This window comes from Sorghum bicolor, chromosome 1 (genome assembly GCF_000003195.3).
Source record: "Sorghum bicolor cultivar BTx623 chromosome 1, Sorghum_bicolor_NCBIv3, whole genome shotgun sequence".
In the NCBI taxonomy this organism is placed as follows: domain Eukaryota; kingdom Viridiplantae; phylum Streptophyta; class Magnoliopsida; order Poales; family Poaceae; genus Sorghum; species Sorghum bicolor.
In genome coordinates, this window is record NC_012870.2 from 60,828,402 (window position 1) to 60,950,297 (window position 121,896).

The 121,896-nt window shown below is 43.6% G+C and overlaps 11 protein-coding genes across 18 annotated transcripts; 4 read left to right on the top strand and 7 right to left on the bottom strand.

The window, feature by feature from the left end:
- Positions 7,534-9,455, top strand: LOC8063180 (arogenate dehydratase 3, chloroplastic). The gene has a single exon (XM_002464999.2). It carries the CDS (start codon positions 7,889-7,891, stop codon positions 9,143-9,145), a length of 1,257 nt encoding a protein of 418 aa, XP_002465044.2. The 5' UTR covers positions 7,534-7,888; the 3' UTR covers positions 9,146-9,455.
- Positions 31,386-34,035, bottom strand: LOC8062894 (protein DETOXIFICATION 49). Its single transcript, XM_002467582.2, has one exon. It carries the CDS (start codon positions 33,536-33,538, stop codon positions 31,829-31,831), a length of 1,710 nt encoding a protein of 569 aa, XP_002467627.1. The 5' UTR covers positions 33,539-34,035; the 3' UTR covers positions 31,386-31,828.
- LOC8063181 (2-oxoglutarate-Fe(II) type oxidoreductase) lies at positions 40,516-45,542 on the bottom strand. 2 transcript variants are annotated; one of them, XR_002449167.1, is made up of 12 exons: positions 45,371-45,542; positions 45,090-45,285; positions 44,294-44,374; positions 44,097-44,148; positions 43,859-43,980; positions 42,418-42,518; positions 42,190-42,248; positions 41,715-41,771; positions 41,599-41,628; positions 41,339-41,384; positions 40,802-40,881; positions 40,516-40,720 (listed from the first exon to the last, which is right to left on the bottom strand). XR_002449167.1 is itself a non-coding variant. In XM_002467583.2 (11 exons), exons 1-11 carry the CDS (start codon positions 45,446-45,448, stop codon positions 40,660-40,662), a joined length of 933 nt encoding a protein of 310 aa, XP_002467628.1. In that variant the 5' UTR covers positions 45,449-45,542; the 3' UTR covers positions 40,516-40,659. The 2 variants fall into 2 exon arrangements, 1 of the variants encoding a protein (XP_002467628.1); XM_002467583.2 differs by lacking the exon at positions 41,599-41,628.
- Positions 56,783-61,446, bottom strand: LOC8063182 (U-box domain-containing protein 15). Of its 2 annotated transcripts, XM_021451310.1 has the most exons (3): positions 61,295-61,446; positions 60,992-61,141; positions 56,783-58,826 (listed from the first exon to the last, which is right to left on the bottom strand). In XM_021451310.1, the coding sequence occupies exon 3, from the start codon at positions 58,792-58,794 to the stop codon at positions 57,121-57,123; it is 1,674 nt and encodes a 557-aa protein (XP_021306985.1). In that variant the 5' UTR covers positions 58,795-58,826; positions 60,992-61,141; positions 61,295-61,446; the 3' UTR covers positions 56,783-57,120. The 2 variants fall into 2 exon arrangements, with proteins under 2 accessions (XP_021306985.1, XP_002467629.2); XM_002467584.2 differs by lacking the exon at positions 61,295-61,446 and having other exon boundaries at positions 60,992-61,283.
- On the bottom strand, positions 67,258-70,146 carry LOC8063183 (protein COFACTOR ASSEMBLY OF COMPLEX C SUBUNIT B CCB2, chloroplastic). Of its 5 annotated transcripts, none has more exons than XM_021455345.1 (7): positions 69,927-70,146; positions 69,687-69,796; positions 69,519-69,590; positions 69,265-69,408; positions 68,825-68,978; positions 68,251-68,460; positions 67,258-68,034 (listed from the first exon to the last, which is right to left on the bottom strand). In XM_021455345.1, exons 4-6 carry the CDS (start codon positions 69,349-69,351, stop codon positions 68,267-68,269), a joined length of 435 nt encoding a protein of 144 aa, XP_021311020.1. In that variant the 5' UTR covers positions 69,352-69,408; positions 69,519-69,590; positions 69,687-69,796; positions 69,927-70,146; the 3' UTR covers positions 67,258-68,034; positions 68,251-68,266. The 5 variants fall into 5 exon arrangements, with proteins under 5 accessions (XP_021311020.1, XP_021310684.1, XP_002467630.1 ...); XM_021455009.1 differs by having other exon boundaries at positions 67,258-68,030; positions 68,260-68,460; positions 69,896-70,146; XM_002467585.2 differs by having other exon boundaries at positions 68,260-68,460; positions 69,896-70,146.
- Positions 76,044-78,627, bottom strand: LOC8063184 (F-box protein PP2-A13). Its single transcript, XM_002467586.2, has 3 exons — positions 77,950-78,627; positions 77,329-77,447; positions 76,044-76,789 (listed from the first exon to the last, which is right to left on the bottom strand). The coding sequence occupies exons 1-3, from the start codon at positions 78,298-78,300 to the stop codon at positions 76,354-76,356; spliced, it is 906 nt and encodes a 301-aa protein (XP_002467631.1). The 5' UTR covers positions 78,301-78,627; the 3' UTR covers positions 76,044-76,353.
- LOC8063185 lies at positions 92,398-95,389 on the top strand. The gene has a single exon (XM_021455464.1). The coding sequence runs from the start codon at positions 94,093-94,095 to the stop codon at positions 94,831-94,833; it is 741 nt and encodes a 246-aa protein (XP_021311139.1). The 5' UTR covers positions 92,398-94,092; the 3' UTR covers positions 94,834-95,389.
- Positions 96,971-99,461, bottom strand: LOC8062895 (RHOMBOID-like protein 2). Its single transcript, XM_002467587.2, has 5 exons — positions 98,727-99,461; positions 98,253-98,416; positions 98,001-98,164; positions 97,621-97,874; positions 96,971-97,369 (listed from the first exon to the last, which is right to left on the bottom strand). Exons 1-5 carry the CDS (start codon positions 99,431-99,433, stop codon positions 97,258-97,260), a joined length of 1,401 nt encoding a protein of 466 aa, XP_002467632.2. The 5' UTR covers positions 99,434-99,461; the 3' UTR covers positions 96,971-97,257.
- On the top strand, positions 106,899-111,519 carry LOC8063186 (shaggy-related protein kinase alpha). Of its 2 annotated transcripts, none has more exons than XM_021451010.1 (13): positions 106,899-107,299; positions 107,941-108,198; positions 108,284-108,376; positions 108,748-108,804; positions 108,905-109,177; positions 109,321-109,395; positions 109,652-109,708; positions 109,782-109,922; positions 110,180-110,230; positions 110,316-110,411; positions 110,493-110,576; positions 110,908-111,010; positions 111,090-111,519. In XM_021451010.1, the coding sequence occupies exons 1-13, from the start codon at positions 107,240-107,242 to the stop codon at positions 111,149-111,151; spliced, it is 1,410 nt and encodes a 469-aa protein (XP_021306685.1). In that variant the 5' UTR covers positions 106,899-107,239; the 3' UTR covers positions 111,152-111,519. The 2 variants fall into 2 exon arrangements, with proteins under 2 accessions (XP_021306685.1, XP_002465046.1); XM_002465001.2 differs by having other exon boundaries at positions 106,901-107,299; positions 108,745-108,804.
- LOC8062896 (probable E3 ubiquitin-protein ligase XBOS33) lies at positions 115,198-119,304 on the top strand. The gene is made up of 10 exons (XM_002465002.2): positions 115,198-115,612; positions 115,689-115,748; positions 116,127-116,198; positions 116,294-116,502; positions 116,572-116,732; positions 116,825-116,883; positions 117,004-117,050; positions 117,174-117,317; positions 117,981-118,072; positions 118,448-119,304. Exons 1-10 carry the CDS (start codon positions 115,436-115,438, stop codon positions 118,987-118,989), a joined length of 1,563 nt encoding a protein of 520 aa, XP_002465047.1. The 5' UTR covers positions 115,198-115,435; the 3' UTR covers positions 118,990-119,304.
- On the bottom strand, positions 119,325-121,545 carry LOC8062897. Its single transcript, XM_002467588.2, has 3 exons — positions 120,837-121,545; positions 119,898-120,377; positions 119,325-119,790 (listed from the first exon to the last, which is right to left on the bottom strand). Exons 1-3 carry the CDS (start codon positions 121,269-121,271, stop codon positions 119,488-119,490), a joined length of 1,218 nt encoding a protein of 405 aa, XP_002467633.1. The 5' UTR covers positions 121,272-121,545; the 3' UTR covers positions 119,325-119,487.

Sequence of the window (121,896 nt, forward strand, 5' to 3'; positions counted from 1 at the left end):
ATATTCTTTTAGGAGTTGGAAAAAACTATGGTCATGGTTAGTTCCCAAAAAATCTTCAAGATTCTCCATCACATCAAATCTTTGAACGCATACATAAAGCATTAAATATATATATAAAATAACTAATTGCACAACATGATTTTTTGAGCTTAGCAAGTTTATGGTTAGACAATAATTACTAAATACAAACGAAAATGCTACAGTAACTAAATCTAAATTTTTTATGAACTAAACAAGACCTATGTTTTGTGGAAGAAAAAATTAAGGTACTCTTGGAGATGCTCATGACTGTAGCAATAGGCTAAAGACATTTGAAACCCTCAGCCTATCTCTATTAGTGGCCTACCCTCTCTCAATCTCTGGATCAGGACGTGGAAGGATGTTAGTCGTTAAGCCACAGTTAACTTGATGTTAAACTTTATTACTGCTCCTGATTTTCTCAAAAGTGCATTAAAAAGAGATAGATATAGTAGGAGGGGACCTGACGTGACCACTTGATATTTGCAAATGATGCATATACTATCCTATTCCTGTCTGATTTGGATAAGAATCTGGTCCGCCAAGTGACGCGACCCCACACTCCACAAAGACATACCACATGATAGGCTAAATAAATTGCCCAGCAACGAAAAAGTAGCGTGACATAATGTGGTGCCATGAGGTTGATGTGTAGCCTATTCATATAAAAAAAAAGGTTGATGTGTGTACCGTCTACTGTGTAGCCGATCCGGCAAGCCACAAGAAAAGCTCCAGATCATTTTGAACATGCTGGCATGCTACCACGCAGAAGAATAAAAAAATCATTCTAGAAGGCCGCCAGTGCAAGGTCGTTTCTACGTACGGAGTGGGACACAGCGAGGAACTGTTCCAGCATGCTCTGGCATCTGTGGTTTGATGAATTGTGAAAAGCAGAACAAATTGGTAGGGGCAGGCTGGTGCCAAAAAAACCTTAATTTCCCATCATGGCAAAGCAAAGCAAAAGCATTACCTTGATCTACGAGGCCATCGACATGTAATATTAGTTTTTTTAGAGGACATGTAATATTAGTTATTAGCCCGTGTTGTGGTTACATGTCAGTGGGCTCAAATAGCAGTCACCACTGACATGTACTCTCTCCATCTAAAAAAGACCGATGTTTTTTATTTTGATCAATCATGACCGCTCGTTTTATTTAAATTTTTTTATAAATTCTAAAATAAATAACTTATTATTAAAATATTTCTAATGATCAAATAAGTCATATCAAAATAGACAATATTTATATAAAAAATTATAATAAAATAAATAGTCAAACAAGATATTTAAAAATCAATGACAACAGTTTTTTAAGATGGAAGGAGTAATATTAGCCCACGAGCAACCTGGAAAGAAGGCCCGGCCCTATCCTGTGCATGCAAATCGGCCACCACATTGTTTGCTTCTATTTGTCTTCGACATAAGAATCTTTGAGAGTGATCTCAAGTTTAACCAAATTTATATAATAAGATAATAATATTTATAATACTAATTAACTACTCTCTTTATTCTAAAATAATTGTCGTTTGTGTTTTTCGATGAACAACTTTGACTAAATATATATTAAAAAAATATTAATGTTTATAGTACATACGTAATTAGTATCATTGAAAAGATCATTGAGTCTAGTTTTGTAATAAATTTATTTGGTGACACAAATATTGTATGTTTTTTTCTATAAATTGAGTCAAACTTGTAGCACGGAAACCAAAAGCGACAATTAATTTGGGACGGAGAGAGTATCATTAGATTCTTTATTAATTATATTTTTATAGTATAACTATTTGATGTTATAAATTTTTGTAATTTTTTTCATATAGTTTTGGTTAAATTTAAAATGCTTTGACTCTCCAATATTCTTAAAATGTCTTATAATTTAAAATAGACGGAGTACAACAAATTTGTGGTTGGATGGCTTCAAATCTTGATTTGTTCCATCAGTTTATTTTGCTGTGCACATTCTCGAATATAACCCAATTGGCACATAATTTATTCTGTTGCCTAGGTGCATCATTTAGCTTTATCTACATATGCATGTGATTATTTTTTAAGAATATTTTTACCTTTGTTGTCATCATCAAATTTACTTCAAATTGGCACATGATTTTCTTTTCCTGTTGTAAGCATAAGAGCAACTCCAACATGGACACCCAAATCAAGTCCCCTATTTAGGATTTGAGTGCTTACTCCTACTTTTATTGGTCTAACAAATTTCTCACTCCAACAACAACCCTCAAATAGAGCCCCCAAAGTCCATATCAGCAGACAATGATATGGAGACCCACACGTTATTGACTCAACTCTTCTTCCCCTCATTCTATCTCCACACACAGGGTAGAGGACGAGCAGAGCGGCTAGAGAAGGTTGTGGTTGCTCCTTCAATGGTGAGCAGTCCAGGCCCACTCCTCCCAGCGGCTAGAGTAGGCTGAGAGGCTCCTCCTGGCGGCGAGCTGGTCGGGCCACTCCTCCCCGTGGCCAGAGCAAGATGGGGACGCTCCTCCCGACAATGGCGGTGAGCAGGTCGGGGCTGCTCTAGCTAGGGCGACGTGGAGGGAATGTGCCATGGTCCGAGCAGGTGCGCCATGGCCATCCGACCATTCGGGGAGCAGATCGAGCGGATGAGGAGGAGATCGAGCAGGGGAGGACCACAGTTCCGTACGCGCAAGCAGGATGGGGGCCGAGGGATGACCCAACAGGAATTAGGGCTGGTGGGAGAATTTTGTTGGCCCAACTAACTTGAGATCCATAGTAGGGGGCCTGCTTGAGTTGGATTTTTTACCTGGGCACTTATATTTAGCTATTAGGCTCAAACAGGGGGCCTGTTGGAGTTGCTCTAAGTATACTAAGACTCGCCCTAGTTATTGAGCAGTCAGCCCCTTGCGTGTTACAACGCAACCTGTTCATTTGAGTTTATTAGCCGAATTTATTAGTTATTCAACAGTATTTTTTTTCTCATAATAAATCAGTCAATAGTACTTTTTAGGTGTTTTTTTATGAAAATCCTGTTTTTAAGTAAATCTCAGAGTCGTGACAAATACCTTTGAGGTTGGCCTTGCCAAGGTCAGATATTATTCCTCGAGGATCACGGCAGCTATGGAGCCCGCCCTTCCGGCGGCGTCACGACGACGGCACATACGTGCCAATGGCCCAATGTCCAATGCCAAAATATGCCATGGGGACCCGACGGCGAGGGGGTGCGTTGTTTAGTTTATTTTTTAAAATGAACACGGTAGCATTTTTGTTTGTAGTTGATAAATATTATTTAATCATAGATTAATTAGGTTTAAAAGATCCGTATCGCAAATTATAGACAAACTGTGCAATTACTTATTATTTTTATCTATATTTAACGCATTCACCACAAGATTTAATATGACAGGATCTGAAACTTTTGGCAAAAAAATTTTGGAACTAAACAAAGCCGATGCATCAGTAATCTTCTCAACTGGTCCTACCAGACCACTGTCATGGCGCTTAATTCTCTTCTTGACAGATGACAGGGCATCGGACGTGACGCAAGCAAGAGCGCGCTGGTCGAGTCGTGCGTTGCGAAATTTTGCCACTTGTTTTTTCTTTTTATATTTACAGAGAAAAAAAACTGAGCGAAGCTAGCATTGCTTTGCTAATGAGCAATGACGCCTGCCCTGCCCACCAATTTGTGACCAAAACCAACAATGAATTAAGTAGCATCGACTTCAGTTGACTGCACTAGCTAGGGTTTGGCTTATCCAGCGCGTAAGCATTTTGGCTTATCCCGTGTCGCATGCTCAATATAGTACAACTAGAAAGATATCTCGCGCCTTGCAGCCGAAATCTCTTAAAAAGCAAAACTATTGTATGTATGAGTTAGATCATTACATGCTCTTACATCTATTTTTGTTAAAATTATTGAGGTTGTAAGTTAGTAGGATGACATGACTATTAGTGAAAAATGACATAAAAAGTTAATGAAAGAGGGTGCGAATGGCTTACATGTTGAGATGGAATTTATTTTATTTTTATTTTATGCTCTTATGTTTCGTAAGGCCAACTTTAATTTGGTTTTTTATAATTGTAGTTTGGTTCCGTTTGTACGAGTAGGGGTCTACGCAGCTGCGTTGTAATAGGTTATATGACTAAATAAAGGCCCTATTTGGTATAGCTCACAACAACTTTATGAGCTGTTTTTTTTGCCAAATAATTGTTTTCAAAACAGTTTCATGGGTGGAGCTGTTTTTCTTCTTCTGTCACAAAAATATGAGTCTGGTGAAGCTGAAAAATAGCTTATCTCTCTCTCTCTCTCTCTCTCATTTCTTTCTTCCATCTATTCAACAAGTAAATGGTGAAACTATTTTACCAAATATTTTTTTCCAAAGTAGCTTAGCTTCATTTAGGAAGTTGTTTATGAAGCTATTTTTTAAAAATTCAGCTTTATTAGTGAAGTTGAGTTGTGCCAAACAAAGCCAAAATAAACACACACGCTTTTACAATTTGTAGTTTGGTCATGCTCATACAAGTATGGGCCTACCATAATATGCTATACGACTGAATAAACTAAACACATATATGAAACATGGTTCCGGTGTTTAATTTCTCGATGCGTTGACAAATCAATCTAAAATCTGAGAATAGTATGGACGCACCAATCCATCCAAAGAATAAAGATACATAGTAGCAGTATCAACGTGCTATATCTATATGCAAGTTTTACAATCCAGCGTGCTCAATTTCACTAAACTTGACCGTGACGTGCGTGGCACGCTCTAATTTTAAACTGACCACACACACCTCGGTTCTTCAAACGAATGACCCAATTATGTGAATTTCTAAATGCCTTAAAAATCAGTCTATCATTATGGAAGTAATTAGTAATCCAAAGAGTAAAGACACTCTGTTCGTCCTAAAATAGAGTACATTATGACTTCTAAAATTTGTATTGAAATAAAATACATTCTATATAATAACTATGTTTCAATTTGGCAAGATTTGTTAAAAAGAAAACCACAATTTGAGGAGAAACTCTAAAATTGGAATAATCTAGAGTCTCCTGATTTTTTGGCAGGCACTGTTCATCTTCTAGCTCCCGCCGCTTGGCCCTGTTCATCTCTCTAGCCGGCTGTCACAGCCTACCACCATTGATATCATTCATCTTCTTTCTTGGCACATATTACGGATCATAAATCACAAGTTGCAATTTACAAATCATAGTACAAAATCACAATTCCCAAGAAAATTTGGAAGAGAAGGAGGAGGACGACGATGACGATGACGCCACCGCCTACCTCGTCGGCACCCGCGAGCTCATTCGCCACTGTTGCTGCCAATTGATATTTTAACTTTATCCCAACATAATCTCCTAGAACAAATGATTTAATCGACTCTTCACGAAATGGGATCAAAACACTTCATTTTTAGAGTTCTTGTAGGAATTCTCACTTAACTTTGGCATCTGCTTCTTAAAGGTCAAATCTTAACAATCACAACATTTTATTCTTATATTAAGTTTATGCATTGTTCCATGTAAGATTATTGTGCCCTACATAATATTTCTCCCCGGTAGAAACATTGTCTCAGAGGGTTTAACAATTCATTGAGCAATTTTTGTGACTCTAATTGTGGCTAGCTTTGTTAAAATCTCAAAGCTCACGTTTAACAAACAAATAGGTATGTATTGTTGGAATTGTTTTGTATCATTATTCATTGATAGTAGAATGATTGTACTAAAATAGGCTATAAAGAGGCAAAGTGCCCTGCATGGAATTCCACAAACATCGTCATCATACTGTGTTTTTGGCACATGTCAAAAACCTTGATAGAACTCGTGGAAATCCATCAGACTAGGAGAATAGTTATGATTCATTTGAAAAAGAGCTTTCTTACCCCCTCTTTTGAAAAAAGGATGATAGTAATTATTAGTTGTAAATGATTCCCTATTTTTAAAAAGAATAAATATGATCAAATCTTTTTAATATTATTACAAAATTTTTAATTTTAATTTTGTTTTTCTAATAACACGTCTGCGAAGACATCATCGGGGATAACTTTGTTTTCTCTTTCACTCACCCGAGCACGAACCTTCGTTCGGTCACATCACATAGAAAAAGCAAAAAGTCATTCTCGGAGAGAGAGAGAGAAAGAAAGAAAGAAAGAAAGAAAGAAAAGGCAAAGTCGTATTTTCCTTATTTTCTATTTGCTTCCTGAGCTTGTATAGCCAATTAACTAACAGACTTTTGGGGAAGTCACAGCGAGAAAAAAGACGGAAAGGTACCGTGGGAAAAAAAAAAAGAATCCTAGAATGGAGGAAGATGCTGTCAATTTTGAGAGCGCCTGACTGCCACTTGGCTCCTCTTCCTCCCCGTGGCACCCAGGGTCACTGCGGTGGGCCAGCGAGCGGGACGCACCGTTCTTATCTGGCCTCATGGACGCGTGGTTTTACTTCCCAGAGCTTATCACCAACCACCTCGTCCTCGGCCCTGCTATCGCTTATTATTACCACTAGCAGCCATTGCAGATCGAAAAGCACTTGCGATCTTGTCAAATCGTGACAGAAAATCCGCTGCCGCTGCACCCGCGAAAGCGAAAATTTGGGGGGCGAGACAGCAGCGTCGCCCGGCATCCGGCCAAAGAGCAAACACGAAGCGGCGAAGGATTGATTATTCTCCGGAATCGGATGCAAATGCAACGGTGGCGCCCATGCGGGAGCTCACGCTCACAGACGCGTCGAAATCAGACGAAACCGTCGCGCATCCGCGGGGCGGGGACGACGACGGCTGCTTGCTTGGCTGTACATTTGAAGGCGCGAGCGCGACTGGTTGGGACGGACAATTGATCGAGTCTGGACTCTGGAGCGTTTCGCGGGGGAAATGACCATGTAGTAAGGCCTTGTTTACTTCCAAAATATTTTACAAAATATAAATAGTGACGCTTTCGTTTGTATTTGATAAATATTGTCTAATCACAAATTAACTAGGATCAAAAGATTTGTCTCGTCAATTTTGACCAAACTATGCAATTAGTTTTTATTTTCGTCTATATTTAATACTCCATGCATGCGTCTAAAGATTCGATGTGACGGAGAATCTGAAAAATTTTGCAAAATATTTTGGGAACTAAACAAGGCCAGTAAATGTTGGTTAAAGTATAATCTCACACGTTTGACATGACCCGGTGATCTTGAAAGGCTTTTCGACAGGTCTTAATGTGACGGTTGCAATCTGCCCGAAATACACAAGGCAAAGAGTCTGATCTTTGCGATTCTGATTTGCGATGTCGGGTATGTTCTGTGATTTTTGGGGTGGAGGCTCATGGTGACGTGTCGAGGAGGACGGTAGGGTGTAACCAACGGGTTCAGATTTATATATATAGCCAGTGACAAAAGAAGAGATTTTTAGCAACGCCAGTGACAAATGCGGATGACTTGTTGGGGATACGCTCCAATCAAACCGTTTTGCCGAGTGGTCACTGGTCAATACTCTTAATCTTTTCCAAATCTATATGAAACGATGCAGAGCTTCTTCTAGAAGCAAAGCTCAAACATATAACCGGTCGGCGGCGATAGCCAAAGGCAACGAATAAACGGGCAGTGCTTGGTAGCGGACAATTATTGTAGTCGCGGGCAGCAAAGCCACCGGACCACCGCCGTCCTTGTTGCTCACTTGGCTGGCTGCTCGGCAATTTGGACGCCGGCCGCTCGTTGCCGTGCCGGGGTTATAAAAGTCAACACCCTCCGCCCACCACCCCTGTCTGCTAAGCTAAGCTCCTAAGCTAAAGGAAAGGTAACCCCACCCCCGCCCCCAACCTCCACCATCGCCTGATCGGCCGGCCGATCGATCCCCACCTCCGGGCGCTTCCTCCTCCTCCTCCTCCTCCTCCTCACCCCCGGCGCGGCGTTCTATGGCCTACACCTCCTCTCTCCACCTCCCCAAGCACCTCCTCCTTCCCAGCCCCCGCCGGACAAGGCACCGCAGGCCGTCCTCCTTCGTCCCCGTCTCCGCGGCTGCCAACAAGATCAACGGCGGCGTGAACGGCCATCACGCGCCCGAGAAGCCGGCGTTGCCCAACGGCAAGGCGCCACAGCACATCAACGGGCACGGCAACGGGCACGGCAAGAAGGGCGTCAACGGGCACGTCAACGGCCGCCATGCGGGCAACAACCGGATCCACCTCTCGGTGAGCACGGGCGGCGGCGGGGGCCAGGACGGGTCCGGGCTCCGCGTGGCGTTCCAGGGCGCGCCGGGCGCCTACAGCGAGTTCGCGGCCAAGACGGCGCTGCCCGGGTGCGAGACGGTCCCGTGCCGCGCCTTCGCGGACGCGCTGGCGGCCGTGGAGCGCGGCGCCGCCGACCGCGCCGTGCTCCCCGTGGAGTCCACCATGGAAGGCACCGCGCTGCGGAACTACGACCTGCTCCTCCGGCACGGCCTGGTGGTGGTGCAGGAGATCAACCTCTTCGTGCACTACTGCCTGCTGGCCATGCCCGGTGTCCGCGCCGCCGAGGTGCGCCGCGTCATCAGCCACCCGATGGCGCTGGCGCACTGCGGCCGCGCGCTGGCCCGGCTCGGGGTGGACCCGGAGCCCGTGGAGGACACGGCGGGCGCCGTCGAGATGCTGCGCTCGGGACGGATGCTCGACACCGCCGCCATCGCCAGCCCGCGCGCCGCCGACCTGTACGGCCTCGACGTGCTCGCGCACGGGCTCCAGGACGAGTCCTGGAACGTCACGCGCTTCCTGCTCCTCTCAAGGCCGTCGGCCGTCGCCGCGCTGCCCGTGGACGCCGCCGCAGGCGGTGCCACAAAGACCAGCATGGTGGTCGCGCACCGGGGCGGCTCCATGATGGTGGTGCTCAAGGTGCTCTCCGCCTTCTCCTCCCGCGGCATCAACCTCACCAAGCTGGAGGTCATCAACAACGACGGCGCCGCGGCTGCCGACGCCGGATCTGGCGCTGGCGCGCGCCCGCCCGTGGTGATCCTGGACACGAGCGCCAGGGGCAAGCCGACGCTGCGCGCGTTCCCGCACGTCCTGTACGTGGACTGCGAGGGCGCCGCGCACGACCCGCGCGTCCACGAGGCCATCCAGGAGATCGAGACGTTCGCCGTCTTCGTGCGCGTGCTCGGCTGCTACGCCGCCGACTCCACCGTCTACGACCTGCAGTGACGAATTTAGCTTAGCCAGTCTGCCGTGATTTCCTCGCTGTTAATTGGACGAAGCTGTCTGTCAGATTCTAGCTAGTACTAGCATTCAGAAAGCAGCTTCAGTTAGGTAGATTAGTTGCTTGCTTATGCGTAATTTTTGTACAGATGCAATAAGAATGTTCCTATTGCTTATGCGTAATTAGGTTGAAGCTTGGTGATGATGCCAGCTGAAGGATGTTTCTACTTTCTACTAAGATGTATTGTCGTTGTTGGTTATGACTGGATTATCTCTTGTAAATTTCTCGTGCTATAGTTATTGTTAGAAACTTTCATTCGGTGATGTTTTCACTTATCAGCACTGAACTTTCTTCGTTGATATGCAGATCTACTGATGTTTTTAGGGGGAAAAAACACGTGGATTATTTTTATTTATGGTTCCGCTTCCGACCACCAGAACTCACGTCACCCCATAATCGACGAGTCTCTCTGCTTAGCGACTAGTAAACCGTTTTCTAATCTTTTTAGCAGCTGATCTGGACTAATTTTGAGCCGATAGTTGTTCCCTTCTGGCCCGGTTGGGGAATCTGAATTTCTGAGTCCAAGTTGGGTGGGGGCTCTGTGCAGGGATCCCGGATTCCCCGGCCGGAATCTTGCGGTTGTGCAGCACTCGGGATTCGGGAATCTGTAAAGCTACTGTGCCAAGTGTATTTTGTGCAAGATGATTGGAGCACCCCGTTGTTTCGGAGACGTGTTACCATGTAATTGGATTTCAGAATTACTCTACGGACGACGGGGGCAGTCGTGCTCACAATCACAAGCAAGCAAGGCCGGTGGTCCCGTGCTGGTGGGGCTGGCTGGCGGTTGGTGTAGTAGTGTCTGTCCAGGCATTACCATCCACGGCACATGTTACTGACAAGGGAAAAGAAAAATCTGACCCAACGTACCTCTCGCTGATAAGTGCGTGTCCTGATCCTCTGCACCGTATATGATCATTTGTCATGTTTAGATGAGAAATTTTTTTGGATTTCGTTACTGTAGCATTTTTGTTTGTTTATGATAAATATTATCTAATCATAGACTAACTAGGATCAAAAGATTCGTCTTGCGATTTACAGACAAACTGTATAATTAGTTTTTATTTTCGTTTATATTTAGTGCTTCATGTATGTGCCGCAAGATTCAATATGACGAAGAATCTTAAAAACTTTTTAAATTTTGGTGGAAACTAAACAAGGCCTTCATCGGATCCCGCTACAGCCACAAGAATAGGACGGTGGTAGTAAATTCTAGCCCTAACCAATTTCGCCTCTCCGAGTGTGCGAATTTTTCACATGTCTGGAACGGATGCGCGCGTCGTGCCACACAGGTCGCGAGCTCTTCCAAGAATTTCGTTATGCCAAAGCTACACGACCTCGCTTGGTTCTTTCCGACCCGTAGCTGTCTGTAGCTTGACCGTTGTTTCCCTTCGCCGACACCGAGAGGCGAGAAGAGCTTGTCAGGGGTAGAGCGGATGCCCAAGCCCAAAGATCTGCTGCTGCTGCTGCTGCTGCTGCTGCAGACCATGGTCCATGGAGAGCCAATCGGGTCCAGCTTATCAGCTGGCCTGCGTCCGCACCCACATGCCACATGGCCTGGTCTCCAGCCAACCGATCGCCAACTTCCGTTTGGTTTTTTCTTTGTACGCCTTGTTTAGGGCTCGTTTGTTTGGTATGAAATCATTGCCTGAAATGAATCATATCTGAATTGCTTTACAAATTTATATAACCATTGACCAAATGGAATTGTTCTTGGTGCAATCCAGCAGAACCGAATGAGGCCTTAGTTGATGAAAATTTTTAGATTTATCTACTATAGTACTTCCACAACGATATACTAAATTCAAAAATTTCGTCTAGCAAATTACAAATAATATGTGTAATTAGTTATTTTTTTATTTATATTTAATAATCTATACTATTATGTATGCGTATAAATATTCGATGTAATAGACAATTTTAAAAATATTTGAAAAACTGGGAACTAAACAAGGCCTTGCCCACCGTGCAAGCACGAGGCAGAGTTTTTTTTTCTCCCTGCGTCCGTGACTTGCCTGTTGTTGGATTCCTATCATGCAGGGAGTGCGGCACCACGGACCCCACGCCTGAATGATTATGCTCTCCTGTGAATCTGGAGGAGTGGGAATAATCCGGCCTCTGGGAGTCTGGGTCCTCCTGAATCATGGGTTACCACCGGCGTGCAAAGCTTAGTCAAGGCTCATTATTGCGCTTCTTCGCTGTAACCATCCAAGTTTTCAAAGGAAAAAATTTCGCGACACTGTAACATTTTCGTTTGTTTGTGGTAATTATTGTCTAATCATGGACTAACTAGATTCAAAAGATTCGTCTCGTCGATTCCGACCAAACTGTGTAATTAGTTTTTATTTTCGTCTATATTTAATATTCCATGCATGTGTATAAAGATTCGATGTGACGATGAATCTTGAAAAATTTTGAGTTTTTGAGTGTAATATTCCTTGTTTAGATCAAAAACTTTTTTGGATTTTGACACTGTAGCACTTTCGTTTTTATTTGACAAACATTATCCAATCATAGAGCAACTAGGCTTAAAAGATTCGTCTCGTGATTTACAGGTAAACTGTGTAATTAGTTATCTTTTTTATCTATATTTAATGCTTAATGCATGTGCCGCAAGATTCGATGTGATGGAGAATCTTGTAAAGTTTTGGGTTTTAAGGCCCAACAAGACCCAAGATTGTTTTCTCCAGAACCTGCCTATGAGCACCCAGTGCTTTGGAGCATTACAACGCCTCAACAGGCCTTGTTTAGTTCCCAAAAAGTTTTGCAAAATTTTTCAGATTCCCGTCACATCAAATCTTTAGACATATGCATGCAGTATTAAATATAGACAAAAATAAAAATTAATTGCACAGTTTGGTCGGAATTAACGAGACGAATCTTTTGAGCTTAGTTAGTCCATGATTGGACAATATTTGTCAAATACAAACAAAACTGCTACCGTGTCGATTTTCTAGACTGGAGACAGGAATCGTCGAGCGTTTAAAGAGAACATATCACCTGATTTTGACACCTCCGGATTATTAGAATATGATGGATCAGATTCAAAATATATCCCAAAAATCTGATACGATCAGAATAAAGTAACTAAACTGATAACAAAACAACTGAAAAAACAAAAACCAGATACCAAACACATGACTAAAGAATAAAGATACTGAATCAATACCTATCTATAAAGAGGGAAATTTTCAGTCTGTCCTCCAAATCTGTCTGCCAATATGTCCTTCTCCGGGTCGCTTGAAACCTAGTGGAAGAGAAAAAAAAAGAATAAAAATTTTTCTAGAGTTTCCAATACAAAATTTTCTGACACATAATAATATACATCAGAGCATGTTGAAATTAAGGAAAGTACAGGGACCTAAGTGCAAAGCGCTAAATTTCTGACCGCCCCTGGAAGGTGTGGGCCGTGGCTTGCCACCATGTTTCTGTCCTCCCAAGTAATCACGTGGAGAAAGTAAAAATCGAAACCTAGAATACGTGCTGGTGCTGGGTTCGCCTCCGGTCCGCCCCATGCGATACCTGCTCGTCTCTGCACCCAGCTGGGTGCACCGGCGGACGGCGGTCGGCCCCTTCTGGGCACGCACGCGCTGCAGCAGCGGGTGGCGGCGAGGGCGCGAGGCAGCAGGTGCTGGCGGCGCCGGCTGTCAGGGCGCGCCGGGCGACGCCCCCTGCTAGACGCGGGCAGCAACCAGGGCCAACACGCAGAGGACGAATCGCTGAGAGGTAGCCGTCGGCATCGAGTGGGGATGCTGGAGGCCGGACGCAGGGTACCAAGCTGGGATCGTGAGTGAGAGAGAGAGAGGTCGAGGGCATCCTGCTCCTACGTGGCTGCAAGCACTGTCGGCGCCGTCGGGTAGGTTTTCGACCTGGTCGTGCTATATGGGACTACGATGGGCTGCATGGGCTTATTTGGGCCAGGCTTGAACCTACCCAACTTTTTTGAACTGGCCTAACTTTTTTTATATTTATATCTATATCTATATCTCTTCTTTCCTTACTACTTAATCATGGAAATTTCGTCTGCCTCCACCTGAGTGTCCGCCTCTATCCGACCAAGTTCGTACAGGTGGGAGAGAAAAACAAAATAGAAAGTTTTTAGGGTTCCCAATATAAAATCTCATATATACATTAAAACAAGTTGCGAATCATAAGCCTAAGTACAAAATGTTTATCCTATTAATTTACTTTTCTTTTATTCTTTAAATCAGTTGAAAATTGATAAATACATAGTAATTCATAGAAAAATCTACAAATTATAAAACAATTTTGTTCAGCTCCACATATGTAAATCCATGCAGCAAATAAAAAATATCATAAATTTTAGCATATTTTTTTTCTGAAGACGCTTGGCTATGCTTTTTAGTGTAAAATTGATCGGTTGAAAATTGATTAATGCGTAGTAATTTATAGAAAAATCTAAAAATTACAAAATAAATTTTGTTCAGCTCCACATATGTAGATCCATGCAGTAAACAAAAAGTATCATAAATTTTAGTACATTTTTTCTGGAGATGCTTGCCTATATTTTTTAGTGTAAAATTAAAATTGTAGTTATCTGCTCTAATTATTACGAAAATTTTATGGTGGCCTATTTAATGTGATGCTTGATTTATGGTAAAAGCTTTAGCACCATTCCTAAATATCTCACTGATTTACTAATTTATCTAAATTTATGCTTGAGAATGCTTCTACTACCTTTGCACGATGTGTTGTTATATCATTTTAACACTTCATAAGCCCATGTGTTCATAATCTACATACATTAACTGATATATCATATTTCATAGGAATCCTAATCTAAATAAAAAAATAAAGCTAGCAACAAACTTCTCATGTTTTAATATAATACTAAGGTATATTAAGAGGTAATATTAGAGTAAGATAAGGTTTGACTAATTTCTATTTTTATTATTAAATAAATATATCTCCAAGCTACATATTATTGTAAATATTAATTATCTAATACCATAGATGTGATGGTTATCAATAAAATAAATTATAGACTTTAAATTTTATAAAAAGGATAAACATAAATGTAACACCCAAAACTTGACTTTTAATTAATAGGAATTAATTTGATTTAATTGAGTATATTTTTGTGAGCATTTGAATTTAGCGCTTAAATAATTTTTGTGAAAAATAAAATTCATCATAAGATTAGTAAACTTGATTGTGCATTCATGCTGAAGCATATTTCAGTTTGTGTTGATTGCCTTTGGCTTGAAATTATTTTGCATTCAAAATAATATTTGAAAAGGTTTTGAAAAAGGAAAAAAAACACCAACCCTGCCCTCGGCCTGGTGGCCTTTTGGCCCAGCCAGTTTTCCCCCCAGCCGACTTCCCATCGGCCCAGCCAGCAGATGGCGGCCCAGCTTCCCTCCCCGCACGCGCACCCGCCTCCCTCTCTTTTCGTTTCACTGACCGATGGGCCCCGCTCTTCCCTGCCGCAGACGCGATGGCCCCATCTGTCAGCCGGCTTCTTCAACCTCAAGCCGTGACCGGCTTGGACTCTGCTCCACCGAAATCTTCCCCGATTTCTCGGGATTTCCTGCCTTGCGTGCGCGATTGACCCCCTTAAAAGCCTTGGCATCCTCCCTGCAATCTTCTTTCGCATCTAGCACAACCGAGGAGTTCCTATCGCCCTGTCCCGCCACCGTTTGGATCTCACCGAGAAGTAGAGAGTGCCGCTGTCGTGGTTTTGGTCGTCTGCGCCCGAGCCGTGGACCTCGATCTGCTGCCGAGCTGCGCGTTCGAGTAACGAAGCCGCCAAGACTTTCCGTTTGCCCTCTCTCACGTTCTAGGCCACGCTAACCGATGCCGAACTCGTGCAGGAGCTCTCCGGCCGCCATTCTCCGTCGACAGCCGAGTCCACGTCCTTCCTGCGCTCGTTTCCACCCTTGGTGAGCTCGTCAACTCTCCCTCTGTCTCCCCATGCTATCGGTTTAGCGAATAGTGGTCCGTAACGCGTTTTCCTGTGAACTCCGGCGAGCTCGAGATGCCGGCAATGGCGCCCGGCCGTGTGAAGCTCGTCGCCGGCCATGTGCCCCTCCCTGAATTGTCCTGAGCCGTCGGATCAAGATTGAATGGCTCAGATTAGATCATACCCCTTCGGCTGGCTGTTTTTCTAAAGAGCCCCTGGAGAAATTGAGTATCCAACCCGCAGTCCGTCACGTATTCCAGGAAATATGTTTTGTCAATTTAAAAAACGTACTTTGTCGGTTTGAAAGAGAAATACGTTTTCTGAAAATTATAGCTTTGCCACTGAGTTTGTTTTGCTCGTAAAATATTCGTTTTAACTCCGTTTTGACCCATTCAAATTGCGTTAGGTTCATATTCATGAGATCTACATATTAGTAAATTTAATTCACCAGTTTGAAACTTTTTAATTTCGCAGTAGCATTTAATTAATTATTTATCTATAGGAAATCTCAGAAAAATCATAACTTCTCCGTTTCAATTCCGATTTTCGTGAACTTTACGTTTGTGTGATCGTAGCGCTGCGTAGAATATTTTGATAAATTTTTATATTTGTTTTACCATTGTTTGGTGTATTGTTCTAATTATAGTTTGTTTGCTTCGTGTATGATTGTCTACATTGAATTGCGTGTTTTTGATTGATGATCAGGATTAGACGGTGAGCCGTACGTTGGTGAGCAAGACCAAGCCTTTGAAGACCAGCAGGCTCAGGAGAGCTTTGATCAAGGCAAGTATAACTGGGGATTATCCTTGTTACCTATACACAATTAATACAATATTTATCATATGCATGTGTCCACCTTGATGACCTTAGCAAAATCATAGATGATTGTTATCCTGGATTCCTTGTTACCTATTTTGGATATGCATTTGGGTAGTTCTTGCTAGTGCTTGAATATAATCCATGATCTTGTAACATGAATGTTTGGATATACAATAAACAATAAAATAAGCTTTCTAGCAACTTGAATATAAAGGGTGGAAAGAACTCTGGCTTTTGCTAGATTGATCTTGACCCTCCATAAGGACTTATCCCTTGGCAAAAGCTGGGACAACTCGTACAACCATGAGGGCTATATGGCTCTGGCTTTAGTCAAGTATGAGTAATTTTTCTAGCTCGTTAGCGGTTACCCATGTAGCGCAATTGGGGAATAGCAGACCGTGGATTTTTGGGGGTGAATCACATGGACTGACTAATGAAACCAAGCGGCACATGTTAGACGAACCTTTGAAAGACTTTATAGTGAACCCTGCCGACCTTCCTTGGTAGTGGGTTAAGAGGTCGACGGGCCTCGGGCGAAAGGGTAAATCATGACTCATGGGTAAAGATATACAACCTCTGCAGAGTGTTAAATCTGGTATACTAGCCGTGCCCACGGATACGGGCGGTCCGGAAAACTGACGGAATAGATGGACACTGATGAATATGATTAATGATAATAAATGATGGTTTATTATGTTGTTTATATGTGTTATTCATAATTCTTGTATACAATTGATCATGTGGTTATGGGATTAATTATGCTACTTTGATATTTGCTATCCAATGGTCAAATATGTTATCCACTATTAAAAGCTAAATGCAGTCAAACCAGTGTCAGCTTATTGAGCCTCATGAACCCCTGGTTATACTTGTTGAGTACGATATGTGCTCACTCTTGCAATTTCCCCCACACCTCAGGAGAAGTTTTGGGCTTGTGATCAACCGGTCAGTTTGATCCTGTGGAGAGGAGTTAATACCCGATGTTTGGAGTTGTCTATCCGCTGTTTGCTATCAAAGGTTATCTCTTTTATACTAAGTATGTTATATAATTTACGCATTGTCTTTTGATATTACCCCTTACTTGTAGCTATATGTGAGACTTGGCTTCTAAAACTCACATATGGTGCATATCTGGTTTTGTCCTTAAAATCGGGTATTACAATAAATAGATACGTAACATACATTTGATGTTTTTCCTGTTGCAACGCACGGACATATTTGGTACATGACTTAAGTTCAGAAGATGTCGTAACTCAAACACAAATTACACAAACCATAATATTTTATGAGGGCCACAGATTATCAAATAAATTGTGCATGAGTGGAAGACCCCAAAATAAATGAAACAAAATTTGCAATACTGAAAACTTCACCGGATCCAAATGGACATCTAATCAAATACAAATATAATGTCTAGTTTTGGGAAATCAAGGAAAACTGGCCAGACCGGTTTGGCTTGAACTACAATGTGGAGTTCACCGTTGTGTTTCTCTGATCCAGGGGATCAAAACATATGTATAGAACGTTAGAGTCCAAATTAGAAAATTACAGCTTTGGGAAGATTCACTCCCGTGGAAACAAACCAGGTTAGTTTTGGCCACTTAAGTTAGAATCCTATCAGGGCAAGACCTTCCTACCCTGTATTTAACATGACACAACTGAATGAGTTGAATCTGGTCGCGCAAATTAATTTACACATTTACTTTTTAACAAGTTTTCTGTTTTGCCCTGTCTCAACCCTTGCCTGTTGTTCACCTTCTAATGATGGCCATAGACAATGCCCTAGACTTGCTAGCCAACCTATGACAACCCGATGATGTTCATGCCTTGAAGGGTCCCTCTTGGGTGGGAGTTTTGATGGTTACTTTGCTAGTGTGCTCGAAACTAATCGTTTGTCATCTCATGAAAAGAAACTGGTACTCTTTAATGTTTGATTGTAAACCTAGCCATTTTCACCATCTAAGCAAGATAGTTATAGTTCTTGGACAAAACTCAGAAAAACTATCCAAGTTAGTTTCGTATTCTAGCTAGGGGTTTTGCAAAAATATGAGTGTTCTATCACTTGTGGTGTGGGATTGTAATTATGTAAACACATTTTTGAACGACTCCATTGAGGTTAATTGCTTAATTGGTCTATTCTCTTTTGTCTTTCCATCACCATTGTATCTGGCCAGAAAAGGGCAATCATCAACCATGCATCCGACTAGAAGAGGTCAATTGCATCTGTTACTGTCTGGTCAGCCACAATCTTGCTTCTTGTTATGCTACATTCTATTATTGCTAATTCTCAATGTGAAAAATAGCCCATATAAAAAAGGAAGCAATCGGAGGCATATTGATGAGCATGGAGACCTATCAAGTTACTACACCGCAATATTACTACACCATGACAAAGGTACATTATCCAAGTACTCCCTCGGTCTCTAAATGTCTGTCGGCTTCACTTTCCGAGAAACAATTTTGACTAAATATATATTAAGAAAAATTAATATTTATGATATATATAATTAGTATCATTGGATGATATTTAAATCTAGTTTTCTAATAAATTTATTTAAAGATAAAAATATTACAAGTATTTTCTATAAATCGAGTCAAAGTTATCGGCACGAAAATCATGGCGACAAACATTAGAGATAGAGGGAGTACATATCCTGAGGATGAGTTTGCCTCATGGGGTACCAAAATTATGGGAATAGGGTAGAACCTTGCCTACTCAAATTGTTGACATAAATAGCTTCAACCCGCTACACTTTCTTTTGATATGATATTATCTATCAATATTTGCATGCTCTGTAAAATTATATGTAACAAGTTATCCAATGTTGTTGCCAATTTTAAAAAAAACTATGGTAAAATCACAATGTACTAAAAAAATAGAGGTATTTTCACAAGGGCAAAGTTGTCCTTACCGAGCCCATTTAACACTGTTACCTACTGTTCATGGAGTAATGGTAAACGAACCTTCATTTTCACAAAGCAAGGGTAAAATCACAACAGTGACAAAAAAACAAGGATAAAATCACAATTAGACTTCAAATAAGGGTAAGAACATAATAGTCCCTTTAAACAATAGTAAGGAACATTGATTAGACATCCATTTCTTTAGCAATAGTGTAATGCTCAGAGTCGAAACGGCTCAGATCCACTCTATATATGAGGGACTCGTACCTATCACGAGTCCACTTATGCTTTTCATTCTTGTTTCACATAAAAGGGTTAGGCCTTGTTTAGTTACCCCCAAAACCAAATTTTTTCAAGATTCCCCGTCACATCGAATCTTGCGGCACATGCATGGAGCATTAAATATAGATGAAAACAAAAACTAATTACACAGTTTGTCACTCCTTTCGGTGATCCTATGTATGCATGGACACAATTATAAATAAAATGAATGCATGGCAATGACATGCATGTAAGGAAGGATGCAAACATGTGTCTAGATGAAACATGATATAATAACAGCAAACTACTAACATAAGCATGTTTAGTATGGCAACTCATAAAAACAAGTCACAAGCATAGGTTAAGCATTTTCTGAACTGCAATACAGCAGCCACTTGTTTTGACTATAGCTGGAGTTTTAAGCATCCGACAAATATGTTCTTTAACTTTCCGAAAAGCTTATAAAATTGTCTAAAACTTTCTTATTACCATCTTAAGATGATTCAATAGTTAACAAGGTCAAAAAATGCCATGTTTCAGAACTGTACATAACACAACCAGCCCCGATAGAGAATTTGTAAAATCTATAACTCCCAAACCTGCTGGCCTAAAATCACGAAATTTTAGGATAAGGCAGATGAGTAAGTTATACACAACTTTTTTAGTGTGAAGATTTATAACAGACCTCATTTTCCCCTGGAAAACATCATGACAACAGAGACTACACATGCAGCCATCCAATTGAATTATAGAGCAATACATATATTTATGCATATAAACATTCAGAACTGAGCACAACCGACCATACCAACAGTATATATATATATATATCAAACATGCTAGAAAAGTATATGTTGTACTGTTGTACTCAAACAAATTATTTATAAACCTTTCTTAGTTTACCAATTTAGCAAGATGAAAAAGAGAACTGTTACTTCCTGTGCACAGCAAATTATGGAACAATTACAAAGTCTATACATGCTTCCAAGAGTCTACTGTACAAAATTCATGCCTTTTTAACAAGTATAGCGTCCTCTACAAAATGACAAGCAAAACAAGCTTATAACGACTTAAATAAGTTTATCATAGTGAAAAGTGTCAAACAAAAGATTTCAAATTTTTCTTTGATCCAACATATCACTAGGAACCTATGGAAATTATTCCATACACAAAACACACATATATTAGCCATACTCATTTTTGTAATAAAACAAGCATTATACCAAGTTAAATCAAAACATCACAGCAAAAGCTTGCATACTGCAGGTTCAATAATTTTATTAGCAAGTGTATGACAAAACAAGACCAATAAACAGGAACCATAATTTTTGGATACTTCTAACTCGAGTTTCACATTTTACAAAATTAAGTAGCACTTACCATGGATAAATGATACAGCATATAGAACACCAGCAAACAACATGTTTTACGATTCTAACAGGTAGAGTATTTCAAGATAAGACCAAAAAAAATTGTTTCACCCAAATCGAACCTCTGCAGCTCCAGATATGAATTTTACAAGTTCACCACAATAATCTGAAAAAGATTAAAACGAAAAAAACTAAACCCTAGAAACTATTACGCGCACACAGCTCAGTGCACCCCCAGGGGCTGACGGCTGGGGTCTATAGTCTACCTGACCTCACACGTCACAGGCACAAAGGCAGGGGTGGCGCTTTGACCGGCGATAGCTCGCCAACGGCGAACTTTCCGGCGACGCGACCACCACCAACGGACTCCTAATCTCCTATCGTCGAAGGATAGGTTAGCGGACGATTTTCTCTACTTCCGCGTAACGGCGGCTGAAAGGGCGGCTCCGGTGGTGCTGTACGAGTGTACGTACATATGGCGGCGGTCTGCAGCGATGGGCTTGCCATCTCCGGCAGCGGAAAGTTCGGCTACGGCTTCCAAGACCTAAGGCGAAGACTACACGAGAGAGATATAGAAGAGAATGAGCCGAGCCACGGCAGTCACGTACGAGCTCCAGCTCGGCATTCATGGCGGCCAAGGCGGCAACATTGGCCCCGGGCCCTCACCTTTATTGGAACGGCGTCGCAGCTACGTCGGAGAGATAGCGGGTGTCATCGTGCTGCTAGGGCTGCGAGGAATCAGAGCTCTGTGCGCTGGTGGCCGTGGATTTTGGCGGGAGACGGCAGCGTTGCTCCTAACTGCTGCTGTTCTTGGCTGTGAAGAAGAAAGGCAAGGGAGAGGAAGGAATGGAGTGGAGAGGAACTGAGTACGGTGTCCGCTCGGCTTCTATCCAGCGCACGCAGGCACGAGGTGAGTGGGGGTGCCGACGGCGTACGGCCTCCACGCGGCGCCCAAAAACTGAACCGATCGGCCACTGCAACTGCGAGCTGCAGTTCAAATTCAGCACTAAAACCACCCCAAAAATACATCTAAAACTCAATATTCTCCCCTTCATATCTCTCAAAAGATTTGCTCATTCGGTCAAGCAATTACTTGCTGGAGTAGTCCTACATGATAAATAAAACTTTTCTGAAAGAAGTTTGGTGAAATTCAAATCGGTTTGCGAGATACAAATTCCCAAAGAAGGCTACCTTGAAACTGAAAACTGAACCAATTCAGTTCCCAGACTTGACCAATTTTGGGACCCTGAAGACAGCAGCGGGTTCAGTTTTGGGAGATCTTTTTTGGCTAGGTTAGGCACAAATCTAGGTCTGTGTCCTTAAACAAAGTTTGCTCTACTAAATCTGAACTTAAACTTTTATTTAAGGTCCAACTCCACGCAAGCACTTGAAACCACTGATCAACTAAGGTCAATCTACTATCATGAAAAAGGTTACCTCGGGACAGCTAACACAAAGTATTTTTAGCCTAAAACATGAACAGAAACTTCACTTCATTTTTGATCCTAAGTGTGTCTAGGCTGATTAGGTGCTCAAACAACACTCACTTGCATTAACCCACATGATCATAAAGCATATACATGGATAACTAAAGATTTCATGGGATAAACATAGAGTAAATAAAATGCATTTTCATGCTCATGAATGAATGAATATTTATGCTCATGCAATGCAAGTGCAAGATGCAAGATTAACACCAAGGGTGTTACAACCCTTTCCCCCATACAGAAATCTCGCCCTGAGATTTGCAGTGCCTACCATTTTTCATAAAATTCTAGGTAAACTTTGTGTAAGTAGTCCTCTCTTTCCCGTGTTGCATCCCGCTCACTATGATTACTCCACGGTATCTTGTGAAACTTGATCACTCGGTTTCGAGTTACTCTCTCCTTACTATCCAAGAGTTGTATTGGTTTCTCACTTTCTCTTCATAAGCTAGATCCGATTTAATCTGAATGTCCACGGTCTCAACTCTTTCTTCAGGAAGGCGCAAACATTTCCTCAACTGAGAGACATGAAAGACATTGAACATAGCACTCATTTCTAGAGGAAGTTGTAGTTTGTAGGCCACTCTTCCACTTCACTCAATGATTTGGTATGGACCTACATACCTAGGTGCAAGCTTCCTCTTCACACCAGACCGTTGTACTCCTTCCATCGGTGATACTTTCAGGTATACATATTCACCTATCTCAAACTCGATAGGTTTTCTTGTTTTGTCAGCATAGCTATTTTGCCTAGATTGGGCGGCTTCAATGTGGTGTTGGATAACTCGAACTCGCTCTTCCATTTGCTTGACAAAATAAATACCATAGTACCTCCACTCCCTGGGTTCCACCCAGTTCAAGGGGGTCCTATATTTTCAGCCATAGAAAGCTTCAAAGGGAGCCATCTTGATGCTTTCTTGATAACTATTGTTATATGAAAACTCGGCTAAGGGCAACCACTTTTCCCATGAACCTTTAACAGAGATCACACATGCTCTCAACATGTCTTCCAAAATCTGATTTACCCTCTCATTTTGTCCAGATGTTTGAGGGTGATGCTGAGCTTCAAACTAAGTTGGTACCAAACTCTTTTATGTAAGTGTTCCTAGAAATGAGCAACAAACTGAGGTCCTCTATCTGACACAGTGGTTCTCGATAGACCATCTAAGTGTACCACATGGGTTTCATATAGCTCTACATATTGATGCAGTCGATAATTGGTCCTGACCAGAATGAAGTGTGCAGACTTAGTGAAACAGTCCACAGTTACCCCTTAGAATCAAAACCCTTTTGAGTGGGTGGAAGTCCAATAATAAAATCTATGCTTATTTCCTTCCACTTCCAACCTAGGATAAACATTGGTTGAAGTGGCCCAGCACGCTTCAAGTGATCAGCCTTGACCCTTCTACAAGTGTGACACCTAGCAACATATACAACGCTTTCTTTCATCTTAGTCCACCAAAAACATGACTTTAAGTCTTGATACATCTTACTACTACCAGGATGAATAGACAAATTTAATTTAAAGAGTGAGCTTCATCTAGAATCTGATTTCTAAGTTCCCTATCCTTCAGCACCACAAGCCGATCCTTAAACCATAGTATACCCTTCTCATCTAGATTGAAATGCTTGATTTCAATTTCCTTCATCCTCCTCTTGATGTGAAACACACCCACATTAGACTTCTGACCCCTATGATCTTGCTTTCGAGCGAACAACTGTGTATAACTTGGCATACAACTTGTGTTCCCTTAGCCTAGTTAGAACAAACCTTAGGTGTTCTACATGATCCTCCTCCTCCTCCGAGTAAATCAAGATGTCATCAATGAACATAACCACAAACTTATCTAGTTCAGGCATGAACACATAATTCATCAAGTACATGAGTATGCAAGAGCATTTGTCAGGCCAAAAGACATGATAAGATGCTCCTACAAGCTAAATATGGTTGAGAAAGCCGTTTTTGGTATATGTCCTCTGGCTGAATTTTAATCCGATGATAACCTAATCTCAAATCATTCTTGGAAAATATCTTTGCCTTTGCTAGCTAATCGAATAACATACTGATTTGTGGCAGAGGGTACTTGTTCTTAATTGTTATGGCATTGAGCGGTCTGTTGTCCACACACATTCGCAAAGACTTATCCTTTTTCTTTATGAACAGAGCCAGACATCCCCATGGAGATGAACTAGGTCAAATGAGACTCTTGTCCAAAAGCTCCTGAACCTTAAGTTTAGCTAGTTCGTTCGGTGTCATTGCATATGGTCTTCTAGAGATAGGTGCTACACGAGGCACTAGCTCAGTTGTAAACTCCACAATTCTATCAGGTGGTAAACCAGGTAGCTTGTCTGGAAAGATATCTGAAAATTCACACACCACTAGGATATCTAGAAGATTAATGGTTTGGATAGCACAAGATAATTTCTTGAGGTCAAAGCTCCTAGGTAGCGGCACTTGGAAAGTACCATTCCCCTTATGTTCCTTTAGCTGAATCATTCTATTGGCAGTATCAATGTAAGTCCATGACCACTCATCCATTTCATACCCAAGATCACGTCTATACCTAGACCTAGTATCAATGTAAGTCCATTCCATAGTGAACTCTCTTTCTCCTATTGAGAGGATTACATCCCAAACTACTTGATTGGTTGGGATAGTCGCCCCAACTGAGCCTATACTATAACCATTATTTAGTGCTTATCTTCTAATGACGCTCAGACACAAATGCTTGATTCATAAATGAATGTCAGGCTCCTAAATCAAACAAAACAATTGCAGGGTGGCAGTTTACTAGGAACATACCAGTAATAATAGGTTCTCCCTCGGGGATCTCTTCAATAGTAGTGTAGTGAACACACCCATAGCGTGCATTTGGGCCGGCCTGACTCTAATTTCCTTGATTTTGATTATTGCCCTTCTGAGGATAAGGATAATTCCTTGCGAAATGATCACACTTGTTAAAGTTGAAGCACAGAATGTTGTTCTTTGGTGCCTCGGAACTCCCCTGACTTGCATTTCCTTTAGGTAGAGCGATGGAGAAAGCCCTACGATACACCTTCTGCCGCTGATTTGATTGTGCCTTCTTCTGCGGTGGCCTGTACAATCCAGCAGGTGGATGGTACTGGGCTCTCTACTGAGATGTGCCTGCCTCAAATGCCCTCTTGTGGTTCTTGGCTGTTGAATGCAGATTGTTTTGGTTCTCCTGAGCGAAAGCATCACTAACAAACTCATTGTAGGTTTGACACTTGGAGTTAGCCATAGTTTTCATCAGCTTAGTACTAAGTCCTTGCTTGAAACTTTCAATCCTCTTTTCGTCTGTGTTCACAAACTCAGGGGCATACCTTGACAAGTTGTTGAAAGCATGCATATACTCAGTGAGGGTCTTTGTTCCTTGAGTAAGCTTCATGAACTCTGCCGCCTTCATTCTCATGAGCCCTGAGGGCATATGATGTCCTCGGAAGGTGGTCTTGAACTGGTCCCAACTAGCATTAGCACCAGCAGGTAAAGTGGACAGGTAATTGGTCCACCATATGCCTACGGGTCCCAGCAGTTGCTGTGAAGCATACTGGGCCTTCAGCTGCTCAGCGCACCTCAGAAGACGGAACCTCTGCTCAACTATGCACTAATGAGGTCCTTAATCTTGGATTATCATATCACAAACACCTCACTAGGCTCTTGCACTCTCTTGCTCTCAAATGGTTGCTTTAGCTGAATAAATGGGCAAGAGAGGTGCTTTGAATGAGTAGGAGTTGTATTTATAGGGCAAGCCCTCACATCCAACCGTTACCATCCACAACTCATCACCTATCGGGGTTGTTGGACGCGCCGACGATAGGCGTCAGATGCGTCCGACGTGTTCACATCCTGTTCTGAAACCACTAGCCGTTTGGGGCACGTCAGACTCTAATCAACATCTGATGCTCACCCATTGGATGTGTGTTGGTATTTCTTATGCACAGTTAAAATATGAAGGATCACCCATTGGATGTGTGTTGGTATTTCTTATGCACATTTAAAATATGAAGGATTTCGTAAGCGCACAGAAAACCATTGTAGCATTTTACCGGGAGTATTCCAGGTATCGTTATTTATATTTTACCACTGGGAAACAATGGATAAAGATATTGGTAGTTCACCATCATGTATCTACTAACTAATGCACCGGTAGGGGTAAATAATAGATGATAGAAATTATGCATATATGACATACACCAGAGAATTCTATGATAAAAGAGTAGATAGCTAAAGTAAGAGGACAACATGAGAGTTTAAGGTTCCTAAATACTTCTCTATTACTAGGGTTCTATAATAACTAATTCATGGTAGGTAAAGCAATCACACAATAACACTTCGGGACATCAGAACACTAGTCACGGAAAGATGAGAAGGGGACTACGAAGCTCCGACTATGGTCCTACAACACCAATCCAAACGTGGTGGAATACGTCTGCCGTCAGGGCTGTCACCACCTGGGGCTACCACAACTATCCATAGAACTGGGTGCAATCTCAGGTAACCTATCTACAAATTACTACTCTAGTCACAATTAATAACTAAAGCACTCGATGCGGACGGAGATCCTATGCTAAAGTATAACAACTATACTAACCAATCAAATGTAATGCATAAAAGTAAATAGAGAAGATAAAATATATTAAAGCATAAGTCTTACAAGAAAAGATACAAAGATATACCAGAACTCTTGATGACTCCTTCGAAGACTCCTCCAGAACCCGGGCGTAGCGCCGCTCTCCCTAACTATCAACTAGAACTAATCTACTACATTGGAAAGTCTAGCCCTAATTCTCTAGAGGTGAGAGGTCATCCTTTCGAGGGACGCCTCTACATCTCCTTAATGTGGTGCCCTTAGGGAGAGGGTCTGCCTCTTTATTTATAGCCTAGAAAAGCCTCCCACCTCTTCTGGACAGGCGATGTGGGACTAATTCTTCCACCGTTTGATCTGTTGGGCTATTATACATCAACTTGAGCCTTCCAATCATCCCTCATGTGAGCCCACTCAAGGGAGCAGCTTAGACCGCCTCTTTTGGGCCTCTATCATGCCATATGAGCCTCTTCTCACGTCATGGGCCTTGCTTGGGAGTAGGGCCCATTAGTACTAATTCTCCTTTATTTGTAAAACTAATATTTTTTACTCTGGACTCCAAATATAGCAAATGATATGTCCATTTTGATCGTCTCGATGAGCCTGTTGTAATGGTGTAGTCCAAATCATCATTTGACATACTTTTATTTGATGGAAAATTACATATTCCTACAAAACAAGTGAGAACATAAAAACTCGTGGAGCTCGTTAGAATTAAACCCTACAACTATGTTTTATGGTTGATATCATGTTATATTGAGCAATAGTTGATGGTATAAAATAGGCATTAAGGACCGTCAACAATGCGTTCGATGGCCCTTGGAGAAAACTCAGACCTCCCTGCGTAGCATACGACGCTAGGCCTAGCGTTCGAGTCAAACCCTAACAGCATTCGACGCATTGCAGCAGAGTCTCCTTGCTATAGTGTGAGTATCGGCACGTACGACGCCGTACAACCTATGCATCCAATGCACCCTTTTCTTCTGCTGCTCGCGCGGTGAACTGGTCGGATATTGACGCCAGTGTCCGACGCTCACTTCTTCAGTGTCTGACATAGCAGAAAAGCCTCGTTTCACGTCTGCTTCTGTGAGCTGATTTGACTTCAACCAATCTTAGGGCCAATTTGAAGCTATGTAGTGCTAAGTTTCACAAGTGTGTACCACACGTAACCATTAGACTCACCTAGGTCAAGCTACCCATTTGCACCCCCCTTAACGGTACAGCCAAAGGAAAACACCGAGTCCTAACGACTAATCCGAATGTCCACTCAACACCTTCGACGCTCGGAACTAACCGTCCTTAACTTTGTCGTCCATCCTTTGAAAACTGAAACGGTTTCCGTCGTCAGGGGGCATGAAAACCATAAAGCCCAAGGTTACCACGACCATGACCTAACACTCTAATGTTTCTGCAAAACACACATTAGTCATAGTAATCAACAATTGTAATCAATCATCGAAACTCATTCTAGGGGCCTAGATGTTTTCAAAAAGAACAGACCCACTCTCTTTCTACTAGTTAATAAAGTAACTAAACAGAGGGTAAAATTGAAAAAAAAAGAGCAGGTCAACAATGCCTTGAGGTTGTCGAACAAGAAATAATTTGAAAATATTTGGGAGTCTAAAATACTACTGTTATAAATTATAGTTTACTTGTCCTAACTTACTCTAACTTTGGCCGATTCCATAGAAAAATATGTTAAATATCCAAATAAAACCTATGCAATATTAAGATATATTTCATGAGGGATTTAACGAAATTAATTGTTGGTGTTGCATATGTTGATTTGTTTTCTATATATAAAAATTTGGTATAAGTTAAATAAGTTTGACTTAAGGCAAATTTAATGTGAACTATAATTTGAAGAGGATAGGGAAGGACTTAGTAAATTTCACTTGTTTAATTAATTAGTTGTCTCGTGTGAGCAACAAGAGAACGAAATAAGCATCGCCGAGGTCAGCGAATCCTCATTGGCTGAAAACAAGAAGAAACAGCCTCTTCATCATGGAAGTGCACGTGTTGTGTCGTGTTCGCGTGCCAGCCTGCAACCTTTGCAGATATATATACAGGCCCTAGCTTGCCCGCTAAAAGGCTAATATCTGACTGTACACACTGCTAAATGGTAAAGTTTTTCTAGTGTTTTGACTTAGTAATAAAACATCTTAATGTTTTTAATTAGTAATAAAACACTATTAGAAAATTTTTCACTAGAAGATATTTAATATAGGGAAAGTTTATACTAAATTTTAGATGCTAAAACACTAAAAGAACCCCATATTAATAGGAGAAGATCAAAAATCAGGTTGTGACATCATCATACGTCATATATCCTAATGCAGTCAATGGATAAAAAAGTAGGGCTTCCATCTATACTCTATCACTCATTATGCATCAAAATGTCAACGAATTTACAAGATAAGCTAAGCATACTTGGAAACCATTTGGAAGCATCTCTGACTCTGATCTACCTGCAGGATCAAGCATTTTATTTCTAGAACGTCTGCACTTGGCCACTTGGTCGTTCCGATTCAGAAGAGCCGGGATTACGCACACTGTACTTGTTATTATTACAGTAAACTAAGTCGTCTCGTTCCCTTCCAATCCCTTTACATTTTACATGAAGTAGTACTATGATGGATCGATCATTCGATCTGCTGGTTTCTTTAAATTTTTGGGCGGTGGTCGTTTGTGGGCTGATGGATACAACTGCACCAATGCAAGTGAGGCATCGATCGCATTCTGAAGACGCATCGATTCTCCGCGGATTGCCCCTCAGAATCCATATGGTTGTAGTATATTTTAGCCGGCCTTTTCAGGCATCATAAGCCATATGCGCGCCAGCTTATTGATCTGTACTATCTCTAGCAATATATAGCGTCTCCATAATAATGTCTTAGTTTTCAACTACATATGTACGATACGTATGGCCGGCAACAATGATCCGAGCCATGTGCACCCATCAATTTCAAGTGAAATGCATGAAACTAGCAGTACAACAACAGAATCCCTTTCCTTATTACGTAGCACATTACATTAGCAAGATTCTTATTCAAACTTGAATATGCAGCAATACGTAGGCGATCAGTATTCGTCATCATTATTGTATATATATGCTTGGATTTTTAATTTGGGGGCGAGAAAATTAAACAAGCTAGCTACAAATGCACCAATCACGGATCGATTTCTGGTCTGGCACATCGAATTGACAGCGAGATAAACAAATCGTGATCGACAACTACACACAGGCCTAGCTAGCTATTTATTATGTCTAGACGAACAAACTAAAGAAACAGGAAAACGAGTGACCACTGAGCAATTGTACTCATGTACAGCCTGGTCGAAAATGATGCCACGGACTGTCGAAAACTCTCCATATGTCGAACTACCATGCACGTACGGTTCTGTTCCAGTAACGGCTAATAACCACTATATATGTCGATCGATGCATGTACACACGGGCCTGGTGGACACCGATCACAGAGCTGAACTGGTTTTGCAGACCAAAACAGAACAGTGACATTTTAACCCCAACATATAAAAAAAAATCAGTCGTTGAAAAAATGTGGCTGGTGCAGGATTAAATTGTTGTCATCATCGATGACGACCTAGACGTCTACGTACGCTAGTGTGCACGCGTGAACTCGTCAGCCAGCACACACCGGCCGTCGGCCGACACAATTTTTTTTTTTTTGCCGTAAACCCTAGCTAACTAGTAGGATCTGATCTGAGTAGCGCGGTAGGTTTAATTTGGCTGCCTGGAACGGGGTCAGCACGGCGCGCTTGGAGCTGGAGAAATCTTCTTGCACCACTGACCACTACTCTGTTGTGTTCTCACCTGCGCCTGTGCCGTGCGCGGCGGCGGACCGCGGCCGGTGCGCGTGTGCTCCCCGGCGGCGGCAGCCTGCACCGCCAAAACTGCGCTCGACGTCGTACGTGATACGTTGCCGGATGGAGGCCGTCAAACGCGCGCCGCCCATTATGGCGCGTAATAAGCGTGGACGTGCATGCGTCGTGCGTGATCACCGGCCGGGCGTGTGGTGGTGGTGGTGGTGGGTGGTGGTTTTGCCTCTGTTTTTTTAACCGTGCTACCTAGCTGTAAGAAAGGGTCGTCGTTACCGGTCGATGGACAAGCTTTTTGGTTCGGAATTCAACTGCGCGCCCCTTCTTTTGCATTGCAGTTGCTACTGCCTAGTGCATGGCGGAGTTGGCACCGACCGATCTATACCTCATTCTACTGGCAACTGCCATGTCTAAAGGCGTCCCCAGAGGGCTTCAAATCGACAGGCTAGATGAATTTTTCATTAGCTGCAGAAGAAAGAGAACAGAATGCTACGTTGTACTTTTTTTATTGTTTGTTTCGTCTTATTTATTTGAGTTTACCAGCCGTATCTGTCTGCCATTCAGCAGTATCTCACATCAAATTAGCCAACAGTAACAAAGGGAATGTCGCACTAATGACGTCTAAGGGCATCTCCAACAACGAATGTCGCACTAATGACGTCCAAGGGCATCTCCAACCGTGTGACTTTTTAGCTAACTCATAGGACTCCATGCTAGCACTTTGCTCACGTGAAAGAGAGAGAAGATATTAAAAAACAATAGACTCTCAATTATCTCCACACCTATTTTTACTCACAGTACGACGCTATTTGTGGACCTGCTGATAAAGCAAGAGAGAAGGAGAAAAGAAGATGTACGATAAAAAGTCACTTATATATAGGGTTCACAAAATAAAGTGGTAGTGATATAGCATTGTATGAATTGAACTAGCTGCTACCTCACACTGTTGAGGACACTTTAATATCTATATAATACAATAAGAATGCTGGATAAGGCATGTTGCATTGTGTGCCTACAAGTACATATTTCCATCATACAACAGGGTGTAAACCAACAATTTAATAACTAAATTAAAAATACAAAAATATATTGGCATGCAGGCCACCTATATATTAGTTGTCACTCATCAAATACACCTAATTTGGCCACGTAATTACAGAAAACACCCGGCTCTTTCGCCTCAAAGTCTCAGGTGTTTTTCCGCAATAACGTGGTACATACAAGTACTTTTTTTGTCTCATATCATCAAGACACTAGACACCAACTCATATGAACGCCCCTAAAAAATTGTTCAGACGACTGCAAAAATCTTTCCACTTCACACCTACTATGCGTAGTACTGTACTATACACCAGGCTAGCTACCTGATTAGCTAGTTACCGTGATTCATACGTAGACGGCCGTCGTTGTCAAGGTGTAGGGGCGGTCAGCCCTGCACGGTGATGAGCAAGCTGGAGTCCTCGTCGCCATGCGATGCCGCAACCTTGGCATGCGGCCCCGTGTCTTTCTCTTTCCCTCCGTCGTCGTCGTCTCCGTTCACGACGGCGTCGCCGCCGGGCGCAGCAACTCCGGCGAGCACCTGCGCGAGCTCGGCTTGCTTGGCCCAGTCCGTGCGGGTGATCACCACGAGCATGACGGCGACGCAGGCGGCCTGCGCGGCCAGGAGGCCAAGCCAGAGGCCCCTGAAGCCCTGCCCCGCCCAGAACGCCAGCGCCACGGCCACGGGCGTGCCGACGCCGTAGAACGCGCCCAGGTTGATGTGCGCGCCGTCCTTGGGGCGCGCGCTGCCGCGGAGAACCCCACAGCCGGTGGTCTGCGGGCAGTTGCCGAGCTCGCACAGCCCGAGGATGGGCAGCACGGAGGCCGTGAGCGCCAGGATGGACGTGTCCGACGTGAACATGCGCGCCCACACGTCGCGCACGGACACGGCGAACAGGAAGGAGGCGAGGCCCTGGAGCGCGCTCAGCGCGAGCCCCGCGCGGGCCGCGGCGCGCGCGGCGCCCGGGCGGTTCGCGCCGAGCTCGTTGCTGACCCGCGTCGACACGCCGAAGCTGAGCGACGACGGGAAGATGTAGAGCAGGGACGTGGTCTGGATGAGCACCCCCATGGACGCCACGGTCGCCTTGGGGTCCGCCAGGAGACCGCAGAGGAGGATCATGATCTCGTACCACCACCACTCGAGGCACACGCTGGCGCAGCTCGCAACGGCGAGCCGGGCCAGCCGCATCCACCCGGTAACGTCCTTGAACAGCTTCTCGGAAAGGGTGAAGCCGCCGGTGGCGCGGTGCACGCCGGAAAAGTAGATGTAAGCGAGGAGGAGGAGCACGAGGTTGAGGTTTGCCAGGGCGGAGGCGAGAGCGACGCCTTCGACGCCGAGGCCGAGGACGGAGACGAGGAGGTAGTTGATGGGGAGGTGCATGGCGACGGCGAGCACGGCGCAGGCAGTGAGCGGGAAGTTGATGGACTGGGTGCGGAGGTAGATGCGGAGAGGGTGGAGGAACGACTGGAAGAGAAGGTCCGGGAGGCAGAGGAGAATGTAGCGCTGCGCGGCGGCGGATATGGCGGCGTCCTGGCCGCACAGCAGGAGCAGCGGCTCCATGTGCGCCCAGAGGAAGGCGACGGGCACGGAGAGCGCGAGGAGGAGGAGCACCATCCGCTGCATGGTGGCGCCGACGAGGGGGAGGTTCTTGGCGCCCACGGCCTGGCCGCACACCGGTTCCATGCCCATGGCGAGGCCGGACAGGACGGAGTAGCCCGTGATGTTGCCGAAGCCGATGGCGAGGGACCCGCCGGCGAGGGCGAGCTCGCCGAGACGGCCAAGGAAGAGCATCGAGATCATCGGCCGCACGTAGAGTATGAGACCCGTCATGATCATCGGCAATGACAGACTCAAAATCGATGCGGCCTCGCTCGCCGCGCCCCTGGTCAACGACGGCCTGTCGTCTAAGACCGGCGGCGGCGGGTCCTTGCACGTTGTTGTCAAGGTCGTCGTCGATTCGTTCAAAACAACGACGACCGCGACATCCGGTGAGACGACGACCGCGCGGAGACGGTGGCCATCGTCCCCGACACCGCCGCCGTCCTTGGCATTGCACAGGCACGGCGGCAACAACTTGCCAACGAGCCCCTCACACATGGCGGCGCAACGCAAGCTCCGACTGCCGCTAGAGGCCGGAGGCGGCTTTTGCACGTGTGTGTGCGCGCGGAGGAGCTTTTGGAAGGAAACCAAACGAGGGGGGGTTTCAAACCCTAGCAAGCAGCTAAATTTATAGGCGGAAATGGATATGATCAGCTCGATGGAAATGAGAGAAGGGGGTTAACAAAAGATCCGGGGCTGGGATTAGTTTAGACGGGAGCTCTCGTCGTCTAGCTCCCGAAGTGGCTGCCTCCCCTGGCCTGCTGGCTCGATCTCCTCTGAGCCGGTCTTGGCCGGCCCCGGCGGATCACCACGTACGACGACGCGCGCGCACGGGGCGTTGTTGTATCGCGCGGCGCGTAGCGCTGGACGAGGACGAGGCTTCGGGAACGTACGCGCGGCGGCTCAGTTGGATCGCCCCCGGGTGTCTGGATGGAAGGGGACAAAACCAGCGAGAGAGGAGAGAGGGGTCCAAGGTTTTGAAGGCTGAAGGTGAGGAAAGGGGATGAGGGAGAAGGAGCAGGGTAGGACGGGTATTTATACACAGGATTTGAGGGGGGCATGCAAGAAGACTGCTAGCTACCATCTCATCATCTGTGTTGCCTAATTATTATGCAATTCATCGTGGATTACATTATTGGAGTCTACTTTATACGTTGATTTGGATAAATATTTCTATAACAAAAACAATAGTTTTAGAATTCGCTGTCGGGGTTATAAAGGCAGGAGAGAAGGGGGATAATATAATAGAGTCAATGCATGTTCTCTTGAATTTTTTTTCGTCCTTCGCTTTATTGAACTTAACATAATAATATATGCATGGATTGAGAAGTTCAACTTTTGTTTCATCAGGCTTTGATGTCGTACTATTTTGTTGTTTGACCTTAGGCGTACAGAGGTGTACTCCCTCCAACTACAAATAATAAAGGCATGTTTGGATCATCTTTGCATTATTAGACTCAGGATTATGAATCGGATTATAATATAGTAAAATCCACCGCCGGTCTTTGAACTTGGCCGGCGGTGTCATTTAGATCTCTAAACTTCTAAAGTGATATTTGTGAGTCTGTAAACTTGGCACACTGTGTCATTTAGATCCCTGAACTTTCAAGGTAATCACCACATGTTCCTAAATTTGGCCAGTGATGTCATTCTAGTCCTTGAACTTTCAAAGTGATCACCACAGGTCTCTAAACTTAGCAAGCGGTATCATCCCTATCCAAATATAGTCTAACCTACTCTATATAAGCTAACGTAAATCCAACATGTGTCAATTAATCAATCATTATTTATCTCATATTTATCAGGAAAATATAAATTATATAAAATAATTTACATCAATAAAAAACAAATTAAAGTAGTAAACTAATTTACAATAACAAATATATTAGCTTTAAACTAAAGTATAAAAATAGTAAAATTAATTAAATATTTGTATATCATTGATAGTATTACAAAATAATATTAAAATTCCTATAGTATTAAAAGTTTTCTCTATTAAAAGTTACTTCTAATATTAGTATTATTTTAAAACTTTTAATAATGTTATTATAGAAGTAACATTTAATAGTAGTATTATAGTACTAAAACTTTAATAGTAGTATTATGGTATTAAAATATTTAATAATATTGTGATAGTATTAATAACAGAGAAAAGTTAACCTTTAATAGTAGTATTATAGTATTAAAACTTTTAATAGTAGTATTATGGTATTAAAATATTTAATAATAATGTGATAATATTAATAACAGAGAAAAGTTACTTTTATAATAACACTATTAAAATTTTAAAAATAATACTAAAATTAGAAGTAACTTTTAATAGAGAAAACTTTTAATACTATATATAGGAATTTTAATATTATTTTGTAATACTATCAATGATATATAAATATTTAATTAATTTTACTATTTTTATACTTCAATTTAAACCTAATATATTTGTTGGTGTAAATTATTTTAACACTTTAATTTATTTTTTGTTGATATAAATTATTTTATATAATTTATATTTTCATGATAAATATTAGATAAATAATGCTTGATTAATTTACACATAACAACTTATAGAGTAGGTTAGACCATATTTGGACAAGAATGATACCGCTTGCCAAGTTTAGGGACCTGCAGTCATCACGTTGAAAGTTCTGGGACTGGAATGACACCACCGGCCAAGTTTAGGGACATGTGGTGATTACCTTGAAAGTTCAGGGATCTAGATGACACTGTCTATCAAGTTTATAGACTCATAGATATCACTTTAGAAGTTCAGGGACCTAGATGACACCGCCAGTCAAGTTCAAGGACCGGCGGTGGATTTTGCTCATTATAATAATATGGATATTCAGCTATAAAAAAAATAGGCTGTTGGTATCTCTTATTATAGGCGCTGAATATAGGATTTGGTTTTGTGAGCACCTAGCTAGTATCATATTTATTTGTATGTTTGAGATGGATTATATAGGTTTATAATAATCTGCTGGTTGGATTGTTATACTCCTTTATCCTTATCCATCACCATAATCTAGGGTGTTTGGATGACCTAGAGATTATTCTATCAGATTACTACAATCCAAAGGTGATCTAAACAAGCCCTGATTAATTGGTGTTTAAGTTCCATAGAGTCTCAAACTAAACTTGCAAGTTATATATATTTGTATATTGAGCTTGGATGTTTGAGCATGTACAACTAAAACTGCAACTTATAACAGTATAGTTCATAACATTATGCTATTTTACGTGTTACAAATGTATTATAAGAATTAGTCTCCAAAAGATCTCTTATTCATGGCTAGAGAGTACAGAATTGTTTATTTCTGTTTTCCCTCTACATTATCAAACTTTGATATGTAATAATATTAAAAATACACATCCAAAGACATATTAGAAAATAAATAAAATTTATTTCATGTTGTTCTCAAGAATTAATACTTTCCCTTTTAGTGAGTGGATCTTATAAGCAGACAAGATGTTGGCTAGTCTCCATGGGTTGTATCACACTCATTAATTATGGAGAAAATTTTCTATTTGGCCCTGAAAATATATCCTCAACTTGAGTTTTTCTTTCCTATTTAACATTTCCGTAAGTTTGGGTTGATAACAGTGTTAAGTCATATGTGAAAAGTCTATTTTACCCCTAGAAATTTTACCATTCATAATATTCCATGGTTGATATTGCTATCTTTTAGGAATATTTCATTTTACGCGTCAGGATTCAAATACATGGTATGTACTTCAAATCATAAGGTTGAAGATTATGAATGATCCTATTGAGAGCAAGGGAATATTAGGATGGAGTTAATAAAATATTTATGAACTACTTATATCCTATAACACTATCATGTTATTAATGATGTAATTTACTTTAAGTAACTTCACCGATACCTATGAAAATGTTATACATCATTTACCTTTTCATGACTTAACATACAAGTTTTAATAATATAATATGTAACTTGAGATGTCTGCAATCACATTATTTCTTTTGGTGGACTTTCATGAACTTAACTTGCTTCAAGGAGATAGTTATCTAATATTTTGATATTAAACATCTTTAATCTATTCGCAACCATCCTATCCAATATAATGTATGAATGAAGATATATACAAGTACTTTTAATTAAGGAACATTAAGCTAAGTAATGAAAATCTTCTAATGAAGAAATTTAGGTATGACAATGGATGTGTTATTTCATTAGAGAATAATTAATATGCCTCAAAATGTCAACTATTTATTTGACCACAAGGGAAACAAAGTCAGCTAAAGTCATTTTGTAGTAGTCTTTACTAGAGTAATCATGTGGGTTATGTATACCTTAGAACACATGCAAACCAATTGTAAGGAATAGTGGGTACTCCCTCCAGCCACAAACAAGTGATGTTTTCAAGTTGTATGAGGTCAACTAGTTAAGGAAGTGCTACTTTTACATGTTGAGTATGGCTATTTAGAAACAGTAAGAGTACATTTTGTCTTGAAAAATAGTTTGATAAAAAGTATGCATTTACTATACTTTTATATAGTTGAATTGTGGTAATAAAAGAATAGTCAAAGCTTCAAATAGTTGACTTTACAACTTTAAAACATCACTTATTTTGTGATGAGAGGGAGTATATCAATTCATAGTGTGAAGGCAGTGAAGTTGTTTCGTATCTCTACAGCCATCAACTTACACACAAGAAAAAGAAGAATACTATGCAAGATAGACTTGGAAACTCATTCAACTAGAAGAACACTCTACACGTTGTTGTAGGAACTACTGATTTGGAATAAAATTTAACTATTTATATAACTCTTAGAAAGAGATTAAATATTATAAATTAATGTTAGTGGATAACATGGCACGCTGATGTAGACAACTAAATATATGTTAGTGGATGATGTATCTCGCTGACGTGGATATCACAATTGCTTGTGCTAGTGGACTTTAATTGTAAGTATTAGAGTGCGCAGCAGAATTTGGCCCAGCTTGTTATGCCCACGAGCTGTCAGCCCCCGCCTTATATGTTGTGTTCCTCCACCATCAATTACCGATATGGAACTAAATCTAACAATCTCCTCTGTCACACATCGAGCCTAACTCTTCACATCACCTCCGAGAGCTCCCCCGTCACCATGTGACCTGTGAGATTTTTTAGGAGCTCCCCCGTCACCATATGACCTGTGAGATTTTTTAGGTTTTTCGGACCATGGGCTCTGATACCACTTGTTAGAGTCCGCAGGGAAATTCGGCCCAGCTCATTATACCCATGAGCTGTCAGCCCCTCGGGCCCAGATCCGCCAGAGCCCACAACATACCCAGACATTGGGCCTAACTCAACCAAAAGACTAGTCTGATAGGTGAGGGCTGCCCCCACCTTATATGTTGTGTTCCCCTACCATCAATTACAGATGTGGGACTAAACATAACAGTAAGTGATAGTGGACTGCTGAGGTGGACATCTTGCATGTTAAAATAATATTTTAGTGGAGGATATGTACACCAATTAATTATTTTAAAACATTTCCAAATTTGCCTTTTAGTAAGATAAGTCCCATTTTGGTGAAAATGAGAAATGAACAGCCTGCAGACTGTATTTTTTGCAGCGACATCTAAACTTTTTTAGTCTTTCAACCTTTTTGAAGTATTTATTTTGACTTTTAATTATTCCCCTGGTTGGAGAATGTTACGTTTAATGTGAACTTACAACTAGACCACCTAAATTCAAGTCCTCGTCAAAGCAAACTTAGACACTTTTTTTGTTAACATTTATAAAGTCGTCTAGTTTTTCATAAATTTATCTAGTTTTTTATGCTAATAATGTCAATGCCGCGCAATAGGTGTTAGGCCTGCAAGACTTTGTCGGTGGGCAATCTTTCTGACTTTTGTGTTGGACGTACGAATTATCAATTATCTGACTTTGTCTGATTATTAAGAGGATGCGAGATCGATATAACTAGATCCAAGCTGACCTGTACGCCTCTCCAATTTGCTCTGTGGCTCATCATAGTACTTGAAATAACTTGTTTGTTAATGACGCTACCAGTGAAGTTTAACTTCAGTTAGCCTTGCCCCTTCAGGTCAACCACAGTATGATTCTTCTCTCTTTTTTTTTCGAAAGATCCGTTACCGGCTTTCATTGATAAATGGAGAGAATAATAGTTACAAGAGCTATTTACAAGTTTTTGTGGCCTCGCAGTTTCTGGAGGCCACAACACCCCTACTAATTACAGACTAGATTACAAATGTAGAGGACCCTACTGGTCTTAGAAAGAAAAAAGTGCTACTCATGAGGGGTGAGGCCCTAAAGGTACAAACATTGGCAGCAGAGTTTGTAGGCCTGTATGATTCTTCTCTCAGGCCAGAACCACTCACAACTCAACTGTCTCATGCAAACAAGGCTGAGAAACAAGAGATCGAGGCATGCATGGCGTTCACATGAGTCGCAGATGCAGAGATGCTACTGCATCACCCGCTGTTGAGTTATAAATTAGTGCAGAAATAAATCAAAATAAATGCCTCTCGGGTAGTTTGTCTTTCACAGCAACTGTTTATGCAGCTAGCTCTCTCTAGACGACGATCACCAATCCAGAACACATCAACGCCTCGTACGACTGACCTGCGTGTTGGGCTGCCACTCGTGTGTCTCTGCGAGCTGTCATCTCGAGCTGACCAGTGACCATCGGATCGCCATGGACTAGTCTTCGGTCCTGGGTTCCCGGCCAAAATCGAGCAGAGCTTTCACCGTTGCCGAAATTTTTCACCTGGTTGCTAATCCACTGGCAAGACTCAGCCAACGAGCTGAAGCTTTGGCACCCATCCTTTTGACCGTTCCGAAAGCGTCAAGTCATGCTTCCAGCTACCCCGACTTTCTGCACGGATCTCACTGTTTCAGACTTAGTCAGATGTGGTGTGCTTAACAACAACGCTAAAAGAGTCTTTGTGATACATATGGATTGAGTTAGTGCAGTGCACACTTGGTTCTAGTTCTTGGGTACGGCAGTGTTTTCAGTGACGGTCCGATGGATGCCTAGCTACTTCCCGAGCATGTCAACCTTCTAGATAAGTAGACGGCGCCATTGGTCGTGTTCAACAGGTATGAAACTAGGAAGCAGTGAAGATACTTGTTGATGTCTGATGTCGATCTCCTTTCAAAGAAAAAGATTGATGGGATTGGCATCAGTTGCATCCAAGGGAGCAGCAGACTACTAGAAGTCTGGCACAAAGATTTGCAGCAGGGTACATGGCTTCAGAAAGCGTTGAGCAACGCTGTGATAGGTTGAGACTTGAGAGTCTCTGCTGATCAGACACCTGTTGCTTGCTAAGTCTGATCAGGAAATTAAACATGGAGAAAAAACTGCGGTGAAACGTGTGCCACATGCTTGTCTCCCTCCACAGCGGGAATTGCGCGGACGCAACGCCAGCGCGTATGCCCTGCTTGCTGACGATGAACTACGCGTGATACAGAAAGTGCAGTCCTCCAGACATCAGGGGGAGACATGGAGGTCCAGTTCACATACATAGCACCCTTTTTATTCGTTGCGCCTTATTGAAAAATAACTTTAAATCCTGGGTTCAAACATTACTATGGTATATCAAGCTGTTATAAAGGAGCATATACAGTATTACAAATGTGACGGATGATTATTTGTATGTTGAATTTATTCGCCCGAATATGTAGTCGCTACTCTTGATAGGTGGAAACCTGAAAAGGTGTATAAATTTGAAGAGGATGAGAAGCCACGGAAATAAAACTAGTTCAAATGTTAACCTAAGAGATGAGAACCTTGGTGGACATGCTTCACTGCAACAACTTTCCAAACACTGCACTAGTGTGTCAGGATTTGGGTCAAGAAAGAAAGCCACCTGGTACATCCAAAAAATTGTGTAAAGGCACATAATAATGCCTGAAATTAGTCGCAAAAAACATATGGTAGCTGAAATTCTTTGAGTAGGAACTTTGAGTAGGCAGAATATGTTCATATATGCAGGTCTTTTTTTTTTTGCGAGCATATGCAGGTCATATTTAAGGGCACACATTGGGCAAGGTTTTTGTCCTCGCTGCACAAGAAGGAAGTACAGGCGAACATTAAGTGAGCGCTCTTGGGACAACAATCCCGGAGATCTTCGCCAGACGTGGATGGATATCTCTGTGCTTAAGTATTTTTCCTCTTATATTTGGACCTAATTGCTATTTGTTGGTATATCGACCACAGCTGATGGATAGTACTTGGGATAATGGATGCTTGAGTGCATGCTTATGCAGAGGCCAGAATATAACTTATTCCTGCTTCTAAAGAAAAGTAAGTTATTATAAACTCACCGAATACCGCTCTTTACCGACTGCAACAACACGATGCAACGTAGATCTACAAGTTACAGGAAAAATGTGAAACAATCAAAGTTCATATATACATTTTCTTTTGCAAGAATGAATTAAGATAGATAAGTGCACAAGCCAACATAAAACAGAACTGCAACAGAATCTTCTGGATCATATATCTGCAACTATATTACCATAAATTCTCACAATGTTGGCCCAACAAACATGCTTACGAATTATGTTCACACGATAAAACCAACCTTTGTCATGATTCAAGAGGAGCATTTTATCTGTTATAATATGTACCTTTGTCATGACTTAAGAGGTTCATCGTAAAAACACAGAACTAATCAACAAAGGTAATAAAGGATAATACCTGAAAACACAATTTGTCCACCTCTCTAGCAAATCACCAATATTAATAATAAGGGCCCTACATGGAACATAAGAACTGTAAATACCATACCTGCGAGAAATTATCTAAAGAACAGCAGAACACCCAAAACAGGAGTCCTGAGTCCAGAAGTTAATAGGACAACAAAAATTTATTCACTATAGAGGGGCACCGACCACCGAACTGCTATATTCAGTTACTATTCATGGAAGTCATGCCCATGGTCCAGGGCAGGTCATGCAGGAGGCAGGTGAGAGGGCGCATGCCAAAGTTCTCGGGCAGCTGTTAGGTTAGACCATGGGTGGGGGCACTTCACAACAATGTACAAGGGTGCAAACATGTCAAGAAAACTAACCCAAGCCATGGATTCAGCATGTAACTGGACCGTGTTTTCAATCTTTAATATATTTTCATGCATGTTCAAGAAAAAAAATGGAAGTTAAGAAAGGATCATTACCCATCAATGTGATGAACATCTTCCCATAGCTGGGGATTCCTATCCTTCTCCCTGCATATCTGTACACTAATAGCGTAAGGAACCATAGTATAAGGATAAACATGACAATTGATAAAGACACTGTTTTGGATTTGGGTGGTGGCAAGAGATAATCCACAAGTGGTTAGCCACAAAAGGGAATAAAACTAGAAGGTGATGAACTAAACTTTTTGAGAAATGATAACATACCTGCAGGCCAGGAGTGCCATCTGTCACTAAAAGGGTTATCACACCATAGTCCGAGTGAGCTGATGCACCATAGTTTCCACTATCAGACTCATTTACTTCACCTGCGTTGAATCAATTAAAAGTTTACCCCTGACTAAGGTCGTGCAATTGCTTTAGAACTTAGTCATAAGAAATCTTATTTATCAGTGTCTCCATAAATTAAAAGAAGACAAAGAAGAACAATCAGTACACCAAGACGAAGTTCCTAAAAGAAGCTTAAAGCTGCCTCAGTCCTTTTGTCTGTCTGTCTCTCCTCTTACAGTATTACAGAAGTTAAATTACCCACAAACTTATATAACTTACATTCATAATTTCATGTTCCTTAACATTTTGTTCAGCAATCAGACTGCACCTCAGTATACAGTAGCATTTTTTAACAAAACCAGATTACAGTGGTAACCACTAACTTTAATTCATGTTTCATTTAGAGTCTATGTAATCAGATACTGGAATCGCAAACAGAACCAACTACACCTAAAAGTCCTGGAATCGCAAACAATTAACAGAGCAGCTGCTCCTTTATCCTTACAAGTCCCCGGATCCCAACCTCATCCTCCCTCCAATGGTGAAGGGTGCATCAAGGAACAGTGGAGCATAAGCCCACTTCATCCATGTCCCTTGGGTCCTGACCACCGCACGCGAAGCGAGGGTAAACTGCTTCATCCATGTGATGTCACCCTGTGCACCACCGCAGAGCAGGTAACTGCAGTTGCTTCTCAATTCTCATACACACATTGCTGCAGTGAAGCTGTGTCATCACCAACTCCAGCAGCAGCCCATTTCCATGGCATGTGTACTAGATTGCTTCTCTTTCCCTGTTTGCTTCTCTCTGGTGCCATCTTGAGATGAATAGATAGGTCAACTGCAAGTGCTAGTAGTCTATTTCTTCTCCTAGCTACAGTCTACTTCCACAACCGAGCTACAAAGAACAACATCAGTATTCACTTAATTTGTTCCCATTACCGATGCCTTTAGATACCATTTACTTTGCTGTTGCAATTTCCCAACCAAACAGCACCTTATTGGGGACATTAGTTATGCACCCTAGATCCAACCCAACCAAGCAAAACTCTGTAGGAGGATGCAAAGTTCTCAATTCTTTAGTGTAACATGTGCATCCATACATTTTCTTATATAAAAAGTTTGCTAAGCAGTCAAGGAAAAAGAACACCTGACTTCCATTTGTTTTTTGTTCTCTGCTATAGTTATTTATGGCAGTACGAAAAATGAATATTGAAGAGCTGAAGCCATTCAAGAACCTATCAGGCTATCAGCAACAATGAAATGAGAAGACTGGTGAAAAGGCAAGACCAAGAGTGTAGCAAAGCAAACCACACTTCATAATCTTACGAATAAACTTTGATGCTTTCATATAATATAGAAGGAAATGGTATAATGTAACCTGGGTAATGCAATAACCGAAGAAATGTTGATGGGCAGTTCAATGCACCAACTTTATGAAAGAAATCAGCATCCAAATCCAAACCCAAAGCAATTAGAGAGAGTATCCTTGTGCCAGTATCCCTAGTAGGAATAAGCAACACCATCAATTAATAAGATAGAATGTTTTAACAAATACACAAACATTCTTACAAAACCTTTATTTTGTTTTGAGGAATCAATGTTCTTCTAATACTTACAGAATAGCTGCAATGTATAGCTTCATTGTCTCCTTCCAAGATGGCAAGCGCTCTGCAGATAGCCAGAGGAAGAGCAAATGTTCAAAGCATAAAATGGAATCTGATCATATGCATGGTGTCCATAGACAATTAGATAATGCAGGACGACAGTTAGAAAACTTATCAGTTGTTAAGAGATGGCAAAGCAGATAAAGTACCTTCAGAAGGCCATTGGTTTACATCATTATGCATATCGCCATCATCAATAGGCCCAATGTAGAAACTCTCCTTGAGGTCTCCTGTAATAATATATCAAAATTCAGAAATCAATAGGAGATTAAACAGTCTGTTTTTTTTTTAATGAGGCACACTTTTAACAGAGATCTGCTTCTGTTTCATTAAGGAAGGCAGAACAAAATTACAGGAAGTTCAGTGTAGGAATAATTACAGGGAGGAGTCAAAAGCTCCAAAAAATTAACCTGGCAGATTCAACTATACCATTACAAGGAACAGAAGAAATGGTAGCTCCAAATTACAAGCGACAATGACGTGTAGAATGGGTTCTTCAGTATTTGTTCATTTTTTATGGACTTTTCCTCAACCCGCTACACCTAGTTCCTAGATTCATGCAGTCTAATCAGATAGCTGAAGCAAGGTAAGATTGGCTAAATGAAAATTCCTTCACGCTTCTGCCTAAATTCCTCAACCCACGACACATTTTGTGACAGAAACAGTCCTATTACAGCATTATTATGGTTCAGCTCAGTTTTAGCTATGGCAACCAGTGAGTCACTATATACAGCAACAACAACAACAACAACAAAATATCCTCTCGGTTTTGTAATTACGAGTACTAGTAGTTTGCATCAGTCAGGTACTCCAGCAACAATTTCAAGCAGCTGTCGTGTGCTAAGCAACAGCGGTCATATTTTGGTGTTGAGACCAAAATCCCAATACCCAGGTGGCCGTGGGTGCAGAGGATGAGCAGGCAGGCGAGGGCAGAGATTCCCCGACCTACGAACTGGGAAGAGGCGTCGAGCTTCTCGGCGTAGGGCGGCGTGTACCCGCGGTGGTTGGCGCTCCTCAGCAGCGCCATCTTCTCCTCCATGGGCAGGTCGAAGAAGCCCTTGCTCTGCGCGAACACCGCCTGGAGCAGGCCGCGGTCCACTCCGTGGTTGGTCACGTAGAAGAACCCGTGCTCCACGCACGCCTGCCCAATCACAATCATCAAATAAAGCTCGCTATCTCTTTCGGGGCGCTCTGTTTCAAGAGCGGGGTCGAGTGAAGGAAGTCACCTGTCGGACGGATTCGGCGGCGGCGCGGAGGTCCGGCGACGCCAGGTCCACCACGGGGAGGTGCAGGTTCCCCGCCATCTCCGGTGTCTCTGACGTCTCCGGCTTGGCTGAAGCAGTGGAATGCCGTCTGCGAGCAGCAGCTCTGGCTCTCTGCGCTCGCTACGACACGGCACCTGGGGCGACGGCCGGCTTGCGCCTATGGGCTCAAATTGACTGAAAATCATACTGGGCCTGGGCTGAAACATGATAGCATGGCCTGGAGATCCACTGCGTCAAATGACAAGAGATCAGCCCAACATGCACATACCAGCGGCCTAAACTGTTATGATCTTAATTCCCGTCCTAAATTCCTAATATGGTCCTAAACTGTTGAAGTAGACATTTTTCCCAATTCCCATCGTCAAAAGAAAAAAAAATCCCATCCTCCCATCAAAAAAAAAAGATAATGGTAGACATTTCCTGTCCTCTTAAATAAAAAGAAAAGTAGACCGTTCCCATCACAGGTCGACTGCGTCAGGTTAATTCTATTATCATCGGTGTTCACACTCCACACCCTTAAAAAAGAGGCTTGCTTCTTGTCAGTTGTCACGGCTCACATGAGTGAGAGCATTCTAACATCTGCAGAATTCAAATCTTCTCAACTGTCGTGCCTGACAACTGACTTTAGCTGCTGCTAGCTCGTGAAAACACCGAGGCCTTGTTTAGTTCCCCTGAAAACCAAAAAGTTTTCAAGATTCCCCGTCACATCGAATCTTGTGACACATGCATAAAACATTAAATATAGACGAAAATAAAAACTAATTACACAGTTTAGCTGTAAATTACGAGACGAATCTTTTGATCCTAGTTAGTCCATAATTTGATAATATTTGTCACAAACAAACAAAATGCTACAAAATGCTACAGTTCACTTTTCGGAACTAAACAAGGCCCGAATTCGAGTGCTATCTCAAGGAAGGGACGAGACCGCGTTCGTCAGTTCTCAGGTCCGCGGAGAGCCCACTGCCGCATCTCTCGCTCTCTCTCTCTCTACGGGCGGCGACCGCCCGCTCGTCGGGCCCAGCTGCACCACATCACTAGCTGTCTAGTATCGGAGCAATTATATATAGGGGGAGGCTAAGGCCTTGTTTAGTTTATCCAAAAACCAAAAAGTTTTCAAGGCCTGACACATCAAATGTTTCAACACATGCATAAAATATTAAATATAGACGAAAATAAAAACTAATTGCATAGTTTAACTGTAAATCGCGAAATGAATCTTTTAATCCTAGTTAGTCCATGATTGGACAATATTTGCCACAAACAAACGAAAGTGCTATAGTAGCAAAATCCAAAATCTTTTTACATCTAAACAAGGCCTAATTAAAAAATCCAGTTTATCAAAACTGAGTCTAACTAGTGACCGTCAACTTAATTTATCGACTTGATATAGGAGCTAACATTTTAGAAAAAGTCCACTTTAGATTCCTCAACTTTCACGAAAGTCTAATTTTCATCCATCAACTCTAAAACCATACAAAATACATCCTCAACTTTTAAAACCGTACACATTACATCCCTGACTTGGTTTTGAAAGCGGTTTTGTTTTTTCTTTTTATTTATTTTGGCTGTTTTTTTTTGAAAAATCACAGTAAATCACATAAAAATCATAAAATAGAAAACTCAATTTTGTTAGACTTCAGATGAGTAGATCTACACATTGAATATATAATGTAGTATGTTTTAGTACTGATTTTTTGATGTAGCTTTAGCTCTATGCTTTTCTATAATTAATTAGACTAATTATAGCACAGTTTCTATGGTCTAATTGTGATGAAATTTATATGGTGGGCTAATTATTATATGATTGAGTTGTAGTAAAAATTTTATACTCATTAGATCATGTATACTTAGTTATATATTTGTTTAGGTTTATGCTTGTTAAATTTAATAAATCTATAACTAAGTTATACATGATCTAATGAGTATAAAAATTTTATCACAGTTTAAACATAAAATAATTAGCCCAACATAAAACATTTACCACAATTGGACCATACAGACTATAGCTATGAATTATTCTAATTAATTAAAGAAAAACACATATCTAAAGCTATAACAAAAACTTTGTACTAAAGTATAACATATTATATGTTTATTGTGTAGATCTACTTATCTGGAGTCCAACAAATCAGATTTACTATTTTATCAAATTTATGTGATTTACTATAAATATTCATCTAAAATAAATAAAAATGAAAAAGACAAAACTGCCTTCAAAACCGCTCATCACCATGTCATGGACGTAATATGCACGGTTTCAGGAATGTATTTTACCTGGTTTTGAAGTTTAAGGATGAAAAGCAGACTTTCGCAAAAGTTGAGGGACCTAAAGTGGACTTCTTCCTCACATTTTCTATATGTATTTTAGGATCAAATGTGTTATTCTTTTGGTGGTAGACGATAAACCCTTAATAGCAAGATGTTTGAGATAATTTCGTACACCTTAAGATATGCGTCTCAGTTTTTCTAAGATGTTTCATTGTATTATCTAGTTATGTTTTGTACTTTCTCCATCCCAAATTATAAAGCATTCTAAGAATCTTGGAGAATTAAAGTATCTCAAGTTTAACCAAAATTATATAAAGAAGTATAAAGATTTATGTCACAAATAGATATACTACAAAAATATAATTAATGAAGAACTCTAATGGTACTTAGTTGGTATCATAAATATTATTATTTTATTATATAAATTTGGTCAAATTTGAGATACTTTGACTCTCCAAGTTTTTCAAAATGACTTATAATTTAGAATGGAGGGAGTATGATTTTATTATCTAAATGATATATATATATATATATATATATATATGACAACATTGTTATATTTCTCTCTTAATATAAATAAAAATCATTAATTTATAATAGTAAAATTTTTTGTTGACACATGTGTTGGGGGGTTTGTTGGGGAAGGGGGGCGGGGCTGGCCAGTGGCGGAGCTAGGATTTTACGGCTGGGTATTCTGAGTATATAAAAAAAATTTATACAAATGTGCAATAGTAACAAGGCTTTGTTTAGTGCCACCCAAAAACTAAAAACATTTTAACATTTTTATCACATCGAATTTTTCAGCACATGCATGAAGTATTAAATATAGATTGCACAATTTATCTGTAATTTTGAGATGAATCTTTTAAATCTATTAGTCTATGGTTAGACAATGCGATGCGTGTGAGTTGGGAGACTAGGAGCGACAGCCAGAAAACGCTACCATCTTTTTTTCTTTACTTTGTTGATTGAGCTGAAAATCACTGTTTTCTGTTGGGCTTTGGGCCAGATTTGCAACATGTAGCAACTATATACGTTGTACCTATACGTATACATATATGTATTTGTGTTTGTTTCTAAAATCTTGGGTATTCCATGGCATACAGAAATACCCTGGCGCTGCCCATGGGAGACAGCCAGCGAGACGTGGCTGCACAAGACACACCACCACTTGCATGCAGCACTGTGCAAGCCACGAACGACACGGCACACCGCCGCGCGCATCGATACGACAACGTTTCTGACGAGGTACTCGATCTTGTTCAGGCAGGGCAGACAGTGCGAATTAAGATCATAATTAGTAGACAGCACGACGAGGCTGCTCTGCTTACCATGGCATGGCACGGCAATGGCACCCATGTGCTTCTTCAGCTGCCTGCAGCTCCAGTCCATGGACGGCGAAAGCGAGGTGGAGCCAAAGCCAAGCGCGCCAGAGAAAGGAAACACAGATCAGCCTCGGGCGTCACGCAATGCAACACCCCGGGCCGATCGATCCCTCGTGAGTTTTTCGTGTCCACCCACGAAACGAGAGCCGCGGCGAAAGGGCTCGCGCTGTCGTGCCCCTTCCGTCCACCAGGGCAGTGCCAATGCCATGCATGTCACGCGGTCATGCCGGCCTGTACGTAACCCACCAGCAGCAGACAAGCAAGCGTCCGGCTTGCCGAGCAGAGCACTTGTGTGTGCGATCCTACAACTCGACGACGGGCCTGAATGAAATCTGGAGAGAACGACGAAACTGTGATTGGATTCCGGAATCTCAGCAATGGAAGTGTGCGAAAGGAGAAAGGGACGTGTGCTTGGTTAATCTGGGCTAAGCTAACCTGCCTTCGCAACCACGTTAGCATCATGCACTAACCCTGAATTATTCGGTGATCGTGCTTGCGTGCCTCGACCTCGAGGGTTGTTGAGGGGCTTCCCTAAATAGCGAACGTTAAGTAGATTTGAATCTAACGAACGATCAGACAGCCCCACGACTTTTCTTTTTTGGCAAAAAAAAAATCCTGCAATTTTCTATTTTTGGAAAGTTTTCTATTTTAGGCAAAAAAATTCGCTACTTTTCTTTTTTGAAAATTTGTACTCACAATTTTTACGTATAACTTATAGAACAAACTTTTACGTATAACTCATATACGTGACTTTAACATATACCTTCATTGTGACAAAGTTACACATATAACTTATATACATATAACTTACTACATGATAAAGTTATACGCATAACTTTTATCTATAATATTTTATGGAACAAGTTTATCAACATAATTTATGACGAGACAATTTAGCGAATGTTTAAAAAAGTTACAATTAAAACTTAAGCATATTTTAATTAAACTAATTTTAACATATAAGTTAATAACTGCAAGTTAAGCACAAAATGTAATAAATCAAATAGCTTTGCAAAAAGTTAGACATAAAAGATAATAATTATAAGTTAATATCTACTAGTTAGACGTAGAAAGTTAGATATAAAAGTTGCGTACAGAAAGTTAGACACAAAAGTTACGTGCAGAAAGTTAATAATTACAAATTATATGGTTAAAATTTACATCTAGCATTTTAAAATAAATGTTTTACTTTTTTATGACATTAGTGGTGGTTATGGAAAAAGCACACTAGAAGGGGAGATAGTTTGAACCTTTGTTACATCAAATCTAAGTGGACGATCGTCCAAATAAAATAAGGGTTGACAGCATATATAAAAAGAAAAAAATGATAGACTTATATAAAAAATAAAAGACAAAAGAAAAGACAAAAGAAAAATTAAAAAAATGTTTTATAACTTTTGTGTTTCAAATTTTAGCATAAGTTGTAAGTTTTATGGTATAAGTCATATGGTAATAAGTTTTGCAAAGTGTTATGCCAAGTTGTTAGTATAATTTATAGAAATAAGTTATGTTCTATAAGATATATATGTATAACTTAGTTACCTTCTAAAAATAGAAAGTTGCGGAAATTATCATTTCCAAATAAAGAAAGTTGTGGGAGTAGCTGATGGTTCGCTGGTGATCGATCGTGGAATTGGAGTTGGGGTTGTCGAGCTGTGTAATTTGTACGCTAGCACAGCAGGCTGGCAATCGCGAACCCACGGGGTGTATGTACAAGGTGAAAAGGGCTACCACTTTACCCTTTTTTCCTTCACTGATTGATCCATTTGTATTTGCATGCATCCACCGTATGTACGTAGCAACCCTTTTATAACATGAACATGACCAAATGTGTATCTGAACCTTTCTTGCTTCTGTGACCCATGACGCCACATAGTGAGTCATCAGACAAGAGCTACAGTAGCTAGCCCTCAATTTGCATGTTGCTCTAGGCCTTGTTTAGTTTCCATCAAAATCCAAAAAATTTTCAAGATTCCCCGTTACATCGAATCTTGCGACACATACATGAAGCACTAAATATAGACGAAAACAAAAACTAATTACACAATTTGGTTGTAAATTGTGAAACAAATCTTTTGATCCTAGTTAGTATATGATTGGACAATGTTTGCCACAAACAAACGAAAGTACTACAATAATAAAATAAAAAAAATCACATCTAAACAAGGCCCTAGTCCTCAAAAGCAAATCGCAGATTGCTAGAGTCCTAAGAACCATTGGGGGTGGGGGGGGGGGGGGGGGGGTTGCTTTGTTGTGCAACCTACTCTCTTCATCATTAACAATTGTGCCCAAAGGTAGCAGGGCACAAAAGACAGGGTGACTCGCAGTCTGGACCCTTGGCAGCTTTCATAATTTATTTAGCCAGGAAGGCAAAAATAAAATTGCAGCTACCATGAACGTGGCCACGTGGGAGGACCGTGGCCGGAAAAGACGGTATAAGCTTCTAACAACATCTGAATAGCCTTTTTTTTACTGGTAGTAGAAGCTAAGCTGAGGTCCTACGTGAAATGGAGTGACACCTCGATGCTTTCTTGATCTTATCCGCCGCCACCAAAAACTCAATGGATCCCTGTTTGAGACCTAACCTTCTTGTCGAATCAGAGAAGTAGCCTTCAAGCAGAAACTGCGATCGATGTGGCTACCAGGCTATGGCCTCAGATGTGATATTCAGCTTATCCTAGCAAAATAGCTCCGTCCCTTTTCGTGCTAGCGCTATATATTTTAAAGAAATAAATTACCTTCAAAAAAAAACCTCCATATTCTGAAGAAGTAAAATATGCCTTACGAAAAAAATAAAATATCTTCTTACTTTCCATCTTAACTGGCACTAGCTGCGCATGAGTAATCGTCCGTGATCGTTGATAAATTCACTGTTTGCACCTAAAATTAGCAAAGCTGATTCTAGAAAACCGGTCCGACTGCTTTTTCATGACCGACTAGGAGATTTTTCAACGTTGTCAAACTGTAAATTGACACTACTCTCTCATCAAAACGATCAAAATGATAGCTAGAACACCAAATTTAGAGTCTGGATGTTGAGACAATTACGGCTTCAAAAAGATGAACGCCTGTGAAAACCGGCTATGTCTGTCTTTAAAAATGGTTAGGACAGTTTCGTCAGCCTAAAAAAAGCTAAATTACCGTATGTTTGGTTGCAGGATGGGTAGGTTGGGTTGGATCCAACCCTCATTTTGGGAACGAAGCCAACCCATTCATTGTTTGGTTACAACTATGATTTTGGAGACGGATCGAACCCATCTCTTGTTTGGTTGAAGAAATTGGGAAAAACGGGTTTGATGGCAAGATAACAGCGTTAGTGAGGGCACTTTTCATTAAAGACACTGAGTTTTTTAGAAATTAGACGAGCCCGGATCTGTAAACCCTATGAGTCATGACACTTTTGCATAAAGGTCCAGAAAGTGAAACTAAATTGCGCTGGTGGTCCTTATCTTCTAGCTTCGTTCGGGGCAGAGCAGAGGTGGCCACGCGGGCGAGCTCCGCCGCGCGGACGAGCTCCGCCACGCGGGCGCGAGCTGCAGCCGCCGGAGCCCCCGCCGCGGGCGCGAGCTCTGGCCACGGGTGCGAGCTCCGCCGCGGGCGCGAGCTCTGGCCACGAGCTCTGGCCACGGGTGCGAGCTCCGCCGCGGGCGCGAGCTGCAGCCACGGGCGCGAGCTCCGCCGCGGGCGCGAGCTGCACGCACGGGCGCGAGCTCCAGCCGCGGGCGAGCCTCCGCCGCGGGCGCGAGCTCCGGCCACGAGCCGCCGTGGGCGAGCCCCTCCGCCGTGGGCGAGTCGTCACGGCGCTCCCGACGGAAAAACGGGGGTTCGCTCCGTCCGCCAGATTTCAGCGGACGGAGCCAACCCGCATCTCACGCGAATATTCCTTCTGGAGCCAACCCAACCCAACTCGCATTCCATCCAAACAGCCATAGGAACGGATCCAACCCAACCCAGCTCGCTCCAACCTCCAACCAAACACACGGTTAGAGTTGTATTTGGCACCGTTTTGTAAGGCCTTTCAACCCCTCACAAGATACTTCTGTCCCATCTTATGAATGGTCATGGTCAATTAAGAGAATCTAGTTTCAAAAAAAATACCTTTAATTTACTTTTGACCACCTTACACCATATGTTATAAAATAGCGTTTACCTTTCACCACCTTATTTTCCAACACCATATGTTTATGTTATATCATCTCTCATCTCTATAGTGTGAGGGAACGCTCTATCCAACCTGTGTCTCGCCGACAAGTACCTCTCAAGAGATATTTGTAAGTTTCCGTGGTGATTCTGCGACTAGTTTTGACATCAGCTAAGGTCGGTTCTCGATTTGATACTTGAGTGATCCAAACCATGCATCCTCGTGATATCCAATTTAAGTCTAACACCATCCAAATGTGACACTGACCAGGAGGCCCCGCCTACAGGCAGTCAAGTGGGCCCTTCGATAGCACTAGCAATGTGCACTCATAGCCTTGTTGATGGTCCTCCAGTGTCCACTAATAAGAAAGCAAAAGGACTAAAGCAGTAAAGTAAGCCTCCACTATATATAATAAACAACAGGAAGCACCACCACCAGGAATGAGCTTGTAAAGCTCTCCTCGAAGATCATATCCAGCCCCCCTAAAAAATAGCTGAAAATCAGAGCTCTCACCCCCCAAAGACTTGCAGTTGCAGAAGCATCCACCGAGCGAGATGCTGGTGGTCGACCTGGGCGTATGGCTCATCCCGCTGACGTTCTTCCTCGTCCCGTGCCGCCGGATCGTGCTCCTCCTGTCGAGGCTCGAGGAGCTCCGCCGGAGCATGATGACGAGGCCGAGGCTCCCCACGGCGGACATGTGGACCCGCTTCGCCACCCTCAACTCCATGGCTTTCATGCTGTGATGGTAGATACATCATATATGGCTGCTGCCTCTTACTCTTAGTTATGCTGTTCTGTTGAGTGCCACAGCTATATATCTGCTATGCTGTTCTGAAACTTCGTTCTCTGCTTCGCTTCTATGTAGTACGATTATCTCCAGTAGCTGAGAGATGCGTACGACTTACGTTAGGACTTGCCGCGAGATGTATGTATATATAGAGAGTACATATATGTAACGAGAGATACATATGAGACTAGAGAGCATATGATGAAGTGAATTTGCTGATCTTGATATGATACGTATATGTTGATTCGGTTTCAAAGTGAGGATTTACTGAAGATGCTGCAATATATATGCATCTTCTATCACCAGCTGATAGCATTGAAGCCGATCTTATAAGGTCGACCCAGTGTTCAAGCTGATAATTTGGATCCTTTGCTCAGATTCCGAAGAGCATCCTTTGCTCAGTTGATAAGTAGTACTGTATATGAACGAAGCAGGTTTGTTGTAAAACAGATCACTGAGTGTACTCACGATAGATGGAGCCAACCTACTGTTGATAAATTAAGACAAGGGTGCAGCAGATTGGAAGCTTTGGTGTTGGAACTTGGAGAGTCTTCAACATATTTGGATGGCGCAGAAGAAACGGGATGGAGGCTTCATTCTTTTGTTTGTTGTGTTGTCTTGTGTTAAGGTGTGCATGTTAGCTTAACTGCTTAAGTGATGTGGCTCTTGTTTTAACTGCTATACTAATTTACTCGTGAATGCTGGAGGCCAGGATATTTTTATTTATTAAGTAAAAAAAAAGTACTCCCTAGAATTAGTAGAGACTCTGGATTTGGGGGAAATGTCTGCCTGCTGTCCCGCATAAAAGAGAAATTCCTGTCATCGTCTAGCTGATAAGGTCGACCCAGGAGAGCACGAAGTCCGATCCACTGAACAATGTCTAGTGGATCTATTATTCTCCAAAATATGGAATGCACGAAGCTACACTACACGGCCACCACCATCACGGTCTCAACTGCAGCTCAACGCAGTGCCATGGATGCTACATCAGGGAGAATTTCCAGAGATGTCCATTTCCCCTATCAACAGGTAGATCAAACTGGTTGGAGGGTAAAACCCATCCTGTTGTATAAAAAAACCCAATAAAACCCCTCCTGTTCCATTATTTTTTTTTAAAAAAAAAACAGGTAGATCAAACTGCAGATTGGAGGGCAATGGCCCATCATGGCACTGAGAAAGTTGATACCGACCATTAACAAGTTGATCCATTTGCAATCAAATCAACAGTTGCCACCACGGAACAATTTAAGAACCGAAGGAATAACGTATTCTTACTGCTGTTGCTACAATACTTGTACTGAAAAATCTAATTCTGATGAGCATCGAACAATCGGAGAGGCAAAAACCTGATCAGTCATCAGATCAGTGCAGCCTGCTCCGCCACCGACCCGAGGTCTCAAAAATTTCAGGCACTAAAAACACCACGAGTCGTCGTCAGTTTTGTCCCGATCCAAACCTGGGTTTTTTCGATTTTGCACCAGTATCACCAGGAACAGGGAGAAGAATCGCTGAACCAATGGAGACGAGCTGGAGCTGACAATCCAACTGCAGATTCGGCAGCTTGGAGAGCGGGGGCTGCGTTTCGTGGGCCGAAACCGACATGGGTTCTATGGGCTGGGCCTGTTAGTTGGGCTACAAGAGTATGTGGGCTCGTTTTGTTCTTTTGGCCCGTCCCTGCGCTTCTGCTTCCGCTTCTGTTGGAGTTGGACGATGCCGACCTCAACGAGGTGGCAACCACCAACGAGAGCTGCCACGGTCTGGACATGCTCGGCGGCGGCTCGGCGCACAGCCTGTGAACGCGTTTCCCATCAGGACGAGTGACGAATCCACATATTTGAATCAACCACGTAAAAAAAGAACATAATGCTCCCTCCTTTCTCTCTCTCGCACTCAAAGCATCAAATACGACTTTTCCCAACAAATTCAACCACCAATAGTCAATATACAGGGAAAACAAACAGTGACAACGGTAGCACGAGGTGTGTGAGCTCTGACCGACCAGATTGCATCTAGTGGCGTGACAGCGAATCACTTGATTGATTGATTCAGTTTCATTATGTTACCTGCGTCTAGCCATCAACTTCCCAAAGGAGTAGAACAGGCCGTGTAATTTCACTTTTCCTATAGAACAGTCGTCTCAATCTCTGTTTGGGTCAGGCGATGCTTTATCGATATGTTGAATGGACTTCTCCATGTGCTCGCATTGGATGGAGATCTCAAGGCTTGTAGCCCTCGCCTGAACAGAGGCTATATTTCAGCAGACCCCGTGTTACTGAGGTTGCTACAACTGCTACGATATACGTATACCTGAACACGTTGACGATCTTGCCTGACAAAATGGCCACCTTCTTTTTTTTTTAACACGCAAACAAGCACAGTGTTTGCGAAGCGGACCGATTACCAGATATTGAAGTGACGGATAACCACGCACGCGTGGGCGGCGTGGCCTGCAGCCCGACGACACGACCACCACGGCTGGACGTCGATCGGTCGATGGCAATATGGAAGGCTACTGCGTAATCATTGCCGTCGCACGCGTGCGGAAACCCATCTCCGATTTGTCCGCATCATGCTCCAATAACCTGGTCGCTCCTGCACGGCTTGCACTTCACCAGAAGCTGTTGTTGGCAGTGATGACACAATCAGCACTTCACCAGATTCTAAGACTCGAAGGAGATGCTGGGTTTCTTTAATCCACAAAGCAAAGGTTCGACTAAAGCGAGATTTGGAATCATAGCCATCTGAGCCAAGGAGGAGACTGAATAGTTTCAATGCTGACAAACAATTTCTGAAAGATTGGAACAATCACAAACCAAACTGTGCAAATCATCTTTCCCTGAAGAGATTTTATTAGCATTACGACGGGACCGCTGGGAATTCATTAAGCCAATGGTTAGGGAGCTAACGAACGAACGAACGAACTGCCTGACACACACATTAGCCATCGAAATTACAACGCCATATGTTCACTTCACATGAACACAACTCTGTCCACCGCTCTGCGGCACTTCACTTCACTTCATAGAGGCCATGAAACACGACGGGATCTTTGTACAGGTTACCGCAAAAAGAACGATCGCTTCACTGCAATGCTGCATCAGCTGGAGCCTTGAGACCATCATCCTAGCTACTTCCTGCTGAACAGGCTGCGCAGCCTGCCGCGGTCCAGCTTCTCGAGCAGCTTCTTCGCGCCGGCCACGTCCTTCTCCGAGAGCTTCTTCAGGTACCCGATGGCGCCGTGGGAGATCATCAGCTTCCTGCACCGCTTGCTCGCCGACAGCGCCAGCAGACAGGAGATGGCGTACTTCTTGGCCGTGTTCTGGGGGCTCGGCTCCAGCAGCTGCACCAGGTTCGGCACGCTCTTCTCGTCCTTCTTGATGTCCCTCGCGTTCGCGGGGCAACCCATCAGGCTCGCCACCGCCTGCGCCGCGGCCTCGCGCGCGCCGTTCGACTTGGCCTCCAGCAGCCGCACCAGGAGCGGGATGCACCCGTGCTCGCCCACCAGCCGCTTCATCTCCATGCTGCTGGAGATCTTGCAGATGGTCGCCGCGGCGGCCTGCTGAGCGCCCACGGAGCCGTCACGGAGCACGTGGACGAGGCGCGGGAGCACGCAGAGCGACACCAAGCTGTCTGGTGACACGGCGGTGACGAGGTTCCGGAGCGCGGCCACGGGCGATTCCTGAGGAAGTGGTCCGTCGAGGTAGGCGAGCAGGCTCCGGAGGCCGCCCTCGGACACGACGGCACGCCGCAGGCTGTCGTTGCTTGACGTAAGGTTCTGCAGGCACTCCGCGGCGTACTCCTTGGAGCCGAGAACGACGCCCGAGTCGAGGAGGCTGATCATGACTCGCACGACGCCTTCCTCGGCCAGCGCCTGCCGGACCTCCGGCACTGCAGAGATGTTCTTCAGCGCTCCTGCCGCGGCGGACTGTGTGATCGAGTCCCCGGTCTGGCACATGTCGATGAGGGCGCGGATGCCGCTGTGGCCGACGATTGCGCGGGCAATGTCGGGCGACATGGACAGCCGCTGGAGCGTGATGACAGCCTTCTCCCGCCCAACAAGGCTGCCGGACTCAGCCAGCCGGATGAGCGGCGGCAGCGCGCCTTCTGACATGAGTAACCCCTCGCAGCTGCCAGACTCGGCGAGCAGGCACAAAACAGTGGCCGCCTTCTCCCTAACCTTGGTTGCCGTCGCCGTGAGCAGCTGCACCAGCGCGGCCACGTTGCCACGGCCGAGCGCCGACAGCACGCTCTTCTCGTCCTCGCGCAGAGCATCAAGCAGGCCATCCACAGCCCGGTGCTTTGCCTCTGCGTGTCCAATCTGCAGCCTGGCAAGCAGCTCCCGCACATCCGTCTGTGCGCGCTCAGCCGACGCTGTCTCAGCCGGGGCGGCCGGAACGGTCGCGTCAGACAGAACGCCAGTCTTGACAAGAAGAGAGCAATCCCTGAGGTTGAGGTCCAGCTTCCCGGCCAGCGCGTCGAGGTCGCTCTGCATCTGCAGCTTCCCTGCCTTCGGAGGCTCGTGGCAGCGCGCACCGAGCTCGGCGGCCTCCGCTAGCGTTGCAGCCACCGACTGCAGCAGCTCCCGGCAGAGCGAGTTCTTGGAGAAGCAGGGGTGGCTGGACAGGTCCGACAGGCACGGTGGCACCCTCTCCAGCCTCGCTGCGATGGCCTTCCACCGCCCACCGAAGCCAGTGGCCGCGCGGGCAGCGGCCAGGGCGGGTGGCACCAGCCCCCGCGCCCGTTCAAGCAGCTCCTCTGCCGTCGCGTCCCCGGCCGCGGCCGGGCAGCTCCCCAAGCTCATTTCTTGGCAGGTACAACACCGCAGCTCGTGACCTGCAGTTACTCACACCAGAGAGCCAGATTAGTAGTGCTCACTACTCGGAACCAGAACTCCTCCCCGGCACCGAAGAAGAAAAGACAAATCTTGAAAAAAAAAAAGAGCACGAATAGAAGAAGCTGGAAGGAGACAGGGAAAGAAAGCGTCGGCTATTTTAAGTGAATCAAAATTCATCTAGGAGACTAGGAAAGCTCCAGAAAACCATAAGCCCCACGGAGCTACACTCTCCCCCCTATGATCTTTTCTTGCTTTGGCTGGACGATTGGTACGTCGAATTGAGAGGCGTAAATACGGTGACCACAGACACGAAATTATGAGCTGGTACGAAGGAGCTATCAAAATTTCCCAAGCTTTTCACACTGGTTTCCTAACGGAGAGTCTGGTAATTTCAAAACTCGACTGGACAAAGAACGGTGGCTGGGTATCGGTAGGTGACTAGTGAATGCGAACACACAAAAGAAGGCATGCTACATGTCCACCCAAATCCAAATTCAAATAAGTGTGACCAATGCATTGATGTCCTTTTGAGCGTGAGAGATGTTTTGTTTTCTTTAATCTTCATTTGATTTGCACTACAGCATTCGTTGGAGCTAATAACTTTGATCATCAGACGGTGGTGGTATGGTGGGTTCCACTTCCACCTGAGAAGAGTGTGTAATTAAAAGCCAAAGGCGTGGCTTAAGACTGACCCCACTTTGGAAGAGTAAGATTAGCATGCTGATGTTTTTATTCACATTACTTTCCTGTAGTATGATACTACTATAATCCAATCCAAAGATCTCTCACTTTCTTCACATAAAAGAATCATGGCGAAATAATTGCGTGGGGAACGTATCGTAAAAGAACCGAGTCCTCTGAAAAGATGACCGCAAAATCCCTCGGATGCTTCCCATTAAGACTGACCTACCACGCATGCATGTAAAGTAGGATCGAAAGAAATGCTTTCGCTGGAGGTCTAGAAATGACAGTGGCAATGGGCTTAATGTTAATGACACACAAACAACACGCACAAAAGCTAGCGAAGCACACACAAATAAGCCTAGCAGTACGGAAAACGTGCGGGCCCACCTGTCACTGGCTGTGGCACAACCACCGAACCACGCGTGCGAGCTGTGCGACCTGTGCCACACGTACCCTTTTTCGTAGTACTAGCAACCAACAACTTTTCTCGCACGAATTAAAAGGCCGTGTTGTGTGGGCTCGTGGAGTCGTGGCGACTGGTGTGGTGGGTGTGGCCATGCATGCGATACGGCACACGAGATCGGGCCCGCGGCGGGGCTCGGAGGAATCCAACGCAAGGCCAGCGAGCAAGCCCGGAGCACACAGCGTTCTCGGGACGCTCCCGGTCCCGAAGGCGCGTTTCACTCGAGTCCAGTGCGGGTGCGGCGGACCCGGTTTCCTACGGCCGGCTATGGCTGTGAGTTCCTAATGTTTCAGGGGCAGTTGGGTCATTTGACAGCTAGCGCCGTGCGGACGCCGGCGTCGGCAGCGTCGGCGCGACGGCGCCGGCGGAGACGAGGGTTCCTAGCCTTTGTTTAGTTTTAATTTTTTTTATTTTATTTTTATTTGATAAATATTGTTTAATTATAAACTAAATAGACTTAAAAGATTAGTCTCGTAAATTATAAATAAATTATGTAATTAATTTTTATTTACATATATATTTAATACTCGATGCATGCATTTAAAGTTTTAATGTGACAGAAAATTAAAAAAATTTGCAAAATTTTTTGGAATATTATGGCGTGTTGCAAAAGGCTCCAAGCGAGACTTTTATTGTTATATTATTTCGAGATAGCCTCAGAGTAACAATAATAACGTTTGCTTAAAAAAAAAACTTTACAGTGTCTACACTCTGTACTCGTAGTCGTAGGAACAAAGCTCTCGACTCGATTGGTCTCTCCCAACTTCCCCCAAGCAAACGAAGACTCGGCGTGATTTGTAGAAAATTCGAGACACTTATTCTCGCAGAGAGCATGGCTTGAATGGTGGAGAAAGCACGGCTGAATGGCGAATGCGGCAGCCAGGAGCGTAACAGGAAGAGCGGACGCTTGGCTTCGAAGCTCATCCTCCGACCACACGGAGAAAATCGCGATCGAGAACGACGAGCGAGAGAAAAAAAAAGAGATCAGAAAACAGAGGCATGTCCTGCGGTTATTACCTCTCTCACGGGTGCCGCTTTCGCTCCCGCCGGTCGCGTCGCCGCCCGCCGCGCCTCCTCGTCCGCCGCCACTCCCCGTCGTCCTCCACCCCCTCCTCCTCCAGGCGCCGATCCCCGCCGCGGCGCAGAGCGCAAACAGAGCTAGAGCGGCTGCAATCAGGACGCCAATCATGAATCAAACGACAACCATCCTGGGAACGCGCGTGGGCTTTGTTTGCTCCCACTCGATCACTGCGTGATTGGAAGGAGGAGGAGGGAGGGGGAGAGGATTGGGGGGAATCATTTCATGATGAACGCACTCACCGCGAGCAGTCCACCGCCGCCTCTTGTAGCCGCCCCCCGACAAAGCTCCTCCTCCTCCTCCTCTGGTGCCGCGCGTCGTGTAGTAGTTTCCCAGCGAGCGAGTCGTTGGGGGATTTATTTCCGGTGGACTGGCGGACTTGGACAGACAGCACACGGCCGGCCGCTGGCCGCTGCTTCGAAACGAGAGGTTTTGAATTCGGGGGCGAGCGCGAGCCGTCGGATCGGGGGCGTGGGGCCCGGTGGACGGGCGCTGGGATCGGCGGGTTCCGTGGCTGCGGGGATCCGACCGTTTGAGGATGCTGCTGCTGCGGCGGGCGGACTGCGGGGCGGGGCGGGGCACGCACGACGCCACGACCGCACGGGACGGATTTTGAAATGGGCAGGGGATGCGCTGCCTGCCGCGTGTAGTTTGCGTCGCTGGCTCGCTCCGACTTTTTACGGCTTTTCGCTGACATTCGCTGCAGCGAGCAGAGTGACTGCGTGTACCATCTTCGACCTCCAAATCAAATCGAATCTTGCGACACATATATTAAATATATATGAAAATAAAAACTAATTGTACAGTTCATCTGTAAATCGCGAGACGAATCTTTTAAGTCTAGTTACTCTATGATCGGACAATGTTTGTCAAATAAAAACGAAATTTCTACAGTGTCATTTTTCAACAATTTTTTGCCAACTGAACAAAGTCTCATTTTCTCTCACTTTAAGCTGTGGAAGGGTCTAAAGGCCATCAAAATAAGGTCTTGTTTAGATGCACCTCAAAATCCAAAACTTTACAAGATTCCCCATCACATCGAATTTTGCGGCACATGCATGGAGTATTAAATATAAATAAAAATAAAAACTAATTACATAGTTTGTTTGTAAATCGCGAGACGAATCTTTTAAGCCTAGTTACTCCATGATTGGACAATGTTTGTCAAATAAAAACGAAAATGCTACAGTGTCAAAATCCAAAAAGTTTTTGGATCTAAACAAGCCCTAAGCTCATTTTAAGAAGACAATTACCAACATTTTCTTACTACGGTATACCAAAATAGATGGGCATGTCTTTCTATAGCAGGGAGAGAAGTTCGTGTGGTCCATACAAATGAGATTGGATTCGTCTCTCCTTGTTCTTGTTAATTGAGACCATGTGTAAACTTACATAAAAGCAACATTTGAAAATGGTGGCGAAATTATGATAGGTTCAATTTTCAAAATTCGCGAATTTTTCGATGACGTGCTACTAGGTTTTATATAAGTGTGCACTCTTTGCATGGGTGGAAATGGCTCTCTACTTCCGATGGATATGATTTACTAGGAAAACAAATTGGGTTTGAATTTACTAGGTTCCTATGAGCACCTCTGAAAAGACATGTCGGCACATCTCGAGATTGACAAAGTCACCACAGACGTCTCGCTATCGACGGAAACGTCGTTTACCACTGAAAACATAACACCGTTAAATCATGTAATAAATCTAGAAAAAATATGAGCACCCGTGCTAAGTCGAGAACTTAAACCCGAGTAGGCAGGTTCCACCATAAGAAACCTAACCAAGTGAGCTAGGCTCAGTTTGTATCTCTAAGAATTTTCAGCCAATTTCACTTAAAATTTGATGTGTGGACCCGGGCGGCTCAGTTTGTATCTCTAAGAATTTTCAGTCAATTTCACTTAAAATTTGACGTGTGGACCCGGGCTTTTAATTTTAGGGTTCAAATTTCAACATGGGGTCCATGTATATACCTAATCATACCAATTTGCACAAACTATGTTGCAATTGTGCTAAATTATCTCCAACAATTTTTAGTTAACTTCGCTATAATTTTAAGGTGTAATCTGTAATCTACACAAAGCAGTAGGAAATCAAATTAAGCAATGTTGTAAATAGCAGGCTACAACATTTAACGATATCTTCCTCTAAAGTTGTTAAAAACTACAGCGGGCTAGGTTATTTAACTTAGTGCTTTCTGTAGAAAATCTGAAAAGTCTTAACTAATTATGCACAAAAACAATTAAATAACAAAAATTATGAATACAAATACTCAAATACAGGAGTGCATGTCTCGACACCAACTATTAAGTATTCACTAAATCAATCAACAATAATATTCACTCAATGCTCAATATTCAATGGTTTAACAACTATTTATGGATTACTAAGTAAGGAACATGATGAATCAGCATAGACTATACTCCTCTAGAATAAGGAATGAATATTTGCCTTAGTCACGATTAGTAGTGCTAAAATATATTTTATGGCTAAGTCAAATAATAGTACTTAGCGGAGCCAACGTGCAATTGACGAAAATAGTGGAACAATTGGAATATTGTAGTAGTAGTAGACCCTTAAAAAGTTTATAGTGGAGCTATAGGGGGCTATTAAAACAATTATATTGAGTCATCTCTAATAGATTTTAGTTAATTTTGCTAAAATTTTAAGGTGTGAGCATGGGCTTTTGAATTCTGGGTCTAGCTTTTGACATAAGACTAACATGTAGTTATAATAGTTTTATTATTATTAGATTCACATTGAATGAATTTTATTTACATTAATTGGATTAGATTCGATATAAATAATTTTGAATTGGGATATAATTAGCTTGGATCTTTTTTCTTGGATTTATTTAGATTTTTTTCTATGGATTTATTTAGATTTGTCTGTATGGATTTGGAGTTTTTAATCGGCTAGGGTAGGTTAGATAAGAGAGTTAATTTGTTACCAGATGAATTAGGTTCAAACACATTAACATGCAAAAGAAACACGGGATTATGGAGATGAAAAACGTTTGAACAGTCTCGGATCATTTGTGCCATGCTTGTAAATTAACTCCCGTCAGAGATCTCCTAAATGCTACATTTAACGGTATCATAGATAGTGCTGACCTAACAGAAGCACTTTTCTTTCTCATAATATTATAGAGTGCCAGATAGATTGTTTTGAGAGTATGTTATGTTATCCACTTATCTTCCCAAAAACGAACTTGATATCCGTCACCAAGATCAAACCTACCCAAAAACAAGAACTCATCCTTGAATCACCGAGCATGCATTGAACCTGAGTCAGCATTTTATCAATTAAATATTTATTTTTAAGAAATTGTTGCCAAACCTCATCCTCATTTATTAGTTTGAAAAGCCACTTGGTGAGTAGGCATCTATTATGCACATCTAGATTTAGGACACCCAATCCACCCTTTTGGTGTGCAAACTACCTCCCATTTTATCAATTTATATTTCTTCTTGTGCTGATCACTTTGCCAAAAAAACTAAGATCTAAAATAATCTAACTTTTAAAACTTATTTAGGTATCTCAAAGAAAAACAACATAAACATAGAAAGACTACTAGTTAATTAGAACCAGTCTTCCTCCCACAGAAAGCAACTTGCTTCTTTAACCACTCAATTTCTTTTGAAATCTTTCTTTCACGTGTTTCCAATCCTTATTTATTAATTTTCAGTGATGCATAGAGATTCCTAGATATCTAAAAGGGAATGATCCGACCTTACACCCAAAAATTTAAGTGTACTCCCAAAGGCATTAGGTTTTCAATTGTATTAAGGCGTTCCCTTTGCTAAATTTTAGGTAGCTAAAATTATTTTAGCTACTCTTGGATGACTAATAGAACTAAACTATTTTAGCTTTTTTTTAGTCAATGTGTTTGGAACGTTAGCTACTAAAGTGACTAAAGTTTAGCTAGCTAAAATTTAGCAAGAGGAACCAAACAAACAGAGCCTAAACAACTTTCATTCAATTTCGCTAAAAAACTTAGCGAGTGAACACATTCCTAGTTGTGATGTGAGCCCCCACATGCTGACCTCACTATGCTAATTGGCACATATTAGTAGCTTTGCGTCACATTGAATCATATCAAATGAACTTCGATAAATTCTGCTAAATTTTTAAGATGTGAATATGAAATTTTAGTTCTAGGATCTGACTTTTGATTATGACTTATATATGCTATGCAAACTTAGACAGTACATACCTCTTATGTAAGTCGATGGGTTATTATTGTAATAACCCGTGGTTCTAATAATATGTAGGTTGGTTTGTGTTGGGTTTAAATAATAAGATAGGGTGGGGTAGGTTAGATATAAGAGAGTTTATTTGTTATACCAGTTGAATTAGGTTTCAAACACATTAACAAGCAAAAACAAAAACACGGGATTACGGAGGTGAAAAACGTTGGAACAGTCCCGGATCATTTGTCGATTAGAAGTTTGGAACAGCCTGGCCCCCAGCAGTGAATGTGACCCTCCCGGCTGTCCCTTTGCTTGCAGCTGAACCAACCTTCCTCAGTCCTCGGTGTGCCAGCAGCCACTCGGAGAACCGAGTACCACAGGGTACGAAATACAGGCTGCATCAACCACAACGACATCAGCTGGGAGATTTGATGAGCATACAAGAACGTACCTACATGCATCTGTCGATTTGATGAGTCACATGGTACCCACAAGGGCTCGTACGCACCTTAGGCTTTGTTTAGTTCGTTATCTAGAAAATTTTCACTCATCCTGCTCAAATCTTTTTACAGATACATGAAGCACTATAAATGTAGATAAAAAAAAACTAATTGTACAGTTTGGTTGTAAATTACGAGACGAATCTTTTAAGTTTAATTAGTTCATGATTAGACTTAAGTGTTATAGTAACCAATATGTGCTAACGACAGATTAATTAGGCTTAATAAATTTATCTTGTAGTTTCAGGCGAGCTATGTAATTTATTTTTTAATTAATTTACATTTAATACTTTAAATGTATATCAGTGTATCTGATGTGACATCTAAAAAAAATTTCGCGAACTACATAAGGCCTTGGGCCCAGGCAAATTATTTCAAATTATTTTGTGCATGAACAAAAGGGGATTCTTTGTTCACGATCCCGTTAGAACGTGCAATGCTACAGTGACAAGAGAACTAATAACGAGCAATTACTGAATTAGACTACAGCAATACATGATATAGATGGAAGTTCGTATTACTAGTTTACTCTAAAAGATTACTAATTTATAACTAGTATGCCTTTACATCAAGATACTTTACAAAACTCAACGTGTTATTATTGTCCGCAAAGTTATACTCCAGGGAGAAAAAAAAATCTGGTACTGAATTGACAGAGCTGTTCTAAGAAAAAAAAATGCCTTAACTGTCCTTAGGGGAAAAAATGCTATCAGAGCATCATGCCGCTACAGAAATGTTGATATAGAGTACAACCATCGCTTGACAAGAGAACCCTTTTCAGTGTGTAAAACTGTAAATCCTTGGTCCTCGTTCATCCCAGGACCAGAATCAGCTGCCGTTACCGTTTCTATGATTTGTCCTTGCAGATTTCCAGGACAAGTGCCAAAAGAATTCTTGCCAGTACCCACCATCAGCAATAATTGGTACCCAAACCCAATTACCCAACAAAGCAGTGCAAGGAGACACGCACCAACTACATGCTTTACATATACTGCAGCATGTCATCAAAAGGTGGCATCAAGAATTCGAAGATTTGGTCAGGTATTTAAAAGCAAGATATGGGAGCAACTAATGCAGTAAAAAAGTTATATTTTGGGTTCTATCTGAATACTACCACCTCATGCCCTCACTTATTAATCTCCTACTGATTTTTAAGAGAATGTTTGAGTGACAATTTTTCTGTGACATAATATAATATAAGGTGACCGTAAATTTGTTATTCCAATGTTCTTAGCTTCAACTAGAAAAGAATTTTGCACTAATATTACCCATGAAGCATTATAATTTGCATTCAATATTTCTATCTAATCAAAAGGGCTGACAGCAACATAGGAGAAGTTTGTCCAATATATGTCAAAATTATAGCAATAGAAAGTTGCAAACTAACTTATTCGCTTGAAGATCTTATGCTGAAAGAGCAGAGAAGGTAAAAGATAGGATAGCAGCCTCAGCAATCTTGGCATAATAAGGAGACGAGACCTCAGTTCTGAAACACAAAACTGACTAAAACAATAACTCATGGTAAAGACCTGGAAACAACTAGCACATAAATATGTTTCCAAAATGTTGAAAGGTTGGGTCCACATCTTCACATTAATACATGATGCAGCGAAATCTGAAGATACAAATTACCTACAACCTGAAGAAATGATTTCCAACAGTGGCTCAACAGAATTAACAAGCATTCCCATCTTCTGTTAAGTTTGTGTATATTAGCAACTGAGACTAATTCCGACGAGAAAAATCAGTACTGAAAAGGTCCCTATCTGCACTCAAACCTCTAGGTACATAGTATATGAAAGATTGTAGTTGATCTGCAGTGTTTGAAACCCCTGATCTGTGACAACACTTTGGACTCGAGAAGCTTTAACTGCTAATATCAATGCAGCCAGGTGGACAGCTACCTTAATGGAGTGTGTGTAAACTATGATAGCATTGCTATTTTGCACAAGTCAATAAATCCCTGGAGCAGCCTTTCTGCTTCAATGGTGAATCCAATAAGATATACCAAAGCATAAGGCTATGAAACAAACCAAACACATCAGCACTTAGTCTCTTGTCCACTGAACAAAATATTGCGGGACTATTTTGCTTCAACTAGTACCAAACCCAATGAAACAATAGCTTAGTACCGATCTCCCTCCAACTGCGAAATTCTCTTAGATCACATCTGCTTAGTCCATGTTACCAAGACTCCAAATCCTGCTTGGACCAGTCAGTCTACTTCACAGTTTACAGTCTCCAATCTTTCCCAATCCATTTTCCACTACTGCATGACTGTCAGCCTTTCTGTCAAAAAATTAGAAGTGGTTTAACAGTATCCTATGAACCTAATATAAAATCGAAATTAAACACAACAACATTTGTGTCAGCAATTCTTCTGTACTCTAGAACAGGAATGATGGTTAAATTGGTTTGTCTAGAAAAACAATAATATCTTCTTATGTGAAATGGAAAGTTTAGATTGATGAAAACAAGAGATCTCATTTAAAGATGTAGGAATACCTTTGGTACCTCTGAATTAAACACGTTGAAATTTGTTTGCAACTGTTCTTATCCAGGCCCTATCTTTCTCGCTATATGCATAATTCGCATTGGAGGCCAACAGGATGACTCCTTCAGTTTTTGTTTCATTATTAGCTGGATCAAGACTCAGAATTGGTTGAGCTAACACAGAAAGAATCCCATCTGGCAGAATCTTCACAAGCTGAGAATCTGGTCAGAGCAGCATGGTTGACAGAATAAGAGAATATTTCTAGAGACATCAAACAAGGGAAACAAAGTGTTCTGAAACTTCAATAACCATCTAATCGTACATTAGTAATGCAACTGTTAGTCCTAATATGCATCTTGAATTTTGTAGTTTTAAATTTGGCATAGTGAAAGACATCGACATATATGATATGGACATGCCTCCACGTAAGAGGCGCAAAAGCAGTACTCAAAAGTAAGGTACAATCTGTACGTGACCAACAATCAAAAGAAGGGGCAAAACTAACAATTAGTGTGTGGACCGGTAAATCAACACTTTGTTTCAACAACATTGAAATATTCTGCTAGGCAAGAGCGGTACACTTACCCGAGGAATTAGGGAAGTACAAAGCATCCTTCAAATCAACAAGTCCTAGTTGTTGCATCTGACTTTTGAACCATTCAATCATCGCATATTTTGAAGTATTTGCAGGTGGATTCCAGTATCCTCGTATGCAGAAGAGATCCCCAATTGCTATGACCTAGGGGGAAATAAAGACACAATGAGGCATGGCATCTGATTATATGACCAGTTCAAAAATTGCAATTGTTTCTAACAAGATCCACACAAGAAATGGACAATGTACTAGACAAATTGACATTGTCAAACCATCCACAATTGCAAACCTGAGAAGATTTTGTTATCGTTGCAACTACTACTTAGCCATATACAAAAAAAAGGAAAAGTGGAAGTGCTTGGCATATTAGAGCTGAATTCCATCGAGTTCAATTTCAAATCATATGGCTGATAAGAATCCGAATTCAGACCACAGAAGTGGTGTTTGTGTTCCGCAGCAGGACGTACGACGCCCACGCCATGTCCTCCTTCTGCACGGCAGACAGGTTCTCGGACATGACGAACACCTGGCTGCTCCCCTCGGGCAACGGCACTCGGCTGGCAGCATCAGCGCCCTGCAGCAACAACCAAAAAACACCAATGCGCACAACTCTCAGTCCCCACCATCCCAGCGCAACGCAAACGCACCATTCCATCAAGACTAACAGAAAGGTCCCCTTCCCACCTCAAGGAACCTCCCGAGGAACGGCAGCGTCGCCGAGAACGCGGCCAGGCACAGCCCCAGAGCCTCGGACCTCTGCGAGTTCGCAGGCACAACCAGTTAGGCAGGGACGGTTACGGGTGAAGAATGGGGGGACGGCGGGAGGTGAGGGGTGGGTTGCCGAGGACCGACGAGCTGCGCGGGCGTGGGGGACGGGGAGATGAGGTGGTTGAGGACCACGAGCGCGCCGAAACCGAGGCCTATCCACCGCGGGAGGTACGACTCGTCCAGCCCCGGAATCCCTGCGCCATAAGAATAAGGAAGCGTGGTTACCGGGAGCAGCTAGACGCCGCCGGCGTGCGTGCGTGCGTACGAGGCGGAGGGGGGAAGTGGGCTGGTACCGAGGGTGAAGCGGAGGACGGAGAGGTTGACCTGCTGCTGCTGCTGCGAAGGGTCGGAGTTGGAGGCGCGGACGAGGGAGGAGGAGGAGAGGGTGCGGCGACGGGGCTTGGCCGCTGGCGCTGCCGAGCACTGGCGGAGCCGAGCGGTGGCCGTGGGGAGAAGGTGGGAGGAGCGGTGGAGCGGCGGTGCGCGGGCGTGGAGAGGCATGGCGTGGCCGCTGGCCGTGGCGAACTGGATTGGTGGTGGACTGGTGGTGCCTCGCGCGACTCGACTTTGACAATTGGACTGCCAAACAAAAAGCTGCGCGGATGTTTTCTTTGTCTTGTGGGCTTTTGAGGCCCAGTAAGTCTCCTATGGCCTAGAGTTGGTTCAGTGTATAACGTGGGCTTCGCCTCTTCGGCCTCTTCGTCACACAGGCTCGCGCCTCTCCCATTTTATTTTAGCAACAATTCTACTTTTCCTCCCCCAACTTTCATCAAACTTCACCTTTTTTCTCTCAACTTTAAAACCGGGTAAACCAACTCTATCAACTTTTTAAACCATGAACTTTACCTCTCTAGAGTGGTTTTCAATGTGGTTTTACTATAGTGAATTATGGTTTTGCTACCATGACGGTGGTTTTGTCTTTTTCTTTTTTAATTATTTCAACTAAATCTTTGAAAAATCATAGTAAATTAAAAAAATATAAAATATAAACTCCAATTTTGTTGAACTCCACGTAAGTAGATCTATACAATGAATATATAATATGATATGCTTTAGTACAATGTTTTTCCTATAAAAGTTTTGTCTTTGTCTTTTTTTATTTATTTCGATTAAATATTTGAAAAATCATAGTAAATTATAGAAAAGTCATAAAATAGAAAATCTAGTTTTTTGACTCCCCATGAGCATATCTACACAGTAAATATATAATATGGTATGCTTTAGTATAAATTTTTTGTTGTAGCTTTAGATCTATGTTTTTCTGTAATTAAAAAAACTCGACCGGTGAGGAGAAGATCCCCCCCTCACAGTATTAAACGCCAGATCCTATGGCCGTTAGACACTTATAGCGCTCCCACAACGATCTTATAGGCTGGACCAGACTCTTAAGAAGAAGACCTCAGTCCCCGACCGAGAAACCCCCCTGAAAGCCCTAGTTTGGTTTTGAATAATTAATGAAACCCTAGTACTAACCTCTATACTAAGTGTGTGTAGACTTAATGAGATTGGTACATGCCAAGTGATGGAGCAAGTGATGATCATGGTGATGATGGTGATGACCACAAGATGATCAAGTGCTCAACTTGGAAAAGAAGAAAGAGAAAAACAAAACCCTATGGAGATCAAGGCAAAGGTATTGCTTAGGGTTTTGGTTTTGGTGATCAAGACACCATAGAGGGTGTGATCACATTTAGGATAGATAGCCGTACTATAAAGAGGGAAATTCTTTGGCTAAGCGGTTATCGAGTGCCACTAGGTGTCATTGTTCATGCATGCATTTAGAACCTAGTGAGCTAATCTAACTCCTTCGAAGAAAATGTTTGAGAAAATGCTAACACACGTGCACTTGTTGGTACACACGTTGTGGTGTTGGCACACTTTGAGAAGGAGGTGGAGTTTGAAGAGTAGAGAGAGGATGGGTTCCTCTCTCCCTCCCGCCGAGCTTGCGAGGCGGGATTCGGCGCTTTTCGAGAAAATGAGGTGCATATTTTCTATTGCGCCGGTAGAAAATTTGGAGAAGTCGCGGGAGTGTTTCTCGCTGAGGAACACTCACCGGACGCTGGCTCAGAGGCACCGGACGCTGTGTCTGAGCGTCCAGTGTGCAGGCTGCCTGACTCAGCTAGGGTTAGGCACCAGACGCCAGGCACCGGACGCAAGCTGGAGCGTCCAGTGGTCTGAGTCCGGTGTCCGCGCGTTTTGCAAACCTCTCTGGGTGTGAGTCCGGCGAGCACCGGACGCTCAGGGTGCGTCCGGTGGCTTGCGTGCGGTGACCCTGCGAGTTTGCGGAGCTCTCTGCGCTCGGGTCCGGTGTGCACCGGACGCGTCCGGTGCTAACTTGCTCAGCGTCCGGTGCTCTGCAGGTTACCGTTAGACTCTGACACGCGGCTGACGTTGGAGCACCGGACGCTGGTGTTGAGCGTCCGGTGCCCCTTTAAGAGCGTCCGGTGACCCCGTATTTCGCCCAGTGAAAGGGCCAACAGCTCTATTTGTTTGAGGGGCTATAAATAGTTGTTAGCCGGCTTTGGGCTTATACTCTTAGCATTCTAACATACTTGACATCCTTGTGAGCCTAAGCAAACACCTCCCACTCATCTCCTTCATAGATTAAACATCTTTGTGAGATTGGGAGTGATTCCAAGTGCATTTGCTTGAATGATTGTATCTAGTGGCACTTGGGGATCGTTCTAGTTGCGGTTTTCTTGTTACTCTTGGTGGTTGCCGCCACCTAGACGGCTTGGAGCAGCGGAGGAGGATTGGCACGAGTTGGTGATTGTTCGTGGCCATCTCCCGGTGATTGTGAGGGGTCTTGTACCTTCCCCGGCGGAGAGCCGAAAGTTAACTCTAGTAGATTGCTCGTGTCATTGAGTTACCTCACTTGTGGGTAGGTTCTTGTGGTGTCCTAGTGAGGACGAGGTTCGTGCTACACCTCTTAGCCACCGAACCACCAAGAGTTGGTCGACACAACGGGGACGTAGCGTGCCGGCAAGCACGTGAACCTCGGAAGAAAAATCTTGTGTCTCTAGTGTGTTTGTTGATTGGATTTCTCCCGGTGATTGGACTTCATAATATTGTGATTGGTTCATCCCCTCTACGCGGTGGTATAAAGTTCAAACACTCTCTCTTACTTTCTTGCAAACTAGAGTAGCTTACTTCTTGTATAGAAACTTTAGGTAGCTCTCTAGTGTAAGTAGAGACTTATTTATTGTGTGCATAGTGATCATAGCAACTAGAATTGTTGGGTAGGTGGCTTGCAAACACCCCTTTAGAGCTAGAGCAAAAAGCTTCGCTTTGTTAATTACTAACCTCTTGCTCTAGTGTTTTCTGTAGAATTTTTAAACAGGCTATTCACCCCTCCCCCCTCTAGCAATATTAGGACCTTTCACCCGCGAACCCTACCCCAGCAGCAAGGGGGGATTTTTTTACCCAGTCAACACAGTGAGTGATGCGGCACCGAACCGCGCGCGCACACACACACACACACCAGCCGGTTACTAAATTCGTCCCACCCAGGGATCGATCTTGGGACCTAGGGTGCCGTAGGAGCGTGCTTGACCACTTGGTCTAGCACTCGTTGGCTGCTTTTTTGTAATTCTTGAGAAAAATCATAGCTGCAGCTTCTATAATTATTTTGTCAGACTAAAGCATACCCATATTATATGTTCATTGTGTATATACTCATGTGGAGTCCAATAAAATTAAATTTTCTATTTTATGATTTTTCTATGATTTATTATAATTTTTCAAAGATTTGGCCAAATAAATTAAAAAAGAAAAAAATCAAAACCTTTTATAGCAAAACTTTTGTACTAAAGCATACTATATTATATGTTTACTCTATAGATCTACTTATGTGGAGTCCAAAAAATTTAGATTTTCTATTTTATAATTTTTCTATGGATTACTATGATTTTTCAAAAATTCAACCAAAATAATTAAAAAGGAAAAATATAAAACCACCGTCACTGTAAACCACTATTCACTATTGTAAAACCGTCTTCAAAACCGCTACAGAAAGATAAGATATACGGTTTGAAAAGTTGAAGATGTGGTTTACCCGATTTTAGAGTCGAGAGAGGAAAAGGCGAATTTCTGTTAAAGTTGAGGGAGGAGAACTAGATTTTTTTTCGTTTTATTTATTTTTGTTTCGTGCCGCCGTGATGCCAACGGCCCATGCTGAGTCCCGGCGCGCGAACGGCATCCGGCAAGCCAGCAGTCAAAAGGCCACAAGATCACGCTCGGAAACACCAGTACGCCACTGGTAAAAAGGTTGGTCCTCTTTAGCCAGCAAAAGGGAAGCAGGACCGAAGTTTCTCGGAACCATAGCGCTGGTGTACTAAAGCGGTCTGGCGTCCCGAGTCAATAGTGCCGTCGCGTCTGTGTGTGAGACGAATTACACGAAAGATTTCATTCACATGAGAATATGAGTTGTAGGCAAGCACTGAGGCAGCCGATTCCACTCCGAACTCCGCATGATCTTTGTACCTAGACAAGTGAGAGAGCACACATCCTCCCCCACCACACCACCAGTCCACCACTGCACCACGTTAACGTTGTTAGGTCCTGTTTAGATTGGACATGAAAATTTTTTGGGTGTCACATCAGATGCGTCGAAAGGATGTCGTGAGGGGTTTTTAGTAATAAAAAAATAAATTACATAGCTCATCAGAAAACTATAAGATAAATCTATTAAGCATAATTAATATATCATTAACACATGCGAGTTACTGTAGCACTTAAGGCTAATCATGGAGTAACTAGGTTTAAAAGATTCGTCTCACGTTTTCAATCAAACTGTGTAATTAGTTTATTTTTTATGTATATTTAATGTTTCATGCATGTGTCTAAAGATTCGATGGGATGGACGAAAAAAATTTGGGTGGGGAACTTACTCAAGTACGGCAGCAGACAGCGCAGAAGCGCATGGGCGACTGCAGATAACCGCGAGGCGTGTAGGCGACCACGGTTTTTCCTTTGCTGGTGATGGTGAATTCGTGATCACTGACGGCGAGAGCACTCAACACTGTGAACAAAGAGGGCCGCCGTGGTCGAACAACTAAAACCTTGGCGCGCCGTTGGCGTGTCGAGTGGCGACAGGGGGAAAAAGGTCGTTTTCCCCTCAGATGCCGGGAGAAACATGGGAGGCACCGACCGGACACTATCATCAAGGTCGGCCACAAGAACAGCAACGGGCGAGCCAATACTTGCGCGCACCGAAAGCTGACGATGCGCCAACCAAGAACTGCACTGCTGCACCCACCGTAGGATAGGACACAGGATTCCTTCGGTTCCCTCCAGCACTGGCACGCACGGACGCACGCCGGTGTGGACTGAGCTCAAACGCAGCCTCTGTTGATCTGGGAACATCATGCCAAGACGTGCGTGCAACGGATGCAGTGACATCGCACACAGATCGGTCTTCAGAAAAAAAAGAGACCCCTCCGAAGAAAATTTGCTAGCTGCTTGGCAACAGGATGCGTGCGCGAGGTGTGATGTGGATTTGCTTGTGCGAGCAGACGATTGACTGCAAACGAAACGAAGGCCCCAACTGCCAGTATTATATTTTCAGGAAGAACAACGACAGCATTTCTTTATAGTAGGAGCAGGTCGCCTGATCGTAGCGATGACAGCGACGACGACGACAGCAGCAGCGTGTGCTCGCTGAATAGTCTATGTCTGCTCTACTTTTAAGCCAAAACCGTGCTGGAGTGAGCAATAATAAAAGAATGTCACGCAAATTCGGTGGCGGTTTTCAGATGGAAACAGCAGCGAACATGAGCAGTTGCCCACAGATTCAGTACTTCATCGGTGTGCAACGTATAGTTGGTGCGCGTTGATTCTGTGATTCATCAGTCATATCTTATCTTTGATCGGCGTGTTATGTTACCACTTGAAAAATCTTGTCTGCCCGAGTGCCCGGCTGCCCTCGATCTCGATATGTATGACCGAAAAACGAACGAAACCGATCCTGTCAACGCCACACGCCAGTTTCTCCGAGCCTGCCAGGAATGACTGGAGCAAGAAAAATGGAACAGTCTGGTTAAACTTCGCTTTCTGTGATTGTGGAACTTCCTAAGATTTTCCGGCAACGGGGTGAGCTTTCGTCAGTCAGGTTAAACTCCGCTTTCTGTACTTTTGGACCTACCTAGGACTTTTCTGGCAACGGATGGGCAAAGCAAGTCCCATTGGACTTCATCATTAATGAAGGAGTGGTATCATAAGAATACATCACATTAAACAATGAATTGATAGCACATAACTATGAATTGAGACATCAGAAACTGGGAACCACATCTCTTCGAACTCATTTCGGTCTCAATTCAGTATGTCAGTGAAAAAACGCTCACAAGAATTAAAAGAATAGAAAAGAAATACCACACGTTACTCTATGTCTCAATTCAGCTCAAGAGTGGAACAGCACATCACAAAAACTAGAAGAACAGGAAAAGAAAGGATCAGAAACTTAGTAGATAGCAAATTAGAAACTGGGAACGACATCTTCAAACTCATTTCAGTACAGTTTCATGGTTATCTCGAAGTCCCAATTCAGCTCAAGGGGGGCGAAAACGACCTTGGGAAAGGACTAACAGAGCACTCTAGTGGTCACCTGACCACACAAAAACTCGAGTTCTACAACCATATACACTTCACCTCTGTTGCGAACTAGAGCCCAAAGCAAAAATAAGATCAGGCTGCAAGCTGCATTTGGTCTAACATCCTACTGTGAGTAGTACCTCCACAACAATCTACAGTCTCATTTCTGAGACCTGACCACCCTCTCCTGCTGAAACCCCTTCCCTTTCGGATAGATGAGCACCGAGTCGATGCACAGCCCGCCTTTTGTGTGTGTGCAGTCGATCTGCGCCATGGAGAACTTCAGCTTCATCGGCTGGTCAGGCTTTGAGGCCACAAAATCGCCAGCGTGGTACAAGACCCAGCTCCCGGGCTCCTCCAGGTAGCACTGAGACAGTGCCTGCTGACCGTCGGAGGTTGATAGCTGGAAGCGGACAGGCTTCTTGTCCCAACCATGGACATGCTCTGAGGTGCAATGTCGGCGGCCAAATCGTTTGTAGAACTTCCCAAGATGAACCCTAAAGTACAAGCTATATGTTCCAACAGGGAAGCAGAAATCGACTTCACCAACCACCTCAAACCACCAGATTTGCTGAAGGTAGGCTACAGACTGGAATCTGCATGATATAATCAACAACTATTGGTCAGATATTTGACTTTCATTTCAACAACAATATGATATCACCTATACTTATGATGAATTCCCTAAAAAAAATTATTACTTATGATGAACTACAATTTTGAATTCAACTACTTTGAACATTCTAGATGAATATAGCAAAACAGATGCAGGCCTCTTGGGCAACAAGGTAAGAAGATCCTAACATTTGACAACATGTATGCTTCCAAATCTATTATGTTTCAGAGTAAATAAGCTTATGCAGATCTTAAAATAAATACCTACAATTATATGAGTGAGACCATGTATGCATCCATATCAATCATTATCAGGAGAAAGTAACACTACTTTGAAAGCTGAATATAAATGAATGACATGCTCAGCAAAGAATAAAGGAACAGGTCAATCACACCATGAGTAAATATCTTCAGCCCATTCCATCGCAATTAATGCCACCAAATCATCTTTGTTTTCAGAAAACTATCATAAACTGAACAAACAAATATTAGTAAATGTGATCTCAAAGCCATAATTCACCTTGATTCTGAAGTTGGCATGTGTTGCCAGTATCTTCTGTCATCAATCCCAGTTATCACCAGTGCTTTGGACGACAGTGCCATACAGATCATGCCTTTGCTCTTGTCCAACCAGAATTCCTACAATTTGCAAACATATACACTTTTAGCTATATTGTTCATGTTCTACCGCCAAAAAATATATCCTTATACACTACTAATAGTCATAAAATGTAGCAATCTTCATATAAAGGCCAACAGTTTAAATAATTGAAGCCAAAGATGGGGAAACCTATTTTCTGAACAACAATTTACCTGCCACTAATTTGAGTCTGCCCCGAAACAAAGAACGCGATTTTCCAAAAGGTAAAGAAGTGACTTATTTCAATTGAAGATACTACTACATGTGGTAAGTATTGAGCCTCTTCTTCCTTAATCTCCAATTGAGCTCAGACAAATGTTTCAGGGGTCACAACTAGGAAGGACTTGGTCATGAGCACAGAAAAGATGACCAACTCAAGCAAAACGGCTTCGAATCCTCCAATAAACTACAACACCGCCGCTCATATAATTTCCAAATCCCTCCCGTACCAAAAATCACAGAAAGCCACGCAAAAAAAAAAAGGGAAGCAAAATATCTCACCTTCTGGCCGTCACCGAAAGGCACAGGCCTGGCGAGCCTGGCATAGATCTCTTTCTTGCCGGCCCGCCGCCGCCGCCGCCTCCCCTCGTCGCCGCTCCCCCCGACGAACTCCATCAGGTAGCTGTAGTTCTCAGGCAGCTTGGCCTCCCAGACGAAGTCCGCCCCCGCGGCGCCGCGGAACGCGTGGTTGAGCCCCGCGAGACTGCAGATCTCCGGCGGGTCGAGCCGGAGCAGCACCTGGGCGGCGCAGAGCTCCGGCAGGTCGCCCAGGCCCACAGCAGCAGGCCTGGCGGCAGCCGCCGCCGCGGCTCCGTCGTCCATCCCGAGCAGGACCGAGACCCACGCCCCCATGCCCTCGCGCCGCCTCCTCCAGTCGCAACGATTTTTTCTGACCCGGCTTCCGCAGATGAGACCCGATCGACGGACGAATCTCCAAAGGCCCCGTCCGTCCCCGGATCAAGAAGCTTCTCCGCCGCTACCTTCTTCTGGCTCCTCCTCGGCCCGCAAGCCCCCCGATCCCCAATCGCGGCTACAGCGGGCGGATGGAACTCCACGGAATCAATGCAAATTCCCCCGCGAAATCGCTGAACGTGTGCGTGTGCGGTGGTCGGCCGTCGGCGAGAGAAAACCGCTAGCTTCGGCCCCGGGGGAAGAGGGGGGCAATTTAAAGAGGAAGGTGGGACGCCAAAATAGACAGAGGGGGGGTCGTTGATTGCAATGGATATTGCATTATCTTACCCAAACGCTATTAGTACTCCTAATAATCGCAGGTAAGCCCTTTCTCAGGGACCTCTCTGTAACTACGTGTATCGAGACGGACCAGTGCGGTGTGCGGAGGGTTTATTTTGCAAAAAGTTAGGATTATAGTAGTACTAATCTGGGATTTTTGTCATTAATGTTAACAGATTGGATTAACCATTAGTACTCTGGCCGCGGCCGTCGGGAACAGCCGTATCCGTGAACGCGGTGCATGCACCGGGCGGCTGTCTGGCGCCTAGGAGGCCACGCGTCAGCGATCGGGTCCATGCGCCCGCCGCAACTTGTAGGGTAGGCGCAGCAGGGGCTGCTGGTAGGAGGCGCAGGAGTCGTATGGACTGGATACTTCTACAGATGTCCCCCGCGGCGGCGTACATTGAGGCAGCTCATGACAGGCTGGAATGTCGAAGCATTTCACTGGTCTGAAAAATCGGGGGTTTAGATCTTGTTTAAATCTAAAAAGTTTTTGCTGTAATAATTTTATTTTTATTTGATAAATATTGTTCAATCATAGAGTAACTATGTTTAAAAAAATTTATCTCGTAATTTATATGCAAACTGGACAATTAATTTTTATTTTTATCTATAGCTATACAAAAATCGATTCCAAACCTTCTCGATTCTTTTTTTTCCTAAAATTAACATGAGACAATGAGAGATATGTCCCATGCTTGGTCATACAATGTATCCACGTTGTTTTCGTGTTAAGAGATCGCCAATGTACCGAATTACCGTCGTTCTCAGGCTTCGATAAGTAGGAGTAAAAAACAGATCGATCGATCCAGCTCCAGCCAGTTATTCAATGGTTTGTTTTATAATAAATCAACTAATAGTATATTTTGCAATAGCTTATTAGGCCAGTCTCAGTGGCCCGTTTCAATGCATTGTTTTCCAAAACAAATCCGCTGACAGGACATCAATGAAACGAATAATGAAACAATCTCTACAATGCATGAGTTTCACATTGACGTTTCCTAGGCTGGGCAAAGCATTTAATTACTGCAAAATGATTGAATCATATGCAAGATGATGAAACGATTTAGCCCTTAGTGGGGATTTCATCTCGTTTCACCGCGTGGGAAACAACGCCCGCGGAGTTTTACCATGGTGAAACTACTTTCTTCTCTCTCCTCTTCGTTTCATACAAAAAGTGCAGTTTTGCTGACATGACACTCTAATAAATATGCATGACATCCTGGTGAAACCCCCACTGAGACTGACCTTAGTTAAATAAACAAGGTACATATCTTCAACAATTCACACAAGTTTTATGGCAACCTTCACGACGCCGTGGCTGCTGAGTCGTGCCGAGCAGGACAAGACAGGTACGGCTATTCAAGCTCGCCTGACGTGGCATCGCCGCGCCGGCCGGTGGTGGGCACACGTCGCGCGCACTGACGATCACGAGCAGATTTTTAAAAAAGGTATAAAACTGAATTGAAAATTATCACGAACAGTTTTTAGCAACAAAAAAAAGAAAAAACGTGCTGGCTGGTTCGCCGTGCATTTTTACCTCCTCGCGGCACGAACAGGACCGGAGGCGTGACAGCCGACAGGTCAGCCCCCGTTGATCTCGAAGGGCCGATCGGTCCGATGCATTGCATGCCAGGGTCACTTTCGGCCCTGCGTTCCGTTTCATTATAATTTTATGAATACATATATGACGTAATACCATATTAATAAAAGGAGAGATAATAAAAATTTTATTAAGACAAAACTCTTCTACATAATTTTTAAAACATGAATGTCTTAGAAACTAGCTCATGAAACTTCCACTAAAGATGACCATAGTAATCTCGTTTCGTGAGAAATTAATTCAAAAAAATAAATTTAAGTAAATAAATAAAAAACGCTAACGTTTTATGAAACATAATGTGTATTGTTAGCTTAGGTCTTGTTTAGTTCCCACTTAAAAACTTTTGTCTCATCACATTAAATGTTTAGACACGTGGAGTATTAAATATATATAGATTAAAAAATAACTAATTATATACTTTGTATGTATTTTGTGAGACGAATATTTTAAGACTAATTAGTCTATAATTGAACACTAATTGTTATAATTATAAATATGTTACACTACCCAAAAACTTTCTTTTCGCAAACTAGGCCTTAACTATAGAGTATGTTTTATTTAAAAATGACTTTAGGAATGGCGGATCGGACGTAAGTGATTACTCAGTTTTGTTTGTCGCAAAATACGGAGTAAATCAAATCTCCAGCTAGGAATGGAGTCGTTTTCCTTGCCTGACGTGTACCCTTAAGGTGCATGATTTGGATATGGTTTGGAAGAGAGATGGCCACGACGGCAAAGTACGTGGAAGGAATTGTTAGGGTTAGGGACGGAAGTCGTGCCGCGCTTCAACTCTACCAGCTATTATTGCGCTCAGTCTCATCTGATCATCCTTCTTGACAAATTAAATTACTCCTTGTGTTAGAGTAGACTAGAATAAAACTTAGTTTAATTTTATAATAATTTTCTACGATACATGTGGATTGAGATTAATACATGCATATCCAAACAAGGTCTTATGGTTTTCTCAGACACGAGACTAGTTATGTTTAGTAGTATATTTCGTTAAGATAAAAAAACAATAATGCAAGCAATTTTAACTAACACAGTTAGATAAACAGCCTCTGACAGCATTTAGATGATCAATAGAGGTGCTCGGTTGCACTAGCTGCAACTGTGGTTGCTGCTGCCGTAGTGTTTCGCCACGCCAGCCAGTGCAGTCAGAACCATTGACACTTCTAAAGATTATTGTGCTAGCTCTTTGCTGTCACAAAAGTTATAGGTGACGTTTTATTGTTTAGGAGTGTTTTATTATCTCGGACTCTTTGCTATACTAGTATAATACCCGTGCTAACGCTACGATTTTGAGATGCTTCTAAAAACAAAAAATATAGATCGAAAATATTTTTTTTTCAGTAGTAGAAGAAGCACAGTGGAATGCACAACTGTACCTCCGATCCATGCATACACAGCGATGAGGAAAGCAAAATACGAATGAAGGAAAGACCTGGTTCTTCATGCGGCGTTTAGAGATCCCTGTTGGCGTCGAACATGGTTCCGGCGAAGGAGATCGACGGTGATGACAAAGCCGACGTGATGCAGTCAATGCCTTGAAATCCCAAGCGCGGTGATCGCTGAAAGACGGAGGTGGATCACGCGACCTAGCTGCGGCACCAGCCCGACGACGGTCCTCCACAGCCGGGCGTCAGTTGTGGTAGATGAAGGAGGCGGAAATTGTGGTGTATTCAAAAATTGAATCGTGCTTGACTCGTTGACAAAGGTAGATTTCCTAAGGAGCGAGTAATTGACGCAGATTTTTTTTGCTCGTGTGCGATCGGTAAGAATCAATCCCACGACATTAGGTTGCGGCTTTTTTTAGTATTTATGGAGGTTTTCTTTTATTTGTGTGATCGGAAGAATCGATCCCGCGACGCGGCTGACGGAGATTTGATTTAACGCGAGGCTGAGGGTGTGTAAGGTCGTGATCATACTTCTAATCTGGGCCGTTAAATCTATAGAACATGTGTTGTGAGTCATTGATCTTACAGGTGGAATTTGACTAGAAAAGATTTTAATTATAGTATAGATTATTCAGAGGAGGCTGAACTCATGAAGTTGGTTCTTATAACTTCACCGGCTTTTTTATTTTAGGTAGAGAGAAATTAAAAGGCAACTTGCTACAATATACAAGATTTAAAGAATTTATTCAATCTATTTTTGGGAGGAGAAAAACTATCAAACCGGAGGTGTTTGTTAGAGATCCCAATTCTTTTGGATATAAGTGATAGAACAATTTTTATGGCTGAAAGTGGTTCGTTTGTACAGCATATATCTATAACTCTTATAAAGTTAAACCCCACTAGATGAATTCACTTTTCATGCAAGGTGTCCACGTCATTCCCCACTAAGTGACACACTAAATATTCTATTTCTTCATGCAAGGTGTCCACATCATTCCCCACTAAGTCCATGTCATCCCATATTAATTACAAAAAATAACCATGTCATCTATATCATATGAAATACTTTAAATCTTTAATCTATTAACATACAAGTCATGTACATACACTATTTGTTTCATCACCAATTAATTCCTCTATAATGTAACCAAATATTAGTTTTTATTCTATTAGCTTAGCAATTTTTTACTAGATCTAATACAATAAAATACATATAAGTCAAATTCATATGTATATATATATAATAGATTGAATACCATATAGTAATGCTATGTATATAATGATTTATTTTTTAAAAAATATCACAGCAACGCGCGGGGAATTCACTTAGTATCCATAGGTGAATCTGTAAGAGAAGTGAATTAGAAGAAGCTGTTGTCCCGGCACTTGTTCTGGGTAACTTGTTATCCATCGTTCCACCTTTGGTTCAAGTAAATATAATGAGTATACCACACATCTTTATAAAACTTGAAGCACCAATGAACGCTGCCGTGCACCAGCGCCAGTAGATGAAATTTGAAAAAAAAAAAAGAATTCTACACACTTTTGAGCATTAATTAACACCACACATCGGAAGCTCCCAAGCACAACGGTGGAGCTTTCCTAGTCGTCCTAGCCACCACGTGCACCAATCACGGATCGAGCCCACATGCCTGCAATGATCATGCAGGTAGGGTCCCTGTCCCTGTCAGCCGGCGGGGCCCGAATCCCCGCACGAGAAGATAGAGCCAGCCGCCGCAACAAAAGTTTCGGGACAGCGGTGCACCGGTGCACGCAGCTAGCTGAGGACGAAGCGTGGATCCCAGTCAGCACACACGCTCCGGCCCGTGGGATGCGAGACGTGGCGGCTGGGTACCCCTTGCCCGCCGCTGTATTCCGTGCAAGTGTGGAACGAATATATATATATATATATATATATATATATATATATATATATATATATACACGGAACAAAACGTGAAAGATATACGTATACAATATACTGCGTCGATCGAGAGCGCTCGTTTGGATGAGCGTTTCTCTGAACGTTGTAGCAAAATTACGTAGTTTGGTAGAAACTTGAAGTTCAAAATGTTTCTCTGATGAATCGTGTAGGAATGGAGTAATTAATTAACCTGGAGTAGAACAAATTACAAATACAGGGACGACGACCGAGCTATGGAAAAGGCTGGCGCTGAACGATTCCAATGCCGGGGGCTGGTACTGTAGTTTTGCTCGCGCGGCGGGCGACGGGAAGTGATCGGACGACCGTCGATGTTGCCGGGCGGGCGGCTGCCCGGCCCGGCCCCACCCCGGCGGCCACAAGCCGGCAGACTACTAGTCGGGTCCTCTTATTCCCCTGTAGCGTCCGTCGGTACGATGGCACGCAGCTGATGCTCATCACGTTATCGTGGGTGTGTGTGACTCGTGAGCTCCAGATCTAGCAGTAGCAGGCAGGGCGTGGAGTCCAGTTGGACCATCACGTTTTGCCGTGGGCGCATCTGTACTGTGCTGTGTGCATGCAGCCCCAGCTCTGGCCATGCACGCGCATGCATGCATAGGACCACAGGGCACAGCAGTATACGTATCGAATACGCGTACTACTACGTATTTTACGTTTACGTATGCAAAATGCACCCTCCATGCAGTTGAACAAAAAGTCCTGAGTAAAAGGAGCTTGTATAAGTTTAAACGACGACGTGCCGATAAGTTTTGGCCTTGCTTAGTTCACCTCCAAAACTAATTTTTTTAAAAAAATTTCTGTCACATCGTGACACATGCATGAAGCATTAAATATAGACGAAAACAAAAATTAATTATATAGTTCATCTGTAAATCATGAAGCAAAACTTTTGATCCTAATTAGTTTATGATTAGACAATATTTGCTACAAACAGACGAAAGTGATATAGACATATAGTGGCCCAAAACTTTCATTTCAGCAACTAGAAGACCTTTCTTACGGGGTGAAAAGGGGAATGTGACACCACGTGATAGTAGAATATATATGACGAAGGATATATTGTGGCACTGGCATGCTCTTATCTACATATCTAGCTAGGCCTTGTTTAGTTCTAAAAAAAATTTTACAAAATTTTTCAGATTCTTAGTCACATTGAATCTTGTGGTAAATATATAAAGCATTAGATATAGATAAAAAGAATAACTAATTACATCAGTTGTCTGTAATTTGTGAGACAAATCTTTTAAGTCTAGTTAGTCTATGACTAGACAATATTTGTTCAATACAAACGAAAGTGATACAGTGTCTATTTTGCAAAAAAAAAAAATATACTAAACAAGGCCCGGTCTCTACCCGAGACAAAAAACAAGAGTTGTTGAATGATATGCGCTCCTTCGTTTCTTCTAATAGAATAATAGAGATGCTCGTCATCGATACGTGGCCTTTGTTTTTATGCGTGTAGAATAACGAGTGTAGTACAACACTACACCTTGCACTTAGGCAGTCGACGCAATTTTCAATTCCTGACGATGACGATGATATTGTTGGTGTGCCCACAAATAACAAATGTTCATGCGAGCGCGACGTACTACCGTCGAGAATTAAAACTCAATTTGCTCATCTCTGCACATGATAAGACAGCCGATCGAGGAATCTCCCAAGAAGCCAGGCAGGTTATCACACAATATCACAATCATTATTCATTAGTCAGGTTCTCCTTCTGGCTTCTTCAGCCCAAATTTCACAGTCAGAAAAATACTAAATATATATACGGAGTACTATTTCCCTTGTATACGTAGAGCCGGTATATACGGAGCAGACTAGCAGAGAACGCAGCTGCGCTTATCAAGGACAAGGAGACGATGGTCCACTGATCGATCTGCTGCCGACGACCCAGTCCGTCCAGATAGACCAGGCCACTGCAAGTTGAGCTGAGCAGATGCGGATAGCTGTGCCACGCCAGCGGCACCCTCCTGCGGCTGCGGCCGCCCGCCGGTGTGGACCTGCCGCCAAAAGACCATCACGGTCTCACGCGCTGTCAGCTCGGCACGAAACACGGAAACAGTAATCTAACCCTGGCGTAAGCATTTTACTGATACAGTAAGATAATTATTGAAAAGGGACATTAAAAATAAAAAAAACTAGGTTTAAGTTATAAACTATGTCTACACGAGATCAAATACATAAAGTCATATAATTGGTTGAGAATAAAAAAAATAAATATGATTACATAAAAAATTATTCTATAGAACTTATTAATTCGGATTTTAGTTTTTAATATAATATCTATAAAAATTAATATAAATTAATATGTATAAACTATATCTAGTTTGCATCGGAGAAGGAGCAGGAACGACGAGCGCTAAGGCCTTGTTTTAGTTCCGAAAATTTATTATCCAATTGTGGAATAATTAGGTTTAAAAGATTCATCTCGTAATTTAGAGAGAAACTCTGCAATTAGTTTTTATTTTTGTCTATATTTAATAATATATACATATATCGCAAGATTCGATGTAACGGAAAATCTTATTTTCTTTTAATTTTTAGAATGAACTAAACAAAGCCTAACTCATCGCCGAGGCACTGGACCTCGCGCGTGGATCCAATGCTGCCCTATGGACCAGGCGGCCAAAGCCTACCATGACGACTTTAGATCTACGACCGCCTAATAATCACGGTAACTAGGAGAATTTCTCGTACGTTGATGCGCGTATGAAGGGGGAATATAAATATGACCTCACTGTAGTTTATTAAGTCATCTGTATATAGTTTTAGTAGTCAGATTCAAAAGAGAAAGAGAGATCACATGAGAGAATAATTGCTAGCAGTATGCATGCATGGTCATGTCTAGGTAGCCGCATCAACTAGTGAAACCATTTGTGAGTTGACACTTAATTGCATGCAGCAGCAGAAAAAGTGGATGATGATGTGACGCAAGGAGGTGTAAGAGAATTAGCTTAGTGGGGTTTGTCTTTATAAGATATATAGATAAGAATGGATTCAAACCTAGTACTTCCTTTGTCTCTCCGAAAGCTTTAACTCCTAGAATCCATGCTGGTCAACGTTTTTAACTTTGGCCAATTTTATAAAAAAAATAGCATCCATATCTATGATATAAAATGAGTATCTTATAAAATATATTCTATAATAAATCTAATGGTATTAATTTGGTATTATAAATCTTAGTGTTTTTTCTATAAATTTGGTCAAAGTTCGAAAAGTTTGACTTAGGATAACTCTAGAAGTTGCAGCTTTTAGAGATAGAGGGAGTACAAAATAAGGCGGTCGATTTTTCTAAAGCTCAAACGCAAGTTTCAAACGAGTTTGAATTTAACCCTTAGTTTTATGCAATGCCTGAAAGGTAGGAATTGGAATTATATAACGATGTGGTGGTCGCATGAGCCTTTGTGTAAGCAAGTCGTAATGGAACAGAATATTTGCATGGTTCAACCGTCAAAATGTGCATGCCCATTTGCTTCCTAACCTGACGTCATGTATATGGCGAAGGCTCGCTCAGAGGATTCAATGTTTCATCTTTCTGATTGATCTGTCTCTCTCTGAAGAAGCTTTCGACCAGCTACAGCAATCGAATGCAACACTACATAAGGTAGAACAGTCAAATGTGCACGACATTTGGTCATACTATATGTCAAATGGATACAGAGCCTTAAACTAGTCAAGCAAACACTGATAAAACCGTTTCGAAGTCTTTTTTTTTTTTTGCTAGCTGCTTTCAAAGGACAAGGTAATAAAGCACAGGAAATATCTTCAGAAGGAAAGGTCGAAAGGCGTGACACCGAAAATTACAGCTGCGTGCTTTGCTGTTGCTCACAAGATTGTGATCGAAGAGCGTCGTGATATTGGACTCGTGTTTCTCTATCGCAGTCATCAGTTGTCGTCGCATTCGAATTCGATTCATCCTGGACCTGACCCGACAAAACCCGTGCCGTTTCACCGGAAGATATTTTTTCTCGCTACCACCACCGAGCAAATTGGTGCCGTACACTTATACGGAGCTCGTCGGCTGATCATCAACCAGTCGCCGTACATCCATCGATCAGTCTGGATCCGACACGAAGCAAACGACTGGACCCCGCGAAAACCCCCAGGCCCAGGCCCAGGCCCAGGCCCAGCCGCTCACCTGGCGGATCGATCAGCAGGCACGGAAAACGCCACGCCGGGCGGCAGGCAAAGGCAGCCGGGACCGTCCATCACGCCTGTACTCGTAGCTTGTTTGCTGATCAACCAGCTCCATAATGATTTGTGATAAGGAGGCGGTAGGGAGGGATTCGATCGCCGCACCCGCGTCTCGGTCCCGCCACGGTCCCCCAGTCCGGCAGCGGCAGTCGCCCACGCTAGTTGCGTGCCCTGCAGCGAGAGGAGGAGGAGGAGGAGGAGGAGGAGGAGGAGGAGGAGGAGGAGTACGGGCGGGGAGCTGGCGGGCACGCCGCCCTGGCTGCAGCGTCCTTCCGCCAGCCTGCCCGCTCCTGTCGTGTCGTGTCCCGCGGCCGTTCGGGGGCACGGAGAGCCAGGAATAGGAGGATGCGCTGCTGCCTGCTGGTGCTGGACGAGAACGTCCGTCCGTGGCCCGTGACGAGGGGCGCCGCGGGCGGTGGCTGGCTGCCATACACAACTGCGGCGCGTCACGGCTCACGCCACGCGGGATGGAAATGCGGTGAGACCGCGGCGCCGATCCTAGCCAGAATGGGACTCTGCAGTCTGGACGGAAACTTGGATCAGGTGACCTGAGCTTGCTAGACTTGGATCAGTTCGGCCCGCACAGACATTGACCAATAGCAGCGAGCTGGAGATCGAGATCGAGATCCAAAACGGGATGTGCCGTGTTGTAAAAAAAAAAAAAAAGAACAAAAAAACGCGCTGTGCCGCTATGGCCACTGGCCTGTCTCATTGCGGGCTTCTTGTGACCCAATGGGTTTCAAGAAAGCCATTCGTAATGCATGGGCCTCGCTGCTCTTCACTAAGACTCCCAGGCCTACCTGGGCCAATGTCTATGCGGGCCGAACTGGAATCCGGCGACCCGGTAGCTTGCACCTGACCCACCAGGGTGTGTGAGTTGACCCGACGACTTGTCCAAAGCTGGGTCGTTCGGAGCACGCCATGATAGTGACGTGACCAAGAACGGGTCAATTATGCAATTCGCAGTCTTGATGAACTGAAATCCACTAGTAGCAGTACATAAATGTAGTGGTCACAGCTCTCGCGCGAGAGATAGGAGCCTAGATATTTCTCTTTCTTTGGCGGATATTCGCGCGGAGGGAGATCCAATCATTCTCATGCTACCATATCCATCTCAACATGAATAAAGGAAACACATACTCCGTTCCAAACAAATAGAACAATAGCCTCACGTTTTATGATGGATCTAATAATACTTGTTACACATTATAGATGTCAACATTTTTTATTATTTATTTGTTCAAAAATTCTTGTTCAAAATTAAAGACCTGTAGCTTTTGTAGAAGTGAGGTTTACATTATTTTTTGGACTGAGGAAGTACTAATCTTTATATATATCTTTCTCTTATATTTTAGGACAGAGGAAGTACTAAGCTCTACATATCTTTCTCTTATATATGTATCATGACTATTACTCATTCTATTGTAAAATATAAAGTATTCAACTAAACACAATTATGGATGGAAAATTGGTATAAGGTCGATCGTATTCGAGACCGAATTTGTTTAGAAGTATTTAAGTATGTCCGTATCCGAGTCTAGATATTCAACATCCGATACTGTATCCGTATTCCAATACTCAAATAACATATTATGATGTCGATATCTAATAGTAACCTATCTAGCATTGTTAAAACTATCCGTATTCGAATTTGAATTCAAACAAAATTATAAAAACAAAATACAATACTGTTAATATCCGTTCGTATCCGATCTGTTACACACAATATAAACGATAAGGTATTCAACTAGATAATACTTATTAATAACCTTTCCGGGAGTACCTAAATACTTTCTCCAAAAAAGTCATAAATAAAAAATTACCTAGTCAACACGGTAAGAATAAGCGTACTCCGTAATAACTAGGCGTCATTATCCAAATAAGCACTAGATATGTTCAAATCATTACCTTTTTTTTTTAGGAACGTTCAAATCATTACCCTTGGAACACCGTCGTCTGCGCCTCGCTTAACTTGGCTGCCTACACCAAATAAAACCTCCGGTTTTTGTTTATTGCGCCACCGGCCACCCTCCCTTAAAAGCGACCTGCACTGTTACACGCGCGCGCGCGCGCGTAAACACACGTTCGCCGCTCGAGCCAGCCAGTCCTCTCCTTCCGCTTCGTCCCCCCTCCTCCTACTCCCTCGCCGAGTCGTCGCCCATGCCGAGCACCGGCTCGACAAGCAGCAGGCGCCCCGGCGCCGGCAGATGGTGGCGCTGGCGCACCCCCACGCGCGGCGACCTCCTCACCTTCCTAGTCGCTGCGATGCTGTGCTCCGCGTCCTACTGCCTGTCGATATGGTACAACAACCGCGCCGCCGCGGACAACCGCGTCCTCGTGCCCGGCGCGGCCGGCGCCTTGTGGCCCTGCGGAAGCGATGCTCCCCCGGGCGCCGCTGGCGCAGCAGACGATCGCGAGCCGCTCGACTTCGAGGCCCACCACACCGCCGAGAGCGCCGGGCTGTTCGTCTCCGCTTCCCCGGCCGCAACGACGACGACGACGACCAGAGCGCGGCGGGCATTAAGCGGCGCCATGGCGTGAGCGGGGAACTTGCTTGGGCAGCGGCGTGGAGGCCGCCGCCGCCGCCGCCAGGAGGTGAGCCCGCGCGTTATGCGTCCTACCGGCCTCCGTGCGCGCCGTCTCGACGTCGGATAATTGGTGAGTTTTCGCGCCTGTGCTGTGAGACTCTGTCGCTCTGACGGTCTGACCAGAATTCGCAATCGCAATGCATAACTGCCGCTTTAGTCCTCTATGTTTTTTAGTTTCTATACTATGGGATGTATGGTTTTGCAAGGACTTGTGTGAAAAACTCCTTTGGTGTGGACCTGTGGTGCGTGTGTGTAAGGCCTTGTTTAGTTCCGAAAATTTTTAGTAAATGGACACTGTAGCACTTTTGTTTGTATTTGATAAATATTGTCCAATCATGGACTAACTAGACTCAAAAGATTCGTCTCGTCAATTTCGACCAAACTGTGCAATTAGTTTTTATTTTCGTCTATATTTAATACTCCATACATGTGTCTAAAGATTCGATGTGACGGAGAATATGAAAAATTTTGTAAAATTTTCAGGGAAGTAAACAAGACCTAAGTGTATCGAAAGCAATCGGGCGGCAGCGCTGCGATTTAGTGGTCGAGCACTTCGATCAATTTGTAAGAGAGGCACTGCGCAGGCGAGGACAAACCACTGACCTCGTCAACGAAAGTTGAGTTTTAGATATTTGTTCAGCAGTCATCATATCGAGCATGCAACACATAAGCATTCGGAGCTAGTACAGCGACGTGGGATTTTATTTTCCTGCGAGCTCATGTGTTATCAACTACACCTACGACCTTCTTAAAAAAAAACCCTACGGCCTACGACGATGGTACTTGTTCCGTCTAGACGGCGCATGCTACAAAATTGGTCGAATAAGGCGTTGTTTACTTTCACTCTAAAATCCAAAAAAGTTCAAGATTTACCGTCACATCGAATCTTTAAACGCATGCATAGAATATTAAATATAGACGAAAATAAAAACTAATTGCACAGTTTGGTCGAAATTTACGAGACGAATCTTTTGAGCCTAGTTAGTCCATGGTTGGACAATAATTCCCACAGACAAACAAAATTTTTATAGTGTTACGAAATTTTTCACTTTAGAAACTAAACACGGCCTAAATTAGGCCTTGTTTAGTTCGAAATTTTTTTTATTTTTGGCTACTGTAGCATTTCGTTTTTATTTGACAAACATTGTCCAGTCACGGAGTAACTAGACTCAAAAGATTCATCTCATAAATTACAGGTAAACTGTGCAGTTAGTTTTTATTTTCGTCTATATTTAATGCTCTATGCATGCGACCAGATTCGATGTGACGGAGAATTTTGAAAATTTTTGTGAACTAAACAAGACCTTACGAGGGCAGAAAAAGTTTGTGGACGCGATCAGGTGATTCAACAGCGTGCCGGTTCCTCATTGATGTTTGAGTAAAATTCACGAACGATATTGAACTTGCACCGCGGTGTTATTTGGGTCTCCATCTCTTCGATTTTAGCACCAAATTCTTTCTAAATTATAAAACATTTTAACTCTCTATATACTTAGTATATATCTATATACTAATGCAATATATTAAAAAAAATCAAAATATCTTATAATTTGTAACGGAGAGAGTATTTGTCTCTCTGAACTCGTAAGCCGCTGTTATTTGACACACGAGCTCTCAAATTTTGATATTCGATCTCCGAACACGTGAGTGTTATCTAGGTCATTGAATTTGTTAGGTGATCGGGCTCTGACCTGCCCTATGTTTTGACATGACATGTCAACCGTGTATAGACGTGGACCACACATGTCAAATCCACGTGTCAAAAGGTTCCTATCATCCACCCTCTATTCCTTCCATATTCTCTGCCTCTCCGTTAAGCTTACTATCTCCTACCTCCATAGCTTAGGCCTTGTTTAGTTCATCCCAAAAGCCAAAAAGTTTTTAAGATTTCTGTCACATCGAATCTTGCGGCACATGCATGAAACATTAAATATAGACGAAAACAAAAACTAACAACACAGTTTGACTGTAAATCGCGAGACAAATCTTTTGAGCCTAGTTAGTCTATGATTGAACAATATTTACCACAAACAAACGAAAATGCTACAATAGCGAAATCCAAAAAATTTTCACATCTAAACTAGGCCTTACTGGCAACAACGATTACTTGCGCACATTAGAGCCTCACTCTTGCACCTTTTGTCCTTTATTACTTCCTCGCCGCCCTGCCGAGTTACTTATACTTTAGCATGCTGAAGATCAATTGTGTTGACAGGGAAATGAGTCTTTCAGCCTGCATATCACATAGATTCAATTGTCCCTCATTGATGATTGGACCTGTTAATGAAAATAGTTAGACTCGTCAATACGATTTGTATAGATACTCCTCATTTCAACACCTTAAATGACCATAAACTATGTGATGCTTTTGATATATCCACTCTTAAATAATTCATCAGATATCCTATCATTTGGATATATTAAAAGTAAACTTAATCTCTTCTTGCTGATTTTGTGCACCAACTTAAGAAAAGCACAAGTATGTGGTCTAACTTGAAACAACCCTATAAATTTAGCAACATATATTTCTCTAGATTTGTCGTCCGAACTATTAGAATTGTATTCCCTCTAATTCATAGAATCCGTACCAGTCAAATTTTTTTAAGTTTGACTAACTTTATAAAAAAGAATAACAACATCTATGACATAAAATGTGCATCTTATGAAAATATATTCTATGATAAATCTAGTGATACTAATTTGATATCACGAATCTTAGCATTTTTTTTCTAAAAAGTTGGTCAAAGTTTAAAAAGATGTGCTACCTTTTCTTCTCCAATAGTCTCCCAATATCTCTCCCTTTTTTGGTGGTCACCAATATTTTCCTCATCTCCCTCAAGGAGAGAGATACAACTCCCCTAATACCATGGAGACGTCCCGACTACTACTTTTCAGTCATATTTTCTCCTATACTTCTATGAGATCCACCTTTCATATGGGTATTGAGGAAGATATATTGGAGTAGTGTTGCAGCATCTCTTCCAATAAATCTAGAAAGTAATATTAGACTACCCTAATGGTATCTTATTGGGAGTTGTATTGGGAGACGGTTGGAAATGCTCGCCCAACCCAACCAACGAATGGAAGACCTTGTTTAGATGTGAAAATTTTTTGGATTTCGCTACTGTAGCACTTTCGTTTGTTTGTGACAAATATTATCCAATTATGGACTAACTAGGATCAAAAGATTTGTCTCGTGGTTTACAGCTAAACCGTGTGATTACTTTTTGTTTTCGTCTATATTTAATGTTTCATGTATGTGTTGCAAGATTCGATGTCAAATTTTTTTGGTTTTTGAGGTGAACTAAACAAGGCCTAAGATCAATTGCTGAGTGTTTTCAACCCCAAGTTCGTGGGCTAGGCTACATAATTTGCATGGGCCTTTAAATAAGCCACGTCACAGGCCGAGCCACACATGTGCCGTATATGGGCTCAAGTAAGTATAATCGAGCCCCTTGCGTTGCGTCCCGTGTTCCTCCTGGTCGGACCTGCACGCTCTCATTGCATGTCGACCCAAAGTCTAAGTCAACTAGTCAACGCGCATCGCGCGCCAAAGTGGACCGGTTCCGCACATCCAATCGCAAACCCCCAACTGTGCTCGTTGGGAGGAGCAAGAGCAACCAATGAATGAAGTAGCAAAACTGGATTGTACAAAATTTGGAGTATGTATGGTCTATATAATAGCATATGTACGTACAATTGTACAAAAATAAAGCACGACCCTTTCTGAAAAAAAAAAAACTGCTGCTTTCATCAGTCCTGAGCAACCATGGAGACCATCGACCCCCAACTTCGACGTTCCAGAGCTTCGTTGCAACCTACACACATAAAGCTTTGGCCTCCACAAAAATAAAAGCTTTGGCCTCGACTATGCACCAGAGGCTTCGTCAAAGGCGACTGGGGTCAGTTCTCTCCCGTTTCCTCCGCCTCGTGTCCTCCACACCCTCGCCGCCGCTCCAGGTCCAGGCCATGGCGAACGACGGATCGTCGCCGAGAGCGCGCGGCGGTGGCAACGGCACCGGCACCGGCAGGAGGTGCTGCGGCGGCGGGACCCACCTCACGTGCGTGGACCTCCTGGTATTCCTCCTCGCCGCGGCGCTCTGCTCCGCGTCCTACTGCCTGGGGATATGGCACAACAGCCGCGGCGCCGCGGACAGCAGGGTCCTGCTGGGGCCGAGCGCCTGCGAGGACGACGCCGACAAGCCGCTCGACTTCGAGACGCACCACGCCGCCGAGGACGCAGGGCTCTCCGTGTCGTCTACGGTGGCGGCGGCGGCGGCGAAGACGACGACGAGCAGCACGCGGCGGGCGTTGCGCGGCGGCGGCGGCGCCGCGGACGGCAGCACGGCGCGCCGCGGCGTGGCCGCCTGGGCGGAGGCCGGCGCCGGCGGTCGAAGCCTCCGGTTCACGGACGCCGTCCAAGCGTAGGTCGACGCCGTGTGTCCAGCCAGGGCGGCCTCGGCGCGCAGCGGCTCCGGACCGGGCGTCGGACACACCACGGCGTGTTCCCGGCTCCCGGTCCTCAATCCCAATGCAGTTCACGGTCGTCTGTTACATTTGGGGGGGTGCGAATTTACAGCCTAGTCCTTTTGGGTTGTTTGAAAGTTTCAATCATTTTCAGGGATTTGCGTGAAGATTTTCTTTTCAGTGATACTGATAGGGGGCTCGAGAGTATCTAAACCTGAGGAGAGTTTCGGAATTATCTTTTTGGCGTGATGCGTGCACTGCGTGTAATAGCCCGATGATTGCAGCCGGCAGCTTTGCACTTTAGTGGGCGACCAAATCAAGGACGAGGGGCTGCTTGCAGGCCGCCACGAAGAAAGCGGTGGTGTCGTCAGCCAAGAAGACTTTTTTTGAGAGCCGAGTTGACATTTTGTTGTAATTTAATTTATAGCATATATGCATGTCGCCAAAACGATTAGCACCCAAACTACCACAATTTGCAGGAATGGTAAGCAAACGTGTCAATGACATCTGTTGAGCACTTGATCTTGTCTGCATACCTAGCTCGCGAACGTGTCAATGATGAATCGATCACCCTCGACCGTCTAAGGCTATCTCCAACAGGGAGACCCATTTGGTAACCCAAACCTAAAATGAGTCTCCAACACAATACCTATAGCCTCCAACAGAGTACCCATACAGAAGACCTATTTTGGGTATCAGGAGAGGCATAACCCAAATTTGGGTATCCTCTCTCCTCGAGACCCATTTGCAGAGAGTGTTGTCTTTTAGGTTTTGTTGTTGGAGAAGATTAAAAATAGGTATGGAACCTTTTACCTGTAGCGCTACCAAAGGACAAATGGGTCTTGTATTTTGGGTGACGATTGTTGGAGATAACGAACAACAACGATGGCGAGCTGCACCTGACAGGGTCACGTACCGACCGAAGCCGTTTCTGACCAGACGCAGCATGGCTTGGCCATTCTGTCGGCCCAATAGCCCACGTACCGAAACTCCCGTCGCAACCCCATCCAGTCGGCGACCCGCTTTCCTCCCTGTCGACGAGATGGGTGGCCATCGGCCGGCCCATCGCAACGCAGTCCAGGAACGAGATAGATACTCCAGGATCTCTTCTTCAAGCGGCATCCCCTGTGTAGCCTGAACTGAGCTAGACTCTGCTGAAGCATGGCAAAAACACATGAAGTTGCGCACCTGGCCTGTTCTCACTCAAAAAGAAAAAAAAAATCTAATTCTGGCCTGTTCCATCCCATGAGCCACCTCGAACAAGCAAGTCTTAATTCTGAAAAGCCCGTTTTGTTGAAACCACATTTTTTGAGGGAATTGTTGAAACCACATTAGTTTGTAGTTCTAAACTTTGGTGCGGTCCGTTTCAATTTGTGAGTATTTGATTTTTAGGTGGCCTATTTCCCCATGCAAAGAAAAAATGCGCACGCTACATCACGCTATTCAGTATTTGATAGCTAACACATGGTTATTATTGTTATTATTATTATTTGGATTGGGGCTTTGTTTGGAAAGTCTTTTTGAGGGGCTTCAGTTTTGTCTTCTCTAGCTTCTCTCATGAAATGGCTTTGTGTACGAAAGTCCAGAGAGGACAAGCTATTTTTGTACTGCACAAGGATGAATCCACAGAAATATAATCTCATCGGCTTGTCAGATTTCGTGGGTGAGGTTTCAAAAAACATCTGCCTAACATTATGTTACCCGTTCTAGCAGCAGCCACAACTTTAGCTGGCTGCTGCTAGGACGGGTAACATAATGAGGGTATTGCAGCCACAGCTGCAACAGCTCTAGCGGAACAGTAATCATCGGGAAGATCGTTTGTCGTTGACAGGTACTCCCTCCGTCCTAAATGAAGAATCTTGTAGAGTCAAAGTTTTCCAAATTTGATCAAATTTATATAACAAAATAATAATATTTTTGGTACCAACCAAGTATAATTAAATTCTTTGTTAGTTATATTTTCATAGTGTACCTATTTTATGACATAAAACTTTATATTTCTCTCTACATTTTTTGTCAAACTTGAAAACACTTTGACTCTTCAAAAATTATTGGAATGACTTATAATTTGGAACGGATGGAGTAGTACACAACAATACAACTGCAAGCTAGTTTGCAAATATATAGCTGACAGACAGGTGAAAGATTGAAGGCATTTCAATTTTAACTCACTGAATAAATAGAATGAATCATCGACCAATCAAATAAAACATAATAATTAATATGTCATATGTGAACCCCGGGAGTCATGGCATTATGTACAGTAAGACTGTCCGAGCTGTATAGCTATCTTTCTATTCATGGAAATGCTTGCCCGAAAAGGACCCATGGGCCATGGGCTCTCTCCTCTCCTGGCTTCAGTCCGTTGTGTCCGCACGCCAATCTTCACTTCCCACAGCTCCATCTCGAGGTCGGAACGCAGCTGAGGTAGTGGCACCACCCACAGTGATCATTCGCGTTCACTCCTCTGAAAAGCATCCCCAGCCCAACGGCGAACCTGCGCAACACCCAGAGTTCAAATTCAGTCAAACCGACCACCTAACTGACAGAACACCCTTTTTTCTTTTCTTTTTTTGGGTGGTGAAACGAAAGCTGACAGAATGCATTAGATTAGCATCATGGCAGCAGTGGGCTCATTAAGATATGAGCGAGTATTACTACTACGTACTTTACTAGTACGAGCGTGTTAGGTTTCAGAAAGAGGGAGGTACCAACCAGCATGTGATGTGATGTGAATGTGATGCTTACCCGACGACAGCGAGGACCGAAGCCACGGCCAGCAGAGCCCACTGATAGGCCAGGTACTTCTTGCTGGTGTACTTGACGTCGGAGGGCAGGACGTAGCGCTGCATCCACCCGTAGTGCGGGCGCATCAGGAAGACGAACCCCAGGAGGAAGCCGGTGAGGAACCCTCCGATGTGCGCGAAGTTGTCGACGTGCGGGAGGATGCCGATGGCGAGGTTGATGGCGATGACGATCAGCAGCGTTACCAGGGCTGCGGCCTGCAGATTGGACATTAGTTTAAGTGAGCTACAATTTCACTTGGAAAGCCACATTTGTGGTTTGGTGCTGAAAGATTTGCGTCGCAATGTGAGGACTGATCGAGGAGGGAGGGAAGATCTCTGCACCTTGTTTGAGTAAATGGTCCAGTTGGTGAAGAGCTCCGACAGCATGGCGCCAAGGAGTCCGAACAGAGCTCCAGAAGCGCCGACGGAGATGGTGTTCCTGACGAAGAGCGATGACAGCACGCTGCCTCCGACGCCAGAAACAAGGTAGATGATGCCAATTCTCACTGCAAGGAAACGGGAATAATGCAGATCCAGATCAGACATAGCGCCACTCAAGCCTGACGGTATTGAAGTTCCTGCAGCGGCGCATACCGTATCCAAACTGTTGCTCGAGCCTGAGTCCGATGAGCACGAGGCTGACCATGTTGGCTAGAAGGTGGGCAACACCGGCGTGCAGCCAGATGCAGGTGACGAGCCTCCATCCCTGGTGCTCCTGCACGACTTTGTCCCATACAAGTGCCCCCAGCTTCTGCAGCCTGCGGGAAACAAACAAGGTGTTTTGATGAATGTGAGAAAGCGTTCACCGTCCATCCATCAACCCAAACAATTTCGAGTTGCGTTTATTTTGGGCAAAGTAAAGCTGGTACTTGAATGGCAGAACAATCACAGATAGTAGGGGCAGAGTCGGTTATGGAATCTTTTCTCTGTATGTAGCATTGGTTCATCTGTAGATTCTATATCTCTAGCTAGTTCATTGATAAGCGAATGGAGAAGAATGATATAGAGCAGTAACTGACGAAAGGCAGGAGGAAACGGATCGGATCGGAGGGGGGCTGGAGCACTTACGTGGCCGACGAGGGGCCGAGGAGCGGGTTCTCGCTGAGCGGCTGGAAGGAGAAGCGGTGGAGGAACCCGCGGGCGACGCAGGCGCCGGCGCCGCCGCCGCCGCGGCGAGAGGCGTGGGCGGGGCAGTTGTTGACGTACATCGCCACGGCGAACAGCACGATGTTGACGGCCGCGACGAGCGGCACGAACCACGGCACCCACTCCCTCTCCCCATCCCGCTGCGGCGGGTACAGGTGCTCCGCCTGCGGCGAGTAGCGCTGCTTCCCCTCCCCGTTCCTCCCGCCCTTCTCCACGTCGTAGCGCGCGGCGGCCATGGCCGTGGACTGGTGGTGGTCGTAGCGCGCGGCGGCCGGTGCGGTTCGCGTGCGGTGTGGTGTGTTGAAGCGGCTGTGACGAGGTGGCGGTGGTGGGGATGGGATGTAGTGGAGACGTGCAAAGGGCGGTGGTGGTGCGAGTATATAAACGGCCGCACCTGGCGGATGCCGGCCGGTGGTGGGCGGCGTTTGCGGTTCGGACCTCGGCTTCTCGGCGGTTACGTGCGTTGTTTCCGGCGCGTGTATGGTTGGCAGGGCGGGCGGAAGCTCAGGCGCAGAGGTGGCCGTGACCCAACTTGTCGGCGCGGACGCGGCTGCACTGCACGGTTCGATCGGTTCGGGTACGCGGCACCGGAACGCGCTTTGCGACCACACCGTACCCGCGCGACCCATGTGTAGTGTGATTGGGCGTTTCTCAAAAAAAAAAATACTCTACGCGTTGTACCTGTTCAATGTACGCAAAATGAACTACTTGTTTAGTTCAAAAAAAATACATTTTTTTACATTCTCTGTCACATCAAATCTTACGATATATGCATAAAGCATTAAATATAAATAAAAGAAAATAACTAATTATACAGCTACTCCTACCTATAGTTTGCGAGACGAATCTTTTGAACCTAATTATTCTATAATTGAATAATATTTATCAAATACAAATGAGAGTGTTACAGTGTTTATTTTGTAAATTTTTTGAACTAAACAAAGCCTATAGTTTAGCCGAGCTGTACCTGTACACAAAAAATGTACTAGACGAAAAATGTAAAATTTCGCCGCTTTTTTTGCATCCAAGTGTAGTAGGCATTTTTTGAGTTGCGGAGATTTTTTTTGAGTCGGTGAAAATTGGACAGCTCGCCTATTTTTTTTTATAAACACCTAGTTCATTTTGCGTGTACATTTTGAGAAACGCTAAAAAATATACATAAAATGCCTAGTATATTCTATGATAAAAATATAAATTTTCAACGTTTTGAAATCCAAGTGTGTCCAACACACAATGTATACAAAATAGATAGCTCGCGCGACCTAATTTTGCGTGTTTAGTTGTATGGGCTGCTATTGGTCTGGCTAAGCCTGAGCAGCCTAGGTCTGTGTTCTAGCAATGCAAGAACCTTGTTTCATTGCTTGTTCTGCTCTATGTAGGCTTCGGGTAGAAAATGTTTGATTGACCGCGCTAATGGTAAAGTGGATTAATGAAACTAGCATAGTCCTTGTTCTCTAGCATTCTGGGGCTGTCCCTAGCTATCATTGGGCCTTAGATCTTGTGGGATGACATGCGCCTAAATCTAACAAAGAGCTACTGAGTGCTACAATCAAGGTTGCTCCTATAACAATAAGCTGACGACGCTTAAGTGTCGAAAAGCGCTAAACAAGACATGGGGTAATAATTAGTATGGCGGTTGGTGCATAAAGTATGAATAAACCCTAATTTGGAATATAAACATGGATCAACTACGACATTCAACATGTGCCACCCCCGATCCACGAACATCATCGGCCATTCTCATGGACTCAGCAAAATAATCAAGTTCGTATGACAGAGTGGAACAACAAGCAACGAATACCGGTAAAGGAAATATGCATTGCTTATTAGATCTAGTCACAATCACCACTAGAAAAGGCAAGAAACACCTGGATCTGAACAAAAAGAATGCTCTGCCCAATGAGGAGGAACAAATAGAAAGAGCTCTTTGTCCGTATCATTTGTTACGAACACAACTTCTCACCTATGAGCACTTGGGGAGGGACGATGAGCTTCTTCGACGGGCTCTCTTCCGGGAACCCCAGCGACGGCTGCAACGGCACAACAAGAGAGCAAGTAGAGGAGAGTGAGAGTGAGAGCAAATGAGCGCGAGAGAGTGGCGGGAAGTGAACGAGTGATGAATGAGAGAGGTAACCCTAGTAGTTGGACGCGGAAAACCAGCAATGAGGCCCACCCAGTGCGGTCAAGCCAAACCTGGCTTTGTGGAAACGAGCACCCCCACGTTCCCATGAAGCCTGACTAACAGCCCCATAGGAGTTTGGAGGAGCCTCGCTAGCAGGGCCTTACACAAAAACCAAACAAGTCAAGGTTATATTACTGAAGTCTGATCAAGGATGACCTAAAAACCTAACACATCCAAAATGTATACTGTACACGTGTGATCGCACACATTTTTTCTGTGAAACGCCTAGTCCATTTTGTGTGTTGGATACACTTTGATGTCTGCCTGCCGCGTTCGATCACTTCGTGTACACGTCACTAGAACATCCTTGTGGTCTAAACACTGTACTTGTGTGACCCATGTGTAAGTGTTACAGAGACAGTTATCACGGCCGCACGCCTCGCCTCGTCCATTTTATGTGTTGGATACACTTGGATTGGATGCCTGCCCGTCCTACCGAGCGAGCCACGCAAAGGGCAAGGAGGAGAGAAACAGAAGCGGCCATGTCGGTCTACTAGGCTCCTTTGTCGCGTTGTCTCCGCCGCACGGCCCAACTTTGATTTCGAGGTGGCCCAAGCGGCAACGAGCCGGCGACTGCCTGACGTAGGGCGACCGACGAGGAAACAACAAGAAAAACTAGGGGGAAAGCTTCTGGTGCTCATTTAGACCAGTCTCAATGCATGTTTCATGAGAGTGTCATGCACATTAAATTCAATAGAGTGTCACATAAACAAAACTGTTGACTTGACAGGGTCATTAAATGAAGGAGTTTCATCAGATGAGAGAGGAGTTCCATCCCCATGAAACTCCTGTGGCTCGGTTACCTAATTTATAGTCTTGCTAACTGTGTCATGAAACTATATTTGCCTTAATTACAGGGCAGGCAGACAGCGACACCACGCATCCGTGGCACTTGAGTGCACGCGGTACAGCGTCCCTCCAAGTTCGGGGACCGAGACAGATGTCTACCGGTGCGCGGGTCCTCGGCGCGACCTGCTGCCCGGTCACACAACTCGCAATCAACGGCTGGCTCCTGCAATGATCGTCGTGTCGTGGGGTAACACTTTGCTCCGACCCGTCTCGTGTCCGTGCTCGTCACCTATGCGCGGACGCCGCGCCGTTCGTTCTCGTGGGAGGAAATCAGTGAAGCTTCCTTCCAGCGGTCCCAGCCTCATGATTGTTGATCGATCGGACGCGTTGAGGAGTAATTGATTCTGGGACGACGGCGACAGCGATGTTTTCTTGCTTTGAAACCAAATTTCAGCGTTCCTGCTCAAGACTACTGTGAGCGTTCGGCTTCTGTTCGGCGTGGAAGCCCCCCTGTCCTCTTGTTTCCCGGCAATACACGAACAACAAAATCCAGAGAAAGAAACAAAAACATGGTTCTTGGAGACTGGAGGGTAGTAGAGCTGATTCTCATTCCCCCCAGACTTTACGAATTCGGATGCTGGTAGGTTAGGTGCTAGAGCTACTGTACTGCTACTACCGCATGTTCCAACCAACATTTCGGTGGTTCTCTTGTGCTCACTGGAATACTCTACTCTATCGCCCAGTCAGTCTATCCTACAAGAACCATGTTTTTGTTTCTTTCTACAGCTGATACAGCTTGGCGTCACCTTCTTCGACTTTTTTCGTGGACTAAATAAATAAACAAAAGAGAGAGATTGGCGTCAAGTCGTACGAGAGATTCTCTTGCAGTTTGCGTTGCGGATGAGAGAGCGAACCAGGCCTGTCGTTGGGCCGGCCGCATGGCGAGAGTCGCGGAGTGCACGCCACGCGCAGCTGCCGATCGCGGGAGACCGCGGCCCGGATACCCCGCGCGGGTGGCAGCCCCCGCAGGTGCTCGCTCTGCTCTGCTCCACCTCCACCTCCCCGCGTCGCCGTCCGATCGGGTGGGGCAGGGGGATCGGACGGGTGAGCACCGGCGCGCGGGCCCGGCCGTGGTGGCAATGATTGGGCTCGCACCCGGGAGCTTTGACCGCCGGACTCCACCTCGCCTGTGCCCAAAAATTCCGGCTGGTCTCTTTTGCACGTTGCACCCTGACGTCTGGAGTACAACTGCCCAAGACCTTTATCCGAGTCTAGAGTTTAAATGTTTTTGACTTTTTTTCCGACGAAAGAATAATTATATTAAGTAATAGTTGAATATATCAACACGTTACAAAGTACTCTGGATTACATAAATATTCATAATATGACTTTCATCTAAATTGTACCCATGTTGTGAATAGCTCTAGATCTCAAAATCAAACTTGTACGATGCTTTGCAAAATCAAAAAAACTCGGCAATAGGTCTGAGAATAGATGCCCAACAAAAGGTGTCCAACATTCATGTAGGCGGAGTTGTAAAATTTCTTCTTTCTGTCACCAAAGAATAAGAATGCCTGACTAATATGAACTTATTCTCCATAGTCCTTCATCATGACTAGATCTAACCATAATAAAATGAAGAATAGATCGGAGAAAATTATTCCATAGTAGTGACACCATCTCCACCTTGATGTTGCCGTCCAGAAATAACAGTCTCCATGACGTCAAACCAATGAGGATGTTGACGCCATAGTGGTTGTCGTCATCTTCAATAGAGCACGCATGGAGAAAATGATTTCACCCACTCTCTCATCGTCGCCTGAGAGGAGGAGAGAATAAATCTCTAAAACTAAAAAATTTGGCATGGAGAAACCCTAGAGACCTGATTTACTAAGAAAAACTTATTAAAAAACAATGGATCCCCACTTCATCCGCCCTCCGGTGATATGACGGAGGAGGGAGGGAAGGGGACCAATGGTGGTGGAGAGGGGAGCGATGGCGGCGGCGCCAAGTCGCATATCGGGTGTGTTTAGATGTTTTTGACTTTTTGTCTACAACCATGGACTAAGTAAGTGGTGAACACTCAGGGTCTTAAGAATAAGGAATGAAAAAAATAATAAACATGAGAAAAATGTTGCATAATACACTTTTACTTTTCTTAGTAGGAAGGGATGATATTTTGAATTTTGGATTGAATGTTGTATATATTATGGTGTCTTGGAGTAATGCTAGCCAGGACGAAGAAGAAACTATTACCAATGATTCGTTTCTTTGAAACTCTATTGTCGTATAGAGGATATGGTATTAGTTTTTTAAGCATGGATTAATCCTGAGAGACATGCTTTGGTTCATCTACCAAACTAATGGGAATTGACAATCGATGTGGGTGTTTTTGTTTAACTTGTGTTGTTCATCAATTTTTTTTTCCATGGATAGCTTTGCCCATGACATGAGGGGGAAGAGGGTGACAAGGATACATGCACTAGTGGAATCTCTCATAAAAAATCCACATAACATCATAAATAGACGTTACAGTAATCCACTTTTACTTTCCTTAGTAGGAAACGAGGGTGTTTTGAATTTTGTAGTGAATGTTGTATACACTATGGCATCTTATGCCTCTACACTTAATATTCCCACCTTTTCCCCAAATAATGACCACTAATCCAGTAAGTTTGTGCAAAAAATAACATATTGCCTTGTAGAACCCAAAGCATGTTACTCATATTTTGTTGTACCATACATAGTTTTTATCTAACAAAAACAATGCCATGCCTATCACAAACTCTACTACACGGTGGGTTGCACGTTACTTGCACTCGCATGGCCCATCCTCGTGGCTACTCATTGGTAGTAAGAAAGAGAGGGTTAGTGTTTCTAGGTTTAGGAATCCACTTAATATTCCCACCTTTTCCCCAAATAATGACTACATGTGTAGGAAACGAGGGTGTGTTTGAATTTTGCAGTGAATATTGTCTACCATTAGTAGTAATAAAAAGAATAACACATCAATTCCTTATAGCATTATGTTATTGGGTGATTAATATTTACTAATAATAGCACTCAAAAATGATATATTTTAAACTATCATCACGTAGTGCCACAAATGCATGTAGCTAACATAGCATCTTGTTGTCATTCCTATGATGGTTTAAGTCTAGCATCTATATAACACTAAAACATAGAGCTCATCTTATACCATGTAGCTAAAGTGTATGGGACATTGTTTAGCACATAAGTGTTACCTTTGTTGACAACCTAAGTTTATGCTAAAGTGGATGAGACATTATTTAGCACATAGACATTGCCTTTTAGATAAGATAGGTCTATACTAAAGTGGACGAGACACTATTTAGCATATTCCCATCACTCACTAGTAAGGTAGGTCTAAGTTTACTCCTAGAATGGATCTCACAACAACACTACAACAATAACATTGCTTTGAAGTGTATCTAAGAAAAAAAGGAAGTATGCCAGTTTTAGATAAAGAGCAGCTAGTTCAGCCTATATAAAGCATAGACGTTTTTTTCTAAAGGGGAAATTATATTAAGAAACCATAACACAATGCATCCTAGTCTTACAGAAAGCATCCTAGCGAAACTACTAAACTAGAAAATACAAACAATAACACCCAAGACACCACAATGTTCTCATCGTCCTCACTTGAAAATCGTTCGCTGAAAATGATTGTCGAGATCATGTCAATATCCACCTCCTAACCTCACAAGGGGCGCCGAACCTTGGATTTGTCGCAAGAGTGAGCATCTGGAAGCTCCAAATAGAATTCGTTGACGCTAAATGAAAATTGATTGCTGGCAAGTGAAGGAAACAAGAGGAAGAGGGATACACCACTGTCTACACCCGCAATATCTCTGCTCCAACGCCTGTGTGGGCGTGCAGCTCCTTGTTTCTCCATCTAATTCAACATGTGCAGGCTTCCTTGATCCAATAAGCAAACTTCATCATTCCAGCACACTCCTTGTTTCTTGATCTAGCAAGTCTGTAGCCTTCCTCAATCTAGCAGGCAACAATCGGGCGACGTTTGGTGTTCCCTTGCTAGACGTAGCCGAGACAGTCGATGAGGGTGGTAGTTTGGGAGACGCATTCCACCGTGGGCGCTGAGGCAAGGGAGTGGGAGCCTGCCCCCATGCCGAAGGCGAAGAGCGCGAGAAGGACGCACACCTTGACGACAACGACGACAACGACACAAGAGGTGAGGGGCATGAGTCACGAGGGCCATGAGTCAGAGCGCTGATGCTTCGGAGCTTCTATCCTGGCTACAACCACCCTCACGATGGGATAGGATTGGTGGCCACAACCTTCCCATACCCTCCCTATTTTCTTATCCTAAGGCCGTGTTTAGTTCCTGATGCGAAATATTTCGCGATACTGTAGCATTTTCGTTTATTTATGGTAATTATTGTTCAACTATGGACTAACTAGGCTCAAAAGATTCGTCTTGTCAATTTCAATCAAACTGTGCAATTAGTTTTTATTTTCGTTTATATTTAATACTCAATGCATATGTTTAAAGATTTGATATGATGGAGAATCTTGAAAAATTTTGGGTTTTTGAATGGAAGTAAACAAGATCTAAGGCCTTGTTTAGTTTCGAAAAAATTTCGGATTTCGCTGGTGTAGCACTTTCGTTTTTATTTGACAAATATTGTCCAATCATGAACTATCTAGAATCAAAAGATTCGTCTCGCGATTTACAGACAAACTGTATAATTAGTTTTTGTTTTTATCTATATTTAATGCTTTATGCATATGCCGTAAGATTGGATGTGATGGGAAATCTTGAAAACTTTTTGGATTTCAGGGTGAACTAAACAAGGCGTAAAACCAAATGTGGGATTTCCAGCACACCATATTTCCGTGTCCCATCTATCATAACCCACGATCCAATTGCCACTTGTTGAATGGACATATGGTATAATAAAAAGTGGGCAAAACACATACACCTAGCACCATTTTTGAAAAGGAAGTGGGCGATACACAAATCACCCTAGAACCATTTGAAAACCAAGCCCGATTCGACGATAACGAAAAATCTCAGGGGGGCCAATGCAAAGGTCTGTTAGCTTTGCCATTTTGGCAACCATCACCAACAACCGGAGGAGAGAGAGCTCGGGTCAGAAAGCTAAAAAAAGCACCGAGAAATCTAGTGGTGCAGCGAGCGAACCCTCCCCTTCCTCCGCCTCCCATTCCATTCCCAAAATTTTCACCGCACGCCTCTCCCCGGCTCCCCGCGACGACGACCCCCGAAGCTTCGCGAAGCTTCCAGGGCCTTCCCCCGCGGCCGCCCCTCCCTAGATCGCCGCCTCCGGCAGCGGCGAGGCTGCATCGCGAGGGCGGTGGAGGAGCCGGGCGACGGGGTCGACCAAGGCGGGGCGAAGGCGAGGCTAGGGTTTGGGGTCGGTGTCGGGCTGCATCGGCCGGCGCCCTGTGAGGGAGGAGGAGGATGCATATGATGCGGCGGCTCAAGAGCATCGCCTCCGGCCGCTCGTCAGTCTCCGATCCGGTGAGAGCTCCATTTCCCGCCCCATTCCCCACCGCGATTGGAGGTCCGGGCACCCGCATTGGGTGTTTAATGACGCTATGCTAACATTCGGGTTCATTTTGTTGGGATTCGCTAGGTCGTCTCTTGCGGCAGCGTTTGTTCGTTCCGTTTGCTTGCTTGGTTGTGGGTGCCTACCCTTACAAAGGCTAAAGCGTTGCACGGCCTGTTGCCCCCTCGGGTGGCAAGCGCTTTATTTTGCTTTAGCCGATTTGGCATTCGGCTCCTTGCGCTTTAAAGTCGACATCTTGTTTGTTTTTGCTCAAGTATTTATTTCTCCAGTTGGTCTAATAGATGTGGTTTTGGCTGTAATGCGTTAGCAATGTGAGCTTCATAGGACCATGTAGAAAATGGATAGTAGCCTATTCACTGAGACTTTACTAGTAAAGGATAATAGCAGGTTCTAGTGAGTCCATTGGTTCAAAAACATTTGCCCATTTGGGAAGGATTTAACCAGTGGATTAATCAGGAAATGGCTCCCGTTCACAAAAAAAGAAGGACATGGGAAATGGGGGTTGTTACATTGAAGAAACTCTGCCTTTTCTTCTTCTATAAATGCTAATGAATTACAAAACAAATACCCATGTCTTGTTGTCTATTGTTAGGGTGGTGACTCTGGCTCCAAAAGGCCAAAATTTGAGCAGGATGGAGCAGGAGATATTGTTATCGAGCCACACTTGACTGAGGAAAAACCTGTGCGGATAGACCAAGAATCATCGTCATCATCTAATAGGGATGCTGAGGCAAGCACATCTACTAGCATGAAGCCTGCTAAAACTGAAGAACCAGGAGCGGATATTCTTCCCAAAGAAATGAATGATATGACAATTAGTGACGATAAAGCTGATGGCCACAATGATAAGGTTATTTCAATCTCATTGATTCATTGATTGCTGAGCACATACCATTTCTACTTTGATAGTCATGCCTCGTGTTCTCTGGCCATAGGAAGGTGAAGGTGTTACTCTTGATGGGAATGGAACTGAGACAGGGCAGATAATTGTGACAACAATAGGAGGTCATAATGGGAAGCCAAAGCAGGTAATATATTAACCTATATCTTGTTAGCATTGAATACAGATTGTTTTTTGCTTTCATCTAAAAAGGCATTGAATACCAATGACAATACATTACATTGAATATTCTTGCATGCTATGTAAACAGGGCCACTTGATTTATATATATATGTTTTTTTTTAAAAACTCCTCTGTGGATGACATTGCAGCAGCACTATACTACTTTTGTGTATTGTTATTGGATATTCTTTATTTGATTGCTGCAAACTTTTGCTCTTTAGATATTCCTTTGAATTTATTGCCCTACTATCTTTTTGTTTTGTTTTGTTTTAGAACACTATTTTGTGAAACTCCAACTGTAAACCATTGATATTGTTTCTAATGGTCATGCAGAAGGTCTCATACATGGCAGAACGGGTTGTTGGTACTGGTTCGTTTGGTGTTGTTTTCCAGGTACGCCATTTGCCATCTTTTGGCCTCATATAACACTTATTTCTAGAATGGAAGTTCACAATGCTGCGGCCAAAGTCATTGAACTTATCTTGCATAACAGGCAAAATGCTTGGAAACTGGTGAGACAGTGGCGATAAAAAAGGTGTTACAAGATAAGCGCTACAAGAATAGAGAGCTCCAGACTATGCAGTTACTTGACCACCCGAATGTAGTTCAGCTGAAGCATCACTTCTTTTCAACAACTCAAAGGGGAGAAGTTTACCTCAACCTTGTACTTGAATTTGTATCTGAGACAGTTTATCGTGTTGCCAAATACTACAACCGGATGAACCAGCGTGTACCCATAATATATGTTAAGTTGTATGCATATCAGGTATGTGATGATGTTCTGTTTCATTTCACCTGTCAGTTGTTTTCAAGAAATTTTTTTCTTTGACAACTGTTTTCAAGAAATTTAGATTCATTGGCTGGTATGGAATGAACATGAGGAATGATCTGTTATTCCTTCCTGTCCAGATGTGCCGTGCACTTGCTTACATCCATCGTGTTGTCGGTGTGTGTCATCGTGATATTAAACCTCAAAATCTACTGGTAAGTTCCCAGATGCACCTTTCCTCGAGGCAGTTTGAGTGGTTGTTAGTGTTGCGAGTATTCTGTTATTCCCTTTTTGGACCATTTTGATATCATCTTGCTGTAACACCTGTGAACATAGGCATATTGTGTAATTGCATATCTGCAGGTTTTCAAATGCAAAATGTGTCTGCTTAAATCTGTGAAGTATTTTTTTCGTTCTGTTTTACACTAACTGCTGAACAGGTTTCTTATTGCAACTTGATTAACCTTCCAGGTCAATCCTCATACACATCAACTTAAGATTTGCGATTTTGGGAGCGCTAAGAAATTGGTACACTTCTCTCTTTTTGTTTGCTCCTGCTGAATATCTTCATGGATTTAATGAAGTAAAATATCCATTTCAGGTCCCTGGTGAGCCTAACATATCGTACATTTGCTCGCGGTATTATAGGGCTCCTGAACTAATATTTGGAGCTACGGAGTATACCACTGCAATCGATATCTGGTCTGTTGGCTGTGTAGTGGCTGAGCTTCTGATTGGTCAGGTATAGGATCTCAATCCTAAGTTCAACTTTCTTCCAGGTTTCCAGCTGATTATTATGCCTACCATTTTCTGAGAGGGAAATAATTTTGTTTTACAATTGTAAAATCTTTGTCTTTTTTTGGTCAAAGATTACTATATAAACTACAAAATTGCAGTTTTGGATTTTATGGACATTAAGATTTGATCAACTCACTGTTAATTGAGATACTTTTTATCTGCTGACAATTCTGTTGATGTCTACTGGTCCACCAATTGCAGCCTTTGTTTCCTGGTGAAAGTGGTGTTGATCAACTGGTGGAAATAATAAAGGTTTGCATCTGCTATCGAATTATGTCATGAAATCACTGCTGATACTTTGTAGACTGAATGTTTTTTCATTTCTTTTGTATCCAAGATTTTGGGTACTCCAACAAGAGAGGAAATCAGGTGCATGAATCCAAATTATTCTGAATTCAAGTTCCCTCAGATAAAAGCCCATCCATGGCACAAGGTTAGGGATCTCTAGTCTCTATGGTATTTTTCATTTCAGCTGTACAGTTGACCAGCTCAACTAAGTTTGATTTTCATGTAGCTTTTTGGTAAGCGCATGCCACCTGAAGCTGTTGATCTTGTGTCAAGGCTACTTCAGTACTCACCAAATCTGCGCTGCACTGCGGTAAGAACTGATTTGAGATTGTTACTGACCAATTATTGAATCCAGATTAGTATAGAATATAGATGTGTCGCTATTGATACTAAGCTCTATATTATTGAATCCAAATTAGTATAGATGTGTCGCTGTTGATACTAAGCTCTGTATTATTGAATCCTTATTAGTATAGATGTGTTGCTATTGATATTAAGCTCTATATTATTGAATCCAAATCTGCGCTGCACTGTGGTAAGAACTAATTTGAGATTGTTACTGATCAATTATTGAATCCAAATTAATATGAGAGTTTGAAACTTGGCAGTTTCCGACCAAAGATGTTTAATTATATTTTCAGGTTGATGCTTGTGCCCATCCATTCTTTGATGAGCTGCGGGACCCCAAGGTCTGCTTGCCAAGTGGACGGCCACTGCCACCGTTGTTCGACTTCACAGCAGCCGGTAACTTTTCAATACACTTAAACGATGTTGATATTTCATTGTACTCTTGTCTCAAAACACATTTGGAACTGGGATGCAGAACTCGAAGGGCTCCCAATTGAGCTGGTCCATCGGATTGTTCCTGAACACATGAGGAAGTGAATAGGGGGACGCACTGGAAATCCCAGTTTCTCTGTTAGTTCTTCTGAGACGCGCAGGGCATGCTATGGGGCCGCTATGGAGGAGTGCTGTAGCTAGCGAATGCCTTGCTAGATGTAAAGAGGGCTGAAAGTTCCTTGATTGGGCGTGTCACCAAGACTAGAGTGACCCTAGAGGCAAACCTTATGTTTGCTTATTGCCCATGGTGGAATCGGCTTGTACCTTTCGCATCGTTATGTTGCTGTGTACCCAGACGTGTATCGATAACTTAGGCTGTTGTATTACCAGGTTCATGTTGAACAAGAGAATTCAGAGAGTGCTTGCTTCCTTCACTGGAAATCCCAGAATGTCAGTTTTGATTATTGCACGTATCTTTCTTTCCATCAACCACTGGTGTCTCATATATAAGCATAAAGTTCTGCCCGCTATTTATTGGCTTGCGTGGTTTAGCGATAATGCCTAACTTTTATGGTCGCTACAAATGAGCGGTTACACGTCAATAAACTGACAAAATGGTACAGGTGTCCAAACTCTATGATGCAAGTGTATTTGTCTCTTCCACGTAAACTGACAAAATGGTACACATGTCCAAACTCTATGATGCAATGTGTATTTGTTTCTTCCGTCTTCTGAAGATGTCTGAATCTTCCATGCATTGTGTATTTGTTTCTTCCATCTTCTGAAGATCTCTGAATCTTCCGTCTCCTGATACCTATGACCTGAACAAGTTGCCGACAGTTAGTGTTAGCGGCCACCAATGCAACGTGGCATGGCATCTCTCTCCAGGTGCAGTATGAGCAGATCTGCAGTCGATGAATTGGCATCGTTTATAAAACAGCAGCATATCTAGTTTACTTGCATGTGCCTTGGTTATGATTGCGTTTGTCAAGCAAGTGATGGAAGGGAAAAAATAAAATAAAAGTTTGATTATCCAATTAATTTTGTGGTGACAGATCTGAAACTTTAAAGCACGGATCAGCAGTAGCTGAACCGAACCTCATCAAGAGCAGCCAAGAACATGTCATCAGCAGGTCGGTAGCAAGTTGAGTTAAAAATAAGACAGAGGGATCGGTGGCAAGTTGACACGGCACTGAGTGTAGATATTTTCATGTGCTAGTGCAGAAGTTAACCGCATGTAAAAAGCTAGGGCACAACACTTAGGAGGTGTTTGGCACTGCTCCACGAACTCTGCTCCACAAACTCCACCATGGAGCAGCTCCACAAAAAACTGGAGTTCATGGAGTGCCTCTTTAGGTGCTCTCACAACTCCACCATTTTTTCTCGAACTGAGTGCGTAGAGCTGAAACTGTTTGGCTAAAAAACATAGAGCAGGGCTGAAAAACGTGGAGTAGAGCAGTCCCAAAGACCCCCTAACTATTATGAATGGACGCATATTTCTACACGTTTCACGCATATGTAGTAGTTCAGGCTTTCATTCTTCTTTTTTTTTTGAAAGTTAATTAGTTTAGGGTTTTCTTTGATGCGCCATGTAAGAGCGAAAGGAAGGGCTCTCAGGTCTATTTGGTTTGTGATCACAATGTGCCAATGCCACAGGTTAGTCATATCACAGTTTTTGACAGCTGTACGTTTAGTTCGCTGCCATAATTATGACGTGCCACACTTTTATTAGCACCCTGTGTCTCACATCGTAAACTCATAATTCTCGTCAAACTTTTGGCACAAATGTGTGTGTGTGTGTGTTTTTTAAGTTTGCTCGTCAAATTTTATATTGTGGATTCGGTTCCGTGTGCCAAATTACGGCACCGATCGCCATTTGCCAATGCCAACCATGCAGCAAGCGCAGGGCACAGAGCTGTTGATGCGCTGGGCCGAACTCGCTTGAAAGACGCCGGCGAGCAGTGGGAGTGGGACGACGTACCTATCAGCGTGATGCAAGGGAGCACTCACTCGGCTCTTTTTTTTTTTTAATATAAATGATAAAATAACACACACGACGGAGCGCCAACTCGTGAGCTATCAGCGACGTCGACGACGACTTGTTTAACATGTACGGTACGTTCCCTGCGTTTATTTATATAGACCTAGAAAAACGGGTTAGATTTTGCGTGATCTCGTTGGACCTAGGCCTTCTTTAGTTCTAATTTTTTTTTTGAGAAATTGACATTGTAGCATTTTTATTTGTATTTGACAAATTTTGTCCAATCATGGACTAACTAGGTTCAAAAGATTCGTCTCGTTAATTTCGACCAAACTGTACAATTAGTTTTTATTTTCGTTTATATTTAATAATTCATGCATATGTCTAAAGATTCGATGTGACAATAAATCTGAAAAATTTTGTAAAATTTGTTGGGAACTAAACAAAGCGGATGATCGTCAGGCAGCAGGTGCCGTCTTCCGGCCACTGTGTGTGACAGTGTGAGCGTTACAAAACATATACATGCCCCAACCAAAAATTTTTGTCTTCGGCCCCCGTATTCTTGCCCTTTGGACCCATGCATTTTCCGGCGGAGAGAGACGGACAGACAGACCGGCCGTCCATGTCAAAACCTGTGACTCCCAAACACGCTACGCCGACCCCACTCGCCTACCGCAATCACCCCCCAATTCGCCTTTTCTTTCCGCCCTGTAACGCAAACACACGATCGTGACCTAGAAACACCCCCGGAGGGGCAACACGCCGTCGATTTCCGGTCCCTGGGACACTTGGGGCCGCTGGATCCAACACCCGCTACGAGCGCAGAGATACATTTCTACAGTCGTGGCTAAATTTAGTTCCAAATTTTTTTTTAGTTTTGGATATTATAGCACTTTCGTTTTTATTTAACAATTATTATCTAATTATAGACTAACTATATTCAAAAGATTCTCATGATTTAAAAGCAAACAATGTAATTAGTTTTTATTTTCATCTATATTTAATGTTTTATATATATATGCCGTAAGATTTGGTGTAACAAAAAAAATTAAAAAGTTTTTAGTTTTGAGATGAAGTAAACAAGGCCGAGATTATAAACTGGCGACGGCTAGTGGCGAAAAATGGCGAAGAGTTGAGACAAATTTGGGGTGTAACGAGCCCATAACGAAACGGACTTTTGTGGCTCGTCTTTTCTATCTGCTCCTAGATAAGAACACACACACCCACTTCATCTACCACCGAAACAAAAAGCAGAAAAAGAAAGGATCCATGAGCGTTGGGCACGTGAGTGTCATCATGCAAATAAACTTACTAGCTAGTGTCAACCACTAAAGGAGCTATCCTAGTTGTTAATTGAAGTGTTAAGTTTGACTAAATATATAAGAAAAATATTAATATCTATATCATATAATTATATTATGGAAGTGTATCTAATAGCAAATCTAATGATACTTATTAATATTATAGCTATATTTTTTATATATTGGTTAAACTTGAGATATTTTTTAACTTAATATTATACTAAAGTATATATATATTTTTTGAGACAGAGAAAGTATTAGCTAGAGAATTCAAATAGACTTAGCTAACATGCTACTCCCTCCATCCAAAAATAAAAATATAATTCTAACATAATGTCATGTTTTTTTAGACGGAGGCAGTATTCACTAGCGAATTCAAATAGAATGACACTGTAGTATGCTACTCTCTCCATCCCAAACTGTAAGTCATCCCAAGAATTTTGGAGAGTCAAACTATCTTAAATTTAACTAAATTTATATGATAAAATAATTATTATTATGATACCAACGAAGTATCATTAGATTCTTTCTTAATTATACTTTCATAATATACTTATTTTATGTTACAAATCTTAGTATTTCTCTCTATAATTTTGGTCAAACTTCAAAATACTTTGACTCTTTAAGATTTTTAAAATGACTTGCAATTTAGAATGGAGGGAGCAGCTAATAACGTTAATAAAAAAGAGACTATTAGCTGGCTTCTTTTACTAGCAGCCTACCCTAAGCGCAATCACAGCTCACATGATCACGGCCACGCATGTCAGTATGTCACTCCTACTTGAGTGAGCCAGACAATAGAAGGGTGTTATTAATACCTAAATCCAAATCAAGAGGGAAAAAAAAAAGTTAATAAAGGCCTTCCATTTCCACTCCCCGTCCCGTCCTCCTCCCACTTCCTCCGGAGCTGCGAAATTTTGAGACCCCAGCCAGGAGACGCGGAGACCACCCACCCCACCACACCCCCGGAATTCGCGCAAATCACAGAAGCGCCCCTCGCCGCCGGCGAGCGCTCACGGGCGCGGGAGGCGGCGGCGGAGTCCGCTCTCTGCCGGCACGCCAAGTGGGTTGCGGAGGGGGGCGCGCCTGCCTCGCCGGGCGCCGGCGATGGGCAACTCGCTGGGTTGCTCGGCCTCCGGCGAGCGGCTCGTCTCGGCGGCGCGCGACGGGGACGCCGTCGAGGCGCGGATGCTGCTGGAGCTCAGCCCCGCGCTCGCGCGCTACTCCACCTTCGGCGGCCTCAACACCCCGCTCCACTTCGCCGCCGCCAAGGGCCATCTCGACGTACGTGCGAATTCTCCCGTGGTTTCAGCGTTTCCCCCCCTCCGATTTTGGGTCAAGAATCGTTCTCTCTGTGCAGATTGTCACGATGCTGCTGGAGAAAGGCGCTGACGTTAACGCGCGCAACTACTGCGGCCAGGTAGATCTTTCTGCGCTCTCTGGGTTCAAAAGTTTTCATCTATGTGTTTCAGTTATCTTCTGTGAGTGCAATTCGAACAAATGCTAAGATCTGTTCGTGCACAAGTGGTGGATTTGCCAACTCCTGTGCCATTGAAATAGATAGTGGCATCAAGATTCAGTTTTAGGTTGCTCTGCTCACCGATGGCATAAGAAAATCTGAACCTGTTATGCACTTGTGCCTATGCTCCAGAGCTGAACCAAGATTTGATTAGATTTCGTAGCTCGTTCTGGCACTTCTGCACGCGGGATAGGAATTTCATTTTTGTTCATTCTTCAGTTTTTATCTGTATCAAATAGTTTGTTGATTGGTTGCATTTGTTTCGACGGATGGATCAAGACTGCATTGATGCATGCATGTCGCCATGGGCACTGGGAGGTGGTTCAGATGCTGCTTCTCTTCAGATGCAACGTAAGATGTTGTCTACTATAGTATTTTTGTCTGCTACATCTGTGGCTTAGCACAAGGTGGGTGCTGACTGTTGTTTGTTTTGTCGTCTGATTCAGGTAACCAGAGCAGATTACTTGAGTGGTCGAACGGCACTGCATTTTGCTGCACATGATGGATTCGTTCGGTGTATTAGGCTTTTAGTTGCAGACTTTGTCCCTAGTGTGGCCTTGGAGGATATTGCCTCTTCTGTGGTGGATGGTGGTGATTGTCAGACGAACAGCGGGAGCAGTCCTAATTCCTTGTTGGGGCAGAAGTTTAATGAATCGTATGTGTTGTCAATGAATCAAATTTTATTGTTTGAAATAACTATCTGTTAACTCAATGTTTGTCTCAGTGCCCGTGTGAGGTACATCAACAAGCCTGCTGATGGTGGCGTTACAGCACTTCACATGGCAGCATTGAACGGTCACTTAGATTGCATGCAGTTGTTGATTGACTTGGGTGCTAATGTCTCAGCTGTGACATTCCCCTATGGCACTACTACAAATTTGATAGGCAAGTGTTGGTTCTTAGCTCAGATGCAATGCATTGAACAATGCTTTTTTTCTTAACTCAAATGAGATTTTAACAATGCACTGGTGGAACAGGAGCTGGCAGTACACCATTGCATTATGCGGCAGGCGGGGGGAAACAAGAATGCTGTGAGGTAAGTCAATGCCATAAAGCAGCATCACCTTTTTGACAAGAACCCCATTTCAGACTTTCAGTTATAGCTATTCAATGAAGAATTAATTTGTTCTGGTATCTGATAATGCTGTTTCTGCAGCTACTAATATCAAAAGGTGCTAGCAGGTTGACACTCAATTGCAATGGGTAAGTTTTTTTTTTGTTAATAATGTTATGTAGTATTCCAAATCTTTAGTAATATTACCATTTTATCCATTGGCTAGACTCACTTGAGTAGCCTTAACTTATTTTACTATATCTTGTGTTTAGGTGGCTTCCTGTTGATGTTGCTAGAATATTTGGACGGCGCTCTTTGGAGCCATTACTTTCTCCGAATTCGCACTCGAATGTCCCTGTATTTCAACCGTCCAGTTATCTTGCCTTGCCACTCATGAGCATACTTAATATAGCCAGGTTAGTGTTTAACAACTCACACATGTTTTCTTCAGCTGGAAGTAAAGTATCATAACTGAATTTCTTACTTTCATAGATAACTATCGGTGCTGGCTTTTGATATATGAATGTATGTCGCTGTGCTAGAAGTCTTTTGATATGTCAACATATGCCCTATGCTTTTTGCAAAGTAAAGGAGGAGGCCATGAAAGCTGTTTCATTCTGTATTCTAGTGGAAATAATATCTGTGAACAGTTATGGCAGTCTACATCTCTTTTAGAATTGCATTATTTCCAGAGATTGTTACTTTTACTAAGGCAACAATGCTCGGCTTGGATTGTCGGGTATGGAGAAAATATGGTCATTGATCTGTCTCTTTTGTCACCTTCAATCATCGTAGTATATTAATCTCTCGTACTCCAGTTATTTTATCATTTATGTTTCTAGTAATCTGAAACTAAGTATGTTGGAGTTAAACTGCTAGAATGAAGTTGAGTTACTTCTGCTGATTTTGCAATTTTACCTGCTTATCTGGCTTTGCAATTCCTCCTTGGATGTGTTTGGTGTTTTCTTCTTTCCGCTGATAGTGTTACATGTGGTTTAGATATAGTCATTCAAATGATCTTATAAAGTTAAAATGTATTGAACGTTTGTTTACATATTTTATTTGATGTGCATTTGCAGAGAATTTGGGTTGCAGCATACCGTACCGTCAGCTGATGATAATGACCTCTGTTCAGTTTGTCTAGAAAGGTCTTGTTCTGTTGCTGCTGAAGGTAACTTGCTTAAATTTTACCTAGAGAGGCTTCTTCAGTATTATCACATTAGACACTTGCTTAAATTATACCTAGAGAGGCTTCAATATTTCTTGGCCCACATGACATGACACTATGACCGCAAGAGATGCTACCAGTTGTCATTTCGTAAAACGTTAAAAATCAGTAAGAGTGACACAGCACTATGTAAATGAAAGTTAAATACCAAAACACTAATGGCACTTGTACACGTGACCTTGGTTGCATAAAATACTTTGCAAAGCTATATGTCTTCAATAGGATTTCTGTTGATCTCTTGGTCATCTATACCATGATACAGTATGTCCCAGTGTGTAAAGTTGGTATGCTGACATTATTATTTTTTTGTCCTTCCAGGTTGCAGTCATGAGTTCTGCATCAAATGTGCTCTCTACCTCTGCTCAACCAGCAACATCCGTGTCGAGTTCACAGGCCCACCTGGGTCCATCCCATGCCCTCTTTGTCGGAATGGCATAATGTCATTCACTAAGTTACCAAGCACACCAACAGAAGGGCTTAAATCAAGTTCAGCGCTCACATTCTGCAACCCATGCATACTGAACACCCGATCTATGGACTCGCCAGCCACTGTCTCCAAAGCTGAAATAAGACGCAACCGTGTGGCAGCTGTCTCTTCAGAGCTAGTCTGTCCAATCACTTGCAGCCCATTCCCGTCGTCCGCCCTCCCAACCTGCAGGTGCAGCGACGATGATCCATGTGGTGCTACAGATGCACAGGATGGTTCTGAGGCCCAATCTCCCCGCCCCTCGCACTGCGTAAGTATGGAGCTGGACAAGAGGGGGGAGGAGGATCTAGACCGGACCAGCTGCTCAGGCATGTTCTGGAGCAGAAGAAGCTGCCACAGGGAGCAGCAGTGTGATGCAGAGATCAACGCTTGATTCTTTATTTGTGGTTGTGAATATGTTTGAATATGCGGGAGATGAGCAGCGGTTGTTTTTCCTCCCCAGCTGTGTTCCTTTCTCTCCTATTTACAGCCAATATTTTCTTTGATTGGTGAAATCCTGCTGCAGCCCTTTGCAGCCGTAGCGTGTGTACTGTAAACAGTTTTGTTACGATGGGTCGTGTACCTGTGAATCTAGATAGCTTCAAAGTCGCTAGCCAGTTACTGTTCTTTGTAGCTGTATGTAAATTGCAGATCTGGATGGAATTACTTTCTGTTTCTGATGATAAATATTTATGTACAACGAGTCAAATACCCGTCCCTCTAATGATATATAAAAAGTGCTTTCTTCTATTCAGTTTCTTGGTACAATAGCAGTAAAGCCTGAGCTCACAGGAATTGCCTTTCTTCACCGACCAGCATTGGTTCGATACATGCAGCTACAACAGATCAGTCATGTACTACGTAGCTCGCTAGATGCGAGTCCTGGATCAGTTCACGCCGACGCCGGCGGCGATGACAGGAGCGTGCTGACGATCCTGTCGCCGAGTCCTGTCACCGCTGACAAGAAGTGGCCAGTACCGGGGAGCTCGTGGTAGTTGACCCAGCCGAGCTTGCGGCATATGTGCCGCTGCAGCTGCACGGGCACGACGCCGTCCTCGTCGCCCTGGAACAGGTGCACCGGGAACGGCGGCTTCTCGAGGTCCGTCGGCTCGAACTCCGGCCACCTCCCGAACATGACCGCCATGTCGCGGTAGAAGGACTCCTGCACCCCCTGCTGCGTCGCCAGCCTCGCCCTCTGCAACAAAGAAACAACACATATTAATTAAGCATCCCCTTTGCTTGCAAAGCTGCTGGTTTCGCTCTGGGAGACAAGACAAGACAAGGCAAAGGAAGACGACGAACCGAGTGGAACATGCCGTTGGAGAGCGCCATGACGCGGTTCTTCTCGTCGAGCGCGTTGGGGAAAGGCGCGGAGCCGTCGATGACGGTGGAGGTGGGCAGCCATGGCTGGCTCATCCACCAGTGCAGCAGCCACGGCGCGTAGTAGGCGACCCGGAGCGACCACTGGTCGCCGGCGGTCTGCTTCCTGTAGAGCTGCCGTGCCAGCGCCCGCGGCAGCCCCCGCCAGCGGTAGTTGATGACCGGCGCCATCATGGCCAGCCCGGCCAGCCTGTGCGGGATGTACCTGATGGCGGCCCAGCCGGCGTGGGAGCCGAGCGAGGAGCAGACGAGGTGGAACCTCTCGCCGAGCTCCAGCGCGTCGGCGAGGTCCTCGATGTCCCTCGCCGCGCTCTCCACCGACCGCCGCCGGTCCGGGTCGCTCTCGCCGTACCCTGCCCGGTCGAACGCCACCATGTACACGCCCAGCTCCTCCAGCAGCTCCTGTTCGAGACGAAGACGACAGCGTTCCATCAGGTACACTTGACTACTGATCGAGTACTGACAACAGTCGCGTCGCCGTCGCGTGCTACAATTTCTAGAAATGATATGATTGGCCATGCATGCACACCGTACGTGTACGTGCCGGCGCACACACGCTTCAGGTAGGCAAAATTAAACCAGCGAGAAATATTCTACACGCGTGCCGGCCTACTAGTCGTTTTCGTGGAACGTCGATCGGATGGTTGGTGAGCGACGGCGACGGCGACGGCTGCACATGCGTACGTAGCAGCCGTCAGCACGGGGTTGGCCGGCGGTGGAGTTGGTGCTGGCCACCAACATGCTCGGTTGCCGGCCGGTGCGCTATCGGCCGGACTAGTGGTTGCCACGGCCTGAAGCACACGCATACATACATGCATGCATGTGCAGGCAAAACGATGGATAGAGACGGGCATCACCAACCTGGGAGGCGCGGGGCGAGTCCATGCGGCCGCCGGAGAAGCCGTGGGAGTAGACGACCTTGAAGCGCGCCCTGTCCTTGCTCACGCCGGACTCGGCGTACGCCAGGTACCGCCCGTCGCGCATCCGGACCCTGGGCGCGGTCACCGGGGGCCCGCCGGGCGTCCCGCACGGCGTCGGCGGAGGCGGCCGGACGGCGTTCAGGAACCACCCCGCCACCAGGGAAAGCGCCACGGCCGCCAAGAAGAGCACCGACAGCAGCCCCACACGCGGGGTGCTCGTGCTCCCTGCTGCTGCCGCCGGCAATGGCGGCGGCAACCAGTCGCACACGCCGCGCATGTAGGCCAAGCAGACCCAGCACACCATGGCCGCACGCATTGCGCCGATCGCAAGCGACCAGTAGCCTGTGGAGGCTGCAGCTGCACCACCTGCAGCCATGGGAGCGCGAGCTGGAGTTGGAGCTACTAGCTGATGAGCTGGGAAAAGAAAACTAATGGAGTGGGTCGTTTAATTGTGGTGTTGTTGAGGGCTAGCTAGTTTAGCTTAGCTACAACTACAAGGCTTTGTGAGGACGGAGCAGGGTGGTTCTTAAAACGTGTTAGGTATTGCGCTGATGAGCTAAATGGTGGTGAGTGGTGACGCTTTGCAGTTGCTGAGATGTGGTGGTGGAGGTGGCAACCCTTTCACTAACCTACCCACGATGTTTGCTTGTGCACACTGCACAGCACACATATATATGTGCTACGTTAGCAGCCTCTCATTCGGTGCGTACGTGCTTTTCCTGGTCATGCCAAATTGTTGCCAGTAAGTAAGACCTCACCTACCGCCGGCGCGCCGGCCCATTTCAAAGTGCAGTGCAGTGGTCTCCCCCAACCCTACCTGAAAAGGCCTCGTTTTCTATGAAAAAAAGAATTGGTTTTTACACACAAGTTTATTATAATAGATGTGGGTCATGTAATATTTGATAATATGTATATTTTTTAGTAGTTCAAAAAGACTGATTTCACACGAGTTCTAGTCTTTCTCAATAATGATTTTGAAAGACTCCATGGCCATTCCAGAG

Excerpts from the sequence above, each read along its gene's own strand:
- LOC8063180 (XM_002464999.2), top strand. The coding sequence starts at position 7,889 with ATGGCCTACACCTCCTCTCTCCACCTCCCCAAGCACCTCCTCCTTCCC.
- LOC8062894 (XM_002467582.2), bottom strand. The coding sequence starts at position 33,538 with ATGTGTGAGGGGCTCGTTGGCAAGTTGTTGCCGCCGTGCCTGTGCAAT.
- LOC8063181 (XM_002467583.2), bottom strand. The coding sequence starts at position 45,448 with ATGGCGGGGAACCTGCACCTCCCCGTGGTGGACCTGGCGTCGCCGGAC. Across the intron at positions 42,519-43,858 it reads TCGGTTATTGCATTACCCAG|GTGAAGTAAATGAGTCTGAT; the intron begins GTTACATTATAC and ends GATTCAACGCAG. Across the intron at positions 41,772-42,189 it reads GATGTTCATCACATTGATGG|GGCCCTTATTATTAATATTG; the intron begins GTAATGATCCTT and ends TGTTCCATGTAG.
- LOC8063182 (XM_002467584.2), bottom strand. The coding sequence starts at position 61,163 with ATGATTGGCGTCCTGATTGCAGCCGCTCTAGCTCTGTTTGCGCTCTGC. Across the intron at positions 58,827-60,991 it reads AAGCGGCACCCGTGAGAGAG|GTCACGAGCTGCGGTGTTGT; the intron begins GTAATAACCGCA and ends GAGTAACTGCAG.
- LOC8063183 (XM_021455009.1), bottom strand. The coding sequence starts at position 70,103 with ATGCCTCTCCACGCCCGCGCACCGCCGCTCCACCGCTCCTCCCACCTT. Across the intron at positions 69,409-69,518 it reads TCCTCGGGAGGTTCCTTGAG|GGCGCTGATGCTGCCAGCCG; the intron begins GTGGGAAGGGGA and ends TTGTTGCTGCAG. Across the intron at positions 68,461-68,824 it reads GTACTTCCCTAATTCCTCGG|ATTCTCAGCTTGTGAAGATT; the intron begins GTAAGTGTACCG and ends TGCTCTGACCAG.
- LOC8063184 (XM_002467586.2), bottom strand. The coding sequence starts at position 78,300 with ATGGGGGCGTGGGTCTCGGTCCTGCTCGGGATGGACGACGGAGCCGCG. Across the intron at positions 77,448-77,949 it reads CTTTCGGTGACGGCCAGAAG|GAATTCTGGTTGGACAAGAG; the intron begins GTGAGATATTTT and ends TGCAAATTGTAG. Across the intron at positions 76,790-77,328 it reads ATGCCAACTTCAGAATCAAG|ATTCCAGTCTGTAGCCTACC; the intron begins GTGAATTATGGC and ends TATATCATGCAG.
- LOC8063185 (XM_021455464.1), top strand. The coding sequence starts at position 94,093 with ATGTACGTACAATTGTACAAAAATAAAGCACGACCCTTTCTGAAAAAA.
- LOC8062895 (XM_002467587.2), bottom strand. The coding sequence starts at position 99,433 with ATGGGTCGCGCGGGTACGGTGTGGTCGCAAAGCGCGTTCCGGTGCCGC. Across the intron at positions 98,165-98,252 it reads CGAGCAACAGTTTGGATACG|TGAGAATTGGCATCATCTAC; the intron begins GTATGCGCCGCT and ends GTTTCCTTGCAG. Across the intron at positions 97,370-97,620 it reads TCGGTCCTCGCTGTCGTCGG|GTTCGCCGTTGGGCTGGGGA; the intron begins GTAAGCATCACA and ends GGTGTTGCGCAG.
- LOC8063186 (XM_002465001.2), top strand. The coding sequence starts at position 107,240 with ATGCATATGATGCGGCGGCTCAAGAGCATCGCCTCCGGCCGCTCGTCA. Across the intron at positions 110,577-110,907 it reads CAAATCTGCGCTGCACTGCG|GTTGATGCTTGTGCCCATCC; the intron begins GTAAGAACTGAT and ends TTATATTTTCAG. Across the intron at positions 111,011-111,089 it reads GTTCGACTTCACAGCAGCCG|AACTCGAAGGGCTCCCAATT; the intron begins GTAACTTTTCAA and ends ACTGGGATGCAG.
- LOC8062896 (XM_002465002.2), top strand. The coding sequence starts at position 115,436 with ATGGGCAACTCGCTGGGTTGCTCGGCCTCCGGCGAGCGGCTCGTCTCG. Across the intron at positions 115,613-115,688 it reads CCGCCAAGGGCCATCTCGAC|ATTGTCACGATGCTGCTGGA; the intron begins GTACGTGCGAAT and ends CTCTCTGTGCAG. Across the intron at positions 117,318-117,980 it reads AGCATACTTAATATAGCCAG|AGAATTTGGGTTGCAGCATA; the intron begins GTTAGTGTTTAA and ends GTGCATTTGCAG.
- LOC8062897 (XM_002467588.2), bottom strand. The coding sequence starts at position 121,271 with ATGGCTGCAGGTGGTGCAGCTGCAGCCTCCACAGGCTACTGGTCGCTT. Across the intron at positions 120,378-120,836 it reads ACTCGCCCCGCGCCTCCCAG|GAGCTGCTGGAGGAGCTGGG; the intron begins GTTGGTGATGCC and ends CGTCTCGAACAG. Across the intron at positions 119,791-119,897 it reads CCAACGGCATGTTCCACTCG|AGGGCGAGGCTGGCGACGCA; the intron begins GTTCGTCGTCTT and ends TCTTTGTTGCAG.